The sequence below is a fragment of the Odocoileus virginianus genome, unplaced genomic scaffold (genome assembly GCF_023699985.2).
Source record: "Odocoileus virginianus isolate 20LAN1187 ecotype Illinois unplaced genomic scaffold, Ovbor_1.2 Unplaced_Scaffold_20, whole genome shotgun sequence".
Classification (NCBI taxonomy): domain Eukaryota; kingdom Metazoa; phylum Chordata; class Mammalia; order Artiodactyla; family Cervidae; genus Odocoileus; species Odocoileus virginianus.
The window spans coordinates 188,447-332,625 of NW_027224282.1; the positions used below are offsets into that span (position 1 = coordinate 188,447).

The following is a 144,179-nucleotide window of genomic DNA, read 5'->3' on the forward strand; positions in this document are numbered from 1 at the left end:
AGTTGGTATGAGACTAGTAGGTAAAAAAAAAAATCCTAAAAAATCTATAAACATTTTAGGTTAGTTCCCTTTGCCACTGTTAAAAGATTAAGGGCCAAAATAAAATGCACACCTCATTTCTCATCCTACCAACATTATGAAAGGCCAGACACTGTAGGACAAAAGTTAGTGGGAAGCAAACATCATATACTGTGTTAATCATTGTGGGTGACTGAAAGCCATAGAGATCCAGGCATAAAAGAAAATCCCCTTCTATTTTTTACATATTGATTTAAGTACAATGGACAGCTTCTTAACGCAAAATATACGTAAGAAGGGAAAGGAAGTTGTTCACTGTGGGCCAATTACATGTCAAGTTTGGTGCTAAATGTTTTAAGACACTGTAAGCAACCTAACTGTCTAAATATGAAGTCACTGGAGGTGTTTATCAATAGTCACTTCTGAATATCAACACTTGATTTACCTGAGATACAAAAAAAAAAAAATTGTGTAAAAGGGAACAGCCTAAGATTTGGCTGCAGCCAGGATGTTGGTCCCCAAGGAAAACATGATGGGTGGTTGACTGGCTGCTCCTGTCTGCTAAGTCATCATGTTCATCCACATGTGTTCTAGTGTTGAAATGTTTTGTGCAGACACCACTTCTCCAAAGACTCAAAGTGTTGCTACCAGGCTGCTTCCCAGAAATGAGCACACCACCATGTTGATCAACTTTGGCTCCTTTTTATTCAGGAAGCATACGCTAATTAATTTTATACATTTTTTTTTTTTTTTTTTTTACATTCCAGAAATAAGCGAAAATAGCAGTTTTAAATATGTTACAAAGTTGGCTTTGGGGGCTAAATAAGCTTTTCGAGAGAGGACCAGCCAACTGACCTTTTCATCAAAGCACCAATGTATCTTCAGTCTTTTACCAAGCTCTACCACAGCTGTGGCCACCTTGGATGTGTTGTACATCCAAGCCACGAGAAAGCTGTAAGGGAGAGTTGCTGCGAGTCTCTCTGCAAGGCACCAAGAACAGACAGTTCCAGCTTCCTTTCTTCAGACCGAATCAAAATTTTGGAAACTTTTCAATTGCCCTCTCAAGTAGTGCTCTCTCAGTGTGAAGACTGCTGCTGCTGCTAAGTCGCTTCAGTCGTGTCTGACTCTGTGCGACCCCTTAGACGGCAGCCCACCAGGCTCCACCGTCCCTGGGATTCTCCAGGCAAGAGTACTGGAGTGGGCTGCCATTTCCTTCTCCAGTGCATGAAAGTGAAAAGTGAAAGTGAAGTCGCTCAGTCGTGTCCGACTCTTAGTGACCCCATGGACTGCAGCCCACCAGGCTCCTCTGCCCATGGGATTTTCCAGGCAAGAGTACTGGAGTGGGTTGCCATTGCCTTCTCCGCAGCGTGAAGACTAGAATTTGTTAAAACTCCTATCACAAGATACAGTAAATCACTTCCAATATTCTGGAAACCACATGGAAGAGTTATAAATAAATGAACACTAAAATTACTTTAAGAAAGTTTTACATCATTTAGTTGGTAAGGACATTTACACATACAGCACAATTTACTGTTAAACATTCTGTATGACTGGCTTCACATAAAGATGAAAATAGATAATACAAAATGATCTGACATTTTCAGTTAAGTTTGGAATTAAGACTAGTTTTATTGTAGTCAACATCAATTTTACATATTGTTGCAGATTGCTGTGGTATGCCCTTTAAACTGGGAATTTCTTTCTTCAGGTGAAATTCCATTTGGATATGTGTTCTTGCTTTGTACAAACCACTAAAATCTGAGGGACACAGCATTATCAAAGACACAAACAGTAACTGCACAATATTATCTGCTGGATAAAGCTAATACAAGTGGACAGTATTCTTCAAGTTGCAATATCTAATAAAGCACTATATGAAATGAACAAGGTGAAACATCTTAAGAATGAATATACTCTGCAACCAATACATGTAGCATCACTTCTTTAATTCACAAATCTGCCTCAGGCATCTGCACAATAAATTAGCAAGATCTCAATTTGCTTGAGGCATCACAGCTCATAATGCCCCACTTGGCCCTCCTGTTTGAGCTGGTCGAGTAAGTCCTTCTGTCTTTTTCTTCCTACCACCAGGTACCTGTAGTGGCCCACCCCATGAGACTTACTCTTAAGACCATACTTCTGGGAGATCTGATGTATTTGCCTCTGCTCATCATTAGTCATCTCTGTAGAGAAAGTTAAATCCGTGTGGCTCTCAGAGCGGGCATAGTTTCTGATGATCTGTTCAATATCTCTCTTGGCAATTTTATTTACCCTCTGTACATCAAGACCAAGCACTTCCTGCTTATGCTGCTCTTTGACGGAGATTGGCTATCGAATGCCCTCACCAGATTTACCTAAACCACCACCCGTCCAACCCATTTTTCTCAGCAGCTGATTTCCAGGGTTATCTTCTTTGATTTGTTGTTTATAAGCCTCCTCTGCTGAGCGGCCCTGAATTTCATTTCTGGAAATCACATCTTCAATAGCTCCTTTCTTCAAGTTGTTAATGACAGTCGGTTGGGTCTTTTTGAGGGTTTTCACAGCTTCCCCTGCAGCTTCATATTTGACAGTTTTCTTCACTCCAACTGCTTCTGCAATTACTTCACTCTCGAGAATCACCTTGCATTTCCGTCGGAGGCCTGTCTTTCTTTCATAGACGTATTCAACTGTCATTCGGTTAAACTGAGCTGTGTCATTCAGCGTGCACACAGGATTGGAAGAATTCTCATAAACTACAAGATCCTTTATGTCTTTCTTCTTTCCAGATCCCCTGGGTGAAGAGCCTGTTTGGCATTGTGAACTTTTGACGATGGATAAGTGGGCTGTGTTTTTTGAAGGATTTTCAAAGCCTCATCAGCAGCTACGTGTTTACTTGTTTTTTTGGTTCCATAACCTTCCGCTAAGCAGTGATCTTGCAAAAACACTCGACAACGCCATGTACGATTTGGCATCATCTCATATTTGTATTCTACAGACATTTTGTTGTATGAGGCAGAATTGTTAAGGATACCAATTGCATCATTTGCATTTTCTGTAAGGATAAAATTGGTCCAGTGTTTGGCGGAAGCATTAAAAATCGGCTGCCCAGAAGCATCTTTAGCCAGCACCACCAGCTCTTCTGGTGGTTTCAGAGCTGGAGGAAAGTCATATGAAGGCATGCCAATCTGACACACCACAAGGTCCTCTCCAATTGTGTGCTTGAATTTCCGTCGGATAACCCTAACTTCAATACGTTTCTGCAAGAGTTTTACAGCTAGCTCAGTAGCTCGATCCCTGGACCCATTCTTGCTGCCAGCATAGCCTGTAGTTAAGTAGATGTTCTGGCATCTGACTTCACAGGCATAACCATCTGTTAGAAGTTTTTTATTTTTGGGGATGTCAGCAGGAGGGATTTCTTTTAAAGGAGCGTATATATATTCAGGATTTGTCTTACATGCCTGAATACAACGAGTTAACATATAGGTGTAATTAATTTTATCAGATCCAGAAGTCATCTCTGGATTAGAAAGGTTCTTCCAGATAGTTGCTGTTAATTTTTCAATAAAATACTGCTTCTCAGCTACCACTGACTCAGGAAATGTCTGTGATGGTGAAGGCTCAGGAGGTGACTGAGAGTCTACCTGCTGTGATGTGCTGCTGGGGGCAGGGTTCCCACTGTCAAAATACATGTTGGCTGTGACAGGCTTGTCTTTTGTGAAAATAAATCCTGATGAATCACAATACTGAGAATTCCCATCTTGTATACTGAAAGAGTCTTGAGTATAATCTTGGTAGATGTCTCTTGGCATGTTGGCAAAATGTGTTTGTTCATTTCTCTCTTTTGCTTGAGGGCCATAAGGATCTTCCTCTCTTTCATCTTTTGAACTACTAGCTACAAAATGCACAGGCTCAAAACGAGGTCTCACATGGAGTTTGGAACCAGCTTGCTTTTTAGGAGGATTTTGACCTATAGAATGAGTGAAATTGACGATTCATTAAAAACGGATATTTCAAAAGAACCAAGCAGGAAAACAGTACCAACCACTATTTTTTTGGCAAGCTGAACTGCTGGTAAAAGTTATGTCCCATCACAAAAACTTCAGGTCATTTAGGTGAAGGGACTCAAATATCAATGTAAGATTCCAGCATAAGGAGAGATGCTCCTGTCCTTCCATGTGTAAGGGAGGAGACTTGACAGAAAATATGCCATTGACTCAAGTATGCAGGTCACCACCATGCACAACGGGTAGATGCTTCTGCATCTAATGAGTTAAAGCACAGGTGAAGTGTGCTGAGTAAGAGGATGTTCCACTATGATCTCATACCACCTGTGCTGAAAAGCTCCCTTCTTAAGGACTGCAAATGGAACAGATGGCTCTAATGCAACAGAGATGATGACCAGAGGCATTTACAAAGCCTCTCTTTTGTACCAGAAGTGACCAACTCTGTGATGGTGCTTTACATAGTTGCGACTAAAAAAAAAAATCAAATAAAAATATTTGTCAAAAGATCCCAGAGATTTTCAACTTCAAAATCTTAGTTCTGATCTATTCTGCACAAAAAGGTATTTGCTATATTTTATTTCTAGAACAAACTTCAGCTGGAAACTAATGATTTATAGAGGATATCAAATTTAAAGCTATGGAAGAACTCTGCTGCTGCAGACACTAGAGTCTTCTCCCTATAACACTGTTTAGTAGAAAACTGGTCTACCACAGACCCATCCAGGAGGATTTAGATGCTTAAGGGAGGTTCCATGGCATGGAAGCATTATCCTTCAAGGATAGCATTATAGCATGAATTCAGTATTCTTAGCTTTCAGTTCTATTTAGCATCCTCAAAAAAATGTACGAACTGAAAGTTAAAACTTTTACAGTATGTAAGGTCTGATGTTACCAATGTTATTTAAAATCATATACCACATTCATATCATTAAAAAAAGAAGCCACATTGTTTCTTCAAATCCCACCTTCCGGAAACAGTATACTCACCATCACAAGTTGAGAGGTGACGTTTTTGACCTTTGGAGGGCTTGGACAGCATCAGATCATATGAAGGCATCTCCCCAATATCAATACCTTCAGCCATTTGGAGAATTTTTTCCATCAAGCGTGGGCTGTACCTATTTAAATGAATATAATCTACAGTTAAAACAGACAAGAATGCAGTTTTTGAAAAAGTTTCTAGATGACCCATCTTCTAATTGCTCCCACAGGACTTTGCTAACAGAGTGCTTCTTGGCTATAAAACTGAAGGATCTGCCCTAAAATAGTTATGTATCAAATGAGCAATTATGTTACTGTTATTAGAAGACATACAAACACAAATATTAAGAAATTTAGGTGAAGACCTTATCTTTAATTTGAATTAAAAGTATCCATATAAACTCGTAATTTATTTTTCTCTACATATACACATATATGATGTAGATCATGTATACATATATGCATACATGGTATACCTATGATGTAGATCATGTATACATATATGATAATGATAATGTAAAAGTACTAAGAATGTTAATAGATGGATTGTTAACACCCAGATTGTGGTTTCTATCATTTCCCATCAAATGGAATCAGAGTCCTGAAAGAAGTGGCTGGATCCAAGTCTGGGCCAAGAAATGTAGAATCTGGGAGATATTTTCATTTCTGGAAACAAGGACACTGTCAAAGACCTCAGGGGTTGTTGTCAAATGGACTCAGAAGTGAGCCAACTTGAGTATCAAGAATAACCACAGTGGACTGAAACACATCAAACACGTTAAAAATCCACTAGTTCACAGTAATACTTACCAACTCATTACTGGTCACCTTTGGAGGATGGTGGGGGATCAAGACATTATTCCCAAAACAAGTAACATTAAAAGAAGAAAGCAAGCATTTAACCAGTATTTCCCTGTGCAAATTGTACCTCAGAGAAAACTAAAGAGTTGATGAAGAAAATCTCCTTTACAGAAGCATTCCAGCTAATAAATGAAGGAATGATGGATTTCAACCATTTTGCAACCATAATGCAACAGTAAATGATCATCAATGGCTGCTAAGTTTAGCAAGGAGAGATAAGAAAGCCTTCTTAAATGAACAATGCAAAGAAATAGAGGAAAACAATAGAATGGGAAAGACTAGAAATCTCTTCAAGAAAATTAGAGATACCAAGGGAACATTTCATGCAAAGATGGGCACAATAAAGGACAGAAATGGTATGGACCTAACAGAAGCAGAATATTAAGAAGAGGTGGCAAGAATACATAGAAGAACTATACAAAAAAAGATCTTAATGACCCAGATAACCACAATGGTGTGATCACTCACCTAGAGCCAGACATCCTGGAGTGCAAAGTCAAGTGGGCCTTAGGAAGCATCACTATGAACAAAGCTAGTGGAGATGATGGAATTTCAGTTGAGCTATTTCAAATCCTAAAAGATGATGCTGTGAAAGTGCTGCAAATCAATATGCCAGCAAATTTGGAAAACTCAGCAGTGGCCACAGGACTGGAAAAGGTCAGTTTTCATTCCAATCCCAAAAGAAAGGCAATACCAAAAAATGTTCAAACTATCACACAACTGCACTCATCTCACACGCTAGCAAAGTAATGCTCAAAATTCTCCAAGCTAGGATTCAACAGTATGTGAGAACTTCCAGATGTTCAAGCTGGATTTAGAAAAGGCAGAGGAACCAGAGATCAAATTGCCAACATCCGTTGGATCACAGAAAAAGCAAGAGAATTCCAGAAAAACACCTACTTCTGCTTCATTGACTACACTAAAGCCTTTGACTGTGTGGATCACAACAAACTGTGGAAAATTCTTAAAGAGATGGGAATACCAGACCATCTTACCTGCCTCCTGCAAAACCTGTACACAGGTCAAAAAGCAACAATGGATTGGTTCAAAATTGGGAAAGGAGTATGTCAAAGCTGTATACTGTCACCCTGCTTATTTAACTTATATGCAGAGTACATCATGTGAATACCAGGCTGGATGAAGCATGAGCTGGAATCAAGATTACTGGGAGAAATATCAATAACCTCAGATATGCAGATGACACCACCCTTATGGCAGAAAGTGAAGAACTAAAGAGCCTCTTGATGAAAGTGAAAGAGGAGAGTGAAAAAGCTGGCTTAAAACTCAACATTCAAAAAATGAAGATCATGGCATCCAATCCCATCACTTCATGGCAAATAGATGGGGAAACAGTGACAGATTTTATTTTCTTGGGCTCCAAAATCACTGCAGATGGTGACTGCAGCCATGAAATTAAAAGATGCTTGCTCCTTGGAAGAAAGCTATGACAAACCTAGACAGTGTATTAAAAAGCAGAGACATTACTTTGCTGACAAAGGTCTGTCTAGTCAAAGCTATGGTTTTTCCAGTAGTCATGTATGGATGTGAGAGTTGGACCATAAAGAAGGCTGAGCACCAAAGAATTGATGCTTTTGAATTGTGGTGTTGGAGAAGACTCTTGAGAATCCCTTGGACTAAAAAGAGATCCAACCAGTCAATCCTAAAGGAAATCAGTCCTGAATATTCATTGGAAGGACTGATGCTGAAGCTGAAACTCCAATACTTTGGCCACCTGATGTGAAGAACTGACTCATTGGAAAAGACCCTGATGCTGGGAAAGACTGAAGGCAGGAGGAGAAGGGGACGACAGAGGATGAGATGGTTGGATGGCATCACTGACTCAATGGACATGAGTTTGAGCAAGCTCCAGGAGATGGTGAAGGACAGAGGAGTCTGGCATGCTGCAGTTAATGGGGTCACAAAGAGTCAGACCCAATTGAGCAACTGAACAACAATAAAAGCTTATCAGGTGAAAAGTTGACGGGGAAGAACCTAGAAATAGACCCACAGAGACATGCTCAACTGTTGATAAAACTAAAAGCAATCCAATGGTGGCAGGACATTCTCTTTATCAAATGGTGCTGGACAAAGTAGGCATCCAACCTAAACAGACAACCTCAACCTAAACTTCACATCATATACAAAAGTTAACTCAAAATGCATCATAAACTTAAATGTGAAACTAAAAAGTTTTTACAAAAAATACAGAAGAATAAAAAAATACAGAAGAAAATCTTCAAGAACTCCAGCTAGGCAAAGAATTCTTACACTTAACACCAAAAGTATGATCCATAAAAGAAAAAGTTAATAAAATGGACTTCATTAAAATTAAAAAATTTTGCTCTCAAAAGATCCTGTGAAGAGGATGAAAAGACAAGCTACAGAGAGCAAGAAAATATTTACAAACCATAGACTTGACAAAAGACTAGTATCTAGTATAAAGACCTCAAGACCTCTCAAATTCAACAGTAAAATATATACACATATGTAATGTGTATATATGTGTATATAGTATATATGTGTGTGTATCACACACATATAAATGAGCAAAAGATATAAACAGAACATTTCACCAGAGAGGATATACAGATTGCAAATAAGCAGATAAAAAGAAATGTTCAACATCATTAGCCACCAAGGAAATGCAACTTAAACCACAATGAGATATTATTCCATATCTATCAGAGTGGCTAAAGTGAAAAATGGTGACAACACTAGTGCTGACAAGGATGCAGAAAAACTGGATCACTTGTACACTACTTATGGGAATATAAAATGATATGACCACTCTGGAACACAACTTGGAAGTTTCTTATAAAATTAAACATGTAATCGCCTCATGACATTGCAACTGCACTTTGGGGCATTTATCTCAGAGAAATAAAAGCATATGTTCACACAAAAAACTGTACACAAACAGTTTTATTTGTAACAGCCCCAAACTACAATCAGCCCAGATATCTTTACCACACAGCATGGAACATTGCTGAGCAAAAAAATGAATAAACTATTGATACATGCAGCATTGGGTATGAATGGGAGAGAAATGGATGTGGTTATAAAAGGGCAATGTGAGGGATCATTGTGGTACTGGAACTGTTCAGTATCTTGATTATGGTAGTGGACATGCAAACCTACATCTGTGATAAACTGTAGAGAATCACGCACACAAGTATTAGTAAAACTGGAGGAATCTGTGTAGACTGCAGATTGTAACAATATCATTATCCTGATTATGATATATTAACTTTGCAAAATGTCATTGCGGGAATTGGGTAAGGGGCACAGGGCATCATATTATTTCCTACAATTACAGGTGAATCAATAATTATGTCAATAAAAGTTTCAATTGAAAAAAGTTGGTGGAGAACTTTATAATCTTAATCTCACTAAAAATGGGACAACCAGACATGTGTCCCTGATGTGATATGACAGGGCAAAGATCTAAAAAGTGTTCTTGACCACCAACTAATTGCACCCAAATGTAATCAAGCCCCTAACTCCTAGAAACATGTTAAGCACCACCACAAGAATATGGCCAGCTGAATCCATAATGAAGGAAACACTATGTGACAGTCCATTTCTTCGTCAAATAAACAGCATGAAAATAAAAGGAGAGGGAATGGTTATAGGTTAAAGGTGACAGATCAATCAGATATGTGTGGACCTTGTTTGAACTGTGGGTCAAACAAACCATTCTGAGACAAATAGAGAAAATGTTATTGGATGATTTTGAGAAATTATCGTTAATTTTTCTAAGTATGAACAACAGTATTATGACTCTATTTTAAAAAATTATCTGGTACAGATATATACTAAAATATTTGCAGGAGAAATGATGTCAAGGTTTTCTTTAATATATTCTGGACTACCTCACACAAAATACTGGGGCAAGACGAAATGAGAAGGGTAGCATGACAGACTGTTGATAATTGCTGAAGTTGAATGATGCATGCATGAGTGTCCACTAAACTTTTCTACTTTTTTGTGTTTGATTTTCCTTAATAAAAAGCTTTAAAACACACAATTTTAAAACGGACTCCTTAGGAAGTACATTTGCACTTGACAGAATATCAATTTCCTGCAGAGAAACAAAAATATGGGCTCAAGTGAAGTTTTGGTTATCATGGGATCTACTCACTCTTCTCACCTTCAGAGCCTTTCTAAGTCTAAGACCAAAAACGACTTCTGGTGGTGTGTGAGAAGCAAGTTCTTCTTTGGGCAGGGGCAGGGGGCATGCTGTGCAGTTTGCAGGATCTTAGTTCCCCAACCAAGGACCACTGGACCACCAGGGAATTCCCCAAGAAAGTGCTGAAAATGAGAAACTAGCACACCTCTACATGAATAGGCTCTGAACTTGAAGGAAAATAACATTTTTCATTTTCAACACAATAGGTCCCGCACCCATTAGATGTCTTTCCTTGCAAAGGAGAGAAGTGACATGGTGGCCCATCTCTGACAGATGACCTGGAAGCTAGCCCATTTGTAACCCACACTTCCCACTGATAACTGCTGCTGCTAACACCAGCATTTAAATGCCATGAGTAATTTTATTTTTATTTACTCTTATCTAAACATCAAAAAGCATAGCCTAAAATGTCATACATTATATATATCACTTTCATTAAGACTTGGGAGTGGGGACTTCTCTGGTAGTATAGTAGATAAGATCCTCCTGCCAATACAGGGAACACAGGTTCGATCCCTAACCCGGGAAGTTCCTACATGCCATGGAACAACTAAACTGGTGAGCCACAACTACTGAGCTCACATGCTGCAACTACTGAAGCCATCTGCCCTAGAGCCTGTGCTCTGCAACAAGAGAAGCCATCACAATGAGAAGCCCACACACCACAATAAGAGAGTCGCCCCTGCTGGGAGCAACTGGAATAAGCCTGCACACAACAACAAAGACCCAGTGCAGCCAAAAATAAAATAATTTAAAAAAAGATTTGTGAGTACAATTTCTAAGATATGAGATGAAAACAAAAGATTATGAAAATGAGATGACGTCTACAAATCTCAAACTGGTATTGCCAATTTTGCTACCAAAACTGGTACTACAACCAAACCACTCACCTTGAATTCCAGTCAAAATTCTCCAGACCTTATAGACTGATTCCAAACATGGTATCCAAGTGTAATGGCATGTAAGCCACTCAGTGTGCATGAATGATGCATTTGGGGCCCACTCCATTCACATTCACTTTTTCTCTCTGGTTTCTTCCAGCATTAGTAATGATTATACCTACTTACTGTTCCCTATTCATTACATCTGCCACAAAATTTAATATCACACATAGACTATAAAAATAAAACTTTGTGTTGGTTGCCAATACAGTCATCTTCTCAGCCCTTTATTAGGAAGTCATAATACTAAAGAATCCCAACCAGCTGGAACAATAATGGAACAGACTGTGTAGTGCCTAACACTTGACTATTCAAAGAACAAATACTAATCTTTACATTAATCGTTAATTAATCTTTACTTACTATGAAGACCACTAGGATTTCAGTCCTCCTCCTAAAAATTCTCCAAAGAGTACCTGCTGCTAAGTCACTTCAGTTGTGTCCGACTCTGTGTGATCCCATAGACGGCAGCCCACCAGGCTCCCCCGTCCCTGGGATTCTCCAGGCAAGAACACTGGAGTGGGTTGCCATTTCCTTCTCCAATGTGTGAATAGTGAAGTCGCTCAGTCGTGTCCGACTCTTAGCGACCCCATGGACCGCAGCCTACCAGGCTCCTCCATCCATGGGATTTTCCAGGCAAGAGTACTGGAGTGGGGTGCCATTGCCTTCTCCAAAGAGTACCTACCCAGGGATAAAGAAGTGGTTCCACAAATCTGAAATAAGCCATGGCAGTAAATAAAGCTTTTATCACTCAGTTTTCCATAGTGCATTTTTTTAGTGGATTTAAAAAGTAACACCTTTACTCCAGAAATTTTGGAGAATCCATCAAGAAAACACCTACAAACCCAACCACTGATAATTTCATTAACATTTTGGGGTTTACTTTTTATTCCTTTTTCTATGCTTCCCATACCACCTTCTCCCCACCCCTGCAAAAAAAAAATTACTATCAGATCATCTATGTTGATTTCTAAACTGCTGGGATCCTTTTTTGATGTTTTTCTTAATTTATTATGTCATAAGGTTTTTCTCCATGTCATTAGCACATGACTTTTAATGGCTATACAGTATTTTATCTCATGGAGGGATCATGATGTAAAGTACCATTAAGGCAAGTCCAACAAAGTACTTTTAAGATGTATGAGTACTATGCATTTACAATTTGGTTGTAAATGCTTAAAAAAGAAAACCAAAAAGCCCCAGCTGGTCTTTAAGGTTTTCCAAGGTAGTTTATCTTATCATGTATCAAGCTTTTTGGAAATCACAACTGCCACAATACCTAGCATACAAAAAGATGATTTCTAATGGACAAAGACATCTGATTTCATGAAACTTACATTCTTGAAAAAAGACACATGCTTATAGGTGTATGTTTATGATATACAATGGCACCTGAAATTTAATAAATATTCAGTAATAGATGCTTTCTTTCAAATTAAAAAGAAACTATTAAACTGCTCTACTAGGTCCAAATTTAAAAGGTGAGGTTTGAAAACTAAGCAAAGGTTAGCATTTCCAAGTACAAAATTATTTATGTAAACCTATTCATAAGACTCCTAACATAGTGAATAACATATAACTAAGATTACTGATACAGCTTTTAAAAGCTCCCACTCATATTTCATCAGCTGGTGACTGATGCACTCTACCTACTATGTGCAAAGTTAGTTTCACAACATGAGCCCAGTCAGCATCTTCCTTCCAAACATCAGTCTCACATCAACAGGAAGAGATAAATAATCAAGGTGGCAAACTGGATTCATTTTAGGATATATTTTCTCTATTGATTAATATCTCACCAAAAGTCAATAGATCAGGATTCTGTTTCTTTCTTTTTTTTGGATTCTGTTTCCAATACTTCTGATGAAGAATGATTGGAAAGCTGAATGCTCCAGTTAACCAAATATTCTGCTTTATTAAATATATGCACACTATCAACAATTTTAAGTAAAAATTGCACAGGTCCCTTGGCATTCATATGAACAATTATGTCTGTGCACTAAATTTCATTAGCCACAAGATATATGTTAGAAATGGCCTACAGAAAAAAAAATCTTGACACATTGTTTATTTTTATGAAACAGACAAGAAAAGGTGAAGAGAAATAATTTCAGCTATTTGGGCTTCCTGATTGCCTAGACTGAGGGAAAAAAATGATCAAAAAGTAGATTAGAAAACATTGTTTTATTTATCCTATAAGGCAACGGGTTCTCATAGTGTAGTCCCTGGATGAGCATCATCCATTACCTGGGAACTTGTTAGAAATACAAATTCTGGGGTCCCACCTCACATCCACTGAATCAGAAACCCTGGGAGTAGAGCCCAGCAATCTGTGTTTTAAGAAGCCTAAGATTCTGATGCTGCTTAAGTCTGAGAAACATGTTACAGATGGTCAGAAGATATTAAAACTTGTTCCCTGAGAATAGCCACTATCACCAAAAGGGATTGAAACATGATTTGCTCCCCTGCTCATGTGAGCTCCTCCTGTCTTGGTCTTATGATCAAGGATTTTTCAAAGCTATCCCTGACCTAGGAGTTCTTTCAGTCCCAGCTAAATTAGAACACAGAAAGTCCTGCGAGTGGGAAACAAAATGCAAAGAGTTCTCTTCTGGCTACTGTTTATAACCTGTTCTAAAAATCAGGGGATGGGCCTTCAATGACAAATGAACGATTTCAGTTTAGAATGGGCTGTGTCACCATGCATTCTGCAGTCCCCCTGGGAGAAAAGAGTCTTCTGTCACAGAAAAATAGACCAGAAAACAAGAGCTCTGCCAACGCCAACATTAACAAGTACTGGAATACAGATTTTACTCACCTGAAGATGACAGCTAACATAAAGCCTGCCTCAAGTGGGAGATTACACTTGGTCCCTAGTTTCCAAGATTCTTTATTGCCCTTTCCCCTTCTCCTATATCTAAGTTAACAGATAGAATGTAAACATTACTCTTCAGTTAAGCTATTGGTTAATATTATAGCAATTCCTGTAAGTTTTTTTCTTAAAGGATTCAGATTTCCCATGGCTTCTGTGATGTTAAGGACATCTATGATTATAGGATAAAGGTACCATTCCAATTGCCAGAAGAATATTGTTAAGTGCAGGCCAGTTAGATTTATCTGACTTGATTAATTACTGAGGCTTCCCCAGTCATAACCAGTTCCTCCAGTGAAATAGTCATTATATCTGGAGGCAGAAATTACACTAGAGAAGACAGAAAAAATATTTTTGTGTTATGGAAGCAAAACAAGCATCACACTGGATGTTATCTATGTTCAATAATTAAGCATTAACCACAGACAAACTTGTTTATCTGTATCTGTTACAATCATTCCTGGAACTGAACTGGTTGAATTTGACCTGATCATTTTCCATAATTTCTCATCCTTCCTAAAAATTTTGCCCTGAAGCAAGTGTCAAAAAAAAAAAAAAAAAAACACCTCTCAGTCTATCAAAGGAATGATTAGTCTAGTATAGGGCCGATTTGAAGGTTCTGAAGGACAGTGGTCCAAGCAGTCTGTTTTAAAAAAAAAAAATGCGTTGGAACCATACTGCAGTCTCCATTGAATGCAAAGAGCTTTCAAAGAGGCCTGTTCAGAACAGGCACTAGGTTCTAAGAAAGGGGAGCGGGGCGGGGAGGGGGGGGAACAAACATACCTAAAACCTCACGCAGAAGCCAAATGTTAATCCTACTGATCACATTTAAGGTGAAATGAGGGCAATCCGCTTTTACAGTACATATAACCATTTCTTTGTTTGCGTCCAGAGACATTATGCGCAAATCTACAAGCAAGGCGGACCCTGCGGCTGAGAGACCTCATACAAACCGCCTCCCCATGAGAAGACAGTAAAACCCAGCTAGTGGGCTGCTATTTAATCTAACGGGAATGGAAAGAGAGAACGCTCAAGAGACTAGGATTAGAACCGCAGAGCCCCTCTTCTCTCCCCCCATAGACCCCGGAGCCCCGACTGTCGAATATTCTCTGCGGATACCGCATCCCTGGAAGGTCCTACGCAGGTCCGAGGTTCTGCTAGTCGTCATTTCCCACGCCCTCCAAAACACCATCACAATGACCACCTCTCGGCAATCCTCTCCCAGGCGCTGCTTCATCTCCATCCCTGGTCCTGGAGAGGCCTCTCCCGCGATCCCCGCACCTTTCTAGCTGTTATGTCATCCCCAGCCACCTCGCTCCGCCAACCGCCTCCCCGCCCGCCCCGGGCCAACAGTGGAGTCCTCCAGCACCTCCAAATCTCCAGTCTCTAAGCACTCATCCATACTCGACCCCCCCTTCCCTATCCCGACCCTCTTCACTGATCCCCACCCCACCCGGGTCCCCAGCCCGACCCTCACACCTTACTCACCTGCAGCCCAAGAAAACGTGGTTGGTCCAGGCAGCGGAGAGCGCGAGGAGCTGGTCTAGGGCAGCTCCGGGATAACTGTGCAGGTGCCGACAGATGAAGCTGCGCCGCAGAGCCCACTGCCAGTCACTTTCGTGGCTATAGCGCCACTGCTCCAGCACTGGCTCGGGCGGGGGCGGCGGGAGGGGCGGCGGCGGCGGCGGCGGGAGAGGGGGTAGCGGCGGCGGCGACAGGAAGTCGCCCCCCAACAGCAGACGTCCACCAGCCATCTTCTCCGCCCCCAAGCAGGGACCCCAGGGATGATGCCTACTCCCGATCAGGAGCAAGCGGGAACGGGGGGTTGGTGGGAGGGACCGGGTGAGGAGGGGCGCGCCGGGGGCGCGAAGACCAACTCTCGGGGGACTGGAGTGTGTACGTGGGGGGGGGGGGGGGCGACCGTTAAAAAGGGAAAGGCGACCACAAGCTCCCGTCCCGGCAACCCGGGTACACGCCCGCTGCACTCCTGCAACTCGTGGAGGAGCACGAGAGCACCCGGCACAGTCACACGCGCGCCGGGGAGATCGAGCCAGGCCCAGCGCTCCGCACCTCCGGCGATCCTCAGATTCACGCACTGCGCGGGGGAAAAAAAAAAAAAAAAGACACCTGCACGCTCTGCTCCCCCTTTTCTGAGTTCTAGTCTACCTACCCGCGTGCCGCCCTGAGGTTGTGAGGCCAGTGCGCGTGCGCCGCGACTGTTCCCTAACTTCAAAATCCCGTTGCTGAGTCTCGCGCGACGTACATTTTTTTTCCTCTATTATGACGAATAGGAGTCTTTGACGTACTGTGGTCACAAGCGTGGGGCGGGGCTCCGGGAAGGGGATTTTTGAAAGATTTTTCTGAGGTTTGGAAACATGGTTTCGTTAACTCCCTAGAAGGCTCTCTCAGGTGTCTGTTGGCAGCAATAGGTCGCCTGACGCTTTTCCCTGGGTTTGACAGTGGGAGGGACTTGGGTTTGAAATGGATATCACACTTTTTTTTTCTTAATGTAAGCTCTCTGAGGCGCCCTTTCTTCAGAGGATAGCTTGAAAAGCTATTTGTGTGTCGTGCACCATTAGCTCTGTTTTATTGTGAAGTAGTAGTAAAAACAAAATACTTAAGAAAAAATCATCCAAACCCACTTATCATCCATACTCCATCCCAATTGCTGACAAATACAGGCATCCTGTTCACACAGTTCTGATGACGGTTTCAAATAATCCTGTATTAACTGTATCAATTTAGAACGTGCAGAATATTATAAAATACAAAAGGGGCCCCCAAACTCAAAGCTGCACAGCATCAAATGGCTCACTCTGTAGGCAAATGTTTTCACTAGACCCGCGGTCTGCTCCAGCCCCTCAATCACTGCCGTCTGTGCTATGGAAGTAGTTAATGAGTGTCAGCGGGAGTTTATTTATCTATTTTATATAAGGCTGAGATTTATATCTTTTATGTAAACAATTTTATGTATTTATTAATTTGGCTGCACTGGGTCTTCCTTGGGGCATCCAGGCTATGTCTAGTTGTGGTATCTTAGTTGAGGACCAGGAATCGAACCGGGCTTCGCTGCATTGGAATGCAGATTCTTAACCGCTGGACCATGAGGAAAGCCCCCGGTGGGTAGGAATTTACACAGCACTTACTGTGTGCTCAGTATAGTCAATACAAAGGAAAAAGAAGCTTGCTGCTGCTGCTGCTGCTGCTGCTAAGTCGCTTCAGTCGTGTCCGACTCTGTGTGACCCCATAGATGGCAGCCCACCAGGCTCCTCTGTCCATGGGATTTTCCAGGCAAGAGTACTGGAGTGGGGTGCCATTGCCTTCTCCAGTATTTATCATTATGTGACACATTTATATGTAGGGCTGTTTTGGACTGAGAAGAGCAGAAGATCACAGCATTTTTCGCTTTAATAATAATTTATTTTCATGCCTGTCTCCCCCATTACACAGGGAGTGCTGTCTTTGACTCTGTGGTAGGTACTCATGTTTATTGAAGTAATGACAGTCTTTGAACCATCAAATCAAAGAACATGATACTAGAAAGGAAGCTTTGAGATCATAAATTCAAATCATTATTGTATGAGTGAGAAAAATAAGACCAGAGAGGTAGAGTGATAACTGAAGTCTGTAGAGGCAGGTTCTGGCAAAGCTGAGATCAGAATCTAGGTCACCTGACTTCTCATCCAGTGCTCCCCACTCATTTGCCATTATATTGCCCTGGTTTTTTTTTTATTCTTCACAGTATGTACCATCTTTTGAACTTCAAAAATTCTTTTAACTCCTCCTCACCTCCTGTGACAGTGCTATGAGAGCAAGGAACTCATCTATCTTGCTTTTAGCACCCACATTTGGCTACTGTAAGAACTCCATAGATACTTGTTGAATTAAATGAATGATTGAATGAATGAAGGCTCTTCCTGTTGTCCCAAATTTGTGAAACTCATTTTCTTAGGGCCTACATTTTAAGCTGATTTTAAGTTAGATTAATTTCCGCCTAAGCTGCCAACTTTCTTCAGAATCAGCATTGCAATCAATACACATCTTTCTTAGAAAAGGAGTTGAGAAAAGAAAAATGCCTTCCTCTAAGATTGGATGAAAATTCTTCCATCATTTAGGAACAAATAATTCCAACCTGATGTTTGAATTTGAATTACAGAGTGAAAGGAGATGAAATTGATGTTAGAGGCCATTTGCTCTGGAACAGCCATAGCTGGAGTGCATTTGTAAATCCTGCTATGGAATAAGCAGTTTCATCTCTAGGAAGCAAAACAAAAATTCCCATGATTCTCCAGGACCTTCTTTCCTTGGTAATCCTTCTGATCAAAAAATCCTTCAGCCAACCTAGCTCAGTCACACACCACAGATGTTTTCTCACTGACCAGGAATTGAAACCCCTAAGCAGAAGTAAATTATCTGAATAATGGTTGAAGAGAAGTGGAGGAGGGAAGTCTGATAATGGCAACCACTGCCATCCTAAAACAATCCAGAAACCTCATGTAATCACCTCCATCATCTTTGCTCTAACACAGGCTCCCACCACTGTTTTTACATGAAACACAGACACACACTCATACACACATAGTCTGTCAGCTCTGAGCTTCCTTCCCTTCCCTTTCCTGTGGGGGAGCCAGTGAGTGAAGAAAAGAGAGAAACCTGGAACCTGGCTCAGCACCACCCTCATAAACTATCCCAGAAATCAGATCACCAAAAGTTCTTGACCAGAGTATTCTGCACTGCAATATCCTCTTGAGGAATGGCTACTAATGGACTATAAGCAATAGCTAGGAGCTGGCCAAAGCCTGGTAATTTGCACACCCAAATTATTAAGGACAGTAACGAGCCATTGAAAAAATAGGAAGCCATAAGTCCACAGTGAGACCAAGTAGATAAATAATGAGGGAAAGGGGAGGGCCTTTGCTTATGATAGAATACCATGTGCTGACTGGTAAATATGAAGGGAATGCTGGAGTCAGAAAATCATCATTGGTTCAGGCAAGAATTACCAGTAGATGCTAAATCTAGGGGGAATTTTTTGATGAGGAGGATTTTGCATGGACTTACAGTTTTCTCTTCACAGATTGTTTATTAGTAGCAAAGAAGAGGGAAAACAATAATTATATAGTGGAGAAATTGGGCAACACCTTGACCCAAAATGACAACAATCTTTTTTTTTTTTTAATGGTACTTCAAAAATATCAGTATCATGAAAAACAAAGAAAGTCTGTTTCAGATTAAAGGATGCTAAAGTAACAGGACACAGTGCATGATTCTAGAGCCAATCTTATATGGCAGGAAAGATTGGTATAAAGTATACTATTCAATGGGCTTCCCAGGTGGCTCAGTGGGTAAAGAATCCATCTGCAATGCAGGAGACACAGGAGACTCAGGTTCGATCCCTGGGTGGGAAGATCCCCTGAAGGAGGGCATGGCAACCCACTCCAGTATTCTTGCCTGGAGAATCTCATGAACAGAGGAGCCTGGCAAGTTACAGTCAACGAGGTCACAGAGTTGGACACAACTGAAGTGACTGAGCACGCACACATACTATTCAATAGGTTAAAATAGTGTAACAAGGTTAAATTTACTGAAGTTGGTAACTGTGGCTATGTAAGAGAATATCCTTATTGCTAGGAAATACCCATTGAAATATTTAGGAGTAAAGGCCATGATACCTGTAAATTATCTTCAAATGGTTCAGAAAAAATGTTATGTATCTCTCTCTATCTATTTGGTTCCAGGGGAGGAGGGAAGGGGGCACCTCAGTGTAAATGATAAAGCAAATGGGGCAAAATATTATCAGTTGGTTCGTCTGGGTCAAGAGCATATGAGTGTACTATTATTGTTATTTAATTTCAAAATTAAATTGTCTCAAAAGTGCAATTGCTCCCTAAATTGGTCAAGAATTGCCATCTAGCTACCTCTTAATCGCTTTTTATTGTGTGTCCAGCACTTTCCTGGGCCCACTGGGAAGCTGTAAATGATGTTCCTACCTTAAGGAAGCTTAACATCTCTTGAGAATGAAGTCTCTCAAATGAGAAGCAGATAAGATAAACAATTTCAGCAGGAGGTTTTTGAAAAGGAAGAAGAGATCAAAACAGGTGGATGGGGTCAAGAAAGGCTTCAAGGAGAAGATAGGCCTGAACCTCAATGGCAGGATTTTTTTAACTTTTAATTTTGTATTGGGATATAGTCGATTAACAATGTTGTGATAGTTTCAGATGAACATCGAGGGGACTCAGCTGAGTTGGGGCTTTTCAAACACAAAAGGACACTGCTTAACTTCAGTTGCTTACAACTGGAGCCCAGGTTGCTTAGCCATTTTGAAGGTATTAGAAGCCTGGTTCTGTACCTAGAGGCAGTTGGCCTTCTCACTGCTCAGCAAGTCCCTAGGAACTGGCTCTCAGCACCCCAGCAGACCCTTGCCCCCATCTATGCTCTAGCAAAATGATATACAAATTTTAGTTAACCAAGCCATTTTCCCACTAACTTGCATTAAAATATCAGCCATTTGTCTTCATTTCTGACTTCTTTTGACCAGCCAGTCACTTCTAAGACCTTTAGGCTTTGTGGTGCATTCATCTATGCATGCTCAGTCATGTCTGACTCTGTGACCCTATGGACTGTAGCCCACCAGTCTTCTCTGTTCATGGGATTTTCAAGGCAAGAATACTAGAGTGGCTTGCCATTTCCTACTCCAGGGGATCTTCCCAATCCAGGGATCGAACCTATGTCTCCTGCATTGGCAGGCAGATTCTTTACCACTAGTGCCACCTGTGATGTAACAAGCACCAAAATGCATTAGAAGTGGGGTCGACAAACGGTGGCTCACAGGCCAAATCCAGTCACGCTCCCTGTGTTTATATGACCCTCATGCTAAGAGTGGTCTTTACATTTTAAATGGTTGGAAGAAATACAAATAATAAAAAATTAGGACATGTGAAAATGAAACCCACACATGAATTTCAAATTTCAGTGTCCATAAATGCAATAAGGTGCACAGTCACATTCATCCTATTATGTATTATCAATGGCTGGTTTTGGTCTATACTGAACAATAAAATAGTTTCTGACACCATGTGGTCTGCGAAACCTAAAATATTTGCCTGCTGGCCCTTTACAGGAAAAGTTTGCTGACCCATGGCCCAGAGCAATGGTTCCCACTTTGGGGCAATTTTGCCCTACAGGGGACGTTTGGCATCATCTGGAGACGGTTTTGTTTGTCAGAACTGGGGATGGGGTAGTATAGTGTGCTACTGACATCTAGTAGTGCTACAATGTACTACATTTGTGCTACAATGTAGTTGGGCTACAATGTAGTAGTGCTACAATGTAGTAGTGCTACAATGTACTGCCATCTAGGAATGCTGCAATGCACAGGGCGGCCTCCACAACAAAGAATTATCTGGTCTCAAAAGACAATAGTGCTGAAGTTGAGAAACCGTGGATTGGAAGAACCTAAGATACTTCTAGTAAAGGAGAAACTCCATCCTTAATAGGGATTTCCTTTAGTGATCACCCACCTCCTTAGTTTACAGTAGCTCATGAAACCGTTGCAATCACCCCTGCAAGGGAGTTGCTGATATTCTTTTACAGGGAGGTTTTGACCACAACTTGCCCCCAAACACACACAGCTAGCAAGTCTGTCTGGCTCCAGAACCGATATTTTTCCACACCTCCAGGATGCCGGGGGGCTCAGTGACGTCACGGGCGATTGTTGTCCCGTTCGGCTGCTCTCTAGTGTGCGAGTTGCAGATGCAGGCCAGCGTCGTTTTCCCTGGTACCCCTTCCCTTCAGAGGTCTCCAAGGGCTTGGTGCCGAGAGGGTACCGACCACCTTCCAGTCTCCAGCATCTGGCTATTTGGGAAATGAAGGCGAGGAAAAGAAATTCCACCACGATTGTGGCCAGAATTATGAAAACTAACCACTGTCCCTCTTGCTCACTTGAATGCTGGGAGAGACAAGGAAACTTTCCTCTCTAGTAGACCCTATTTATAGAAGGCTTTTGGAGTCATGCCCATGAATTTTCAGGATGTTCACACCACAGTAATAATAAGAGAAGCCATGCAGTGCAGTCCTTTTCCTTCTGGAATTAAAACTCAACCAACTCTTATTCTATAGGATATGGCACTCCACTTTCTCCATTTATTATCCTAGATGAGCTCAACGGATCAGTGAAATCCATGCTAATGAAGGAAAAGTAAAGGACTCCCCCCCACCCCCTCCACAAGCCTGTGGAAATTTCAAACCCAGATGGGGGGTGTGAGCACAGCAGCCCACCCAGGAAGGTTGCAAACAGGCTGATGGTGCCTCCCTGAGCCCCGCCAATCACCCCCTTGAAAGGAAGCCACCACCCCTTCTAAGGCAAACCATGATGTGTGCATCACCTAATAATCACACAGCCATTGAGCATTTCTTTGAATTTTATTGAAAATTGACATGGGCATTAGAAAGATATTAAGCTAAACTGTGCTGGTTTGGGGTTGTTTCTCCTAGCGAAAGAAAGCCCCAGAGGAGCAACGACTGGTCACATTTCTGAGCAAAAAGAACAAAGGAGAAGAAAGGAAGAATGAACAGATTCTGGAAACATGCAAATAGGCTGTCTCAAGAGACACGGGACAGTGGAATGGCAATGGTCATAGGGCTATATGGGGATGAGCACACTCACATGGTATCTCGATCCAAGTTAAACCAATGAATTCAGGGTAGATTTATCAACATCAAAGCTCTCTCTTCAGGTCCCACATTGAGCAGAAACCTCTCTCAAAACCCCAACTGGCCCTGGAAGGCTGAATGGAATAATTTTGCTCTCACTAAGCTTAAACTCCCCCATCTCTCCTTTCCTTTCTCCAACTGAATGTTAGTAGATCCACTCACCCTGCTTGCTGAGGGGGTCTGCAGAAGGTCTGTGAATGCTTAAGAAGATATGAATGTTGCTTGACTTTCTCATCCATACTCAGAAATGTTTAATAGTGGCTGTAGACAATTGACCCATTGAACTGGAGAACTGGTGTTTAAAAAGAAAAACAGAAAACTCAGATGAAAAACTTGCAAACAGTACTTCCACACCCTCAGCTGGGCTCTCCTGCCTCAGTCACTTACACTTGGGTGAGTCATCCTGCAGTTGTCTCTCTGAGGTTACACTGAGTCCATTCTCCAGCTCGGATGGATCTTTTCCTGCCTTGTTAGGTTAAGATAAGACACTTCCATTTAGAATACCATGTAAGTTGGGAGAGAGCTTCTTGCCTGGACACATGAACACTTGTTGAGAGAGAGAGAGTGTGTGTATGTGTGTGTGTGTGTATGCACGCATGCACACACGTGTGTACGCACACAATTTGGAAGGAGAGGGAATTGGTTGGTTTCTGATTTGAGACAATATGGAAACCCTAACTCTTCTATAATGGTAGTCTTTTCATTTAGACTTAGTGCAGCTGCTGAAGACAAGATTAAAAAAAGCTGGAGAGGGAAAGAGAAAGAAAACATGAAATTAGCCAAAGAAAAAGGACATTCAAAGTAAGACAGGGTCAGGGAGGTGGGCACAGTGTGAGGTAGCACAGATTATACATGGAGAAGACAGGTGAGAAATGGGGTTACTGATGGGCCATCACCACTGGAAAATCTGCTGAGAAGGTTTTAAGAACACCACACACCAATTTCAAGCTTCTTGTTTTAATTAAAAAAAAAAAAAGCACATATTGACAGCCACACGTGAATGCCAAATGATTAAAACAAAAAAAACATAAATGAAACCAAAAATGATCTATTCTGCATCTTGGAAAAGCAAACTTCTTGGCTTAAAAGAAATGAGGTGTGTGTGTGTGTGTACACATGGGGATTTTTCAGGAAAACCATTCCAGTCCAGGGTGGGGTGGGGCGGGACACAGACCATTTCTAATGACTGGTTTTGTTTCACCAGAAGTAAACAGAGTGTTAGGGTAATTTTTTTTAATAGTAACAATTATACTCAGTAAAAAAAATCTTTTCACTGAGGAAGGAAAAAATTTTTTCTGTTTACAGTGAGACAAGCTACCCGATACAATAAGCATTTTATTTTACATAGCCTTGGTTGACTTTCTAAAGGCCTCAAGTTCACATACAAGTTAGATTTTTGTTTACCAAACTTCCTTGATGACAAGGGTCATCTCTGGCACCTGTTAAACTTCCGCACTCACATGCCTCATTCCAGACTCCCAGGAAAGCTGAGCAGCTAACAGGTGTCCATGACTCTTATCGTCAGCAGAAGCACTCAGTTCAGGGGTGGGACTAGAGTTCTCTGCTTTGCCCATCCCTGCCCACCCCATCCTTGAATATTTTTCTATGGGATAAAAACCTCAAAGGCACTCTAATACTATTCATTTTCTCCTGAACATCAAAAGACTTGTCTCCAGGAATGAACATGAATAGATTGAATCCATTTGTGAAACGGGTCGGGTCTCAGAAGACACTGAATTTAGCCTGAATTTTGCCACGAAACAGCCCTGGGACCTCTGGCAAAGTCCCTTCATTTCTCTGCACCTCGATTTCCTCTTACAAAAAGTGGGTCCTACCTGTCTTCTGGACCCAAATGTCTCCCTTCATACAAAATTCCTGCCTAGTCTCTGAAGGTCTCTCAAAGTCTGGGTGGCTCTAATATCTTTTGAAGTTTTCAGAACCACTCAAACCTCAAGTAGTTAATCTGTAAATAAATGTAAATGAGGGGACCTCCTATTTGTGATGCAAATAATTACTGGGGGGGGGGGATGGAGACCGTTAGTTGTTTAAGTTTGGGATTCTTGGGAAGCAGCTGTGAAACTGGTCAAAGCTGCAAACAAGAAGCCTTTCCCAAGGAGACTTGACAGCCTTAACTTAGCATCTCCCTGAGCCAAGCTGAGGATCCAAGCTTTTTTTTTGGCTTTTAAATCTCTGAGCATAGGGTCTCCTAAAATGCTCCACTGTGTGACTTGGATTTTCTCAAGAAACTAGCTTCTGCTTTGGCAGCATCACCTTCATAGTTGCTTCTGCCCACCCACCAGTCCGTGACTCACCAAACAATACATCTCAAAACTGCCCTCTTGCTTTGCCAACAAGAAAAGATAAAGTGTGTGCATTCGTTTGCTTTCCATTGTTTCTACTTTTTGCTTCCTGTTATTATCTATTATTGAAAAGAGAACACCCCCTCCCCATTCTCAATACTTCAAAAAGGCCTGAAAATTTGGCATAGCCTTGTTCGATTGTGTGTTTTCAAAGCAAGTGACCAAAAAATAAAAATCTCAAAAATAAAAAAGGTCATGGTCAATGCCAATGGGACTGTGAGGCAGAAATAGAAAGAAGAGGTGGGGCTTGAAGTGGAAGAACATGGCAGGGGCCGGGGACCCGGCTGCCTGGCACCCCAAAGGAAAGCTGTCAGTTACAATAGGAACCTTGGCTTAAAAGGCTAAGTGGAGTCCAGTCCAGCTGTAGCAGGGAATACTATTCAGTACACAGCCATGGATTACTGCAAAGGAAGGGCAGAGAAACGGCGTGTTAGCCATGGATCATTGCCAGTCACCGCCAGCTCTCACTTTCTCACTGGTCAAACACCAAAGTCCAGGGTGCCTCATGGCCCTGACAAGGGAGGGCTCTCAACTTCAAAGGGGTTCCCAAAGCCACTATCAGAGAGGCCCCATTATACAAATCCGGGCTAGAAGTTTTCAAATATCAAATCCTTAGAGGCAAAGTTAGGGACCTTCCAAGGCACAGCATCTCTTTTCTCTTCTCCGACTGACAGTCTCACCTCTTCTTCTTATTGGGGGACACATGCAAAATACAGATTGAAACGCATCATCATCAAATTCACCAAATAAATAGACTGGAAGATTCCTCAAAGCCAAACTAAAAACACTAATTCTTGAACCACTCAGTCTGGCAGTTTACGACACGGGATGCTTACACCTGCTACTGGCCCTGCCTTGTTGGGATGGTGTGGCATCCTCACGGAAATTACAAAGGAGATGTGAGACACCTCATAACAATTCCATAAGACACTATGCTGGTACTAATATTCAGGTTTATTCTCCCTCCTGCATCTGTGGGGTACTCAGAATTACAGAGAGGGGACATTTATGCTATTTTCTTCAGCAGTCGTGTTGTCTGGGAAGGGCTGGGTGCAAATAAACTCATTCCAGGTTCTTAACAGAGTTTGAGTGCAGTCACTTTTGAGTGAATCAAAACTGGAAAGGGCTGGGCTGACCGGAGGATCTCCTTCTGGAACTCTCTGAGGAGAGGCTGTGGTTCCTGTCAGGGGCTTAGTGGTGGGTGGGGAAGCCAAGTGACTGCAGACTAAGGGGGAAAGCCCTGCTGACTGGTGCTCACCCAGCCAGGCTGGATGCAAATACCTCGGGGGAACAAACAGCATTCGGAGTTGGAACAGGGAAGCTGGTGGTGCCGTGGAGCAGGCAGAACCCCTGCACATGTTACAGTCAAAGATGGGGCGGGGAGTGGCCGGCTGGGGGCGCTGGGAGGGGCACTGGGATGCAGGATGCAGCTTTAAACCACGTGACTGCTGGCTTCTTGCCCAGAGGCCAGACAAGGTCCTCAGACTCTCAGGCTTCTATAAACCTTGGCAGGAAGAAAGGGGAGGGCACGGGTGTGTGCCCCGCAGACGTGTTAAGGGGGAATTAGAGAAAGGGAGGCCCAGCTCTGTTGCGCAGGAAAAGGGCGTCTACAGGAAGCCCAAACTGAAAATGAAAAGAGAAGTTGGGTTAATGAATGGATAGATTAATGTAAAAAACAAAACAAAGGTTAGAAGAAAATTGTCATGATGACTGATGGATAAATTAGAATATAGCTATGTTAGATGGTCTTAAGGTCTTATTGCATTGGCTTCTGGGGACGTGCTTTCTCTCTCATTCACCCTCACACACCTCTGAGTGTCGATTGTCATGGTATCAGCAAGCACAATAATCAAGAGCACAAGAATCCCTTTTCTCTCTTCTTAATGACTAGGTCCTGACTAGCGCTCCTGACCCAGACACCTTGTACAGGAACACCTTCAGCAAATCTTCAAGTGGCCTCAGGCCACAGCACAGAGTGCCAGGCTCTCAACCAGTGATGGCCTCACCCCACAGTGAATGCCAATGGGGTAGAGGTTTCACCTTTGAAGAGCCCCGGTCCACTAACTGGTCCCCCAGGGCAAGATCTGTTTCAGAAATAGCTGGAGGTGGTGACTGGCCTCTGCACTAGGGTCTAACCACAGTCACCTGGAAACCCAAACAATGGAAATCCATTATTGGTTTGTGTTCACTCTGCACTTAGAACTTTCTCCCATTCAAACTTCATCCTTGTGACATAAATGGGGGCAAGTTGTATTGGTCCCCATTTGACTTATGGGGAGGCTGAGAAACACTGCGTGGCCAAATGACTTGCCCAAGGTCACAAAGAGTCACAACCCACAGGAGCAGAGCCTGAATCCCTGGGTTGCTTGATTGTGACTCTCCTCACCACAGTGTCCCTGAGAACTCCTTCCCTGTGGACCCAAGCCCCTGGTTTTATTTTATTCTTTTACCTGAACACATTTCTCTCATTAAAGATATTGGGGAGGGATAGTTAAAAGCATAAGCTGAATCTATCTGTACAGTCACTTCCTCAGAGTGAATACACACACACACACACACGCATGAGAATGGCAGTTTATACCAGAACTAGTTTTGCATTCTCATTCCAGTTCTGCCAATAACTCCCTGTGTCAGCCTCGGTAAATCCCTTAACCCCACGCCTCCATTTGTTCATCTTGTGAACTGAAGATCAGCACCTTCCTCCTCTGCCTCACAGGACTGTCGTAATGTGAAAATAAGATAGCGTGCAGAAAAACACTTTGAATAGTATTAAAACGTCCTATGAAAGCTCAGCTCTCCTGTTCTTCCTTGTCTACTTCCCAAGGGAAAAGAAACCTATAGAACACTGCAAGGGCTTATGTCCTGGGCGGCCTGGGAAGACTGAAATACTTTGCTAGGCGTACTGTCCATGTACCATACTCTGCCCCCGCCCCCCAAGCCAGAGTACCTACAACTGTGTGTGGGCCACAGAGGAAGCGATTTGTTGCAACTGCAGACGGCTACAGGCGGCAATCTCTCTCTGTTTGGTTTGGAACTGCTCTTGTGGTCTGCTGGGGAGAAGCATGCCAGAAAAAGCCAACCTGCTTAGGGTCGGGGTTGGCTGTTCCCACTGTTTGCCAATTGACTCTTGATCATTAAGTGTGGCTTTAATTATAGTTTTGATTTTAGTTATAATTAATTTTAGTTATAGTTTTAGTAATGGCCACTACCAATGATTTACTCGGGGAAAGCTGAACAAAACTGTGTCAAACCATGTTAATTTGGGTTTCATGAACTGAAAGCTAACTGAGCAGGATGCATCTTTCCTATTTTCCTTCTTGAAAATAGGGGAACCGAGGAAATACACGTGAACCGAGCATCAGCCACTCTGCTGGGCACTAGGACTGCAGCCATGGACATACACTCCAGGAACTGTGTCTTCCTAGCTTTCATTCAAGTCAGTGCACAGGGCTCCAAGTCTTGCCTTTAAGCCAGACAAGAAATCATTTCATTGTTCTTTTAGGGTTGTTTTCTTTGGCCCAATTTCATGGGCCTTATGTTTCAGAAGCCTCTATGGACTTCCTCTTCGGGATTTGCTTGAAAGTAGGATGTTTTGCCAGCTGCCCAAAGTCTCCGGTGCAGTAGCTGCAGCAATTATTTTGGTGACTAACAACAGGTTCTCCATTTAAATCATAAACTCCACGGTGAGTGCGGAGAAGTCTTCTCAATATTTTATATTCCCCAATCCAAACAAACCAAATGTAAAAGGCATTTATGAGACAACCAGGGTATTCTGAACATGGGCTAGAAAATTTTATGTGAATGAATTGTTAAATTTGGAGGTGTGATAATGGTGGCATTGTGGTTATTTTTTTTAAGAGTCATTAGCTCTTAGAGATCCATGTTGAAGTAGTGACAGATGAAATGAGATGCGTTTTGCTTTATAGTAATCCAGCCAATTTGGGGGCAATAAATGAGACAGGACTGGCTTATGTTGACAGTTTGGGGGCTGAGGGGTGGGTACATGGACTTGATTGTATTATCCTCTCTCTTCTTTTGATCCTGTGTGAAAGTTTCTATGGTAAAATTTTAAATGGTAATATGCCTAATTAAGTTAGATTGAAAATATTTGTGTTCCTCCCCACTCACTACCTAAGTCTAGTAAAATAGATGGAAGCTTAATCACTGCTGTAATCAACCTATAAACTATGTGATGCCAGGGGCTGCTTTATTTACTCCTGTTGACATAACACCTAGCCCTCAGGAATGCATCTTACTAACAGTTACCTGTTTATCTCCTTATCAGAGGTGTTCATGAAGTTGGTACTTGTAGACAGAGTATAAGGAATTCTCTATAATATCTAACTCTTCACTTTCTTGCCCTTTTATTATGGTTTTGGGAGACTACATAGCCAAATGAAATTAGAAAATTTGAACCCCTCAGATAAGAAACAGCCACCAGAGGGAAACAGAGAAGCAAGTTTCCATTGACTTGAAACCTTCCCAAACTTGGGGCTCAAAGCTGACTGTGACATTGCAGGACAGGGCTTGTGAACCCAACAGTTCCCCTCATCACTACAGGTTAGTTAATTTTGAAAGTAATGATGAAGTCTCCTTAAGAAAAAAAAAATGGCTAAAATGGAAACTTCAAATACCTATCACAGGTTCCACCCAGGCTAGGTAGAAAAGTCTGAAAACACCCCACTTTTAATCAGGAAGGCAAATATTGCACATGTACACTTGGAATCACACCAGATTATTTCCTAATATTATAAGTCACAAGAGAAAACCGACTAGAACAATGAGGCAGCTTCTTTGATATTAGGTATGTGTGTTGGGCAGGGGGTGAGACTTGGGGATATGTGTTCTAGAAGCCACTGCCAGTTCTATTTAGAGTTAATAAAGCTTACCAGGGCCCTGGGTATCATGCAGCATGCAGCAAACAGCAGAGTTAACTGTAAAACAGTAAAAGCTGATGAAGATGGAATGAACTTGGGGAGAAATCAAATATTATGAATTGATGCAAACAATGAAGAGTTAGAGGTCAAAGGAGATTAGGAGGAGTGGGGAGGGGAAGATGGGAGGGCGGGCTGGTAGGAATCCCCTGAAACACCAATACTCTTTCTTAACTTCTTTAAGGGCAGCCAAAGGAAATTCTCAATAGATGACTCTATTAAATCCAACCACCATCTCTCCAGAAGAAATGCTTCTACCCCCACTTCCGCCCTTCACCTGCTCCCCACCCCCCAACCTCATCACTATGGGACCAGAGTGACACTAGGCTAAAGATGGGTCTTCCAGAGGTTAGGCAACTGTTCGGGGAATTACGTAAGAAGCCCAGACCAGCGGACACATATATCTGAAAGTACAGAAGAGAGCAGGCTGTTTTGTCAGGCTCTCTTGTTAATAGGATGTGCCTGGTGGGAGTGAGGTTTTCACTCATCTCATAATTGGAAAAGGGTGCCATCACCAGCTCCAAATATTCCTGGAAGACTGGAGAGACATGTCTCCTTATGTGGGGTCTTTGGCCTAGGGGTGGGGGGTGGTCAGTTAATTGGAGGCAACCAGGAGAAAGCCTGGTCTGGGAAGAATTTCCACTGAACAGCTCAATGGGGACTATTTATATAGTTGAGTGTCAGTGGGGTCCCAACAAATGAATCTCCTAATTCCGGCCAGCAGGCTATGAAACTGCCCCCAGGGATCCTGTTAACAAACACCACGGGACTGTGAAAGCAGCAGGTTAGAGCTAGAAGACTAATTTAGACTTTTATGATCTTAAAAATAGGAATCCATTCCTGCTGCTACAACTAACACACCATTACAGGTCAGTTAATATAGAGTGTGTCCAAAGAGGCTTTGTTCAGGGTAGTTGAATTTTATCAGGTAATACAAAAAAAAAAAAAAATGAGATGGTCAATGACTTTGACATACAGTGTTGTGACTACGTGACAAAAATCTCTGAACTAATTGGTGAAAATACCCAAATGACACTTTTGAAAAAACAATAATCAGATGGCAAAACTCAGTGCCTTCAAAGTTAAGATATTTTACTGTTGCATTTTATTCTTGGTGAAATGTGGTACTGCTTTATTCCTAAGTGATGAGCCAGGAGAGAGAAGAAAGGAAGATGTTTCCTCCTTCTGGCCAGTAACTAGCAGTGGAGTCCAGCAAAAAGTGGCTAAGAACAGAAGGCAGTGACAATGGCCATGTTGTAGATCCTCAGGCCACTTTAGTTTGGCTCCTCCAGTCACACTGCCCAAACAACTAGAGCGCAAGGGACCACTAGATGTTTTCCTGCTGTTGTACAGGTCCCGTCGGAAATGCTTTTCTCTTCTCTGGTTCTGGGATGAGGAATGGGTAACCCCAGCAAGCGAGGCTGGGACTCGGGTCAGCATTCTTGACCCACATGGTAACCAGGAACCCATACATCCTGTGTCGCCAAACCCCAGGGGAGACAGACGGATGGTACAGTCATTCCCCAGTGGAGGGTGGGGCCTGCAGAGAATATTAGCATCTGAGGATTCCCTGCCAAGTTCCCAGCACCCCAGGCTGGGGACAACTAAGCACCCAAGAGGGAGGGACAGGAAGGGGTGAGAAACCAGGACTGGGCTGCAGCCTTCAGCGGCAGTGCCACAGCCCTTAGAACTGAGGGGGGTGAGGGAGGCTCCAGGGCTGAACCACCTCAGGCACAGGATGAGCGAGCTGGCCTGGGAGCCCTTCCAGCTCCCACCTCCTGGGGGAGGAGGGGGCCCAGAGGCTTCTGCTACCCTCTCTCTGCCCTTCTTTTCGTTCATCTCCTTCTTGTAACTTCGCAGATTCTCATTGTTTCCGCCTTTCTTCTTTCTACTCTCTCACCTGCCTTTTGCTTTTCCTCCCCTTTCCCTCCCTCTCCTTCTGCCTTGAGTTGGCAGGACTTTCCCAAGTGGGCGGAGCAGAGGGGCTGGTCCTCTGAGGCCACACACAGCCCTCGCCTCCTCTCAGCTCCTCAGATGTAGGGTATCTGTGGGGCCTGTGGGGACACCAAGACCAGGTCCAGGGGCCCAAAGGAGCCTATCAGTCCACAGCTGGCCTCTGTCACCGGCCTGAGGGGATGAGCAGGAGTAGAAAGAGGCCCTCACCCCAGAGCAGCCTGCCACTTACTTTTTCTTCTCTTTGTCTCTTTTCAGAGTCTGTGAGCCTCCAGCCTGGGAGCCCTGGGACTGGAGCAGCTCGGCCGCCGTCTTCCTCTGTTTGAAAGTGTCCACTTCGTCATCCAGGGATTTCTTCTTATTCTCTAGATTCTTCTCATGCTGGTGTAGTTTCTTCAGACGGTCAAACTTATCATGTAGCTGGCAGGGAAGCACAGAGGTTTTGGGGGGAGCAGAGCTCAGTTGAGCAGAGCATGGGTCGGGGGATGGAGGGATGGAGTGGGGGAGGGGTGGGGACGGGTGGGCTCGTGACCATGAAGGACCCTGGGATCCAAGGAGACATTTCTGCCAGGGACAGCTATGATGTCACCAAAGGGCGTCATGTTCTGAATGGTTCTCTTCTGCCATTTTATCTCCACATTTCTGCTCCTGAATATGGTCAGGGAACCATGCATTCTGTCTAAATCAAGCATTTTATTTAAAAGAGTCCCCACAGTTACTACATATGAAAAATAATAACATCAGTTATAATGTAGAACATGTATTGAGTGCTTATTATAGGCCAGGTACTGACTCTTCTAAGCATTTTATATGTATTAACTCATTTAATCATCACAACAACCCTATGAGGCAGGTTCTGTTACTATCTGCACTTTATGAGGAAACAGAAGGTACGAGAAGTTAAGGAATTTGCCCAAGGTCAACGCAATCTTGAGGTGATCATATAATGAGATCTCTCAATAGGAAAGGGGTCCCTGCCTTTTCTTAGCCTCTCCAACCAGGGAGGCTCACTGGAGATTGCAGAGAAAACTTTGACAGTGCTGAAGCTGGTCAAAGAAAACACTTGTCGGTGGATGTGGAAGGAAAGACAAGAACTTTAGAAAATGAAATGAATGTGGAAACCTCAGCTTTGATCAAGGGGAGGCTCAGCTAGCCCTGAATAGAGTCAGAAACCCAAAGGAGAAGAGCAACAATGTTCTAGAATGTTACTGTGATAAGTGGATCAGGGAATTAGGGGTGTGTGTGCATGCATGCTCAGTCGTGTCTGACTCTACACCCCCATGGACTGTGGCCTGTCTTCTGTCCTTGGGATTTTTTCAGGCAAGAATAATGGAGTGGAGTGCAGGTTGGATCCCTGGGTCAGGAAGATCCCCTGGAGTAGGAAATGACAATCACTCCAATATTCTTGCCTGGAGAATCCGGTGGACAGAGGAGCCTGGTGGGCTACAGTCCATGGGGTCACAAAAGAGTTGGACACAACTGAGTGGCTGAGCACACACACACTGGGGGTGTAGGTGATTAACAAACTGGAATGTGATAAAGTATCCTGAGTAGCAAGAGCAGCTCAAGCATCATTTCAGTCTCTTTTGAGGATTCAGGAAGGAATAGAGGGTTCTGCAGCCCTCACAGCACACCGTGGAGGAGGCTGGGTGTCCTATAGGTATCTGGGCCTGTCACGAAGTAAGGGGTGGTGGATGACAGACTTGTTGGGTCAACCAGCTTCCGCTAGTCACTCAGGGTAGGCTGCTGGTAGAAGCTCTGCTGATCAGTGGTGTCCACCTGGCTTTTGCTTACTGGCCTTTCATTCATTCAAGAGATCACCTTACCTCTCTTCCTAAAAGTTCCAGGTGACATTTTTCTTTTAAAAGTGAAACTGAAATGAAGTCAATTCTCTTGCCATGGGTTTTGGCAATAACACTTGGAGAGTCTTGGCAGAGGAAGAGACTTGGGAAGTAATTAAGTGCTGCCTTTCTTTATGGGTTTCAAGGCCTAGAGAGCTGAAGCAGTTGCTGACATGACCAAAACTATGGCTGAGGCCAATTAATCTGGCAGCAGTAGGAAATCAGTAGTGGGACCTTGGAGGCAAGGCCATGGTGCGAGGGCTAACTGCAGTCTATTAGTCACGGCTTAAGTAAAGTCCAGATAGACCATCAAGCCTTAGTTAAAAACTCACTAGAGCTGCACAGATGTTCTTTAGCACTAGCATGAAATGGAACGGAATACTCAAGTGCGTGGGGAAACACACCAGCTGTTACTGGCTTAGGATTCAACACGGTACCCAGGACTCCCTGGAACCATCTTTCCCCAAGGCCATCAGAGCAGGCAGGATGGGGCAGGACTGCCAAGAAAGTGATCAACTGTCCCTTCTGAGCTATGAACTCCCAGAAAGGGGGGCAAAAAATCAGCCTGCCCCTGACCTCGAGGGGCAATGTCAGGTCCCAAGTGTTGAGCGGGGCTGCCCAATAGAACTTTCTGCGGTGATGGAAATGTTTAATATCTCATAGCCCTGAGCTGCATGAAGATTGAGCATTTAAAATATGGTGAATGCAAATGATAAATAGAGTTTTAAACTTTATTTAATTTCAGCTCATTTAAATAGCCACAAGGGCTAGCAGCTACTATATGGGACAGTGGGGGTCTAGAGAATTAAATAACAAAGAGTGAGAAAATATCCCGGCCTTGGGGACTGAGGGATGGAAAAGACACAGATCTCACAGCCTCTCTGTGCCGGCCAAGGCAGGGCTACAGATGCTGTGTCCCATTCCCGTCTGAGGCCCCAAGGTTCCCCCAGCTGCTCTCTTGGGGCAGAAACCTTTGTCTTGCCTAAGTTCAGCCTCCTTTTCCTTCCCACCTAGCACACCAACCCACATTTTACCTCTTTCTCTGCCTCTTTAAGTTCAGCTTCTTTCTCTTTGACTCTCTGCACAAACATCTGTCTCATCTCCTCTTCTTTTTTCTGGAGCTCCCCTAGGAACTCATTCCTTTTGGCCTCATATGTCTCCTGTAAACTGCGAACATGGTCAGGTTAATTTCCCTGCCTTTGGAATGGCTCTTGTTCAATGAAAAACAGCCCCAATGATCCTCCCTGGATTCCCCCACCCTCCCTTCCTCAATTCTTGGAGACATGCAAAAGCAGAAGCACAGAGCTGTGGGCACCTGGCTTTGAACTGGGAGTGACTTGGAACACCTGCTTCTATATTCTGATTCTACAGATAAGGCCCAGAGAAATGAGGCGGACACACAGCAAGATCACACAGCAAGTTAGAGGCAGAGCTGGGACCTGATGCTGGGTTTCCTCTCATAATCTAGGTCCTTCCATCTGCACTATGCCACCAGGTCCTGGCTCTGAAACTGACCACATTAATGAGTGAGTTCAACAAACACTTGATGAGACTCTACCAGGTGCTGGACACAGAATTAAGTGATACTATGCTAGTCACTCAATACCTGGAGCCAATAGCCACTGTGCCTGCCATCAAGGAACTCCCAGTCAGTAGGAGATGCCTAGGTTATGTCTCCCTGCCTCCCCCCGCCACCCCGGCCTGGATTTAGTTTTATAGAAATAGGAGTTAGCCTGAGGGACATGGGTTCAATCCCTGGTTGGGGAACTAAGATCCCACATGCCTTGGGACAACTAAGCTCGTAGGCAGCAACAACTAAGGCTGCGTTTTCTAGAGCCTGTGCATCACAACCAGACAGCAGGCCTCAAGCCACAATGAAGATCCTGCATGCTACAATGAAGACCCGGTGCAGTGAAAGAAAGAAAGAAGGGATCTTAATGTGAAGGCTGGGAGGGTAAGGGAGACCAGTGAGGGAAGCAGAACTCCAAGGACTCGGGAGGAGTCAAAGATGATTCAGGTGAATGGAGAATGAGTACGTTTAAGAGGGAAAGTGATGAATTAAATTTGAGACAGCTTGAGTTTCAGATGCATCCTCTATGGACGGCCAAGTGAAAATATCCAGTAAGCAGTGGGATCACTGGGTTTGAGCTCAAAAGTAACATTTTAACTTAGGAGTGATCTATTTCTAAATGGTCTTTAGGACTGTGAGAGCAGAAAGAACCAGCCACAAAGAGTAAGAGTAGCAGAGGCCCTCGGAAAGAACACGGAAAAGAAGAAGTTGAATGAAACAAATCTGCCAAAGAGGCTGAGAAGGAGTAAAACAGTGTGAGAGAGGACTCTAACCAGAGAGACGAGTGCTAGAAAAGCCAACCACAGACAGAATTCAGGAAGGAGGGAGCGGGAAGGAGTATCAAGCACTGTGTTGAGATTTTTAACAAAAAGATGGGGAACTTCCCTGGTGGTCCAGTGGTTAAGACTTCAATGCAGGGGGTGTGGGTTTGATCCCTGATCAGGGAGCTAAGATCCCACATGCCTCACAGCCAAAAAACCAAAACATAAAACAGAAACAATATTGTAACAAATTCAATAAAGACTTTTAAAATGGTCCACATTAAAAAAATTCTTTAAAAAAAAGAAGATGGGGCTCAGAGATCATACTGGAATATGTGACTGCTGACCTAGAGGCCTCTCTACTCAGTGGCATGGTAGGAGCAGAAGCTAGTAAATACGGAACCATTCTCTCTCCTTCCCATCGCAGCCAAACTCCTTGACAGGGCAGAGGCTGGTGACAAGGAGCAGAGTGAGGGAGAGTTTTTTAGGATAAGAATGTCTGCCCACAAGATGGAAAGGAGCCAGCAGAGAAAGCGTGCAGAAGGCAAAGATGTGAGAAACAGAGGTAGTCAGGATGGAGCCGAGGAGGAGAGGAGGGGACTAGAGGACATCTCTTCCCCCACAGATGCAGATTAAAGCAGTCTGAAGGGTAGGAGGGAGAAAGCTAATGAAACACCCATCAGAGAGACCAACAAGTTTTCCTTCAACTCCAGGGGCTCCAGCAGTCCCTGTCCATGAAGGGCAGTGAACTTACCCCTCTGGAACCAGACATCCCCAAAGGAATGGCTAATCTATGCCTCCAGGCTGGCTTTCTGCTGTGAACAGGTTTTGTAGGATCTGAGAGGCCATTTGAAGGCCTTCTTATCCCACAAGCAAGCCCTTTGCTTGTTTATCAAGGCCTGACATTTCCTGAAATGTTCCAACACAGGGCACTACATGTGACATGGTAATTTACAATTTGAGGCTTACATCACATATTATGCATATCGATCAGATACTTATTCACATAGCTCCCATCAGCATAGTTATTTGAAAGCATTTGAAGCAATGCTTTCAAAAACTTTTCTCTTCTCTGAAAGCATCTTAGATTCTGATTTGAGGTGTCAACGATTATTCACATCTGGTGGTCAAAACAAACCTTGCACTTGAACACAAATGCTAAAGGGCCGTAATGAAGAGCTGGAAGTTCATCAATACGTGTGTGGTGACTGCTGCCAGGTCCCACCTGGTTTGGATCATGGGGAGAGGGGTAAAGAACAGACTGGAAACCTGACAGAGCAGCAGGAGCCTGATGAAGAATGTGGGTCCACGGGCAGGCACAAACTGCCATGTTAAAGCACAAGGCCCAGGCTCAGGGCTCACAGCTACCATGCGAATGCCTGTGGCAGCAAGACCATTGGCCTTGCCCATCCCCTGGCCTCCTCCCCGCCCCCATTCTTATAAGCACGGCAGCAGGGCTTACCAAGCCCACCATGCCACAGCATCCCCTGGCAGGTGTCCCAGGGCAGAGAAGGGCCAGGCAAATGGAGCTGGTGAGTGACTTAGCCTTCCAGCGCTAGGTCTGGACTCCTGTGTCTCACCTCCCTTGTGAATTCTCCAGGGCAAGGCCTCCCCCTGCCTCCGGGTGGGCTGAGTTGAGCTGGGTAGTGCTGGTGGGAGAGGTACCTGAAGGGCTTGCTGTCAGGGTCGGTGTCCTTGAAGCCCATCTCCTCCAGCTTACAGCGGCGGTACAGCTCATAGTGCGGGCCGTGGGTCTGCTCTCGGAGATCCTCCATGTTGACTCAGATCAGCATCTCCCGCAGCTTCACAAAGTCACAGTGGGCTTCATTTTCAACTGCACAGCAGGGGTTGAGGTATTGAAAGTCCATTGAAAGGAAGGCCAGAAGAAGCAGAAATGGACAAAACGAGAGGTGAAATGTCTAATGGTGACATCACCTTTTCACCTGTGTATATAGAGCTCGAGATGTTGCCTTCTAATTGGCTTTTCTACTAAAAAGGCAGATGAAAAATTATAAGAATGACATCCCTCAGTAATGGAAAACAGCAATACCATCAAAGCATCTAGGAAGACATCTGATAGACATTTAGACTCAAGTCAAATTTACCCATCAGACACTCACAGGAATGTTTGTTTCGCACCACTTTTAGGACAATGGCAAATGGACATTCAGCCATCTCTCTGATAAATACTTGCAGAATCTTTGTCTCCAGGATAGTAGGAGGCACTGGGAATTCATACACATGGGGTCTTGCCCATAGGAGCTTCCAGTTTAATGGAAGAACAGATGCAAACACACAAATGCAATACAATGCAAAAATTACCGACAAGAGATATATAGCCAGGGAACCACAGAAGCCCAGAAAAGGGAGTCCTGAGAACTTCAGGGAGCATGAAGACTTTACCAAAGAGGGGACAGACCCCTAGGATGACTCGTGAAGGAAGACTAGGAATTCAGCAGGAGGATAAGGGACTGACTCATCCTTGCAGGGTCTCATTGGGGTTAGGCAATGTTACAGCTAGAAGTCACAGGGTTAGGATTCCAATCCAGGTCATCTAAAGGATAGGCAAAGCCTATGACCAGGTATCAAAGTCCACAGAATAAAAGTGTAGAACTAGGACATGGCTAGATGGTTGTGACAAGGAGGGATGTGAGCCACAAGTGTGGCCCATTTGAATGGTAGATGCTTCAAAACAGGTATTTTTAAAGGGTGAATAATGGCCTGATGGCAGCAATGGTGACTAGGACAGAGTGTCTCCAGGCACAGTTCCACCTTGCTGGAATAGGGGTGTCTGGCCTGATCACACTGGGACAGTGGCTTCTGAGATGAACAGGCACAGTTACCCCAGATTCTGTTTCACAGGTCTGGGAGAAAGTCATGGGGGCCGTGTGGAGGGGGTGTCTGGAATGACAGTATGGGGCAGGGTGACAGCAGACTGCATTGCGGTAATCAGAACAATCTTTCCAAAGCCCAGTTGGGCTCATGTAACCCCTCTGGCTTAAGACCCACTGCCTTCAGGAAAAAGTCCCTCACTTCATAAAATGTATCAGCATATCAGCCAGGCAACTTCCCAGCACCACCTCATCCTCCATCCCCGGAGAGTAGGCCCCGGTGGCGTCAGAAGGAGTGGCTCCAAGGTTGCTGCGAGACTCAGACAATGCATAGTTTCTCTTCCTCAGAACTCCATGTAAGTACATGAAACAGTTTGAAAATTCCCTTTGTTGGTTAGGTGCGGGGTGGTCTGAGTCAGGGGACGTCATTGGGACCATGTCTGTTAGCTTCTCCTCATGTTGCCTCAGGTTCCTGTCTCTCAGACTCCAAAATTCACTCCCAGGGTGGGACTGTCCGTCCAGAAAGCATTTGCAAATGTTCTTGGAGGAACAGCCCCAGCACAAATGGTAAAGAAGACTGGAAGCTAGCATGGCTGTCATGACCGGAGTGGTCCCATCCGTGGAAAAGCCAGCTATCACCAGAGGGTCTCTGGCGTGGATGTTGGCCTTTGACGTGACGTGGACACGGGATGAGTTTATGGTAAACCAACCACCCTCTCACATATGGTAACCCTGACTAGTACCAAGGGTACCTTACTTAACACGAGTCAGGCAGACTGCAAAAGGAATTTTCTCAAGCCTATAGGCAATAGTCTGTTTTTAAACGGCAAAGTAATCATACAAACAAAAGAGTGATTGAAATGTACAGTTTAAAGGATAAAAAAAAGGACACCAATGTATCTATGGCCCAGGTGAAACATTACCAACTCCCTAGACATCCCTTCCTTTTTGTTTTTTGGTAAACTTTGGCTGCGCTGCAGGATCTTGGTTTGATCTTACATCGAACCTGCATCATCTCCTGCATTGGAAGGCGAAGTCTTAACCACTGGACCACCAGGGAAGTCCCCCTTTGTGTCCCTTCCTGATCTCATTCATGCCTCTCCTTCCCTGCAACAAGACTTAACCACTGTCCTGACTTCGGGGATTATCCTTCCTTCGTTTTTCTTTATAGTTTTACCATTTATGCATGAATTCCTAAAGTTCAGTTTTGTCTTACTTTTGGATTCCATATAAATGGAATCATACAGCTTGTATCTGTCTATGATTTACTCAGCTCAACATGCTGTTTGTGAGATGCACTGCTGTGGATGTATAGTCATCCATCTTCACTGTTGTATAATATTGCATTATTTGAACATTCTGCAATTCACCCAATCTATTTTTAATGGCTCTGGGTTGTTTCTAACTATTTGCTATCACGAACAACACTGTTGTGGACATTCTTGTATGTCTCATACACTCAAGTGGGTACACCTGCTTTCTCATACTCTCTGTCCTACCTTACTGCAAGTACATTTATTTTTGTTTTAGGAATGTTTTCTCCATTGGAGACAAAGAGCTTGCTCAGTGCCAAGAATCCAGGTATAGAGCCAAAGTTTGCCTGCTGGTGACCCCTAGAGATGCCTGAGGCCCAAGATGAATGAGTAGAAACTGGGGACAAGTGAGGAATTGGTCACATAGTGGCAGGGGACAAGCAAAGGGACAGACAGAAGGGGATTGCTGAGCGTAGCCCCTCTCCCGGAGATTCACTCACCTTGCACGGTGCCCCAGGGGTATTGCCGAGCTTTCATCATCTTGTTACCTATCTTTAGTTCTTCTGTGCTGCCAATGACAGCAAATGGCAGGTGGGCCTGAAACAGGAGGCAGACAAAAGCTGAGAACTCCAGGTAAAGGCACTGAGTGACCCCCAGTACAGCTGTGGCTCATCGTGGGGGCCTCGGCGCCCCTGCCGCAGTGTCCCTCACTGCCACCACCATCAGGAGGCATTTCATAAACTCCCAGGCTGTGTAGGGAGAAGAGGCCTACTCCAAGCTTTGCCTGTTCAGAAATTCACAATAGAAGGTAATCAGGATATGGCCGAGTGCGTAGGGAACAAAGACAGAAAATAAACAGAATAATAAGCAGATACACAGATTAGCCAGCTATTCAGTCTTCATGGTTGCTGACGCGAAGTGCCTTCAGAAGGCAGGTGAGTGGGACACAAGGGGCTATGTGTGGAGAGAGACTAAAGGAGAATGGAGGGGGCTGGAACCACTGCTTGCTTTTCCCAGAGTATGAGAGCCCCAAGAGGAGACATGTACAGAAACCACACTGTTGACTGAGGTGGACGCTCCTGGTCACATACTATCCTGGAGCAAGAGCTTGCCCTGAACTCTTGAGCCTAGAAGTCAAGTCCCAAAGTATTTACCCACGTGCCCATCACTGAGCTGAGTTCTGTTTCAGGGGCTTTAAAGGGAAACAAAGGGAGTAGAAGATTCACTCCCTTGCCCTCTGCGAGTTTACGATCTGTTTAGGGAAAACCAAATTCCATACCTGAAATCACAGAAGACAGAATATGCCCAAGGGCTCAAGTGTACAGTCTGGCACCCCGCACACAATAGGTGCATAATAAATACTCCTTGAATAGCCATGGGCATAGCAGAGGAAAGAAAAGTACAAACAGGGGGGTATGGCTTGGTGCTTGAGGTGGAGAGGGATAGTGAGGCACAAGGCCCAGTTAATGAGACTGCTTTCATGCATCACCTTCATAGTCAACAAAAGAGTCTGAAATGCAGTACTTGGATGCAATCTCAAAAACAACAGAATGATCTCTGTTCGTTTCCAAGGCAAACCATTCAATATCACAGTAATCCAAGTCTATGCCCCGACCAGTAACACTGAAGAAGCTGAAGTTGAATGGTTCTATGAAGACCTACAAGACCTTCTAGAACTAACACTCAAAAAAGATGTCCTTTTCATTACAGGGGACTGGAATGCAAAAGTAGGAAGTCAAGAAACACCTGGAGTAAAAGGCAAATTTGGCTTTGTGGAGTACAGAATGAAGCAGGACAAAGGCTAATAGAGTTCTGCCAAGAGAACGCACTGGTCATAGCAAACACCCTCTTCCAACAACACAAGAGAAGACTCTACACATGGACATCACCAGATGGTCAATGCTGAAATCAGATTGATTATATTCTTTGCAATCAAAGATGGAGAAGCTCTATACAGTCAGCAAAAACAAGACCAGGAGCTGACTGTGGCTCAGATCATGAACTCCTTACTGCCAAATTCAGACTTAAATTGAAGAAAGTGGGGAAAACCACTAGACCATTCAGGTATGACCTAAATCAAATCCCTTGTGACTATACAGTGGAAGTGAGAAATAGATTTAAGGGACTAGATCTGATAGACAGAGTGCCTGATGAATTATGGACGGAGGTTCGTGACATTGTACAGGAGACAGGGAGCAAGACCATCCCCAAGAAAAAGAAATGAAAAAAGCAAAATGGCTGTCTGAGGAGGCCTTACAAATAGCTGTGAAAAGAAGAGAAGTGAAAAGCAAAGGAGAAAAGGAAAGATATACCCATTTGAATGCAGAGTTCCAAAGAAGAGCAAGGAGAGATAAGAAAGCCTTCCTCAGCGATCAATGCAAAGAAATAGAGGAAAACAATAGAATGGGAAAGACTAGAGATCTCTTCAAGAAAATTAGATACACCAAGGGAACATTTCATGCAAAGATGGGCTCAATAAAGGACAGAAATGGTATGGACCTAACAGAAGCAGAAGAGATTAAGAAGAGATGGCAAGAATACACAGAAGAACTGTACAAAAAAGATCTTCACAACCCAGATAATCATGATGGTATGATCACTCACACTCACCTAGAGTCAGACATCCTGGAATGTGAAGTCAAGTGGGCCTTAGGAAGCATCACTATGAACAAAGTTAGTGGAGGTGATGGAATTCCAGTTGAACTATTTCAAATCCTGAAAGATGATGCTGTGAAAGTGCTGCACTCAATGTGTCAGCAAATTTGGAAAACTCAGCAGTGGCCACAGGACTGGAAAAGGTCAGTTTTCATTCCAATCCCAACGAAAGGCAATCCCAAAGAATGCTCAAACTACCGCACAATTGCACTCATCTTACACGCTCGTAAAGTAATGCTCAAAATTCTCCAAGCCATGCTTCAACAATACGTAAACCATGAACTTCCAGATGTTCAAGCTGGTTTTAGAAAAGGCAGAACCAGAGATGAAATTGCCAACATCTGCTGGATCATCAAAAAAGCAAGAGAGTTCCAGAAAAACATCTATTTCTGCTTTATTGACTATGCCAAAGCCTTTGACTGTGTGGATCACAATAAACTGTGGAAAATTCTGAAACAGATGGGAATACCAGACCACCTGACCTGCCTCTTGCAACAGTTAGAACTGGACATGGAACAACAGATTGGTTCCAAATAGGAAAAGGAGTACATCAAGGCTGTATATTGTCACCCTGCTTATTTAACTTATATGCAGAATACATCATGAGAAATGCTGGGCCAGATGAAGCATAAGCTGGAATCAAGATTGCTGGGAGAAATACCAATAACCTCAGATATGCAGATGACACCACCCTTATGGCAGAAGAACTAAAGAGCCTCTTGATGAAAGTGAAAGAGAAGAGTGAAAAAGTTGGCTTAAAGCTCAACATTCAGAAAACTAAGATCATGGCATCTGGTCCCATCACTTCATGGGAAATAGATGGGGAAACAGTGGCTGACTTTATTTTTGGGGGCTCCAAAATCACTGTAGATGGTGATTGCAGCCATGAAATTAAAAGATGCTTACTCCTTGGAAGGAAAGTTATGACCAACCTAGACAGCATATTAAAAAGCAGAGACATTACTTTGTCCACAAAGGTCCATCTAGTCAAGGCTATGGTTTTTCCAGTGGTCATGTATGGATGTGAGAGTTGGACTATAAAGAAAGCTGAGTGCTGAAGAATTGATGCTTTTGAACTATGGTGTTGGAGAAGACTGCTTGAGAGTCCCTTGGACTGCAAGGAGATCCAACCAGTCCATCCTAAAGGAGATCAGTCCTGGGTGTTCATTGGAAGGACTGATGTTGAAGTTGAAACTCCAATACTTTGGCCACCTGATGCAAAGAGGTGACTTATTTGAAAAGACCCTGTTGCTGGAAAAGATTGAGGGCAGGAGGAGAAGGGGACGACGACAGAGGATGAGATGGTTAGGTGGCATCATCGACTCAACGGACATGGGTTTGGGTGGACTCCAGGAGCTGGTGACAGACAGGGAGGCCTGGCATGCTGTGGTTCATGGGGTAGAAAAAGAGTCAAACATGACTGAGTGACTGAACTGAACTTACGTCCTACTATGTACCAGGCATTACGAAGAATACAACACTGAAAAAGCTCAGAGCCTAGACCTGGCGATTGTACAGTCTGGGAGGGGAGAGACACACACTGTGATGATAACACAGTAAGGTCCAGACTATGAACAGAGGCTTGAGGGCTGGAGGAACACAGAGGAAGGAGAGCTTTCATGGGAAGTCAAAGCAGGCTTCAGAGAGAAGGTAGTAGCAATCATACTTAGAGATCAGGAGCTATAGACCTGATATTAGCAGCAGTTCTCTGTCCCATGTGCCAGGTGCTCTATGTGGCATTATCTCATTGAATCTTACAACACTAGGAAGTAGGTATACTTATTATCCCCATTTTATAGAAGACAAAACTGAGGTCCAGAAGGGCCAAGAGACTTACCAGCAGTGCCACCATAGTAAGGGGCAGAGCTAGGAGTGGAATCCAAGTCTCTCTGACTTCAAAGCCCACCCCAGCTGGTCTGCCACTCCCTTTTGGGGTTCGAGCAGCAGATTAGGGGAGCACTCTAAACCCAGGGGGGTGAACTGGCCAGGCAAGGCCAAATTGTAAGAGGCAGTTTAAATCTGACCTCACAGTCAGTACTTCCTTTCTGTTCTCCTCTAGCCCTGCACCCCAAGAATGTTCTTCAGAGTGGAAGAACACAGGTGTCAATTGGGAGCTCAGCTCCAGCACAACTGCTAAACCACTCCCCCTGCCCCGAAGAGGTGCTGGGCCTTCACCCACTCTCAGTTGCTCTCCGATGATTATCTTAGGTGTTGCCACATCCCACTGCTATGACTGTCCCCAAAAAGGGGACAGAGGAAAGAGGGAAAGACAAGGCTATGGATATGGAAAGTGGGCGAGGGGTGGAGGTGGGAAATGTTTTGTCAGTCCTAATAGGGCCATGGGCGGGGAGGAGGGTGTGAAATTCTGGAAACCCTGCCTAAAGGCCGAAGCATCCCTGACCTTGGCCAGCAGGCTTTCAAGGTCAGACGGGGGTGGGGTTCATTTGGGCACAGTTCATTCCCCCTCAGAGAACCAAGACATGCCGGGAGCCTCCAATTCACCCCCAAACACTTTCCAGGAAAAGGCTGCCCCACCTGCAGAGACCTCAAAGCTTCAGTCACTCGAAGGGGCAGCCATGACAGAGGGCTAGACCAGGGGACTGCTGGTGGAGCATTCCCACACATCCTGGGCTCTCAGCTGAAAGTGATGCAGGAGGAGGGTATGTGAAGTGGGAAGTACTTCTCTGGACTTAAGAGTGAAAAAAGAAAAAAGAAATCCAGAAGAAAATAAAGGCATTAAAAAAATGTCAGTATTCCCTTGGGTGTGTTATTTTTATCTCCAAAAGACATTGTCAGTTAGCGTGACAGGGTCACTTGCTTCCCCTTCCTCTTTAAACTGCCGTCACTTTATCCCTCCCCACTCTGAAACACACAGTCCCCGCCATGGCAGCTTCAGAGGGCTCCGAGACCTCCCCCGGCACACTCGTTTCCAACTGGCATCAAAGTCTGTTCTGATAAGTTTATGCAAGGATCTCATTTCCGAGTGCTCCCAGGCAGATTTCATTTGATTCTACAACAGCCTTCCAGGGCGGTTATTGTAAGCCCCACTCGTGATTTGGAAAACTGGCATACAGACAAGTGAAAGGAGTTGCCCAGGTTCCTACCTCCCATGCCCAAATCTTCCCAAGGAGCAGTGAGGACACTGCGCTGTAGCTGCCAGCCTCTGCCACCACCCAGGGCGGCAGGTCAGCTCAGCTTTAACCGTGAAGGGCAGGAAATCGTGGGGTCAGCTCTGGCCGCCTTGTTGCTGCTTTTGAGAGCCTGGTGGCTCTGACAACTAGAATAGAGTCGAGCAGAGCAAGGAGAAGGTAAACCCTCCAGCCCCCACTCCCTACCCCTCTGGGGCTGGCACTTTATAGGTGTGGGCCCTGGGAGGAGACTTGCAAAACAGCACTGCTGCTGAAACATGGATGGGTTCCTATGGGGGTTCCATGTAGTTCTCACTCACCCGAGACCTCAGATGCCCCTGTCTCAGAAAACTCCAACAAGGGATAGTCCCAAGCCTCCTCTTGGGAGTCTGTTCCCAGACTCACTATCTTTTTTTTTTTTTTTTTTTTTAGAGTGAAAGAAGGCTTATCCAGGGAGGAAATACACTCCATAGACAGAGTGGGGGCTATCTTGGAAGGCAAAAGGGGCCCAGGATATGGGGTTGTAGACAAAGCAATAAGTAAGAAGTGGATTTATTCAGAGAGAAACACACCCACAAACAGAGTGTGGGCCATCGAAGAGGACGAGTGCCCAGACTCACTATCTTTATGGCCTCATACGTCCCTTAAATTCTTCTTGGTCCATTTAAAAGTGTTTGATGAGCCAACCAGCCTGAACTATTCTATTCTGTTTCTACGACATCCGTTCTATTAGGGAGGTTAGATGACCATCCCCCTTAGCCCAGTGAAACACATTGTTAGGACCAGATTCCTCATCTGATAAGATCTGGAGTGGGCATAGCTTCCTCCCAGGAGGACAGTATTTCCCAGTCGTGGGGCTAGTTACACTGGCCTTCATTCTAGGCTCCTATTGACCACTGAGCAAGAGAATTAATTGTCTTTTACCATCTGAGCCATCAGGGAAGCCCGAGAGCACTGACTGATCCTCCCAAGTTCACCCTTGGTGGGTGAACACAAATATTGCCAACTATGGAAACGGCACTGCTGCCTCGGGGTGTGGGGGAGACAGGCTTGTACCTATGAGTTTCCCTGTGACCCTCTTGGCTACCCATATGCTCTCACTGAGCCCAAATGCCTTTGTGGGGGCCAAACCCAAGAGCTCACAGGCAGCCAGCTGACTGACCTGAGTCGAGTAACTGGGCCTATTCCCTGCTCCCTGGCCGTGGTTTGAACCATTCAAAGAACATTCAATTTGAACAACATAGCAAATTTTGGGCTTCCTGGGTGGTGCTAGTGATAAAGAACCTGCCTGTCAATGCAGGAGACATAAGAGATGTGGGTTCACAAAGCAATCTATAGATTCAATGCAATCCCTATCAAGCTACCAACAGTATTTTTCACAGAACTAGAACAAATAATTTCACAATTTGTATGGAAATGCAAAAAACCTCAAATAGCCAAAGTAATCTTGAGAAAGAAGAATGGAACTGGAGGAATCAACCTGCCTGACGTCAGACTCTACTACAAAGCCACAGTCATCAAGACAGTATGGTACTGGCACAAAGACAGAAATATAGATCAATGGAACAGAATAGAAAGCCCAGAGATAAATCCACGAACCTATGGACACCTTATCTTCGACAAAGGAGGCAAGGATATACAATGGAAAAAAGACAACCTCTTTAACAAGTGGTGCTGGGAAAACTGGTCAACCACTTGTAAAAGAATGAAACTAGAACACTTTCTAACACCATACACAAAAATAAGCTCAAAATGGATTAAAGATCTAAATGTAAGACCAGAAACTATAAAACTCCTAGAGGAGAACATAGGAAAAACACTCTCCGACATAAATCACAGCAGGATCCTCTATGACCCACCTCCCAGAATATTGGAAATAAAAGCAAAAATAAACAAATGGGACCTAATGAAACTTAAAAGCTTTTGCACAACAAAGGAAACTATTAGCAAGGTGAAAAGACAGCCCTCAGGATTGGGAGAAAATAATAGCAAATGAAGCAACAGACAAAGGATTAATCTCAAAAATATACAAGCAACTCCTGCAACTCAATTCCAGAAAAATAAATGACCCAATCAAAAAATGGGCCAGAGAACTAGACAGACATTTCTCCAAAGAAGACACACAGATGGCTAACAAACACATGAAAAGATGCTTAACATCACTCATCATCAGAGAAATGCAAATCAAAACCACAATGAGGTACCATTACATGCCAGTCAGGATGGCTGCTATCCAAAAGTCTACAAGCAATAAATGCTGGAGAGGGTGTGGAGAAAAGGGAACCCTCTTACACTGTTGGTGGGAATGCAAACTAGTATAGCCGCTATGGAGAACAGTGTGGAGATTTCTTTAAAAACTGGAAATAGAACTGCCATATGACCCAGCAATCCCACTTCTGGGCATACACACCGAGGAAACCAGATCTGAAAGAGACATGTGCACCCCAATGTTCATTGCAGCACTGTTTATAATAGCCAGGACATGGAAGCAACCTAGATGCCCATCAGTAGACGAATGGATAAGGAAGCTGTGGTACATATACACCATGGAATATTACTCAGCCATTAAAAAGAATTCATTTGAATCAGTTCTAATGAGATGGATGAAACTGGAGCCCATTATACAGAGTGAAGTAAGCCAGAAAGATAAAGAACAATACAGTATACTAACACATATATATGGAATTTAGAAAGATGGTAATGATAACCCTATATGCAAAACAGAAAAAGAGACACAGATGTACAGAACAGACTTTTGGACTCTGTGGGAGAAGGCGAGGGTGGGATGTTTCGAGAGAACAGCATCGAAACATGTATATTATCTATAGTGAAACAGATCACCAGCCCAGGTTGGATGCATGAGACAAGTGCTCGGGCCTGGTGCACTGGGAAGACCCAGAGGAATCAGGTGGAGAGGGAGGTGGGAGGGGGGGATCGGGATGGGGAATACATGTAACTCCATGGCTGATTCATGTCAATGTATGACAAAACCCACTACAATACTGTAAAGTAATTAGCCTCCAACTAATAAAAATAAATGAAAAAAAAAGAAGAGATGTGGGTTCAATTCCTGGGTTGGAAAGGTTCCCTGGTAGAGGGTATGGCAACCCACTCCAGTATTCTTGCCTGGAGAATCCCATGGACAGAGGAGCCTGGCAGGCTATAGTCCATAGGGTTGCAGAGTCGGACACAACTGAAGTGACTTAGCACAGCGCAGCACAGCAAATTTTAGCACTGAAGTCTGCCACCTTGAGAGCTATCAGAGTATAGGTGGAAAGCAGCATGCAGCAAGACCTCTCCCCCACTCTCCTGAGCACTCTGAGCCAAAATAAGTGTTTTCAGAGCCACCCAGGAGCCAAGAGGGTGGCTAGACCTCTTGACTCTCATTTCCTGCCGTGAAAATCCTGAGTTGGGAGCTAAGGGATGACTGAGCAGTCTTCTCCACTCGAGCAAAAGGCTTCTTCCACTCTTCCAACCCAGTTCCCATGACAATTGGCTAGGGTGGCTGAGACTGTGGGGCTGGGGTCAAACCCAGAATTGAGAGGCCAGCACCCGTTTCTCCTACCACCCAACCCCGGCTCTCTGAAGACGCTGCTTCACAGGCCACAACTCATCCGGAAGGCCCAGTGTAGACACCCTTGCTCCAGGGGCAGTCAGGCTAAGCAATTCTCTGTATGTATTTCATAGCAGCTACTACCCCCGCCTTCCCCCATCACAACACATGTAATACACAGTTTTCACATGCACGCCCCCTCCCCTGCGCATGCCCAGTTTAGGCATGCTAGCTGTAAGCCACCCCTGTCTTGAGCTGTCTGTCACAAACAAAAAAGTCTGGGGGAATGCAAGAGAATGAGTGCTGAGTGATGTAGGAATAACCCTGGATCCACTCAAATTAGGTTTTTCAAAGTGAAGCATTGGCATACTGGGACTATTTATTGTTTAAAAAAAAAAAAAAGGACCCCAAATCCCAAATCCTTTCACAGGTGAAACAGCGTAGTTGAGGACTACTGCTTCATAGCACAGGAAGTTTCCCACCTTGAGGCCAAGGCTGCCCGGGTTCAGGCAAGGGCCCAGAGGTAAGCTGACAGCAGAGCCCGAAATGATGGTCACTCCTGACCCGCCACGTAGTCAGAGGTTGTTCTGTGTGACACCCTGAGATTGCTGAGGACTCTTCGACTGTATCCGTATCCATCCTCAGCCAAGCAAACCACCAGCCTGAAGCTGCCTAGTGACTCAGGGAATCCACGTTCGGAAGGTATCCATGGGGCCCGATGTTCTGAGTTGAGTAAGAGTTTCCAGACCTCAGTGTTGGTGAAACCAGATGATGCTTCTCTCCAGGCTCCAGTTTTCTGCAGATTAGGAGTCCCTTCGGGTTTTCTTATCCTAGCAGAACCTAATTTTCATCAAAATGCCCTGGCGGCTGGAGAGGATATGCAGGAACCTTATTTTTTTAATTAGTTTTTCAATATTTAGGCCCAGTCAGAGAGGCCACAAGTCCACCTCCCATGATCCACACAGCTCTATCCTCCAGCCAGGTTTGTCAAAGATAACCAAGGGCCTCTCATCACAAACGTATCTCTGGTGCACTGATGGGCAAGAAGGCAGGCAAGACAGTGACTTGCTGCCCCACTAGGCTAATTTGTTGGCTGATTCATAGGAGGTGGTAGCTGATGCTTAATGATAACTTAGGGGGTGGTGGCAGCAGGAAAGTTTTCTAAAAATGGCTTTTATTACAAAGCTTTCCTGCATTTGGCTATACTCAGGCATTATGTCATTAGGAAAAAACTGATGACTCTCAATAGAGAAAAAAGAAATCTGTTCCCAAAGCAGAGGCTTTCTGCAAGCTATTAGCTGTCTCCTTGAAATCACAACATTGAGGATTTCGCAGCAACAGCATCAACACATTGTAAAGAAGCATGAGGAGCCATTTGACTCCCTGCCTCCTTCATTACTCATTCCTCTAGGAGGGGAAGTGGGGGAGTGAGAGGAAACATGGCAAGTGGTTGGTTGTTTTTTTCATTTTTTCCCTTCGACTCATTCACACTTAATAAAGCAAAACATAATCCTGAAGTTTAAAAATAACATTTCCCTAGTCACCAGAAAAATTGGAGACTACATGTCATTTTTCTTCCCGGGGCAGAGGGCTTGATTATCTGAGTACAGATTATCCTCGAGTCTCCAAAGCCAGCCAACTCTCTCACACTTGCCTTCTTTCGCTACATCAACTGTCGAGACATTTTTCTGGTCTGAGACAAAGACCGTTTGCCTTTCTGGCAGTCCCACAGGGGGTGCCTGGCCTAGATGAGAGAGGCATCAAAGAGGAGGGTAGGAGAGGTCGGAATCCCCTGGTCGAACCAATTCCTGGGGTCAGCCATTCCCTCCTTCAATCTCTGGCTATTTATCTCTGCAAGTCTGAGGAGGGAGGAGCTGTCTGCCTCTAAATTCTTTCTCACAAATACCTGAGACTCAGATAATTGAGTTGATTACACTAAGATGGATGGTGAGGTCTGACTGCTATTTGGCAAAATAATAATCCTGAAGAGCAAATGGCCAGAAAATTGAAGCCCTGTGTGAAGCCCACTCACGTTCATGGTTCCATTGATCTCTGCCACCGACTCATCATCTGTAGGGAACTGGTAGATCTGGACTCCATTGCTGACAAGCTCGCTGGTGATTTTGATTTTGAACTTGGTTAGCTCACTCTTAGAAATGGCATCTGATTTGGCAATGATGGGGATGATGTTCACCTAGGGAAGGGAAGAGCAAAGGGGCATCATTACTGGATATCTGAAGCTCAAAGTAGGTGACCTAAGACTTCTACCAGCTGCCAGAGGGAGCAGTTCAACCCAATAGTCCAGGCCTGGCCCCCTCCATAGCCAAACAGTAGTATAATAAATGACGATGAGTACTTACTGTTGCTGGGCACTGAACAATAAGTGCTTTACATGGATTAACACAATTAACCCTGGCAGAAAACCCTCCCAGAAGGTATTAGTACCACTATTTTACCAATGACAAATTGAGGCAGACGGAGGCTAAGTAGCTTGTCCAAGGTCACAGAGCACACACATAATGGAAGTGGGATTCAGATCCAAGTTGAACCTCATTTTTCAGTCTGTAGTCTTAACCAATTAGCTCAGATCCAAATTGATGAGCTGTGTGATATCTTAATATCAAGGTCATTGCTTCGGTGATTTCGAAGCAGGATGACAATTGGGAATCTGCGGTGGACAAGGGGAGAAGAGGCCACTCCTTGCCAACAGTCAACTGTCTCAACCCATCTTGTGGGGGCTAGCCCTAAGCCAGGTGAAAGAGACCCATGTGGGAAGTGAGGCAGGGCAGGGCTCCATGAAGATGCATATACGGCCCTCTTTCTGGACACTAAGGAACCAACCTACTGACGTGAAGACAACCCTTTGTTACTGATTTGATCTGTACTGTGCTTAGTCGATCAGTTGTGTCTGACTCTTGTGTGACCCTATGAGACTGTAGCCTGCCAGGCTCCTCTGTCCATGGGGATTCTCCAGGCAAGAATACTAGAGTGGGTTGCCATGCCCTCCTCCAGGGGATCTTCCCAACCTAGGGATTGAACCCAGGTCTCCCGCATTGCAGGTGGATTCTTTACCATCTGAGCTACCAGGGAAGCCCAAGAATACTGGAGTGGGTAGCCTATCCCTTCTCCAGGGATCTTCCTGACCTAGGAATCGAACTGGGGTCTCCTGCATTGCAGGAGGATTCTCTACCAGCTGAGCTACCAGGGGAGCCCAATTTGATCTGAGATTTAGCCAAAAAGAGCTTCACTGTCAGAGTCTCCTGACTAATTTCTGTGTAAAGAAAGCAGAAGTAGATGCCCAATTTTGCACAGATGCAGGAGAAAGGCCTGATGCTGCCCTGAAGTCCGATCCACCTGAACCTTAATCCTTGAAATTCCTCCGAGAAGGGACAAGGCTTTTACTGATGTGAGGTCAAGCAACTGGAAAGGCACACGCCTGAGTGAGACAGAGCAGAGCGAAGTTCAAGTTCACACAACAAGCACAGCTGATCCTGCCAGCACACTCCGATGGGCTGTGTGGAGGGTGCTTGGGCCCTGAAAAGAGCTCAAGACTTGAAATTTCCCTTTTCTTTGCTCTTTGCCTTTGGAGCGCCTCTCCAGGCTGACGCCACAGCTTCAGGTGTTGGTCAAAGAAAGACTGGACCTTGGAGGCACCTCCCTTCAGGTTTTTGAGGCATGGAGGCTGAAGCCCTTGGTGAGGTAATGCAGCAGGCAGTCAATTCTTGTCTCTTTTCACCACGTCCCCCATCGGCACGCTGTAAACACAGGCTGAAGTTTGCCTACCTAACTCAGCCCACCTAGCAGGCTGCCCACCACATGGCTCCGTGCTGCCTCATTCAAGACATGCAGGGCGTGGCGACGTTTCCCGAGAAGCACGTTACTCGCGGGCGGTGAACTCATTGCTGTGAAAAATGACAAATTGCTCCTCTTTTGATGACAGCTGAAACTCAGTGATTATAGTGAAGGTGCTACTAAACAACCACATTTAAAGATTTCTTTTTTTTTTTTTTGTAAAATAAATTCCCTGGAGTTAGAGAGAGCTCGGTCTGCATCCCAGATCCATTACAAGTTGTCTTGAGCAAGCTGTAACAGTGCTTACCACACAGCATTACTGGGAAGAATGAAATAAAAACAATACATATAAAGGACTCATCACAGTGCCAGGCACATATGAGATGTTAAGGGAGGAAATGTACTAGGTAATGAGGCTTTTTAAAGAATCCCGTGGTCAATTATCTTGCACAACCAATAATCCTTTAACATGAAGAATCATTGTCTAATTTATATCTGACGTGGGACTTGGATTTTTCAGTTTATCTTAAAGCAGGATGTGTCTGAATCCCACAGCCATCTTCCTTGGGTGTGGAGGTAATGTAAACTGGCACCACAGAGCCAAGTTCAAATCTAGGCTCTGCCAGGAGCTGGCACTGTGACAATGGGTATGTCTCCTAACCTCTTAGAGCCTTAGTTTTCTCTTCTATAAAATAAGAGTAATGATGGTGTTTGCTTTACGGAGTTGTTGTGAGGACTCAATGAGACACTCCACAAGGCACTTTTACAGTGGTGACTTATAATAAAGGTTTAACAAATGTTAGCTGCTATGATAAAATTATTATTGAAATTAAGAATAATAACTTTTGAAGTCAAGCTTGCATGTTTGATTCCAGTATAGGTCAGTTAACATTGTGACAAAGGGAAAAAAAACACCTTTCCACCACCCAAAGTCTCAGGCCCTAGACCCAGACAGCCATCTGTCCTGCATCCACCTTTATTCTCAAGAGGGACCGGGGCAGAAGACAGTTCAATGCACACTCATGCCCGGCGCTGGGAAAACATCACAAAGCATACGACTCAGGTGCTGGAGCAGTTAACACCATCTTTATGGAGGGACAGGGAATGAAGAGGAGGATGCCAATGCCACAGAACCTCTGCTGGACTCTGGCATCAGTGTGGCACAGGAGACCACCAGGAGGGGTCCAGCAGGCCCAACCTCCCACCCACCCTTGCCCCTACCTCCCTACCTTACTGTCCAGCTTCTTCATCGTCACTAGGTCCAGAGACTTCAAGGAATGACCCGTGTGGGTGATGAAGTACAAGCAGGCATGGATGCGAGAGTCATGGTAGGTGTGCAGTACCCTGCGGATCTTCAGCTCCTCCTGCAGGTAGGCCTCAAACTGGGCATCGATGAATTCCACAATGGGTTTGTAGCTACAGGGGAGAGTGGGGAAATGGCCAGACCCCTTCAGACACCTGGATTTTGTTAGGTTTCAAAGCTCTTTTTGAAGTTCAAAATGCTCTCGGTAATCTGACTCCTCCCACCTGACTGGATTTCAGTGGGCCTCTACTCCCATCAGACTAGCCACCTCTTTCGTCCCCACATGAGCCAACCGTGTGTTCATCACTGTGCTTTCTCTCTGGAATGAGCGCTTCTCTCTTCTCATCCCAATCTTGCCCCCCACCCCAGGCCTCAGGACTCAGATGAATGCCCATCTCCAAAATTCCCCAGTGATGCCAGAAAGCCCTTCTGGGCCTCGGGAGTGTGTGTGACGAAGAACTATGCTATTGGATGGCTTACCGATGCTTCACAAGGATTAGTGTCCCCTCAAACAGACTGTGTCCTTGTGAAGGGCAGGGACAGTGAAGGGCCCTTCTCTGCCCCATGGGGCCCAGAGGCAGTGTGGAGCCCCCTGGCAGCATCCGTGGATGGGCGGATGGTGCCCCAGGCTGGGCTCATGTCTTTGCTTCCCGTGTCTCCCCTGCAGCAGCTAATACTCGAGCTGGGTACCCAGGGGTGGTCAGGATGTCTCCTTGACCCACTGCTGGGGAATCTTCCAGAATGCACTGGGTTCATCTCAATCTTTCTGGGTTTGAGGCTCCCCTAAAATATTTTTCTGTTCTCATTCCTCTAAGGTCATGATTTTTTTTCCCCCCGTGGCCACATGGCATGTGGGATCTTAGTTCCCTCACCAGGGATTGAACCCATGCCCCCTGCATTGGAAGTGCAGAGTCTTAACCACTGGACCGCCAGGAAAGTCCCTAAGGTTATAACTTTGAAATCTACTTTGAAACTTTGGTAGAGTCTTACCCACACAACCTCAACACGTGTGCACACCTCCCCACCCCCAAGCTCACTGAGTCCCCAGGCACAGAGCTCCTGTGTGGCTCCAAGTCTTGCTAAAGAGTCAGCCAAGAGTCAGCCCTCTGTTCCTCTCTGTCCTGGGAAGCTTCTTCCTTCTCTATGTCCCCTACAGCCTCTTTCTGCTCTAACTAGGTCAGCTTAGCCTCCGCCCTGCCTCAGTTCTCATCTCCCTGTCTGTCCGCTGCCTCTCCATCCGGAGCTTCCTCCCTTCAAGTAAGAAGAGGTTTGCTATCTGGTCCAGGGCAGCGGTCCCTAGCCATTTTGGCATCAGGGACCGGTTTCATGGAAGACAGTTTTTCCAAGAACGGGGGTGGGCGGGGATGGTTTCAGGATGATTCAAGCACATTACATTTGTTGTACATTTTATTTCTATTAAGATTATTATTACGTCAACTCCACCCCAGATCATCTGGCATTAGAATCTGGGAGGTTGGGGACCCCTGCCAGATGGGGAGTCTGCAGAGGCCACCACAGGAAGAGAATGTGATGGAAGGAGGAGCCGGGCTCAGCCAGTGCGTCTCAGCTGCAGCAGCCCCCTACCTGAGCCTTTTTGAAAGATTCCCCTAGTAGAGAAGAGAAAAGAGCTTTTTAAAAAAGAAATCACAGAATTCTAGATTCTGAGAGCTACATACAGAGAGGGCCAGGTGCACGGTACTTCTGCAGCCCCAGAGAAAAATCTAAAAATATAGTCCTTTCTTTCTTCCTTTGATCCCTGTGAGCCAAACACTGTTCTGAAGGGTAATAGCATCAAAGGATCACTTGGTTGCAGGGATCCTTAGAAGGTTCCTGAAGAATTAGTGGGGTGGGGAGGAAATACATCCCTTAGGTTTGTTTAATTAATTTTTGGGTGACTGGCTCATTTGAATGATCTAAATATGGTACGCCTATATTTTTTCCTCCATTATATAACTTTTTAACTTTATTTTTTGCTATACAGAAGGGATCCAAGGAGGACACAAAGCAATGCATTTTTAGCTTTTTACCCCCTGCATCTCTAGTGACACTAGAGATGGGTCTATCTTTCTGCTAACGCCTCTGGTTCTTAGGGTCTCTGAAGAGAGGCATCATCAGAGCAGCCAATCCACCCACAGGATTTGGTTCAGTCTAATCCTAAATGGATGACTCATCTTTGTCTTATTCATTTTTACCCTGTTTCCGACATTTTGTTTTTTAATTTCAGTTTTATTGAGATATAATTGACATATAGCACTGTATAAGTTTAAGGTATACAGCATGATGATTTGATTTACATACATCATGAAGTGGTTATCAGAATAACTCTAGTAAACATCTATCGTCTCACATATGTACAAAATTATAGAAATACAAACAAAATTTCCCTTTTGATGAGAACTTAGGATTTACTCTCTTAACTTTCATATATAACATACAGCCATGTTAATTACATTGATCATGCTGTAAATTACATCCTTCTTATTTATTTACCTTAGAACTAGAGTCTTATTCATCTTTCTATCCTCAGTGTCCCACGTGGTATCTGGAATATAGTAAGGGTCCCACTCCCGCTCCCATTGGCTTATCTTTCCTCAATTGCCATCTCTCTCATCCCACTCTGTCATGCTCACTGGACTCCAGCCCATGGTAAACAAAATCCCTTACTTCCGTAAGCAACCATGTCACAAAAATGCTTCCTTCTAAAAAAAGACTGCTTCCTTCTGAGGGACACCCGACTCCCCTTCAAAGATGTTGCTTCTTTCATATCCTTATCAAATGGACATGTCTACATCCCTCACACCCCAAGGCAGCTTTTTTCCAGCATATTTCCCCTGGCTTACTATGATCTGCTAGAAAACCCAGCTCCAATATATTCTACCCCTCTTTCTCATGACTGTTGATCTTTTACTTTTCAGGGTAGGAATTCCTTTTTATCTTTTGGCCATGCCACACGGCATGTGGGATCTTATTCCCTGACCAGGGATCAAACCCATGCCCCCTGCAATGGAAGCATGGGAGTCTTAACCACTGGACCACCAGGGAAGTCCCTTCAGGGTAAGAATTCCCTAGCCTGGGGTCCACAGACCTTGAAGAGGTCTATGGGTAGAATTCATGATATGAACTTCGATAGGAAAAAACACATCTTTTTCACTAAGCTGTAACTGAAGTTTAGAGTTTCTTCAGGTACAAAAGTAGGTAATGCAAAGGAAACCATAAACAAGATGAAAAGACAACCTCAGAATGGGAGAAATAATTGCAAATGAAGCAACTGACAAAGGATTAATCTCCAAAATATACAAGCAGCTCATGCAGCTCAATATCAGAAAAAACAAACAACCCAATCAAAAAACAGGCAGAAGACCTAAACAGACATTTCTCCAAAGAAGACATACAGATGGCCAATAAACACATGAAAAGATGCTCAACATTGCTCATTATTAGAGAAATGCAAATCAAAACTACAATGAGGTATCACCTCACACCAGTCAGAATCATCAAAAAATCTACAAACAATAAATGCTGGAGAGGATGCGGAGAAAAGGGAACCTTCTTGCACAGTTGGTAGGAATGTAAGTTGATACAGCCATTATGGAGAACAGTATGGAGATTTCTTAAAAAAGAAATGGAACTGTCATAAGGCCCAGCAATCCCACTACTGGACATATACCCTGAGAAAACCATAATTCAAAAGACACATGTACCCCAGTGTTCATTGCAGCACTATTTATGGTAGCTAGGATATGGATGCAAGCTAGATGTCCAGAGACAGATGAATGAATAAAGAAGTTGTGGTACATATATACACAATGGAATATTACTCAGCCATAAAAAGGAACAAATGAGTCAGTTCTACTGAGGTGGATGAACCTAGAGCCTGTTATACAGAGTGAAGTAAGTCAGAAAGAGAAAAACAAATATCATATATTAATGCATATATATGGAATCTAGAAAAATGGTACTGATGAACCTATTTGCAGGGCAGGAATAGAGATGCAGACATAGAGAATGGACTTGTGGACACAGTGGGGGAAGGAGAGGGTGGGACGAATTGAGAGAGTAGCACTGAAACATATACATTACCATGTGTAAATAGATAGCTAGTGGGAAGTGGCTGTATGATGCAGGGAGTTCATCCCAGAGCTCTGCGACAAACTAGAGGGGTGGGATGGGGTTGAGGGTGGGAGGGAGGTTCAAGAGGGAGGGGACATATGTATACTTATGGCTGATTCATGCTGTTGTATGGCAGAAACCAACACAACACTGTAAATCAATTATCTTCCAATTAAAAATTTTTAAAAAACCACACTGAGATATCACCTCACACCTATTAGTATGGCTACTATCAAGAATACAAGATACAAAAGAAAAGAAGACAATTTTTATCCATTGATCCGTTGTTCAATACTTGGATTGTTTCCATGTCTTGGATGTTGTGAACAATGCCACAATGGACACAGGAGTGCAGATATCCCTTGAATATCCTGTTTTCATTTCTTTTGCAATATGTACTCAGAGGCAGGACTGCTGGATCATATAGTAGTTCTATTTTTTATTTTTAAAATTGTTTTCCATGATGACTGAGCCACCAGCAGTGCACAGGTATTCCTTTTTCTTTACCTTTGCTAACACTTGATTTCTCTTTTTGGAAACAATATAAGGTGTCTATCAGATGAATGGATACAAAAAGATGTGTCCAGTAAAGTAATTATACTCCAATAAAAAAATAAAAGTAATTCCAGCAAAAAACAAAGTAGGTAACAGTCTACAGTAACTTCAGCAGTGCCTGTTATTTCATAACCAATAGAAATTACCAATATTTTTTGTTTCCTATTACAATTGTTGCAAATATCTCAAAATAGCATTTATAATCAAGATCTCTAAATTATAATAGTTATTAGACTTGCATATAGCTATTGTTATTTCAGAGATTAGTAGAGAAGGACACAGATTACTATATCACAATTTTAAAATATTTTGGTAACTGTATTTTTTTGGTGGGCTTCCCTAGTAGCTCAGCTGGTAAAGAATCCACCTAAAAAAAAAAGAAAAAGAATCCACCTGCAATGCAGGAGACCCTGGTTCGATTCCTGGGTCAGGAAGATCCCCTGGAGAAGGGATAGGCAACCCACTCCAGTATTCTTCAGCTTCCCTTGTGGCTCAGCTGGTAAAAAATATGCCTGCAATATGGGAGACCTGGGTTTGACCCCTGGGTTGGGAAGATCCCCTGGAGAAGAGATAGGCTACCCACTCCAGTATTCTGGCCTGGAGAATTCCATGGACTGTAGAGTTGATATATTTTAGGCAAGTTATTCTGAGCCCAGAGACCTCATTGGTTTAAGGGGCCAATAGCACAAACGAGCCCAGTCTAGACGCTATTTCTTATTCATTTCAGATGGTGATACGTATTATGAAGACAATAAAATAGGATAATGGGATAAAAGGTGGCTGAGGGCTCAGCTACTTTAAATACAGTGATCAAGGAAGGCTTCTCTGAGGATGTGGCGCTTGAATTGCAAGGATGAGAATTGCAAGGATGAGAATGACAGTCATAAGAGAATCTGGGAGAAGAGCATTCCAGGCAGAAGGAAAAACAAATGCAATGGTCCTGAGGCAGAAACAAGCTTGACAAATTTGAGCAAGAGAATCAGGGAATGAGGAAGAGCAATATACTGTTCACAATTGCTCAAAGGTGGAAACAACTCAAAAGTCCATCAACTGATAAAATGTGGAATATCATACAAAGGAATATTACTCAGCCATGAGTAATATTACTTTTCAGCCTTGAAAAGGAAGAAAATTCAGATACATGCTGCCACATGGATGAACCTTGAAAACATTATGCCAAGTGAAAGAAGCTAATCACAAAAGGACAAATACTATATGACTTCACTTCTATGAAGTACTGCTGCTGCTGTTAGTCGCTCAGTCGAGTCCAACTCCTTGCGACCCCATGGACCGCAGCCTGTCAGGTTCCTTTGACTATTCTATGAGGTACTAGAATAGTCAAATTCACAGAGACAGGAAATAGAATAATAACTGGGAGCTGAGAGGAAAGGGTAATGGGAAGTTATTGTTTAATGTGTTTCCTTTGGGGATGATGAGAATGTTTGGGAACTAAACAGAGGTAGTGGTTGCACAACACTGTGAATTTATTAGATGCCACTAAATTTGTTCACTTTAAAATAGTTAATTTTATGTTATGTGACTTTCACTTCAAGAAATACAAAAATAATAAGAGATGAAGCAAGTGAGGTAATGGAGACAGCTCACATAAGGTCTTGTGGGTAAGTTTATAGGAAGAGTTTTTTGTTTTTTGTTTTTTCTTTTTTTTTTTTTTGCTGTGAATAGGGTCTTCTGTTCCATACTGCTTTCTAATTGGTTGTTGTCAGATAAGAAGTCTATGACTTTCTGCATATTTATTTTGAAATTAGCTACCTTGCCTTTCAGTTGATTATACTGGATTTTGTAAATAGAGATACTACAGAAAAGTAAGAGTTTTATCTTTCAATTGTTTTCTTTCTTGATAATGTTAACCAGTCCCTTCTTGAAATACTGTCCTTTGGCTTCACTGCTACCATTAGCTCCTACCTCTATAAGAACTCTCCTTTCTCACTCACCTTAGCTTCAATTCTTGGCCTGTCTCTAAGGTTCCATCCTGGACCATCTTTTGTGGTCATTCTGCACATCACAGGCATGTTAAACCCTGCATGGTTCCATTCACTGTCATGGCCTCAGTTACCACTGGCTCCTATCACACTTCATAGACACCCAGAAGTCACCCCAGTCTCCCTCTTCCACATGCCAGCCCTCTGTGCAAACACAGCTATCAGTAGCTCCCCTGCTGGAAACCCAGAAGACCTGGTCACAGACATCATACTCAAACAGTACCATGTCAGGCATCAAAGCCAAGATACCACAAGGTCAGGTCTACTGGAACAGCGCTCAGAGTGACAACACCTCATTTACTCCATCTTTCCAATTACCTCTTTCCTCTATGCTCATCGCTACTCTGCTCTCTCCTCGTGGACTCCAAACTATGTCCACTGTGCCCTCTGAAACTCCTGAACCACGCTGAAAAAAACTGCCACTCAGAGTGTGGTTCCCTAACTGGCAGCGCTAGCATCATCTGCAGGCTTGTTAGAAATGGAGACTCTCCAGTCTCCAACCCAGACCCACAGGATCAGAATCTATATTGTATTAAGAGCCACAGTGGCTCATATGCTACTTTAAAGTCTGAGAAGTAGCATATGCCATCTTCCTCTTCATAGAACCTGCCTATCTCTTCATGCTACTGGAAACCTAATTCTCTCCTGAGGACCCCACTGCCTAGCAGCCCTCTCCTGTGTAGGCTCCTCATTCTCCCACAACCTGTGTACGCTGGGCTCAGTGCGGTGGACATCCAGGCAGACTCTGAGCACTTTTAGACCATTACTCCTCTGAAAGTGATGGTGAAGTCGCTCAGTCGTGTCTGACTCTTTGCGACCCCATGGACTGTAGCCCACCAGGTTCCTCTGTCCATGGGATTCTCCAGGCAAGAATACTGGAGTGGGTTGCCATTTCCTTCTCCAGGGAATCTTCCCGACCCAGGGATCAAACCCAGGTCTCCCGCATTGCAGACAGGCGCTTTAACCTCTGAGCCACCAGGGAAGCCCAAGAGGACAGTATTACTCCTCTACCTCTGTGTAAAACAACACTCTCCATTTGAGATCTGTTTCATCCTCTTCTGGAGGTGCCTGACCCAGTCTTTCTTCCTGTTCCGGGAGACTGCAATGTGCTTGTGGACAAGCCATCAGCCTTCAGCTTCTTTATTCCTTGATGGCCTCAACTTCCCCAACCTCCAGACCCTTCCACTTCAGCCACCTCCACACTGGACCATTTGCCAGGCCAGCCCCACCCAAGACAGCCTCTAACTCTCTGACCACTGCCGCACATCTTTTCAGCTCTCTTATGTCTCTGATGGGCTTAAACTTGATCTTTCACCTCATAGAATCCTCTGGTACCTTGGTCTCTCCATTATCTCACAGCCTATCAGGCCCTCATGGCCTCATCTTCTTCTTGGCCTGGCCTTGGCTGGCTTGGGCCTAATCAATGGCCCCAAACACTCTTTTATCAACTCCTCTCCCATTGCACCCTCCTTGCCTGGCCGAACTGCTGGACTGGATACATTTCAGTATCTTCCCTCTGCTCCTAGACCACTGCTGAAGTTGACTAGAAGCAATCACCAAACGTGGGGTCTTGGCGCCCAAATTCCTGGCCTCCCACCTCATATACACCTTTAGAACAATATGACATCCCTTTGCTTGGGCTCGATTGGCTCCTTCCCACTGCTTCCACTGACCAGGCCAAACTGTCCCCACTTTCCTCAAGCTCCGAAACTCATCTGTGATCCTTTCCTCTCACAGGACAGTGTCGCCCTCTACTTTATCAACACAATCAAGGTCACCAGGCTCATACTACCCCAGCCTGCCTCACTCCCTCCCCTTCTCTGTGCCCTTTAGTCTCTGAGGACAAAGCATCTCATCCTGTTCAAGGTCCATCAGCCCCGGTGCACTTCATCTCATTCCTTTCAGGCTCTTTTGAGAACCTGCTATCTATCAGCTCCTCACCTCCTACTGATCACTCCCCCTCCCTGAAACCTATGAACAGGCTTATGTCTTCCCTTGGCTCAAAAAAAAAAAAGATCTCTCCTCAGCCAGTCCTCCTCAACCACACATTTCTCTCCAACTACGGCCCTGTGTCTTCTCTTTCCTTACCGTAAGTCAAGTCTCTCTTTTGCACCTACTACAGGGCCTGACATATAACAGGCACCCCATAAATATTTAGTGCATGGATGGAGATGTTTTTTGAAAGAACAATCTACTCATTTATTGATTTATTTTTACTTCCTCTTCTTTCCTCAGCACATTGTAGACTGGTTTCCACCCTCACCATCATCCTAGTTAACACACTCAGTGGATACTTTGGGGATTTTTGTTGCTGTTTGAAGTATAGTTGATTTATGTTGTGTTAGTTTCAGGTGTACAGCAAAATGAATCAGTTATGTATATATATGCCCGCATTCGTGCTAAGTCACTTCAATTGTGTCCGACTCTTTGCAGCCCTATGGGCTGTAGCCCGTCAGGCTCCTCTGTCCATGGGATTCTCCAGGTAAGAATACTGGAGTGGGCTGCCATTTCCTTCTCCAGAGGATCTTCCCTACCCAGGGATTGAACCCGAGTCTCCTGCACCTCCTGCATTGGCAGGCAGGTTCTTTACCATTTGGCACCACCTGGGAAGCCATATATAGATATATCTATAGATACAGATATATCTTATTTTTAAGATCGTTTCCATTATAGGTTATTACAAGATATTGAATATAGTTTCCTGTGCTATACAGTAGGTCCTTGTTTATTTTTTATATAGTAGTGTGTATCTGTTAATCCCAAACTCCTAATTTATCCTTCTTTGATGACCATAAATTTGTTTTATATGTCTGTGAGTTAGATATTTTTAGCTTTTTAAATTTTATTTTATTTATTTATTTTGGCTGTGCAGGGTCTTCATTGCTATGTGGGCTCTTTTCTAGCTGTGGAGAACAGGGGGCTTACTTTCCCCAAGGCATGTGAGATCTTCCCTGATCAGGGATGAATGGTATCTCCTGCAATGGCAGGCAGATTCTTTACCACTGAGTCACCAGGGAAGCCCCTACTTTAAGTATTAAATGATGAAAAGTTAGGTGTTTATTTTTCCCATCAATGTATATATTGATTCATCATTCATTGAACAAATGTGTACTGAATACCTACTATAAGACAGCTGGCTACCTTGTACTCATCTTGCAAAACTTGAAAACTTAGCCCAGTCATCCCTGATCACCTCCTCTCCCCTTTCCGCAGCCTCCAAACTACATACTCCCACCACCAGACTTGATTGCCTGTTCCCACAGTCCTTCTCCACACACCTCTGTTACTGTACTTACCATATTATGTAGAATTTGTGCACATATTTTTGCCCCTTCTACTAAACTGTGAGTTCCTTAGAGACTGTGCTTTATTTCTTAGTATTCCTGGCCCTTCACATTGTACCTGGCACACAGTGGTGCTTTAGTCGCTAAGTCATGTCCAACTCTTGTAATCCCATGGACTGTAGCCCACCAGGCTCCTCTCTCCATGGGATTCTCCAGGCAAGAACACTGGAATGGGTTGCCATTTCCTTCTCCAGGCATACAGTAGGCATTCAGAATTTTATAACCTGAACTAGATCCCCCATGTCAACTGGTTACTATGTCTTATGGATTCTTTCTCTTACATCGGGCCTCCTCCTGTCTATCCTTGAAGTTTCTGCTCCTGTTCAAGCCCTTTTCATCTTTTCCATCCTCATAAAACTCACCCATGACCTCCCTGCCTCCCTCTGCATGCTGCTTTATCTTTTTCCCAGCTCAGAAAAGCTTTTTAAAGGAGCAGTCTACACCCACTGTATCTGCTTCCTTTGAAATTTTTTCAATTTTTAAAAAAATTTATCCATAATCACGCAAGCAATATGTGTACTTAATCTACCATTCTCAGAGGTAACTACTATTTTTAGTTTGATTATTCATACAGACTTTTTTCTATGTCTCTCTAAACAGAGAGAGGGGTGGGGAGGGAAGGAGAGGGGGAGAAAGGGAGAAATGTTTGTTTTATTGGGAAGGGGTAGATTTACACAAATGGCATCATGATCTGTGTATCATTCTTCAACTTCTTTTTTTCACTTAGCAACCTGTTTATGTGAGTATGTATAGATCTAACTTGTTCTTTTACATGGCCAAGTACAGGTCCATGGTATGGCGGTACTATAGCTCATTTAGTTGCCCTCTTGGTGGAAATTTAGACTGCTTAAAATTTTTTTTCATCCCATAACCAATGATACAGTGAACATCCTTTCTGTGGGCCTTTTACAAACATGTGCAATCATTTCTCTAGGCTGTATACCTAAAGGTGGACCTGCTGGATCATACGATACTCACTTTTCTTTTTTTTTTTATTTGTTTGGAAACAAGAGTTCTTTTAGAGTGAAATGTTTTGATGGTTAAAGAATAACTCATTTTGAGACTTAAAAACTTGATATATACTGAATTTAAATTTTTTTTTCTGTTCTGGGTCTTCATTGCTGCGTGGGCTTTTCTCTAGTTGTGGAGAGCGGGGGTTACTCTCTAGTTGTTGGTTGGGCTTCTCATTGCGGTGGCTTCTCTTGTTGCAGAGCACAGGCTCTAGGGCGTGTGGGCTTCAGTAGTTGCAGCTCCCAGGCTCTAGAGCACAGGCTCAATAGCTGTGGCACACAGGCTTAGTTGCTCTGCAGCATGTGGGATCTTCCCAACCCAGGGATCAAACCTGTGTCTCCTGCATTGGCAGGCAGATTCTTTACCACTGAGCCACCAGGGAAGCCTTGATATCTATTGATATTGATGGTTGTATTAGTCAGGGCTCTCCAGAGAAACAAAATCGATAGGATGTATATTTATCTAGAGAGAGAGATTTATTTTAAGGAATTAGCTTATCACATTTAAAATTTTAATAGATACTGTCAAATTTGCCCTTTAAAAAATCTGTATCAATTTATACTCCCAGCAAGATGAATGAAATTAGCTGGTATTTAATGGATATTGTATTTTTATGTTTTATTTCTGCAAATCTGACAGATGAAAAAAATACTTCATTGTTTCATTTCACATTTCCCTGACCACTGATGAAGTTGAATGACCACCATTTTATATATTGATGGTCCATTTACATTTCCCCTTCTGTCAACTACTTGTTTCTCACTGAATTATAGAAGCTCTTTTTACATTTTAGAAAAACATTTTGTCTGCTATATGAAAAAGTGAAAGTGAAGTCACTCAGTCATGTCCGACTCTTTGTGACCCCATGGACTATAGCCTGCCAGGCTCCTCTGTCCATGGAATTCTCCAGGCCAGAATACTGGAGTGGGTAGCTGTTCCCTTCTCCAGGGGATCTTCCCAACCCAGGGATCGATGTCTGCTATATAGGTTCCAAATATTTTCTCCCCATCTGTAGTTTGGTTTTGATTTTGCTTATAATATCTTTCAATAGACTACTGACTGAAAAAATGCACAACCTAAAAGCTGAGAATTATGTTTTATTTGGTGGACAAAACTGAGGACTTAAGCCTAGAAGACACCTTCTCAGCTCTAAGGGACTGCTCCGAAGAGCTAATGGAGGAGACAAGATATCCAGGGGGTTTTGCAACAAAATCCAAGTAGTCAGACCATCAAAAGACTACTGCTACTACTACAGACATCTCAAGTTAATGAGTGCAGTGCTTTTCTATGTATGGGAAGAGGCAAGACTCTGGCAGGGCTCATTGAAATCATGCATTTGATAGGCATCTTAACTGTCCAGGGCCAGTATTCTGCTTTTCTCCATCCATCCTGAGTCCCCTCGGAATGCACTGTTGTGGGTGGTCTCAGTGGCCGCTGCCTTGATGCAACATCCTTTGTTTACTGATAAGGCAGGTGACATTTTTCATCCACAAGACAAAGGTTTTGTTTTGCTTAATTTTTAATGAATTTAAATCTGTCAGTCTTCTCTGACTTCTGGATTTTGCATCACAACTAGAAAAGCCTTCTCTACCCTCCAAAGTTACAAAAATATTCTCCTATGTTTTCTCCTCGTATTTTTAGAAATTGTTTTTAATCCAACTGGAATCTATTTTGGGGACTGGTACTTGTGTGGGAGGGTCTCCTCTTATTTTTTCCTGATGGATGACCTATTTTCCCAGCACATTTTCTTGAATAGTCCATTCTTTTCCTTGCTAATAACAAATGCTAAATTCTCACAGAAACAGGAATTTGATCTTGGACTCATTTTTCTGTTCAATTGCTCCTTTTGCTAGTCTGATGCCTGTACTTCCTTATCTCCCATTCATTCATGGCAAACTAGTTTCCACCCACAATACCCCTGGAATTATTATTCTTAAGTCTATTTATTAATGACCTCCATTCATGTTGCCAAACCTAATGAATATTTCTCCTTTTTTTGCCACACCAAAGGTTATGTGGGAACTTTAATTCCCTGACCAAGGATGGAACTTGTTGCCTCTGCAGTGGAAGCTCAGAGTCTTAACCATTGGACCACCAGGGAAGTCCCAATATTTTTCAGCTTTTACCTTCCTGGACACTATTTATCATATCCTCCCATATGCTACATGATACAACTCTCCCTTGATTCTTCTGCCAACAAAAGTCATGATCATAACAATATCTTCTGTTCATTAGTTACCCTGTGCCAGGCACTGTTTAAGTATTTCCTACATGTGGAGTATGCCTCACCCATCACCCTCTGGGTAGATATTAATATTATCATCATCTCCCCTTTACAGAAAACTGAGGCATAAAGAATTTAAGTGCCAGACTTCCTTGGTGGTCCAGTGGTTAAGAACCCACCTGCCAATGCAGGAGACACAGGTTTGATCCCTGGTCCAGGAAGATTCCACATGCCTGTAAGCTGCCAACTACTGAGCCCACAACTGCTGAGCCCGTGCTCTGCAACAAGAGAAGCCACCACAACTAGAGAGAAGCCCCCACTCACCGCAACTAGAGAAAGCCTGCGCTCAGCAGAGCCAGCACTGCCAAAAGTAATTACAAAAAGAATTTAAGTGTCGAGTTGTTGTGTGAGCCCTGACAGTTGTAACTTGCATTTTTTGTAACTCAAGTGCCTGATTTAAGCTTTGATTTCAAAGGTATCCACTTCAATAAGACATTACTTCAAGGACGGCTATCTCGAATAAACACATTGCCAGCCACAGAAAGATAAGGAACCAGCCTTCCCCGCCCCCTCAGCCCTCCACCCCAGGCTTCTTTGTTTTAAAGATCTTGGTGAATTTCTATAGTTGACTATTTAAGCCACTTGTTTTCTCTCTCAGGTTTTGAATTCATCAATAAAGAGCAAGCCTGCAAAACTACAGGCCACCCACCCTCACCCACCCTTGATCCCAGGGAAAGCAGAACCCCTGGCCCAGGTCCTCTCTCTCTCTTTCTTTACCCTTGACCCTCGACCTTGCTGTGTGGCCCCAGGTATGCCTTCTCCTTTCCAGGACCTGTGAGTAATAAACCCCTTTTCCCCTTCAAGTTGCCTGATGGTTATTACCGAGGGTATCTTGCAATCATAAGAACCATAACACTGGTTATGGATAGGCTGAGACCCGAACAAAACACCCGTGCAACATCCTCGAATTAATAGGTAGCAGGATGGGACCAAACCCAGCTCTGTCAGAGCCCAAAGCCTAGGTCCCTAAGCACACCCCTTTTTCCAGCTTGTGCTCTGTCTCCCCCTCCAGCTCCTTTTGCTCCAGCATCTTTCAAATGGTGGCCTTCCCATTTCCATTTCCCGTGGGTATATATTTAGGCATGCTATTGCTGGCTTTTATGACAAGCTTGTGTTTAACTTCTGAAGAGACTCCCACACTCTTTTCCGAAGTGTCTGTACCATTTACCTTCCTGCCAGCAGTGTCATGAGGGTTCTGATTTCTCCACATCCTCACCAATACTTGCTGTTTTCTGTTTTTTGGTTATAGCCATTCTAGTGGGTGTGAAGTGATAACTCGTGGCTTTCATTTGCATTTCTTGAATGGCTAATGATGTTGAGCATCTTTTGATGTTTTTATGAATCATGCATGTATATTCTTTGGTGAAATGTGTATTCAGATCTTTTGCTCACTTATTTAATTGGGTTGTTGTCTTATTTGGGAAAAGCAAGCTTTCTTAAAATACTCTGGTTACAAGTCCTTTATAAGACATACGATTTGCAAATGTTTTCTCCCTGTCTGTGACATGTCTTTTCAATTCCTTAATAGTGTGAATCTTTTTAATTTTAATGAAGTCCAGTTTATGGTTCTTTTTCTTAAAAAATAGTGGCTTTCCCCAGGCTCTAGCCTTCGTCCCGGCTCTTCTCAGTTTACCTCTGCATCCTGGGTAAAGCAGGGCTTTCTGATGCTCTGTTTTAGTGCAGCTGCACTGACCTATCTATGCCCTCCTGGCCTTGTCAGAATGGAGAAAACATGGCTTTTTGGTACAAATCCCTGGAACTCACTCTTCTACTGTTCCCCAGCCCATTTCCCGGAGGCTTCTCATTTCTACTTATCCGAGTTTGTGTTATTTGATATAAGCATGTATCATACTTATAATTAGGAAAAACAGTAAGCATACTAAAAATATAAAAGAAGCAGATTAGCCTCTAAGGGGTTCTATCAGTTCAGCCCTCCCAAACCATCATCATCCAGACATTTTCCAATGTTAGGCGTATCGAACGTATGTTACTGAGAACTGTAAGATATTTAATTGAGGAGATGCTGAGCAATCTGCAGCTGAGATTAATCACTCATATTGTGACCCAAATATCCCCTTTCCCCCAGGGTTTAATTTATTCTCCCCCAAACAAGATTAGCACAATAAGCAAGCCTATAAAAAGCAGAGGTGTCCTTCATCTAGAATTTCAAATGGAAAACAGAATTCAGTTCACATCTTAAGGAGCTAAATATATCTATTCATTATAAGGAAATGAGTGTGGCTGTTGTTATTTTAAAGGAGAAACAGAAAAATTGGGGATACAAATTTGCTAAGAAGCAAGGGGATTCTCAAAGGATGAGCAGACACTTTGCTCAAAATGATGAATGACCTTTTCTGCGAAGAGCATGTGGGATTACATGTGATTTTTAGTTAAATACAGATGGTGTCTGACCCCTCCCCACCTCAGCCCAGCCCTCATCCTGTCCTCATCTGAGCCTCGCTCCAGCCCTCCCTGGCACACCATTTTCAACCGCCCACGGTCTCTCCTCCCACCTCTTTGCTTATTCCAACTCAGTCTCTTTCCAGGATGTCTTTTCCTCCATCTGCTGACTTAACATCCCCAGGCTTTTGTTTTTAGCACAGTGTTCACCTCACTCAACTCCACTCCCTGGATGATCTCACACATGACTGTGGCTGGAACACAGTCCCTCTACCTTGATAACCTAAGTCTTTTGCCAGCACAGACCCTTTCCTCACCTCGAAAGCCTGCACATTCAGCTGCCAACCAATGAAGGGCGCCTCCTCTCTCAACAGGCCGCAGGCATCTCAAGCTCACCGTATCCAAAACAGAGCTAGTTCTTTTTAAACCTGGTTCTATTTGAGTCCCTCTTACTGAATGCCCCCACCATCTGTCCACTCTCCAAAGCCAGAAATCTCAGTCTTATTCTAGGTTCTTCTTTTGCCTTCCCAACCTCAACACCAAGCCTCTACCAAGTCCTCTTGAGTTTACCTACTCAACAGTTACCCCATCTGTCTCCTCTTCCCTGTTTTACCACCAGCCTCCATCAAATTGGTCCAACAGTCTCCTAGTTGGTCTTCTTGCTCTCCAGCCCATGTCCATACTATCCCAAAGCCCCTTCTTCAAAGGCCAATCCAACCACATCATTCTACTTTGTAGAGCTTTTTAGTGGCCCCATATCCACATATTCTATTAACCCTTCCATCATCCGGCCCCTTCTTACCTCTTCAGGCTCATCTCCCCTCACTTTTCCCCCAGCTCATGCCAAGCACCAGCCCAGGGACAGAGTGGCTATCACAGGGACCTAAGCTTATATGATTTGAAGGGCCCTCCAAGAAAGAGCAAACAACACAATGACTAGAAATTAGTTCGAGGGCTTTGGAGGGACGTGGGCAAGTGAGGGTCCTGAAACAACCTTCACTAGCTCCACCCCTAGTCTAGCAGAACAGAACAAGTGCAGTCCCCTAGAGCATGCCATGGTCTTCCACAGCTCTTCTTTTCATACAAGCTGTTGTCCCTCCCTGGAATGCCCTTTCCAAACTTCCCTTGTCTGTCCAGCAAAATCGTTCACCCTTCAAAGGCCAGGTCAGGCACACCTCTTCTGTGCAGGCCTCCCTGAACACCCCTCCCCCCACCCCCTTCCCCACCCCACACCCCGCCCTGAGAGCCGACTGTTCTCTCCTTCCCGTTCTCATTGTAACACCGTACCCTGTCCTTTACAGAGGAGGTCACCTCAAAGGAACTTGCTGATTTAAGACCAGGCTTCCCCGTGACTGCCTCGAGGTCAGAGACAAAGTCATTCCTCTTTAGATTGTTAGAGCATGGCAGTACCTGGCACAAGGTAGGAACTCAGTAAATGTTTGCTGAATGAAGGAGAAAGACATCCTCCTTTCAACAGAGCATGTGGAGTAGAGCACTGAAATAGACAGGAACCCCGGCGGTAGGCGGCGCTAGTGAGCTCTCTGCCGACAGCCTGCATCAGCTGACAAGAGGTCTGGCAAGAACCCGGTGGTGAGCTCCTCCCCGTGGGCTTCCCACCAGCCTCCCCACCCCACTGCCTCCCTTACCTGTCCTCCTTGTTGATCTGGTCCCCGAAGCCCACCATGTTAACAATTGTCAGCTTTAGCCCCATGTTGCTCTCTTGAAGCTCATAGGTATTGGACCGGAGCTGGATTCCTGGTTGTGTGTGGGTGGCTGGCTCCCCCTTGACCTTGGTGTTGAACAGGGTGTCCATGAGGGTCGACTTGCCCAAACCTGTCTCTCCTGAAAAATGAAAGAATGAATTGTGATGCATTCACGCATATTTTGGATGTATATTCACTGACATGGGAGAATATACACAGTAAGACACTAAGTGAAGAGCGCCTAGAACTAGATGGACTAGGTGATCTCAGTTAAGTGAAAAGGAGTCTAAGGAACTGCAGCAACATATTAGCAGTAGTCATCTCAGGATAGTGGAATGGGGGTAATTTTCCTTTTAGTCTTCATATTTTTGTACTATTTGAAAATTGAGTGTGCATCGTTTTTACACTCAGAAAAAGAAACCGTGTTAAAAGGAGGTGATGGAGAGGCAAAGTCATGCCTAAGGAAAAGACTGGAAGGGCATACAGTGTACTCTTACCAAACAGTCATGTCTGGGTGGTGGGGTTGTGTGTGGTTTTCACTTCCTTCTTTATGCTTTTCTCTATTGTCCCAGTTTTCTACAAGGAACTTGTATAGCTTTCATAAGAAAAATTTAAGGGCTATCTTCAAGTTTAAAAGAAGGGACAAAAGTCCCTCCTCAAATAAATATCCTCTCCTCTCAACATGCTCCCCCCCATTCCCTGCCAGCCCCAGACAGCAGGGGATGCACATCCCAGTGGGGAGACCATTTTTAGCTAATGGGGAGGGAATTCAGCAGGCCACAAATTATCCTTCCCTTTAGATTTCAAACAAGCCAGTCATTTGTTTGTTTAACTAACAGGCTGCAGGATACTAATAAATTCAACCACTGGAATTTCAAAGTCTTGGCTTTCACACTAAGGAGTGGGGGCAGGGCTGTGGGGACTGGAGAAGGTTCTTGGAGGTTATTCCTGAGAGCTGAGAGCCGCAACGTATATTCAGCCACTGCCAGGAGCCAAGGACTGCACTTTGGAGACCTGGGCTGCCCTGCTCTCATCACCCCTCTGCTCCCCTTCCCAGCTCCCATCCCTTGAGATAGAAGAATTGAAACAAGTATACTATCAAGGGTGAAACAGACCACCAGCCCAGGTTGGATGCATGAGACAAGTGCTCAGGGCTGGTGCACTGGGAAGACCCAGAGGGATGGGATGGGGAGGGAGGCGGGAGGGGGGATCGGGATGGGGAACACATGTAAATCCATGGCTGATTCATGTCAATGTATAGCAAAAACCACTACAATATTGTAAAGTAATTAGCCTCCAACTAATAAAAATCAATGAAAAAAAATATTTCATTGTGAAAAAAAAAAAAGAATTGACAGGTTTTCCTGGTGGGGAGCAGGGGGGAGTGGGTTTGCCCTGGACAAATCATGGCCTGGCAAGTCCCTCTTTGTGACCGACAGCACTATCTCCAGGGCAGTCCAGGGCTGGGGTTATAGCTGCTCGACCCATAACCCATAAATGGTCCATCCCTCCTCCACCCTCTGGGTGTGTCTAGCTTTACATCTTGCAAACCTCTTTCATCCTGAATAATGAGCTATGAATGCAGGAGGTGCTCTTAAAAATATCTGTCTCTTGCAGACAGGGAACAGACTTATGGACACGGTGGGGGGTGGGGGTGGGTAGTGGCAGGAAGGGGAGGGTAGGATGAATGGAGAGAGTAGCATGGAAACATATACACTAACATATGTAAAATAGATAGCCAGTGGGAATTTGCTATATGACTCAGGGAACTCAAACCAGGGCTCTGTGACAACCTAGAGGGGTGGGATGGGGTGGGAGGTGGGAGGGAGGTTCAAGAGGGAGGGGACATATGTATACCTATGGCTGATTCATGTTGATGTATGGCAGAAACTAACACAGCATTGTAATCATCCTTCAATTAAAAACTAATAAATTAAGAAAAAAAATCTGTCTCTGCTGAGCGCTCTCTGTGTGGAGAGATTGGTGAGACAGAGAGGGAAAACAAGGAGAACATTCAACTCAGTCTGGCTACCCGGCCCCCCAGCCCGATTTCATAGCCAGGTCTGACTAATGCGGTTGAGTGCCGGGGTGCAGGGAAATGTTCCTTACACAGATCACATTTCCAGCCAGGATCTGCTATACCTATTAGCAGCAAACACTCTCTCAAAAGAGGCCCTTTCTTTCCCTCTCTAAGAGCACCAGAAGTATTTGGGTCCCCAGAAAAATCTGGCGAGGTGGGGGGCCTCTGCTATGGGAGGTGGCAGACTTGGCCGAGCAATGGCACACAACATCTGCCTCCCCGCCCGAAGTGGGGCGCAGCTCCACTGTAAAGGGGCCAGCACCGCTGAGCTGGGAAACCAGGGTGGCTCCTCCCCCTAACTCGCCTTCCCTAGGGCGCTGAGGCTCAAGCTACATTTTAGCCCGTCTTTGTTCATGCCTAATAAATCATCCCTGTACACCCCACTTTCAGACCCTTTCTCCTGTTCCATGAGCTCTTTGCTGAATGGCCTGAGACGTGGTAGGCCCTGACTCCCTGATCCTAAGACTTCTCTGAGAGCAGGGCACGGGCAGCTTCTAGGACTCCCTGGAGTGCCCAGCAGAGGCTCACACAGAGCCCTCAGGAGCAGTAAGCAGAGGGAGGGGCCCACCCTGTTTGTGCAGCTGGAGAAAGGGAGGCTGGGCGGGCTGGGCAGGGCAGGGCAACAGGGAAAATGACCATCCGGATGCCTGCCAGCGCAAAAGGGCTGTGGAAATTAGACGCTCAATGATGAGTGTCTGGAAGAAAAGACCCAGCGGGTGTCTAGGGAATTGTGATGAATTGCAACACGAGAAGAGGGCAGAAAATCAAGAACTGGTCCCATTGCTCTCAGTGCTCCCACCCAGGTTGCCATCAATGCGGAGGCTGGTGGGGGTGAGGAACTAACTCTCTCCTTCTCCACGGCTGGCACAGACCCAGCCTAAGCTGGGATGCTGTCCTGGGCTGAGCATTGAGGGTGGGAGGGGAGCCTAACTCAGATCAGGTCAGCAGATTCCATGCCCCTGCAGGAAGGTGGGGACTTGGCTGTTACATTCCAGCAGGAAACCTGAGGAGTCCCCAGGGATCAATTTGTCTCTCCTCCTCCCTCCTCAAGAGTGGACAGCAGGCTTTCTTAACCCTTTTTAAGTCATCTCCACCAGTAGAGAGGATTTCCTCTCACTTGGCTTAATGTAGATAGGAACCTGGAAACACTAGATTTTTTTTCCCAAGATTTCATTTTAAAACATGGAATATGAAATCTGCTTTTTCAAACTATGTTCCCTGGGATAATCTGGTGTTGACCTCTCTACCCTGAGTTCAACACCACTGTGACAAAGAAAAGCTTAACCCTTTTCCTCATTTGCAGTTAATGTTTGCATCCTCTGGTACCTTGTACAATTCAGTTGTTGCAAGTGGTTAAATGCAGAGTCCCAGGCGGGTTATCACTAAATGACTGTGTCACCTAAGCCAAGCCCTTCCCCCTTTTCTGGATTCCAGTCTCTTTTTCCATAAAATAAGCAGGTTTGAGTAGTAATAAGAAAAGTTATTGCTTCTGGAGCACCTACTTATGTGGGCACCACTGTAAATAAATATCTTACATATATTTTCTTCTGTATTCCCCCAAATAAACCTGTTTCAGTCCAGTAGCTCAGTCGTGGCAGACTCTTTGTGACCCCATGGACTGCAGCACGCCAGGCTTCCCTGTCCATCACCAACTCCCAGAGCTTGCTCAAACTCATGTCCATCAAGTCAGTGATGCCATCCAACCATCTCATCCTCTGTCATCCCCTTCTCCTGCCTTCAATCTTTCCCAGCATCAGGGTCTTTTCCAATGAGTTGGTTCTTCACATCAGGTGGCCAAAGTACTGGAGCTTCAGCTTCAGCATCAGTCTTTCCAATGAGAATATTCAGGACTGATTTCCTTTAGGATGGACTGGTTGGATCTCCTTGCAGTCCAAGGGACTCTCAAGAGTCTTCTCCAACACCACAGTTCAAAAGCATCAATTCTTCAGTGCTCAGCTTTCTTTATGGCCCAACTCTCACATCCATACATGACTACTGAAAAAACCATAGCTTTGACTACACAGACCTTTATCAGCAGAGTAATGTCTCTCTGCTTTTTAATATTTGTCTAGGTTGGTCATAGCTTTTCTTCCAAGGAGCAAGCATCTTTTAATTTCATGGCTGCAATCACCATCTGTAGTGATTTTGGAGCCCCCAAAATAAAGTCTCTCACTGTTTTCATTGTTTCCCCATCTATTTGCCATGAAGTGATGGGACCGGATGCCATGATCTTAGTTTTCTGAATGTTGAGTTTAAAGCCAGTTTTTTCACTCTCTCTTCCTTCACTTTCATCAAGAGGCTCTTTAGTTCTTCTTTGCTTTCTGCCATAAGGGTGGTAATCATCTGCATATCTGAGGTTGTTGATATTTCTCCTGACAATCTTGATTCCAGCTTGTGCTTCATCCAGCCTGGCATTTCACATGATGTACTCTGCATATAAGTTAAATAAGCAGGGTGACAATATACAGCCTTGATGTACTCCTTTTCCTATTTGGAACCAGCCGTTGTTCCATATATGGGTCTAACTGCTGCTTCTTGACCTGCATACAGATTTCTCAGGAAGCAGGTAAGGTGGTCTGGTATTCCCATCTCTTGAAGAATTTTCACAGTTTGTTGTGATCCACACAGTCAAAGGCTTTGGCATAATCAATAAAGCAGAAGTAGATGTTTTTCTGGAACTCTCTTGCTTTTTCTATGATCCAACGGATGTTGGCAATTTGATCTCTGGTTCCTCTGCCTTTTCTAAATCCAGCTTGAACATCTGGAAGTTCACGGTTCATGTACTGTTGAAGCCTGGCTTGGAGAATTTTGAGCATTACTTTGCTAATGTGTGAGATGAGTGCAATTGTGCGGTAGTTTGAGCATTCTTTGGCATTGCCTTTCTTTGGGATTGAAAACTGATCTTTTCCAGTCCTGTGGCCGCTTCCGAGTTTCCCAAATTTGCTGGCATATTGAGTGCAGCACTTTCACAGCATCATCTTTTAGGATTTGAAATAGCTCAACTGGAATTCCATCACCTCCACTAGCTTTATTCATAGTGATGCTTCCTAAGGCCCATACTTAATTTACCGATAAGTTAACCAAATCACTTCCTAGCTGTGTGCATCTGCCCCTTCTCTTCAGTCTCTCTGCACCTCACCTTCCTCATCTATAAAATGTAGAGGAAGAAATTTTTCCACAAAAGAAAAGTGAAAGAGGAAGACCCAGGGTCACAAAAGTAGGATGTGACAATGCCAGCATTTGACTGCAGGCAGTCTGACACTGGAGCCCATATATGCCCCAGTGTCCAATAGGTGTGATATGCTGGTTCACTCAGTCAGTCAACAAATCTTTAGAGCCTCTAACAGGAGCCAGGCACAGATTTAGGATCTGGGAATACAGCAATGAACAGGACAGCCACAACCTCTGTTGGCATGTAACTCACAGTCTCATGGAGCTTGTATCTTCTGGCTCCGAATGTTGGAATAAACCAAGAGAGATGTCTTTGAGTTCAACCGGGAGGTGTCCAAAAGGAAACTCTCCAGGAACTCCTGTTGGCCAAGGGAGACTATGGATGGGGACAGGGTCCTGCCTGGCTCTGTGACCTTGCCCTCTATGCCTTCCTCATCTTGCAGAGACCTGGCGAACAGTGGTGTGCTGGAGCCAGCTTGCCAGGCTTCCTGCAGCTCTTCCCAAGCCCGTGTGCAGTGACGTCAAGTTGGCAGTTTAAAACCAGCTATGGTGAGAATAATGCCAGCTGGGAAACCAGCAGATGCTATAAACCATGGCACTGTTTCTCTGAGAGTGGGTTGCTCAACACTGACCAGCACACTATCACTGGAAGCCTTTCGTAGACAGGTGGATGGCTGCCTCTCCCAGAAATGGTGGGCTGAAACCATCGCCACCTGACCTTGAGAGAATGCTAGTTGCCCTTCCCCTCCTTCTGCAGAGCCTCAATCCTGCTTCTCTTGTATGTTTTCTATCCCCCAAGTTCAACTGAGCCCAGTTGAGCCTGGAATCCTGAGCAGCTTCAAAGTAAATATTATCATTATGACCCTTTGTTCTCTTCACAGGCATTCTCTGTTGCTGGCACATTCAGAGGGTTGAATCTCTTTGGGGTTCCTTCCCAGTCGAATGTTTGCACTGCTGACTCAAGTGGTTCCTCCAAGGTTTCCTGTACTATATCTAGAATCCTGGGATCCTAGTGATTTCTAAAGCTAAGGGACTAGTAGATTTTTTAGAGGGGGAGGGGAATCTCATTCCATTCAGTAATTATCGTATTTATTGTCAACTGTTGGAAAAGAGACATAATATGCTCATACCCATGTGTCTGGCCCTCTAAAAATAATCGTAGATGTCATTATCGGGGCCCTTGTGTAAAAACTATGCTCTTGATTCATTAAAAATTCTCCCTCTCAATTCCATACTGGAGTGGGTAGCTATTCCCTTCTCCAAGGGAGCTTTCTGACACAGGGATTGAATCCAGGTCTCCTGCAGGCAGCTTCTTTACCGTCTGAGCCACCCACCAGGGAAGCCTGTTTCCCTCACGCACATGTGCACATAGGCGTGTAGGGTATTCACTCTGCTCCTGGGGCCTCTGATCAGAGCCCAGCACCAGATAAACACTGCTGTGATAAAAATATCCTAGGTCTCTGTTAATAACCGAGGCTGGGGTTAGCATAATTTTACATTTACTTAAAATTTACTTAAAATGCCTGATCAGAAAAGAAAAGAAAGTCCTTTGGGGAAACATACCCTATGCAAACAGAATGGTTTTCTAGCCATCATTAAGGGAGTAAAACTGACCGTTTTGCACAGCCAGTAGGCATGAAAATATGGTCACTGAAGTTTCTGTGAGAGAAACGATCACCTTCAGCAGCCAAGCCAGGGACCCTTCGCCAAGTCAGCGACAGCACCCCGCCCCATGGCCAGGCTGAGATGGCAGCCAAAGAGCCACTGTAAGCCACTCGTGACTTAGGGCCAACATGTGGGTTCTCAGAGCAAGGACAGGCTTGGGAGCCCAGCCAGAGACGGGGATGTATGAGTTGCAGGCTTTTGTGGATCAGGGATGGGGAATGAAATTAACCCAATCTGGGCAGGTGCATGCAAGGGGTGCACCCTCAGGGCTAAAAGGGGAGTTACTAGGGCAGCCATTTCCTGAAACTTCATCAGCAGGGAGAGGGAGAAAAGGGGTGACTCCTTGGGTGTAAGGGTCTCCTTTCTCCCCTTTTCCTCTTGGAGGGTCTGTCCCCAGCAGTTGAGCAATTCTATCCCCGCAGGCACAGTGAAGCAGTTACAGTTGTAACTGCGTGGGTGAGTGGGGGTTTACTATTTCTCCCACCCACTTTGCCTGGAGCTTGGTTGCCTGTTCCTCTGGGCCCTAGGAGAGCCTGTGGTCCGAATGGCCAACTACCCCACACTTAGGCTCTCCCAAAGCTGTACCAGCCACTCAACTGCACTTGGTTTGAGAGGTTGACATGGGTGGGCCTTCACTTCTCATCCCCTTGACTTCAGCGCAGGTCATCCGGAGCTCTGGGAGGAATGCCAAGAGACTCCATCATGTTTGTGCATAAGTTTTTCAATAATCAAATGTTATGTGAAATAAGTTGGCCATCAGCCAAAGATGGGGAAGATCTGGCAGGGCTAATATTGGATGTGATGGCATTTCATCTTGATGTCGATCACCACAGCTGCTGTCTGTTTTGTATCCCTCTCCTAATAGAACTTCATCATAACCATGGGTCGACTTTTGGCATTTGAAGAATTAACAGCCTAGATGTGGACTTTCAGGCCCCTGATAAGTAATCTGTGAAGCATGTATTTTCATCTCATAGGCTTCAGAGCTGGACAGTGGGAGTGAGTCTTGTCACTACTGAGTGAGTCTAGCTGACCACCTGTCCCCCAGATGTAGAAGTGGCTTTGTTTTTCTACTTGTCCTTGAGGGTGCAGTTATTCTCTCCTCCACGAAATGATCTGAGGAGTGCCAGGGATGGAGACAAAAAAATAAGAGTCCCACAAAAAGGAATGGCCTTAGTTAGAAAACATAACTTTAGACCATTAGAGTAAAATATGCAATTCAGTCGTGGTTCAGACCCTCAACATAAATGAACTACACATAAGGGCTATACAAAAATAAGAAAAGGCAATTAGCAAGTGTTTGAGTGTTCCAATTGGCATGAAAACTGCCATTATTATGGTATTTATACAGTCATTAAGGTTTGGAGGTACGTCACTGAAAATATGCAGGTATGCCTTACTGCACCGTATAGTGAAAATTATATGCTGTGACCATGTTTGTAAATCTGGGATTATTTAAGGTCTCAGCCAAGAGTTGCACAGGGCTGAGCACAGCATGGCAGCAAGGTCTAAAGAGAGATTCTTAAAGAATGTCAGGGAACTGCTATTCCTCAGATGTGTTTGGTTGGAGTGTGACAGTTTCCAAAACACTTCTGGGTTCTCAAGAGGTGTTGCAGGCAGCAGTTACAGAAGCAGTGGGAGGAACAAAGGGTCAGGCAGACCTGGGTCCTTGTCATGGCTCTGCCACTTATCCTGTGTGGACTCAGGTAAGTCCCTTATCCTCTGGAGTTTCTTAGTCTCCCTCTGTTCCTTGAGGCTATGAATACCACTTGCTCTGTTCACTTCCCAGAGTCCTGATGCTGCTAAGTCACTTCAGTCATGTCTGGCTCTGTGCGACCCCATAGACATCAGCCCACCAGGCTCCCCCATCCCTGGGATTCTCCAGGCAAGAACACTGGAGTGGGTTGCCATTTCCTTCTCCAATGCATGAAAGTGAAAAGTGAAAGTGAAGTCGCCCAGTCGTGTCCATCCCAGAGTCCTAGTAAGGACCCAAATTGCTAACATATGAAAGTGTTTGAGAAGTATAGTGAGTGGTTCCTGCGGGGATAATTCATTCATTCATTTCATGTACATCATTGAACTCTCTTTGTGCTGTAATTAGCACAGTAGAGATGACTAAGACATGGTTCCCACACTTGAGACTAAAGATCCAGGCACAGATACACTTCAAGGGAATAAAAGAACTTGCCACATAGCTGTGTGGTCCCTGCGCTTAGGCTCAAACTGTACCAAGCACAGCAGGGCTGCAGAGGAAATAGACAGACCCAACCCACTGCCCACAGCTGGGAAGCAGGCATTTTCCAGGGCTGTTACCTCCCTCCCAATTCTGCCCTGGCTCTTATTCTCTACGTCAGAACAAACCTGACAAGAGCTGGTCAGCTCCTTCACAGAATTTCCACTGGGTGTCACACAGCTCAGTTCCCCCCACCCCCAAGGGATGGCCCCACATTCTGGTCTGGGCAGAGGAAAAAAAAGTGTAATTACAGCCAGCTGCTGATAAACAAGCAGAGGGATAAAAGAAGAAGAGGGGGAGAAATACTCTTGCAGACAGATCAGAACGACACACTATCGAACCTAATTACCTGCCAAGCCACATCCAGCCTTTAAGGATCCATGCCAGGAGCCGTTATGGTCATGAAGAAAATACCGGGCAGGCAAGGCCGTCCGGGACCCCATCCATGACGAGGTCACGAGGAAAATACCTGACAGGCAAGGCCGTCTAGGATAAGGGACCCTCCAGGTTGGCCTCGGCCTCTACCCCACCCTATATCCTCCCCCCTTTTTCTGCTGTTGTTCTTATTTGCCCTGCTGCAGATTCTTGTGTTGCCTGCCGAGAGCTCTCCTGCTCCTCTTTCACTGAATAAAGACCAACTTAAAACCCTAATTAATAAATCTCCTGGACGCTGGTACCCTATGAAGGGGCCAGGGATGAAGGAAATGCTTCAATTCAAACCCTTTTGCTGGCATTCTGGCTTGTTTGATAAATGTGTGCTCTCATTGCACAATAATGCTCATGATTGTTCTAAACATCCTAAGCACAGTACGCTAACAAAAGAAACTATTAAGCATAGGCCCCTTCGCGGGGTGAGAAAAGCTCCACAAATATTATAGCCACAAATGTGCCTAATAGAAAATAGTTTAGATAGAGATTAGCTGGTGACTTCTTGCAGGTAATTAACTTTTAGACTAAGAGCCTGTTCTGTGCCATATCTGCTGTTTTTGCAATCCTTTGCATTTCTGTTCTGTGAAAATGTAATCCTATCTAGTTCCCTTGGAGATGACACCTAATAGAAAGAAAATAGATTAACCACAAAAAAGACAGGGTCGGCTACTGAAGTTGCTTAAAGTTGCACCAGGTGCAAACCATAAATTGTCAACAGGCCTGAAAGCCAAAAGATATTATACATAGAGATTAACCATTAAAAAGGCCCTAATAGGCACAGAGCCCTTTGGGGGGTGAGGAAGCCCTATTAGAAAATACAAAAAATATTGTTTTAAAAGTGGTTATTAGATCAATGTTTGATTGATGTTAATGTGCTGAGGTTGTGCAGTGGAAACTATTGTTAATATAGTTAAAGATATAGTAAAATAAGAGTTTAGCCCTAGTGTAAAAACAATAAGATAATTGTTAATTTTAACCAAGAGTGCTAAACAGGGGCTGCCTCACCAGAGCCACAGAGTCTTTGTGTGTTAAACTTTTTAGATAAATTTAGCTGAGAATTTCTGCAAAAAGACTGACTTTTATGTTAACAGGATTGTATTTCTATTATGTTACAACCTGCTGTATCATGAGACTGCCACTTTTCTGTTTTCTGCTAAGCTCAAGGCCAGAAGATAATGTACAAAAAATCTATGGGAAAAGACTCTCATAAACAAAAATATACAGAGCACACCTGGTTTCGTGAAGGACAAGCTGATGTAATGTTAAACTAAGTCTGTGTGCTTATCTGCCCCTTAGAAATGTACCAACTTAGGGTATAAAGGCTATGGTGAAAAATAAAGCAATCTGCCAGACTCTGCTGCATATTCCTGGTCTGGTCTCTTTCTTTCTCTCTCTCTCTCTCCCTAGCAGACTTGGCCCTATCAAGGCCGGTCCTACGTGTCTCTCTCTCGCCGACGCCGTTCATCCTGAGGGTTCCCCTGGATCCTGCTGGGGCTGGACCCCGGCAGATCCATATTCTGTAATAGAGTTTCCTGCTATGGAAATACTCACCCACGCACAGGATGTTGAAGCAGAAGCCCTGGCTGACTGACTTATTCATCAGCTGGTTGGGCAAGCTGTCGAACCCCACATGTCCAGCCAGGGGGACCGTGCGGCAACCTTCACCCTAATTTGGAAAGGGAAGGAGGGGAGAAAATGAGGACGTGCTTACAGGCAACCTGGGTCTCACTTTCCCATCCCAGTGCCCTCTGTGCTAGGAAGGAACACACACTCAGGGAGTCAGGCTCATCTCCCCTTAGCTAGTTCCTGATCCAAAGCAAAATGACCCATTAGCTTACAAATCATGGATGCTTGGGTTCCGGCATCCTTGAGGCTCCATAATGAATGTCAATACAGTTCACACACAGCCAACTACAGAGGGGGCTTGTACGGGGTTGGGGGGTGGGGTCAGAGGATGAGAACACTGGGGCCGGAGGTTCCCATTCTTGGGTTAACTCTCCTGTTGGAGACGATATTATGTTACAGGTGATTGGGAGGCTCAATATGCTAACACACATGTAATGAGCTTAGGACAAAGCCTGGAATACATATAAGTGTTCAGCAAACATGACAAATAAACTTCACAAAAGCAATTACTGGGATTTCCCTGGTGGTCCCCCATTAAAGAACCCACCTTCCAATGTAGTCATTGTAGGTTTGCTCCTTGGACAGGGAACTAAGATTCCACATGCCAAGGGGTGACTAAGCACAAGTACCTCAATTAGAGAAAGCCCACACTCAGCAACCAAGACCCAGGGCAGTCAAAAAAAAAATTAATTAAATTTTAAAAAGCAACTGCTCCTCTCTCTAGGGCACTTTTGGGGACCTAACCAAGATGGCACAACCTACAGGTTAAAAATCAGGCAGGTCTGAGTGGGAGTCCCACATTCTCCACTTCCTGACCTCAGACAAATTTACTGAACTTCTCAAAATCTCTGCATCTGCAAAACCAGGCAGTAGTAGTTACTACCTCATAGAACTGGTGTGAGGACTGGATAGGATAAAGCTCTTCAAGCCCTGAGCACGGGGCCTAGCGTGTGATAAACACTCCAGCAACTGTAGCTGCAGCTCTCACTGCACTGTGACGTCCTCCTTCCCCTCAGATCCTCAAACAATAGGCAATGCCATGGAACACTTTGGGACAGTCCAGCTACACAGCTGCCCTCAGCCCGCCCCAGGTTCCCCAATCTCCATCGGGGTCAGGTAAGCCATTCACAGCCCTGGAAAGCAGAGGGCCTTTGCTCTGCCTGCAGGTCCCAAGGGTTCTCATTGTTAGCAGTTCTACAAAACAGAGAGAACTTCACACTGAGGAAGGCTTCCAAGGATCCAGGGGGCAGGACCGAAGGGGCTTGCTTGTAATCAAGAAGCTGGCTAAGTGCCGGCGGCCCCAAAAGAGGAGTGCAGAGAGGAAAGGGGAAGCAGGAGACAGCTGAGCTAGACAGGAGGGGTGGGCTACACAGGGAGTCAGACTTTCTGTTGGGTGTTCTGTTCCGTACCCAGAAAGGTGCCAAGAGCAATCCAAAATGGACACAGGAGGTGTCAGGAGTCCTGTCCCAGCATCACCAGCTGCGCCAGCAGGCACCTCTCAGGCTGGACGGGCCCTACTTTTTGACTCAGAACATCAGGGTAAACTTTTGCACTGAGACAGACAGACTGCTTTGGCGGGGGAGCCCCTCAGCAGCTGGCATTGCACAACTGGTTCCCAGACAGCCCTCCCCCGAGCGTGGGATCCAACTCCCATCAGTGTCACCAGGTCATTGAAGAGACAGGACGAGTGCCCGTGACTGCCATCTGGCAAGATGGTTACCCTCAAACATCCCATCCCACACACTCCCAGCAGAGTATTCTCAACAGACAACCATATGCCATCACTCGGTCCTGGCTGGTAGATTCTGGACCCCAGAGGGGTATCTGAAGACAGCTGAGTTTCATGAGTGGCCCGCATCACTTAGGGCTTGTTCTACATCTGCCCCTCTTTGCCTTCCCTCACCCCTTTCTCACTTCTTTTTATCAAAACAATCAAAGAGAGATATAAGTTTCCCACCGTTCACTCTTGGTCCTCAAGGCTGCAGGGGAGACAGAAACCTAAGAGACCATCTGCTTTCTTGATGGAGCCTCCTACTTAGCAGATCAGAAGTTGGAATGGACTCAAGAGTCGAGGTTTCCTGAGCCCTATTTTATCGCCCCTGGCTGCCTCTTCCTGTCTCCAAATTCGGCACCATGAAACTTCCAACTGCTCCAAGGCCTCTGGTCCAAGTGCCAAAAGGTGAGGAAAGGGAATTTTCAAACTGAAGATAGTGAATGGCAGTGGGGAGGACTCCATATCTTATTCTTAAAGATTTAGTTCATTGCCAAAACCTCACCAAACACCCCTCAAATGGCCACAGTTATCTCCCACCTAGCCTAGTGCTGTGAGTGCCTGAAATAGCTGAAGAAAGCATATGGCCTTTCTTCCCCCAGGCAATGGGGTTTGAAAGGGGCATTTTGAGTGTTTTGAGCAGGAAGGACCATGACACAAGTGGTGTTTTCAAAACATCATTCCAGCTGCTGGGCACTTGATCAGTGGGAGGAGAGAGAGGGCAGGGGCAGGAGGACATATTAGGGGGTGACTCCAATAACGCTGAACTGGCAGAATGACAAGCAGGCACTGTGACAATAAATGCTGGCTGAAATGAACTGATCTGACTTGGGACTCAGGAGGGAGGAACAAATTTGAGAGCCATCCTAGAGGAAGAATGAGACTCAGTGAGTGTTGGGGCAGAGACAGTAAAGGAACAATCAAAGCTGTCAGGCTTCAAGGTCCTAGGCTTGGGAGCTTGGATTGATGACACCAAGGGCAGAAAGTGGGAAGCCAGGAAAGGGTGCTTTAGTGGAAAAGTCTATGATTCTCATTTCAGCTATTATTTTTAAATTACATTGATCAGATTTTTATAAGAGTAATCAATGTTCACTGTAGAAATTTTAAAACATATGGAAAATTATAAAGAAGAAAATAAAAATCACTCATAATATCACTCTCCAGAGATAATCGCCACTAATATTTATGTGTTGCCCTACAGTCTATACACTTCTTTCTCTATCTCTTTTTTATTTATTTTTTTTTACAAAATGGGATAATTCTGTATATATATTCCTTTTCATCACCTGGCTTGATAGATAATCTGACACTTAACATAGCATGGATGCTCTCTTGATTAAGCATATTCTAAAACAATACATTTTTGGTCATGTAGCATTCCATTATAAGAATTTACCACATTTTTTCAACCCATCTTCCACTGCTAGACCTTTAGCCTGTTTCCAAGTTTGCAACCATTTTAAGTAATAATTCATGTTCTTACATGTTTGCATAGTCTCTGATTATTTCCTTAAGCTAAATTCCTAGAATTAAACCCTGCTGGGTCCAAGGGCACACACACTGGAAAGACTTCGGTACACATTGAGAAATCATTCAACAGAGAATATTACAAATGTCTATTTTCAACACCAGTGTGTGAGCGTGTCTGTTTACACATATTTAGACTAGCACTGAGCTTCTGAGGTTTTTTAACCATCATGAATTTTGTCCCTGGAAAATGGCATCATGTCACTTAATTTGCATTTTATTAGTGAGAGTGATTTTTTTTATTGTTCGGCTGTGTATGTGATTGTGTCTACGTATATGTGAGTTGCCTATCCATGTCTCTGCCGATTTTGTTAAAATAGGTGCTTGTCTTTCTCTTTTGGATTTGTAAGAGCATTTTCTATATTAAAGAAAATGAGATAGTTTTGATTTTATGGTGACATATCTATCCAGAAGAAGTCCAGTATGTATTTAGCAATATGGAATTGCATGCTCAAGGAGAATTCAGGACTGAGACAAATTTAGGAGTGAGAAGTATGAAACTGGATGTGCTCTTCAAGAGACAGAACAGGGAGAAAAGAACTAAACATTGAATATAAGAAATGCCAACAAAAAAAGAAAAAAAAAGAAATGCCCACAAGTAAGGAATGGGAAGAAGAGAATTCTTCCAAGAGGGAGGGAAATGATCAGGAAAATAAGAGATGACCCAATAGTTTTCTATCACCAGAGGCCAAGGTTGAAGTCAGGAAGAATTACATTGGTAATTACATTGGTCTGGATTTAGTGAAGGCCACTGGTAACTTTTAGAATCCTTTTTTACCTGGTGTCCGGTACTAGGAACTAGGGAACATGGGATCTGAACAATGTGTCTTTCTTGCTAACCAAGATTTAAGCAGTAAATTATATGTCTCAGTCCTTGTAGCTGAGAAAGCTTCAAAAATGAATTTGTAAATGCAGTTCCTGCTTTAGGAAATCCTGTCTGGCGAGCACCATTCACTCCTGCTTTGATGAATCTTAGAAGATGTCAAGGTCACGGTTATGAACATCAGCCCCCATTGTTCAGAGGTAAATATATAGAGGTGAAAAGGGCAGGATTTGGGCTGAGTGGACATTGAGCCTATGACAGCCCCCAGAAGTTCCCCCCGCCCCCCCCGCCCCACCCCATTCCTCTCTAAACCTCTGGTAGTTTATCTCTCTCCTATTTCTCCTTAAGGTGGCCTGATTAATTGAGGGCCTGATTGCTTTGATTGCAGTTCATTGAATGTCCCTGGATTACAAAGTGCACACGAGGAGATGGAACTGGCAACCTGGCCCAGCACATCTGTCACTAAACTCTTACCATCTTGAGTATCAGGTAGTGCCACGTCTGAGGCTTTAAACTGAGATGCTAGAAAGGACAGAGCCACCAAAATGCTAAATGGCTCATCTCCCATGACCCTGCAACCTTCCCTGAGAATTTACTCTACAGAAACTCACATGCCTATACAAAGATCCATGTACAGTACAAGGAACTTCATTACAGCATTGTTTATAATACTGAAAACCTAGGGGGAAAAAACCTAAATGACCGACAATGGGAAAATAGTTAACTAAATTATGGTAAGTGCACATTCTGGAATATTCTGCAGCCATTAAGAAGCATGCAGTAGGTCTAGAAATAGAATTACAGATCTAGAAAATAAACTTTTGGTTACCAAGGAATAAGGAGGGGCAGAAATAAATTGGGAGACTGGGACTGACATACACACTACTATATATATTAATAAAATAGGTAACTAACGAGGACCTACTGTATACCACAGGGAACGCCACTCAATACTCTGCCATAACCTATATGAGAAATAAATCTAAAAGAGTAGATATATGTATAACAGTCACTTTGCTGTACACCTGAAATTAATACAACATTGTAAATCAACTATGGTGGTGGTGGTTTAGTCATTAAGTCTTTTCCGACTCTTGAGACCCCCTGGACGGGAGCCCGCCAGACTCTCCTGTCTGTGGAATTCTCCAGGCAAGAATACTGCAGCGGGTTGCCATTTCCTTCTCCAGGCAATCCTCCCTATCCAGGGATTGAACCCACGTCTCCTGCGTTAGCAGGCATCGCCGGTAGATTCTTTCCTGCCGAGCCACGAGGGGAGCCCAAAGATCAAGAAATCAACTGTACTCCAATACATAAAAAAGAATGTACTATAGGTACTGACGGGAATATCTGAGACACAGTAGAAAAATACAAGCTGTAGAACAATAAGCACAGTATGAGTCGATACATGCAAAAATCCCTACATGTGTGTATTGACACATACATATATGTGAGTGCAGAGAAAGGCAACCAAAAAGACACCTCTTAAAAACCCAGAACTCAAGCTACCTCAGGAGAGGGGACCGGAACTAGAGGCTTACTTAGTCAGTGCGCTTCTGCATTATTTGATTCTTTTACAGCATGAATGTATTCACACATTACCTGTGTAATTTAAAAACATCTTTAATACACGAAAAGAGAGTTCTCACTCAGCTTTGCAGCAGGGGTAATTAGGATGCAGAGTCTGAGAGGAGCTGAAAGGAAGGCAAAAATGAAAGCATGCTCCTGAGAATTGGGGGAGCCCCCACTCCCCTCCCCAATTGCGTTTCCTGTTTTCGCCTCATCTGCAGGCACCTGCGGTTTTGAAATACGTTATACCACATTTCATATCACAGGCAGAAACACCGCTCTCTTTCTCTTCCACCTCCTCCCCTGAGGACACACCAATTTCGTGTTTTAATTGAATATTCGAAGGTTCATGTTATGAAGAATGAGCAAAGGCAGTTCCAGCTGTGCATCAGTTTCCCCTTGCTGTGATTCTGAAAATAAAGAGTCCCGTAAGCACCCAAATGGGCCACTGCTGTCCCTCTCCCCACTCCAACATTTGTGGCATAGGAAAAGGAGGGTCTATCTGTCTCCATTTCAAACTGGGGTGGGAAAAAAACCTGGAGTGGCCAAGTTAGTAGCTGTCATTCTGAAGGATGAGGACAAAACAAAAAGTTTGGAACTCATGGCTGATCACCGGGCTTACCCTTGACTTTCTTCCTCTGGCCTTGGCACGGAGATGCTAGGAAAGGACAGAAACATGGAAATCAGAGTCTCTGTGGCAGCCTCATGTGTCACTTCGTGGTAGGCCTGATTTCTCATACCCCTTTCGCTACACCCATCCCCAGCTCTGAATATTGACCTCTGAGAGACCCTGAAAATCTTCAGGATGTTCAAACTCAATGAATAGTTCAGTGATGCATGATGGACTATTAAGTGGATGGTAAAAATCATATTCTAAGAATATTTAATAGCATAGGAACATGATCATCAAATACTGTTAGATGAAAAAAACAAAACCTTGTGTATACAGGATCATCCCAATCATGGGGGAAATAAGTATATATGCATTTTTAAAAGCTTGGAAGAATATATACCAAAATGGTGACAATGGTCATTTTGGGGCTGGAGGGGCTGTAAGAGTTGGTGCTTTCCTCTGTTTTCCAAACTTTCTACAGTAGGCATATTTTAATTTTATAATCAGAATTAAAATGTTATTTTTTAAAAAGCATCTATGATGATATTTCCCTAGGCAGGAAAGTAGCCTCAGATAGTTCAGCAAAATCTTTAGTTACAATGAAAAAGTTGCTTTATGTACAGATAATCAGATATTTCAGTTAAGTATTCAGCTTTCAGGCAGTTTTATTGTATATAAAATATTTATTTTACCAATAATACAATAAAACCTTATTATTTTCCTTATTATAACATAGGTGCATGCATACTAAGTCATTTCAATCGTGTCCAACTCTGCGACTTTATGGATTGTAGCCCCCCAGGTTCCTCTCTTCATGGGGATTCTCCAGGCAAGAATATAGGAGTGGGTCACCGTGGCCTCCTCCAAGGGATTTTCCCGATGGGTTCTTTACCACTAGCGCCATGTGGGAAGCCCCATAGTGTATGTGTGTGTATATATATATATATATATATATATATATATATATATATATATAAAACATTATTATGTAGCATATTGTTGCTATTTAGTCGCTAAGTTGTGTGTGACTCTTTGCAACCCTATGGACTGTAGCCGGCCAAGCTCCTCTGTCCATGGGATCTTCCAGGCAAGAATACTGGTGTGGTTGCCTCTTCCTTCTCCAGGGAATCTTCCCAACCCAAGGATCAAACCCAAGTTTCCTGCATTGGCAGGTGGATTCTTCAGTGCTGAGCTATCAGGAAAGCCCCATTATGTCTTATTATTATAAAGTATAATGGGGACTTCCCTGGTGGTCCAGTGGTTCAGTATCTGCCTCCCAATGAATGCAGGGGACATGAGTTCAATCCCTGGTCTGGGAAGATCCCACATGCTGCGGAGCAACTAAGCCAGTGTGCCACAACTACTGAGCCCATGCATGCCCTAGAGCCCGTGCTCTGCAACAAGAGAAGCCACCGCAATGAGAAATCACCACAACTAGAGAGTAGCCCCTGCTCGCCGCAACTAGAGAAAACCCACAAAGCACAAAGTTGGTGAGGCCAAAAACAACAGCAACATCAAAAAGATTCATGTGAAGCAGGAGTCAAAGTCAAATGGCATAACCTGATGAAGCAATCAGGTGGATGCTAGCCCTATTTGGTGCCTCCAGTGTTGTCAAGTACATGCATGCTAAGTCGCTTCAGTCGTGTCTGACTCTGTGTGACCCTATGGACTGTGGCCTGCCAGGCTCCTCTGTCCATGGGATTCTCCAGGCAAGAATACTGGAGTGGGTTGCCGTGCCCTCCTCCAGGGAATCTTCCCAACCCAGGGATCGAACCTGTGTCTCTTGTCTCCTGCATTGGCAGGTGGGTTCTTTACCACTAGCAAGTGCATTAAGAGACGCAGGTTCGATCCCTGGGTCAGGAAGATTCCCTGGAGGAGGGCACGGCAACCCACTCCAGTATTCTTGCCTGGAGAATCCCATGGACAGAGAAGCCTGGAGGGCTACAGTCCATAGGGTCGCAAAGAGTTGGATACAACTGATAGAGATAATCATGTTAATGACCCGTATTATTAGCCATAAGAAGCACAAAAGTACTGATAAGTTCCCAGAGGTTAAAAACAAAAATGAAAGCAAAAAACTCCAATATGCCTAACACATGAAATGTCAGGATTTCCCTGGCTCTGATTAAACTGGGATGAGGAAACTGACAGTAATAATGATGCTCTAACTGGAAGCGAGAAATGTGGGGGCCTTTTGGATGAGACATAAAGCCTGCAAAAGTCAGCAGCACACCTTGGGGGCCCCAATGCCTTTCAGTAGGGGAGTAACTTAGGGGATCCTGGGGAGGCACACAGGAAACCATGCCCCCCATGGAGACAGAAGGCCCAGTTGTGGCAAATCTAACTCTGGGTTTTAATACACCAGATCAATTCCAGAGTGGCTTTTCCTCCTGTAAAAGGATTCACAGCAGGATTCTATTAAATAGCTAGCTCTTCTAGTGCATTTAAAAGGGGATTCAATAGTCAAAAATTCAGCTGTCATGTACTTTTTATAGGAAGACAACAGCTATATAGACCTACATGGATAGACAGACAATATCTAAAGGGTCGCTGCTTTCCATTCCAGTTCCAGAGACCCTGCTGAGCTAAAAACCACTGGCTTGCTTTCTCTACAACAGTCTTTCCACCCAGCTCAAGGAGCCAAAGCAAGGAAAAGGTGGACTTAAATTCTGCCATCTCATTTGGAAGCAGAAGAAGTCAAGGACCTGAAAGAAATTAGGCCAGAGGACTAAGAAACACAAGAACCGTACGCTGTTAGAGCTGGAAACGCCCTTAAAGATCACTTCATCCAACCGGCTCCTTTTACAAAAGGGGAAACAGAGACTCGGAGGAGGAAGTGACGTGTCCCCAGTCACACAGTGATTTAGAGGCAGAGACCGGTGAGGGGACCCTGACAAGCAGCCAGCCACTCTCAAATGGAAAGGCTGACTCAAGTGGTACAGAGATTTCTTTCTGCTGCTAGAATTCCAAGACATGGGGCTTGGTGCTGATGCTAGTCAGGAGGAGAAGGGTGGCGGAACAGGCTCACCAAGGCTGGTGCCCTTCTTCTGCCTCCTCTCTCCCACCTCCAGCTCCCAGTTCCCTCTCTTCTGACTCAGGCCTGAGCCTCAGTTTGGCCTCTAAGAGCCCCAGGGCTACCGAAGTCAACCAGCCAGATTCTAGGTAAAAGATCTCCTCCACCTCAGGCCAGGGGTGACCCCTGCCCAGGGTGGGTCAACTTTCCCACAAAAGCCAGACAGCTTCACTTCCAATCAGGTCATTTAAAGAGTCTCCTAGGTGTTCTGGCCATTGTTATCTCCAATCTGTTAAAAAGAGAAGAAGGAAAAAAAAAACAGGTTTACTCACAGGCCTCTGGATGAATGCCCAACTGTCCTCTGGGGAGCCTGAATTTGCCTCTGCCTCCATCTGGTCTCATTTAAAGGGGATCTGAAAAAACCCAGTTCCTGCCTCAGCGCCAGTGCTCAGAGCTGGGGCCTCTGCTACAAAAGGAAACCGAACACGACCTCACACCTCATCAGGGCCGTGAAAGCAAGGCTCGGCCCCTGCTACCCCGGCGCTTTCCTCAGGGATCAGAGAAGGCCCTGGCCGGAGAAACCTGAGCCCTGGGTCCTGTCCCTGAGAAGGCCCGCGAATCCTTCCCGCAGTCCCCTTCATGTGAGTGGAAGGAATGACCCGACTCCGAGGCCAGTGGAGAGCATGCTGCGTAATTCAGCAGATGGCTGCCTCTAATGAGAAGACACTGCAGAAGCGGGAACGTTATTTCTCCCCCTCCCAAGCATGTGGCCTCCTTCCTCTGTGCAGGCAGCAGAGAAAACCCACGGTTTCAAATCCCAGCAGCAGAAGCCTCCTCCTGCCAAACCGAGGAGGAAGGGTCTTTGTTTCTAATTCATCCTGCGCCCCCCTCCCCCTCCAGTTGTTACTTAAAATAATCCATCATTACATGGCTGGTGGCTCCAAGATTTTTATTTAAAGCAATATGGGAAAGAAGAAGAAAGCAAGCCCACACATTGCCATGACTGCGCTATCTGGGGTTTAAGCTGAGAATCTCTTTTTAACATCAGAGCATCTCCCAAGCACCCAAGTATAGTCTTTCTTGACCTCTATGATTAAGTGTGCTGGGGGGAGGGGAAGATGCAGTGAACAGAGGGGGAAGAAGGGACATGTCAGGATTTTTATTTCTTGGAATCATGATGACAAGGCCAGGGTTTTTTAAAAACTGAATTTGTGTCATCTGGTAGGTGTTTCATTGCTTCATCCACTGACCAGCAATAACACTTTGGACTAAGTCGTTTGGTCTCCCTGAACCCATAAAATGAAAAGAACAATAATACTCGTCCAGGAAGCTGTTGGGGAAAATGAAATCATACAGATGGAAGCATTTTGAGATCGTTGAAAGACACATGTTACACTCATCCACGGTATTCTTTTTCTTTCTTTTCTCGCTGGTTCTTTCTCGAATGTGGTTTTAATGTACACGTGACTGAAAAGCACTCCTCAGTTGTTCATACTAATATGAAACCATGGCTCTGATAATCCAGAAACCCAGGGAAGTCCAGAAATCAGTCCCATTTAGTTCTGGAATACCTTTTTCCAGGGGACGTAGATTCCTAATTAGTTTTGCTCAGGCTAATGCTACGGGTTCTCTCCCTTACAGCACACAAAGGGAGGGGCCGTGCTGGGTAACAAAGCCAGCAAATTAATAGAAAATTTACAGCAGAGACTCTACAAAGTAAATGTTGTGCACATGACTGCAGATCAAAATCTCATTATACTATACAGACAAATTGCTCGGTTGTGATGCAGTTTTGTAATAAGAACGCCGCTGACACTCACATTTCCGGGTTTTAGGATATGAAGAGGGCTTATTCTGGCCTCTCATCTGGAAGCTCTGAGAGGGCTGTCGTGTGGGCCTTGCCCACCACTATATTCCCAGCACCTGGCACAGAGCCTGGCAGAGTCGGTGCCCAATAAACACATGCAGAAGGAATGAATGAAAATAAAAGTGTGTGAATTAACAAAGGAAATGTTCCCAGCCTGGGAGCAGACGTGAGATCTCCCCCATCTTCACACCTATCCTTCTGCTGGTTAAAGCCCTCAGCAAGCCTTTCATGTCACCCACCACCACCACCCCCCCCAACCCTGGCCAGGGCTGGATCAGGTCCCCTTGTAATGAATTATCCTAGCAGGCAGTAGCTCTCCTCTGCAGCATATCACAGGGATGATCATAGTTAATTGTGTCTGCCTCCACTACTAGATTGTAAACTCCCCAAGGGTAGGGGCCATGTGGCATTTGCGAGGAGGAGGACGGACATTGCCATTGCCCTACAACTTTTAACTTTGCAAAGTCTCAAACACACAGAAAAGTTGGAAAATAGTACCATGATCATCCACAGACCCTTGACTTAGATTCATGAAATTTTACTATTTGGGGCCATGCAAGTCTTCTTCAGTGCTGTATTTGCATATGTTGTATTTGCAGAGATATGGCTGAATGTTACAGTTTTCATCTCCCTGCTTGGGGTAGAATATGACTCTTAGTGGGAGGTGGTGGAGATGGCTGAGGCAAGGCACTGCAATGGGAATCAAGGTTAAGTGTCATTGATAGCAAGACCAGAGTGCAGCCACCTGTAGGTGGTACCCTGGCAGCATTAGGCCCAGCAAGCTCTTTCTTTAGGGAGAAAGACCATTATCTGGCTGCCACTGAAGGAAAGTATCATTGTCCATATCGTGGGATTGGTTCAAATCAGAATCAGTAAGCCCTACTTTCTATGGGCCAGCACTTATAGGCTGGACCCTAAAAAGCAACATTGAAAGAAACAACTCAGTGCAAAAGCCAGCAGCTGTGACCTCTGGGGCCCACGCCATGCCTTCCTAGTTACCTTGGACAAGACATGGAACCTCGCAGAGTGTGTGTGTGTGTGTGTACATACACATATCAGTTCAGTTCAGTCGCTCAGCAGTTGTGTCTGTCTCTTGTGACGTACTGTGTGTGTGTGTATACATACCAGTTTGGTTCAGTCGCTCAGTCATGTCCGACTCTTTGGGACCCCGTGGACTGCAGCACACCAGGCTTCCCTGTCCATCACCAACTCCCGGAGCTTGCTCAGACTCATGTCCATCAAGTTGGTGATGCCATCCAACCATCTCATCCTGTCATCCCCTTCTCCTGCCTTCAGTCTTTCCCAGCATCAGGGTCTTTTCCAGTGAGTCAGTTCTTCACATCAGGTGGCCAAAGTATTGGAGTTTCAGCTTCAGCATCAGTCCTTCCAATGAATATACAGGACTGATTTCCTTTACAATTGACTGGTTGGATCTCCTTGCAGTCCAAGGGACTCTCAAGAGTCTTCTCCAACACCACAGTTCAAAATCATCAATTCTTCAGCATTCAGCTTTCCTTATGGTCCAACTCTCACATCCATACATGACTACTGGAAAACCCATAGCTTTGACTAGATGGACTAAAGTCAACAAAGACTTTAAGAAAATGGTCTACATAAAAATAAAAATAAGCCCTTAAAATATATTTGTGTGTGTGTGTGTGTGTACATATATATATATATATAATCTAGTGGTTTTCCTGACTTTATTCAGACTTAAATTGAAGAAGGTACGGAAAACCACTAGACCATATATAAACATATTTTTTAAGGGTTTTTTATGTAAACCATTTTTTAAAGTCTTTACTGACTTTGTTACAATATTGCTTCTGTTTTTCTTTTTTATGTTTTGGTTTTTTGGCCAAGAGGCATGTGGGATCTTAGCTCCCCAACCAGGGATCAAACCCACATCCCCTGCATTGGAAGGTGAAGTCTTACCCACTGGACCACCAGGGAAGTCCCATTAGAGTATATATTAATAGAAGCCCAGGCCACATCACAGGCAGGGTCTGGAGATGGGAACATCCCAAGAATCTTCTGTAGTTCTCTAATTATTTCCCCATGTACACAATTAGTCTTTCCAACTAGACTAGAATAAGTGTAAAAGCCAGGAAGTACGTCTATAACTTTTTTTAGTATCCTTGATCAGGGCTAGTCATTGTGCTGGACACTTATTAGTCAATCAAATAAATCCTGTGGACATGATAAAGAAACAGTTTTGTCACAAAGAATCTTTATGGTGTTCATTCTTTATGGTGGGGTTGTGTTAAGGAGGCAAAGGCTGAGCTTTCAAGCTGCATGTGTGCACAAATAACGGTCCTACCCAGGAACTCTAAGGTCTGTTTTTGTCACTAGTTGATGTTATCTTACAGGCCAGAGTGACCCTCAACTGACTCTGGAGAGGACAGCCCATCCCTCACACACACCAGAGCACCACTTGCATGACACCGTATCTCAGAGCTCATTAAAAAGAACTCCTAGGCTAGGCACACTTAGGTTAAGACTCTAGTCTTCTTTTCCCAAACCCCGAATATGCCTTTGCTGAAAGAAGCTGAAAGAAACAATCAGCAACCAGACGTCCAAGGTCTCCCGAGTTAATTGCATCTTCCCCTGGTGAATTACAACTTCTTACAGACACAAAGGCAAGCAGAGAGACAAATGACACAGAGACAAGAGCTTCACTGACTGGGGGAAGAGGGGGGCCTGGAGAGTGACGTCAGTTTTCCCAGCAACCCATTTATCACGATAACAAGGTCTCATGGGCTCTGGCTGCTCTTTCAGCTTCAGGATCTGGCATACAATTTTGTTCTTCATTGTAAAGTAGGGCAAGGCCACCCAGAACAAACTGGAACCAAGCAGAGCTATCCAAGTGGCCCTAAACCAATCCCCTCCATTTTTAGAACAAAGGGGATCTCTGGGTAGCCCCAGGTGAAACACAACCTTCTGGAAGGTTCCTCTTTGCCACATCTGCCCTGCAACCCTGATTCAGGCTAGGGGGACTGGTGAGAGAGTATGGGCAGGTCAGTGCAAATTCATTAGCAGACAGGAAAAATCATTAGCGTCCTTATTGGTCATTAAGGATGGAGCAAGTGTAATCTAGGGGACTAATTCTTCTCCTTAAGGCATGCCATCGCTAAAACAGAGGAGCAGAAAGGCACTGAGGGAGCTCTTAAAACACTAATGCAATACATATTAGAGTGACAATCTTGGGGAGAAAAGAATTCTCTCAAACGCCATTATCGCAGAGCATGGTCTCCCAAGTACTCCTGGTCCTTCCACACCCTGAATGCCTAAAGAACTCCAGGCTAGGGTCTTGCAGGGCAGTAGAGGAGGATCTAAAGAAGTGGAATAAATTTAGCTGTATCCTGTAGAAAAAATACTACCAGATTCTGAATTCAGATTTTGAAAACAAATCAATTTCAATTACACCAAATACCTAGAGGCTATATATATATATATTTTTTTGCACTAGAATTGCATTGCATGGACTATTTCCCTAAATAAGTATGACACAAGGTTTAAAAACCCTGTGAGTGTGTGTTTCAGAGATTTTCATCAAGCAGTATGGATATTTACTGTCATGGGATCTGACCTAGCTCTACTTCAGTCTCCTTCCTCACTTCAGGGTGCTGGTAACTGTGGGCTTCTTAGAAATCCCAGACACTCAGGGAGGAATAGAAAGGCCAGGTTGTTCCCTCAAGTGGAAACATTCCCCTCCCTTTGTAACGAAACTTCTGGTCTAAAAAAACAAACATGGAGCCTCAGGTCACTTCAGTATAATTTCTCTGCACATCCCAGGCTGGAAAACTTCAGTTCGTTAAACGAAGATTTTTTTTTTTTTCCAGAGTTGGCTGCCAACAAAAAGAGAGAGACGGCACCGCTTTTGTAAGCGTCACACTTATTTTCCTGAGTTCCATGACAAGAAGGCAGTGCCACAGGTTTTGGCACACAAGCCCAGTGACACCGAACTCGCACCGGAGACAGATCCCCCCACCTCCAGGGTCCCGCAAAATACGGGTCAGGTGTCAGAAACACGCCAAATACGCAGCCAGCCAGCCACCTACAGGCAAGCGGACTGCAGCCCACACAGACGCACAAATGAGACCCAGAGGCACACAGCACAAGCAGACGGGGAGAGAAGCGCCCAGAAACACGCACCAGGGACTGAGTACACTCCCAGAAACAGGCGGACGCATCAAGGGTCACAGACAAGCCGGGCACCGCCGTGGTCCACCCGGGGAGGCACGAGTGCGCGCGCGCACTCAAACGCACAGTGATACACACACACACACAGACGCAGTCACATATGTAATGCATATGGAAAAACCCTACCCCAGCCAGTCACCTCCCCGCCCCCCTCACCACTCGCCGCCTCCTGCCCCAGGCTCACCCCAGTCCCACGCCCCTCTGGCTGAGGAAGCCCGGGTCCCGGCGCATGGCGGGGCGCTGGGGCGCGGCCCGGCGGCCCGAGGGAGCGAGGCCAGGGTGCCGGGCACCCGAAGGGCTCGGCGGCCCGTGCGGCCATTCATTCGGCAACGCCCCAGCGGCGGGGCCGCAGCTGCAGAGAGGGCGGCGGCGGCGCCGGCTGCAGCTCTTGGGCAATGCAAGTTCAGCCGCCAGCCTGCAGCCTGGACCAGTCCCCTCGCCTCCCCTACCCGCCCGCCACCACGGTTCTCGGGGACGGAAGGCTGGGGGACTGAGTCGCTGACCCCAGGAGCAGAAGTCCCGCCGCGCCCGGTCTCCTGGATGGTGCCCACTGCCCCTCCTTGCGGCGGCGGTGACGGCGGCCAGGTCTCCTCGGCTCTTCCGAGGCCCCCGGCCCCGACGCTGGCACCCAAGCCCCGCACTCACCACCTGGCGAGCTATATCGGTCGCTGCCATCGCTCCTGCGTCCGCCAGGGCTGCCACGGGCGCCGCCGCAACGGGAGCTAGAGCACAGGAAACAGCGGCGCTCCTCCGACAAAGAGAAAGTGTTACACTTCGGGCGCAACCAAGTCCGGCGGGGGGAGGTGCAAGGGAGGGGCCCCTTCGCTGCTGCTCCAACGCCGACCTCTCCTCTGTCGCCCACCCCCTCGGAAGTGGGGTGCGGCGTGGGGGCGGATTTAACGCGCCGCTTCCCTCTCCTGCTTGCAGGGTTCCAGCTCTCCCTGCAACCTCAGTAGTAGGCCTGTGCGAAGGGAGGCGGGGGCTCCCCTCGGTGACCCAGTCCTTTGCCCGCCCCCCCCGCCACTGGGCTCCGTGGTACGTCCCGACCTCTGCTGAATTGTCACACCCCCCTGCTCCCGCCTTACATCCCTGAGTCCCCAGACCCCGGAGGCTGGAAGGGAGCCTCCGCCCCTCCCCCCCGCCGCGCACCGCTCGGCGGCTGACCCCTGCGGTCCTCCTCTTCCTCCTCCCTGCATCCCCGACCCCTATTTCTCCCCACCGAAATCTCAGGGTGCCTGGAGGGGAGCGGCCACTGCTGGAGTCTCGCTGCTCCACCACACCTCCCCCACTCCGGCCCGGGCGGGCTGCTGAGGCCGGTGGGGGACCAGGAGGAGGAGAGCTGTTGCAGGTGCCGCTTCCCAGCGGAGCTTAGAAAGGGGGCGGTTGGGGGAAGCCGCACTGCCGGCCCCGCAACTGAGCTGTGACATGCGGTGTCCGAGGCCAGGGGTCCTGACTCGAAACGCCCCTTCTGCCCTGGGGTTTCCCCGCCTCGGGTGCTGCGGGCTGTCCTTTTCGAGCTCACCACCGTTGCGTCCCGCGCCTCCTCTCCCCACCGAGCCCTAGGCGATCGGCGTGTGAATGGAGGCTCCGACAACTTACCCCCCTGTAGAGCCTCGGCCGCCGGCGACTCTCAGAGGAGGGGCCCGTTACTGAAATCCTAGCTCCGTGGAGCGGGATTTCGCAGAGGGACGCGGAGCAGCCTCCAGGGGCTCTTGTCCCGCCCCCTGATTTCCCCTTAACCTTGGGTCAGCCCGAGGCTAGGCGGCCACAGTGAGCAGAGGGCGACCCTCCGAAGGCAGAGGCTCTGCCCGCCTGCTTTCCTTTTCCTCTCGGCCCTCCGTCGCCGCGGGTCCCCTCCCTTGCCCTCAGCACCTCTCCCTCTCTTCGGCCTGATGCCCCGCAACCCTTCTCCTGGCCATGGACCCTGCTAGCTCCCTGGCGTGCCCGAGGCCGGAGCCGGCGGGATCATCCACTACATTCCTTAAAAGGACAGGTGCCCTGGTCTCTGAGACGGACTCGGATCCTCGAGTGGAACCCGGGACCGCGGGGGGGAGACAGATCCCTGGGAGGGAAGCCCGGCCGGCGACAGGGCCGGGATGCTGCGTGGGAGCTGGCCCAAGGCGGAGCGCCTGAGGTGGAGAGGCAGGAGGGAGGAAAAAAGAAAAACGGGAACCACTGAGAGGGAGAAGGGACCCCGACCCGGAGGCCCGCGCGCGGGGAAAAGGGCAGGCAGATAAACTGGGGTGGCCGTAGGAGGCGCTCCCATGGCCCTTGATTCCACCTGCCGCCGGGACAGTGCGTGTCATACGGTCTCCGGAAGCTCTTCACGTGCGTGTGAACCTTGAGAACAACGACTCCGCAAAATGCATCCTCAGAGCCTACTTTGGGGCCTGGCAACCACCAAGAGCCCAATTAAGCATTTCCTGAACCGGCGGACAGAGGGTTTGGACTGGGGGCAGGAGGGTTGGGGTACAGGAGAAGGAAGAGACACAATCCGGAGGTGGCTCTGTAGGGACAGAAGAGCCAAGCTCTGGAGGTGCCCATTGTGCGGGAGACCCTGGAGGGGCTGAAAGAGAAGAGCCTGGCACCAGAGCCTGGCACCATCAGGGAACAGAACTAGGAAGCTCTGTGGATGGACAGCACTGGCCGGAAGGGCAGATGGTGGTGGCAGAGAAGCGGGGCGACTAGCGTCTCCGAGGCCCGCCAGGGCGCTGGGGCAGGGCCTGGGCGAGGCGCCAGGCCCTGGATTCGGGTGGCCGACACGTGCGGGACCTGGCTGGTATTTGAGGAACCGCCGTAAGGCTGGGCCGGGACCGGATGGGGGCGGGGAGCAGTGGGGGCGGGCGGCTCGCAGACCGGGTGTCTAGCCCGCAGACAGGTCTGCGCTGCAAAGGCTGAGGCATGGAGAGCGGGGAAGGGCTGGAGGTCATTAACTCTGACCTGGATCTGCGGTTTGGTGGGTGGCGGGAGCCGAGCTGTACATTTGGAAAGCAGAGCTGAGAGCTGATACCCGCAGCGTCGGCGAGCAGGCGGAGTGCCCGACGGAGCTGGACTGGCCGACTGCGGGGCTCCCTGGGAACCCTGCCTGCCCCCTTCCAAATCACCCCGCCCCCGCCTAAGCGCTCCTCGCCCACCAAAGCTCGAGGCATTTCCACCAGGCACAGGGGCTACCGAAGCGCCGAACCCTGGTGCCCCGGCCATATGCCCCCCTCTGCCCTCCTGTCCATAGGAACCCTCACAACCTCGCGGAGGCCTCCGCCTCCAAAACAATGGCCCTCGCAGACTGGAACCAAATGTGTAACTCAAGTCTCCCGCAACCTTTTGGTCTCTCAAGAACCTGCCACCTGCGGCTGCAAGCGCCTCAGGCTTCCGGGTTTCCGCGGGGTGCAGTGGGTGTTGATGTGTGCGTAGGTGTGCACTTGTCTGTCAGTGTGCATCCACTGTGTCTGTGTGTCAAGGCGTGTGTGTGTACAGGCATGTATTTACTGTTTTTTTTTTAATCTGCCACCGTGTGTGTGTGTGTGTTTCAGTGAGTGGGTCTGTGTCGATGTGTGTGTCAGTGTGTATTTTTGCTGTGTATTGGTGTGTATGAAAAGGTGTGCATGCCAGTGCTGTGTGTGTGTGTCTGTCTGTGCAGGTCAATGTGAGGGGCAGTGTGGGTGTGTGTATGTGTAGAGACACTCTAGCTCACTACATTCTGGGCTTTACATTCCTTGCGTGACTACATGAAAGGGGCCCATAACTGAATGCTATGGATTACCATCCTTATTTCAACGAAGAAGTGGGGCGGAGGGAAGGAAAACAGAGAAATTTGAAAATTCGCTGGATTCTATCTCCCAGTCTTTGGTCCTGGGTCACTAGCCCAGACACAGGGTGGACACAAAGGGCTGAGGCAGGAGGGCTCACTAGTGGTCAATCACTTCCTTGCATGTCTGTCCCTGTTGAGGTCTTGTGGACCCTGGGGACCCATGAACCTGTCTTCATGTCCAGTGTATCCTCGCAGGGTCCCTTGGGCCCTGCACAGTTATCTGGCAGGTGCTCAATCAATGTTTGTTGAGTGAATGGATAAACGGAAGCATGTAAATGTGGTGTTTTCAGTGTTTCCACTGTCCTTAAGGAAGCTGGAGCAAGCAGCAACTTCCGCAGGCCAGCAGGTGACTGTCATTAACTTGCTAATGTTGTTTGTGGAACCGGACTCCCCAGGGAGGGGAAATGGCCATCCCTGCTAGATAGGAGGGGGCCCTAATTAAAGCCAAGCTTTAGAAAAGTCACCCTGATGGCTGGGGAAGGGGGTGCTCAGACTGGATGGGGGAAGGGGTCAGGGATGGGGGAAGGGAGGGAGAAGAGGGCAGTGAAATGGAACTAACAGCTCAGGAAAGGGCTTTGTCCTGAAACTGGCTTTACAGAAGAAGAAAGGATAGTCACATTGCTGTAAAGTGGAGACACCGAGAATCATCTGAAAAATAAGATCAGAAAGTTGGAGGAAGAGGACAAGGTGAAGCAGAGGGGAAATGACCTGAGATTAACCAAATCGGACAGTGCTGATAAAATCAGAAACTCAGTGAAGGGGCAAGTCGAGGAAATAAGGATTCCTTTGTGCATCATTACCTCCTGCCTCTGGTTTGACATCAGTTTATTCCAGTAGTTCCCAAACGGTGATCTTTGTCTAATAGTCTCGGTGTCACCTGGGAAGTTAGAAATGCAAACTCTCAGGCCCCAGCCTGGACAGACCTACAAATCACCTCAAGCACTGAGACCCAGTAACCTGTGTTTGAACAAGTCCTCCAAGGGATTCTCATTTATGCTAAAGTTTGAGAACCAATGGTTTATCTGAAATCTAGCCATGGATGGGATACAGGGCTGAGTAAAGTTTGGCAGGATATTGAGGGAAAATTCTGAAGTCTGGGCTGTCATACTAATGGCAGATCCTGGTGGATTACTCCAGTGGGCAGCATGAGAAGACAGTGCCTAGGCTGGAAAAGGAGTGCCACCTTTTAAGGTGGAGAGGGAACCCCTGTAGGCAGCTGGAAGTTTCTAAAGATAAACTTTGCTTCCTTTGAAATTTTACTCTTCATTCCACGAATATGACCTGAGCCTCCATTGCATATCAGCCACTGTGCTCAGTGCCAGAGGACTCAAGAAAAATGGATGACAAGAACTCCTGCTGTGACCTGAGGTAGCCCCCTGGCCAGTTGCCAGCTCCACAAACAACCAGTAATGGGATAAGTGATCTAATCAGGCAGGGGCAAGACCTTGGGGAGGTAGACACCCAGGGAGGTGAGGGAAGGCAACTCAAAGACCCATTTGGAGCCTTTCCTGGTGGTCCAGTGGTTAGGGCTCCACACTTCCACTGCAAGAGGTGTGGGTTCACTCCCTGGTATGCTGGGAGAACTAAGATCACACAAGCCACGCAGCATGGCCAAAAAGAAAAAAAAAAAAGACCCATTTGGATTGAATCCTGAAGAAATAGTAGCTTATCTGGCCATCAAGGGGTGGGGTGAACAGTAGCAGAACACCATGTATAAAATCACAGAAAAAAAAAAAGCAAGAACATTTAGGGAATTCCAACTCTTGGCCAGAGGGAATGGTAGAGGAGAGGACAGTGGTTGTAAATGAGGTTGAGAGAAGCTGGCGTCAGAGCTTGAAGGGTCATGCTGGTCATGGCAAAGAGCTCAGCCTCTATGCTCCAGAGTCCAGAGTTTCAAGCTGTGCTCTCTAGGGCCAACACCTGCTCCATTCTGGAGCCAAGTGAGATGGATGCTCACAGTGAAAAAAATCAATTAATGGGTAGAAACTTTTCTATTTTAACTTTTTTTTAAACCATAAAGTTTTCTTCAGTCTTTGACAGATGCTCCTTCTTATCTGTGAGCAGGCAACAGAACGAATGAACATGTAGCAAAAGAATATTAAACAGACAGTCCCAGGACTGATCATGCTTAATTCAACAGTTTATTTCTTTTTCTCATGGACATCTGTGCTTGTGGCTATGATTTTGTATCACACTCACATTATGTAGATGTATTTTCTGCTAGCAGAAGTGTTCTTTTGAAAAGTGTTTGATTTCATATGGTGCCATGGAATATATTAATTATTTTCTGGCATTCTAGAAAGAATACCACGACTTTCAGCTGCCATGCCACCTGAACCAGCTGGAGAAACTGTCCCTTAGATGGTGAGGAGCCACCGAAGGGTTTGGAGCAGGGGAGCAGAATGAATGCATTTGCAGTTTTGAAATGTCACTCTTTTCCCGGCTTGGGGAGGAGACTGGAGCAGAGAGTGATGAAAGCAGTTAGGACTCAGGAATTAACACACGGTTGTAGCAGTTCAGGCAAGAAATGATGGTGACAGTGACATGGGATTGGAGTTGAAAGGAGGGAACAGGGCACCACGCTTTAAAAAGGGCATCCATTACAAGGGCCATGTGCACCATTTAAAGATGCTAAGGTTTCACCCTCTAGAGAATAAGAGTCTTTGAAGCAGTATTTCTTGATGAATGGCTGCAGCAGAATCACCTGTCCTTCTTCTTATAGAAACAGAGGCCAAGAGGCCACCTCGGACCTGCCAAATCCGAATCCTTGTTTGGGAGGGATATGGGTGTGTAAGAAGCTCTCCAAGCGGTTGTGAGGTGAATTACCACTGGAGAACCACTGCATGATGGTTAGTGAGTGGTGGTATAGCAGTGAGATCTACGTTTACACAGTGCACTCAAGACACCACGAGAAGAACTGATTGAATGAAGGCAAGAACAGAGACAGGGAGAGCAGTCAGGAGGCTACTGCCGTGGTCCTAGGCTGACTTTCTGCATTGGGCAAGAGCCAGAACTCAAGAGAAGGTTCGGCTTACCACCCCCATCAGGGATACTAGTTATCCATAGAACCTTATCTGTACATACCATTTTGGACAAATGATACAATTTTGTATTTTCCTGAACAATTCTTGTTCGCCACAATTAGTCCTCAGTGGTCTTCCCAGAGTCGCAGAGTTTGCCTAAGATGTATAATCATGTAAAAGGTATGATGTACCTACCAGGGCACTGCACTAGGCACTGGGAGAGGTAGAAAGAAATATGAGATATGGCTTCTGTTCTGTGGAAGTTCCTGTCTAACTGAGGAAACCAGATATATACGAACTAACAGTCAAATGTGCTGTGCTGTACTTGTGTTTAGTCGCTCAGTCATGCCTGACTCTTTGCAACCCCATCGACTATAGCCTGCCAGGCTGTAGTGGGCAGCCTGGGATTCTGTCTATGGGATTCTCCAGGTAAGAATACTGGAGTGGGTTGCCATGCCCTCCTCCAGGGGATCTTCCCCACCTGGGGATTGAACCCAGGTCTCCTGCATTGCAGGCAGATTCTTTACTATCTCGGTCACCAGGGAATAGTGAATACCAAATATGTCATAAAGGCAGTAACCAAGATGCAGCATAGACAATGAATACCAATGTTCTGTTTCTTTTTTTTTTTGTTTTTGTTTTTACCATGCCTCACAGCTTGTGAGATCTCAGTTCCCCGACCAGGGATTGAACCAGCCCTGGAAGTGAAGGCAGCGAGTCATAACCACTGGACAGCCAAGGAATTCCCCCAGTGCTCGATTTCTTAACCTAGCAATGGTCACATGGGTGTTTGCTTTATAAGTATTGATTTTTGCTTTGTCTGTCTGCTTTAGGAACACTTCAGGATATGTGTTACATTTCACAAGATTAAAAAAAGGTTTACTGCGCACCCTAGAGCCCAGGCTCATCAACAAGAGAAGTCACTGCAATGAGAAGCTGACGCACTGCAACTAGAGAGTAGGCCCTACTCACCACAACTAAAGAAGGCCAGAGCACAGCAATGAAGACCAAGCACAGTCAAAAGTAAATAAGTAAATTAATCAGTTGATTAATTTTTTAAGGAAGTTTAAGAAGACAATAAGTTCTGTGAGTTGAATGACATTTACCAACAGCCCCTAGACGTGGTACAGAATCTAGAGAGACAAGGTGTCTACCCAGTGACCTTACAGTCTTCCAGAGATGAGCCATCAGTCCTGCGAAAGGATTGAAATAAGCCACAGATGGTAATGACACCTCAGTGAGATACGGGCTTCACCATCACCACCAATAGTCATTCATTGGTTAAGGTGAAGTTTTATTTTTTTTTAATCATTCTGTCAATGCTTTGAAAACACATTGATTTAGTTTTGTATCTATATACATGTGCATACACACACAGAGTATCTTATTCCAAAGCATATTTTATGGGTCAATAAACTGGGAATAGAACATCATTATCAAAAGAGAGGATTCAGATATGCTAAATCTAGTGGGTTGATATAATTGCTGTAATTAAGTTTTAAATAGGATTCTCAGCTTCCTGGAAGCCATAACAAAGGGAGAAATACTGGTTGGCTTCATTTTGTGTGGGGTTTTTGTTTTTCTGGCCATGCCAAGCAGCTTGTGCCAAGCTTTCCTGATCAGAGATTGAACCTGCACTCTCCGTAGTGAAAGCATGGAGTCCTAACCACTGGACCACCAGGAAATTGCTGTTTTATGTATTTTCTATACATAAAAATCATTAGCCTCACAAATATTAATAGAGTACCTGAAAAATGAAAGTGAAAGTGTTAGTCGCTCAGTTGTGTCTAACTCTTTGTGACCCCATGGACTGTAGCCCACCAGGCTCCTCTGTCCATGGAATTTTCCAGGCAAGAATACTGGAGTGGGTTGCCATTTCCTTCTCCAGGGGATCTTCCCAGCCCAGGGGTCGAACCTGGGTCTCCTGCGCTGCAGGCAGATTCTTTACCATCTGAGCCACCAGAGTACCTACTGTATGCCAAGTCTTAGACTAGGAGCCAGAGATCAGTGATGAGTAAAAACGAACTTGGTCTTTGCCTTCATGGAGCTAATGGTCTAGTAGGGAGCACAGATAATAATCGAATACTCATATGCACAAATGAAGAACTAAAACTGCAATAAGAGCAATTAAGGAGATATTTATTGTTCCCTGAGAAGCCATAATGGCAGGGGTGGGGGGAATGTAGATTTGACTCAGTCTAGCCTGTGAAGGCAATAGCACCCCACTCCAGTACTCTTGCCTGGAGAATCCCATGGATGGAGGAGCCTGGTAGGCTACAGTCCATGGGGTCACAAAGAGTCGGACACGACTGAGTGACTTCACTTTCACTTTTCACTTTCATGCATTGGAGAAGGAAATGGCAACCCACTCCATTGTTCTTGCCTGGAGAATCCCAGGGACCGGAGAGCCTGGTAGGCTGCTGTCTATGGGGTTGCACAGAATCGGACATGACTGAAGTGACTTAGCAGCAGCAGCCTGTGAGTGTAAGGGGCTTCTTGGAGGAAGTGGTGTTTGAGTTGAGATCTATAGATTAAATAGGAGTCAGCTAGGTGAAGGGAGAACTGAAGCTGAGAGAGGATTCCAGGCAAAGGGAAGAGCATGTGTCGAGGCTCCATTCAAGGGACAGAAAGGAAACTGGTGTGCCTGGAGTACAGACAGACTGGAGTGGAATGCAATGAGGCTGGAGACATGGGCATAGAGCCAAATCATTCAGGGCCCTTGGCCATTGTACGGAGCTGTTTGGAATTTTTTATGCTAAGCAATGGGAAGCCACTGAGGGATTTGATACAGGAGTATGACATGATCAGACTAGTGTTTTGAAAAGTTCCCTGGCTTCGGTGTGGAGAGCATATTGAAGAGAAGAAAATGGAGGCAGAAAACCAGTTAAGGTAATTTCCTCATGGTCCACTGCAGAGGTCATGGGTCCAATCCCTGGTCAAGGAACTAAGATCCTATGCCTCACAGCATGGCCCAAAATAAGGGAAGGAAGGAAGACAACCAGTTAGGGAGCTTTCCTGGTGACTCAGTGGTAAAGAACCCACCTGCCAATGCAGGAAACATGGGTTCAAACTATGGTCCAGGAAGATCCCACAAGCCACACAAAAATTAAGTCTGTGCACCACTACAATTGAACCTGTACTCTAGAGCCTGGGAGCCAGAACTACTAAACCCATGCACCCTAGAGCCCATACTCCACAGTGGTAGAGGCCACCGCAATGAGAAACCCGAGCACCGTGGCTAGAGAGTAATCCCTGCTCACTGCAACTGGAGAGGGGACCACACAGTGGGGAGGACCCAGCACAGCCAAATAAATTAATTAAATTAAAAAAGAAAGCCAGTTAGGAGGCTCTTTTAGTTGTCCAGCTGAAAGATCATGGAGGCTTGTACTAGGGTGGCAGAAGTAAAGATGGAGAGAAGAAAGTTTATTGGCTAGCTATTTAGAAGATAAAGACAACTTAGACTTGGTGATGTGGGAGGTGAAGAAGACAGGGATGCCAAAGTTGACTCTTATGTTTTTGGCTTATATGGTGGTGCTTTTTATGGAGATAGGGAACACTGGAGAACCTCTAGTTTGAGGAAGAGAGAGACCATCTTTGGCTCCAGTTTGGAACTAGCTTGAGTTTGAGATGCTTTTGAGACACTGAAGGGGAAGATGTCAAGTAGGCAACTGGAGCTCCCATAAAAGGTCAGGCCTAGAGATAAAAATCAAGAAGTCATTGGTGTATAGATAATGTGTAAAGCCATGAGAATAAATGAAATTGCCTAGGGAGAGAGTAAAGACGAGGACCCAAGACTAATCCCTGGAAAACACCAGCATTTCTAGATGGGAAATGAGAAGAACTTGAGAGGGGAACTGAAAAGGAGAAGTTAGAGAGGTTAGAGGAAAACCAGTATCCTGTGCCATCAAAGCCCAAAGACAAGAGAATTTCAAGAAGGCAAATATCAACAGAATTGAATACTGCCACGAGATCAAAGAAAGTAAGGGAAAACTGTTCATAGAATTTAGGGTTCATGGAGATCATTGAGCTCAACAAGAGCTGTTTCAGGGGAGTGGTGGTGGCAAAAACTGGCTTGATTATGTTGAAGGATGATCGGAAAATGACTAAATGGAGTCAGGAAATATAGTCAATTCTTTGGAGAAGTTTGACTGTGAAGAAAAACAGAGACAGAATGGTAGCTGGAGGAAGATGTGGGGGCTGAGGTTTCCTTAAAGATGGCAGAAAAGACTTGAGAATGTTTGAATGTTGTTGGAAAGGATCCAGGTGAGAGAGAGTCACTGAATATACACAGTGATGAGCTGGTAAATGTTTAACAACTGGTTCTTTGAGGGGGAAAAAAACAACCCAGTTATGTAGCATTTGCTGATTTCCATGGTATAAATATTCTTACAACAACTGATGTCAAACTGTCAATATGAAGTCTCAAGCCATACCTGATGTGAAGAACTGACTTACTGGAAAAGACCCTGATGCTGGGAAAGATTGAAGGCAGGAGGAGAAGGGGGGGACAACAGAGGATGAGATGGTTGGATGGCATCACTGACTCAATGGACATGAGTTTGAGCAAGCTCCAGGAGTTGGTGATGGACAGGGAAGCCTGGCATGCTGCAGTCCATGGGGTCACAAAACCTGCCAGTAGGCTTCAGCACACCACTAACAGCAGAAAGATTTATGTTCAGTTATCAGTTATATTTTCCTTTTATGAATTTCTCATACATGTGAGAGGGTAACAGGCAGGAAGGCCAGGGGTCTCCAAATGGAGGAAATAGGCTGCAAGTGTCAGACATTTTTATCTCTCTTAAGGGCAGGAGGAAACAAACTAGCGATATTTTTTTCCTTCTCTATACAAATTTAAAAGGAGGTTTCTCTTAAAATACTGTGTTGCCATAATGACACCTGGTTTCACCTGAAGCTAACTATTCTCAAACCTTGAGTTAACCAATACATTTTTCTTATGGAAATGTTTGTCTTAAGCTATGTTAATGTGCTATGCATTTACCCCAGACTCTGTCTTCAAGTCGGTTTGCCAAATGGCTCAGAACCTACTTGACAAACCAGTATGTTATACTCAGATATTGTTCCCCTAATCTATGTAAATGAAACTATTTGTATGGTAATCTGCCCTTCTACAAGATTCAAGTCAACTGTTTTATGGCCTGGGATGAATCATCTGGTGCCAAGATTATCCCAAAATACATTTATGGATGAGGGGCCTGGTGCCATTCTGAGTTTTAAGACATTCCTTTCTTTTCATTAACAGACTGCTAGTGACTATATAACATCCAGCTGAAGACTAGCAGGGGGGTACTCTTTCTGCCCCCTTCTGATGCCTATGTCAGAAGCTTTCTCTATCTCCTTTATACTTTAATAAAACTTTATTACACAAAAGCTCTGAGCGATCCAGCCTCATCTCTGGCCCCGGATTGAATTCATCTCCTCCGGAGGCCAAGAATCCTGGCGTCTTATCGTTCAGCAACAACCTTTCACATGTCCCTTGCCTACTTTTATATTGAAACACTTTTTTCTCCTTCTTTAGTCCTATGAGATCTTTACATACTGAGGATATTAACCCTTTGTCATTAAGTTTATTTATAGTGGATTTTTGGGTAAAGAAGTTAAATTATTTGTATAGTCAAAATCTATCAAAAAAAATAAAAATAAAATCTATCAATATTTCCCTTCATGGTTTTTCCCTTGGAGTACTGCATTTTTTCTCTATTAGTAAATTGGCACTCTGCTTTACTTTTTGTGAAATTGGCTATCATGAATTAGCTTTCCTGAAGGTGAGATGTTTTGTTATATTTCAGGTATCTTTTATGTGGACCATTTTCAAAGTCTCCATCGAATTTGTTACAATGTTGCTTCTGTGTTACATTTTGGTTTTCAGCCACAAGATATTTGGGATTTTAGTTTCCCAACCAGGGATCAAATGTGCACCCGCTGCATTGGAAGGCAAAGTCTTAACCACTGGACCACTGGGGAAGTCCCCAGCTGAGGTGTTTTAAACTGCAAAGGTGATGAACAGACTGTGGCCCTCAGTGACTTCACCAAGGCACTACCATCTCGTGAGTTCTACTTGTGGTCAGGTAACACTCTAACCTCACCTTTTCAATTTATTATTATTTTAAATACCATTATAAGACATAGACTTGCCAAGAGCCCTCCCCCTCTTTTAAAATTCCTGCTCCAATAATAATTTGAATCTGCCTTTCAATCACCTGCACAGATGGTCCCCCCTGCCACGGCAAATGAGACATTCAGGGGCCTTACAAAAGTAAGCTAGTGACAACATTCTATCATCACCTGCCAAGAAGAACCTCAGAAGATAATCAGACCTCGTATTTTGCTCCTATTAGAAGTAATTAAGATGAAATTGTAACCATTGACTGTAACATGCATTTTCCATACTCAATTGGTCAAGTATTAAATAACTTTATAAAGTAGGTTCATTCACCTGGGGGCATATTGACTTGCAGCTAATTTGGCCAGGCCCACTCATGGGGAACTCATGTTATTTAAAATCAGACGTCCCATAGTGTCAATCTGCAGCTGAGGGGTTAAGTCAAGGATACAGCCAGAGTTTCAAGGGGTGGGTAAGCCAGTGGAATGGATTCATTTATTCATTTATTCAGTAAAGGTTTACAGAGCACTGCTGAGCAGAGTACATAATGCTGGGGACATAGCAGTGTACAAGTGCTATTATGGAACTTATAGTCTAGGTGGAAGTGGAGGCAGAAAAAGACATACAGGCCATTATAACACAACGTGATAAAGAAAACTACAGATGCTCTGAGACCCTCAGGGGATGGGTACCCAATTCAGGTAATGAAGTAAGGCTTTCCAGAGATGGTGATAACTAAGTTGAGGCCTGAATGGCAGTAGGAGATAGTTGGGTGAAAAAGAGAAAGGCAATGGTCATCTCATCAGGCTGAGGTCTAAGAAGAAAACACTTAATGGGTGGAGAAATGCCAGATGGTAAACAAAGGTTCAGAGGTGGGTTCCAGTGGTGTGAGTCTATTATCTTTTGCTAGAGTCAAAAACTGAGGGTGAGCATGGATGTGTATATAGCAGGTGGGGAAGTAGGTTCCAGAATTAAAAACCTTTTGTTTTCCCTGCAGAGATGTGGGTTATGGGGACTTTGAAGAGCAAGTACTTTTTTTATTCTTTTAACTTTTTATTTTGTATTGGGGTATAGCCAATTAACAATGTTGTGATAGTTTCAGGTGAACAATGAAGGGACTCAGCCATTCATATATGTGGATCCATTCTCCCTCAAAGAGCAAGTAGTTTTTAAAGTAAGCATACACTGAGGTCCTTCGTATAGCATAGGGAACTGTATTCAATATCTTGTGACAAACCATTGTAAAAATACATACACACACATATGTATAACTGAATCACTTTGCTGTACAGAAGAAATTCACACAACACTGTAAATCAACTATACTTCAATAAAAAAATTTTAAAGTAAACAAGGGGGACTTCCCTGGTGGTCCAGTGGTTAAGACTCCGTGCTTCCACTGCAGGCAGTGTGGATTTGATCCCTAGTCAGGGAAAGAAGATCCCGCATGCCTCACTGTGAGGCCAAAAAATTATAAAAAGATAAACATTTTAAAAAATAAAGAAGTAAACAAGTTAAAAATAAGCATGCCTTGAGCACAGGTGGGATCTCAGCAGAAAGGACAAAAACGCTTTCTGGAAGCTTGCTTTTATATGGCGTGCCTGATACCCACTCCTTGGAGGGAGCCTACATGACTTTTGCAGAGCAGGAATAGTGCGGAGGTTCTACCAGGATTATGGCAGGTTATTGGTTAATGTCATGCACCCACTTCAGTATACTCTTGGGCTTCCCTGGTGGCTCAGCTGGTAAAGAATCTGCCTGCAATGCGGGAGACCTGGATTCAATCCCTGGGTTGGGAAGATCCCCTGGAGAAAGAAAGGCTACCCACTCCAGTATTTTAGCCTGGAGAATTCCATGGACTGTATAGTCCATGGGGTTGCAAAGAATCGCTCATGACTGAGCAACTTTCACTTTCCATATTATGAGGCTTAGGGACTGAACGGAGTGTTTTTTGACCTGTTAGCAAATAGTTCAAGCTGCTTCCTGCTTCCTGGAAGATTTGACTTCACCATAAATAGCTTCATGGCTCACCTCCAGAAGGCCTATGACCTTCCATTTAGTTGACCAGAGATCAACCTTCAAATCATAATACATACCAACCACCTCCCCTATTGGTTTCCAAAATAAATGCATCACTCCTCCATAAACAACAGGGAGAAAAAAGCTCTCTAAGCCCTTATCAGAGATGACAAGTTTAAATGATCTGCCATGTCGTTCTGATCACAAATCTAGACAAGAAAACTGAAATTTTAGGATAGCTTGCTTGGGGTATGGCATCCACATTTTTTCCATTGTAAGTCACATAATAAAAGATACAGATATGTACAGGTTGCATGCACTAATGGTAATAGTGAAATATGGCTTGTTGACTGGTCAACAAAACGGGACTGTAGAAACAGTAATACAAAAGCATCCCCCCGAGTTTAGTCAACTGTATTCACTCAAAAGTGTACATTTGTAGATCTGTTGTTTATCAGTGATCAATTTTGATTGATTCAATAATAAGAATAGAACACTGGCACTCATTTTGTTAAGTGTTAACAAATGACCTGAAACAGTGGGTACTAGTTTAGTCTGGGGCTGTCTCATGCTGACTCCAGAGACACTCCCAATGGGGGTTTCCATTTCGGCAGTCTTAAGAACGAGAACACACTCTCAGCTGCATCAGAAAGACCTCAACCTTTAGAGCGTCCATTCAAACTGAGAGGTTGGGATAATGTTCACCTGCAAAATTCTTGATGAATCCAGTTCACGATGCTGAACGTTGACACACACTAATAGTAGGTTTTCTGATTTAGTTGTAAGCAATGTGTAAATGAATAAATGACAACCTAATGTTGTTTGTGCTCCCAAGGCAGTCATAAAAATGTCTTTTAAAATATATTTTGCTTGTGAAAATAAAGGACTATCTGTGCTCACCAAAACCTGTGAAACAGATGGATTGTGTGGTGTGTGAATTAAAACTATTATGGGCTTCCCAGGCGGCACTAGTGGTAAAGAACCCTCTTGCCAATGCAGGAAACATAAGAGACCTGGGTTCGATCCCTGGGTGGGAAGATCCCCTGGAGGAGGGCACAGCAACCCCCTCCAGTATTCTTGCCTGAAGAATCCCATGGACAGAGGAGCCTGGCAGGCTACAGTCCACGGAGTCTCAAAGAGTCAGACATGACTGAAGCGACTTAGCATGCATGCACGCAAAACTATCATGCTGGGGACTTCCCTGGTGGTCCAGTGGTTAAGAATCCACCTTGCAATGCAGGGGACATGGGTTTGATTCCTGGTCGGGGAACTAAGATCCCACATGCTGTGAGGCAGTTAAGTCCACAGGCTGCAACAAAAGATCTCACATGATGCAATGAAGACCCCATGTGCCGCAACTAAGACTTGATGCAGCCAAATAAATAGACAAATAAATATTTTTTAAAGCTATTATATGGTCTTCTCTGATAGCTCAGTGGTAAAGAATCCACCTGCAATGCAAGAGATGTAAGAGACATGGGTTCAATCCCTGGGTTGGGAAGATCCCCTGGAGAAGGGAATGGCAACCCACTCTAGTATTCTTGCCTGGAGAATCCCATGGACAAAGGAGCCTGATGGGCTACAGTCCATAGGGTCGCAAAGAGTCAGGCATGACTGAAGCGACTTAGCAAGGACAAAGCTATTATACTAGAAAAAAATCCTATCAACCTCTTCTGGCCATCCCATTACTGTGCCTTAAACTCTCCTGGGCAGTCTGCACCCTACCAGGGATGCATGAAATACAGGACAATCAACCATTCCTGGCACCTGCCAAGCATGGCCCAGTCCTGGAGGCTGGCTCTGCCCCTGCCGTTATTGCTCTGGTCATTCTGGCTTACAGGTTCCTGACTCTGCATATCTGGCCTGAGGTAAGAGACTCCCTCTTCCAGTCCCGGGCTCACGGGATCCTGTGGTGTGGACTCTCCTCTGTATCCCTCCTCCTACATCCAGGGAAGGGAACCATCACAAAATTGTGACTTCTTTTCCACCAAATCTATTACAGACTTCTTTACAATCTAGGAGTGCATTGAACCCAGGACAGTTCAGCAGTGGAAAAAGAGGGATTTCCAGTCCCCATCTGACCATCCAGGTGTCCAGGTAGCGTCTGCATTTCCTTGAACAAATCAACAGTGCTTTTGTTTGTCCCCTGCAGTTTCAAGTTCAATATGATCCGATGTCTTGTCATATCCATAAGGAAATATAATCTTGTGAATCACTGGAGGTCTAGCAAATTGGATTTGGGGCCTCTGATTCCAAAAAGTCCTTGATTGGAGATGGCAGCTCAGTAAATCTCCATACCTGGGATCAATCTCTTCTAAATAGCTCCTAAAGCACTCATGATTAAAGATGTGAGCACAGAGGAAATTCATAGTCTTTATTGCTTTCTCCATCACATCATGTGGTGAACCAGACTTGCAAAATTCATGGCATGAGGCATGCGGCAATGACAGCTGGGCCCACCAAATTTCTCTTGGATTGAATACATTGTTGAAATCTTATTTGCCTTTCAAAGCAGATGTTCTATGTATAACAAGTGAACTTTTCCATGTTTAGAACTTTTTACAGTCCTTTAAAAAAAACTGGTTGGGCAAGGATCTACTGTATAGCAGAGGAAGCTGCTCAAGGTTATGTGGCAGCCTGGGTGGAAGGGGAGTTTGGGAAAGGATGGCTATTGGCCACATGCTTTGTGCTAGTTGCTCAGCTATGTCTGACTGTTTGCGACCCCATGGACTGTAGCCCTCCAGACTTCTCTGTCCATGGAATTTTCCAGGCAAGAATGCTGGAATGGGTTGCCATTTCCTTCTCCAGTAATAAAGTATACTCCAATATAAAATTTAAAAATTTTTTTTTAATAAAAAGCTGGTTGAGACCTAATTCATGTGGGTTGGCATTAAAAAAAAGGACTCTGGAGTCAAACCCTTTGAGTTTAAGTATCAATACCCCTTGCCAGCCATGCGTCTTAGGCAAAATTTTTAACTTCTTTGTGCCTTAGTTTCTTTCCCTGTAAAATTCAGATAATGATAATAAGATGACCTGTGTCAGGAGGTTGTTATGAGGATTAAGTATGTTGAAATTTGTAAAATGCTTAGAATAGTACCGGCACATAATAAGTGCTGTATTAGTTCTTAAGTAAATTAGATTAGTTAATTTTGCTAAACTTCTCAAGCAGACACAAACAAACACCCCCCCTTTCCCAAGCCATGTCACATACCTTGGATGAGGACATACAATTCATTCATTCTCCTGGGTACTCTGAGTTCTCTTTTTCAGTCAAACTAGACCACTTGAAACCCATATGTTTGGTCACCTTTGCAGGATCATCTTCCCTGAGTTTTACTTCGAATGCTATGCCTTCCACTTTTGATCACTGTAATAAAGAGACATGTAAAATTCTTTAATGCTGGCTATTAAAAACTATTGTTGAGACTTTCTGGTGGTCCAGTGGTTAAGGCTCCATGCTTCCAATGCAGGGGGCATGGGTTTGATCCCTGGTTGGGGAACAAGATCCTACATGCTGTGTGGTGCCATCAAAAAATAAAAAATAGTGTTGATGACAATATCCAATATGGTACATATTTGCATCTCCAACCCAAACTATCTCACTCCAGCCTCATGTATCCATCTGACATCAGCATTAGATATTTCAAAAGAAATAAACTCAACAAATTCAAGAACAAATACATCATCCCCTTCCTGCTCTTGACCTGATTTTCGTCAGTGAACCACCTCTTAGAGAACAGAACCACCATCTATCCTGTCACACAGATCAGAATCATAGGAGTCATCTTTCTTCTTCAACCCTCATATCAATCTTACAAAAACCAATCTATCTCACCTCCTAAATATCTCTTAATATTCAAAGCCCATATGTCTGTTTTTATACAGCTATTACCAGTGTATACAAACTCTTCTCTTGCATTTTCATTTAATAGTGTCATAAACACACTGGCTTGAGCATCAGTGGAGCCTGGGCCCTTGTTTGTTTATTCAATAAAATTTAACACTCCCCTCTTTGCTCAGGCCAATCTATGATGGCTGCTGGAAAAATAGAGATGACCTAGATCTGTTGGTGCCCTCAGGGAGCTTCCAGTCTAGTGAGGGACACAGACACATTTCTAATTTTTTTCTAGAGGAGATGTGCCATGCAGTAAGCAGAGGTCCATAGGCACAGGGTACTGAGAGACCATGGAAAAGTAACAAGTTAATCAGATGTGGGTTTGGAAAACTTTCCTAGGCCTTGAACCCTGAGTAACAGTTCCCTGGGAAAGGAACAGTTGAGTTTAGAGATAGTCTAGGCAACAACTGCAGCCATGAAATTAAAAGACACTTGCTCCTTGGAAGAAAAGCTATGACAAACCTAGACAGCATATTAAAAAGCAGAGACATTACTTTGCCAACAAAGGTCCGTCTAGTCAAAGCTATGGTTTTTCCAGTAGTCATGTATGGATGTGAGAGTTGGACTATAAAGAAAGCTGAGCACCAAAGAATTGATGCTTTTGAACTGTGGTGTTGGAGAAGACTTTTGAGAGTCCCTTGGACTGCAAGGAGATCCAACCAGTCCATCCTAAAGGAAATCAGTCCTGAATATTCATTGGAAGGACTGATGCTGAAGCTGAAACTCCAATACTTTGGCCACCTGATGCGAAGAACTGACTCATTTGAAAAGACCCTGATGCTGGGAAAGATTGAAGGCAGGAGGAGAAGGGGACGACAGAGAATGAGATGGTTGAATTACATCACTGACTCTAGGGACATGAGTTTGAGTAAGCTCAGGAGTTGGTGATGGACAGGGAAGCCTGGCATGCTGTAGTCCATGGGGTTGCAAAGAGTCAGACACAACCGAACGACTAAACCCACACTCCTTGACAAAGTGGAATTTATCCCAGGGATGCAAGGTTGGTTTAACATCTGAAAATTAAGAATGTAACACATCATATCAATAGAACAAAAAACAGAAAAGATCATTTCAATAGATGTAGGAAAAGCATTTGAAAAATTCAATGCTTCTTTATGATAAACTAGGAATAGAAGGGAACTTCCTCATTCTGATAAAGGACATCTATGAAAAATGCATAGCTAACATAGCTAACATCATGGTTAATAGTGAAAGACTGCATGCTTTCCCCCATAAGATCAAGAACACAACAAACTGTCTACTCTCATCACTTCTATTCAACATTGTATTGGAAGTTTTAGCCAGGGCAATTAAACAAGAAAAGAAAATGAAAGATGCATAGATTAGAAAGTAGAAGGTAAAACTATCTCCATTTGCAGATGACATGATCTCATATATAGAAAATCCTAAGCAATTCACTGTAAACAATTAGAACTAATAAATGAATTAAACAAAGTTGCAGAATACAAGATGAACACACAAGAGTCAGCTGTATTTCTATCTACTTGCAGTGAACATTCAAAAATGAAATTAAGAAAACAATTGCATTTCATGATATATTTAGTCAAACCATTATGCTGTACGCCTTAAATTTATATGGCAGCATATGGCAATTAAATCTCGATTAAGCTGGGAAAATAAATAAACAAATGATGCTGAGACAATAGAATATCACATGCTAAAGAATGAAGTTGGACCGTTACCACATACCATATAAAAAACTTAACTGAAAATTAATCAAAACCTAAATGCAAGAGCTAAAACTATAAAACTCTTAGAAGAAAACATGAGAGTAAATCTTTGTGACCATGTATTAGACAATAGGTTCTTTTTGGTATGACGCCAAAACCACAAGCAAAAAAGAAAAAATAGATAAACTGGACTTCAACAAAACTAAAAAGAAAATAATTGTACCTTAAAAGACACCATTAAGAAAGTAAAAATATATCCCACAGAATGAGAGAAAATATTTGCAAATCATGTATCCAAATAAGAGCCTTATAATTAAAATATGTAAAGAACTCTTACAACTCAAAAAAAAATAGCTCAGTTTAAAAAAGAAAAATAAGTCAGTTCAAAAAGGGCAAAACATGTGTAAATATGCACGGTGATAAAGTTCCAGAAAAACATCTACTTCTGCTTTATTGACTATGCCAAAACCTTTGACTGTGTGGATCACAACAAACTGTGGAAAATTCTTAAAGAGATGGGAGTACCAGACCACCTGACCTGCCTCCTGAGAAATCTGTATGCAGGTTAGGAAGCAACAGTTAGAACTGGACATGGAACAACAGACTGGTTCCAAATTGGAAAAGGAGTATGTCAAGGCTGTATATTGTCACCCTGCTTATTTAACTTATATGCAGAGTACATCATGAGAAATGCCAGGCTGGATGAAGCACAAGCTGGAATCAAGATTTCCGGGAGAAATATCAATAACCTCAGATATGCAGATGATGCCACCCTTATGGCAGAAAGCAAAGAAAAACTAAAGAGCCTCTTGATGAAAGTGAAAGAGGAGAGTGAAAAAGTTGGCTTAAAAACTCAACATTCAGAAAAAGATCATGGCATCTGGTCCCACCATTTCATAGCAAATAGATGGGGAAACAATGGAAACAGTGAAAGACTTTATTTTGGGAAGCTCCAAAATCACCACAGATGGTGACTGCAGCCATGAAATTAAAAGACGCTTGCTCCTTGGAAGAAAAGCTATGACCAACCTAGACAGCATATTAAAAAGCAGAGACATTACTTTGCCAACAAAGGTCTGTCTAGTCAAAGCTATGGTTTTTCTAGTAGTCATGTATGGATGTGAGAGTTGGACTATAAAGAAAGCTGAGCACCGAAGAATTGATGCTTTTGAACTGTGGTGTTGGAGAAGACTCTTGAGAGTCCCTTGGACTGCAAGGAGATCCAACCAGTCAATTCTAAAGAAATCAGTCCTGTATATTCATTGGAAGGATTGATGCTCCAATATTTTGGCCACCTGATGTGAAGAACTGACTTATTTGAAAAGACCCTGATGTTGGGAAAGATTGAGGGCAGGAGGAGAAGGGGACGACAGAGGATGAGATGGTTGGATGGCATCACCAATGAGATGGACATGAGTTTGAGTAGGCTCTGGGAGTTGGTGACGGATAGGGAAGCCTGGTGTGCTACAGTCCATAGGATTGCAAAGAGTCAGACACTACTGAGCAACTGAACTGAACTGACTAATGCACAGTGATAGACTCATTATGGTGATCATTTCACAATATAAACAAACATCAAATTATTATGTTGTATTCCTGAACTACAGAGAAGGCAATGTCACCCCACTCCAGTACTCTTGCCTGGAAAATCCCATGGACGGAGGAACCTGGTAGGCTGCAGTCCATGGGGTCGCTAGGAGTCGGACACGACTGAGCGACTTCACTTTCACTTTTCACTTTCATGCATTGGAGAAGGAAATGGCAAGCCACTCCAGTGTTCTTGCCTGGAGAATCCCATGGACAGGGGAGCCTGATGGGCTGCTGTCTATAGGGTCGCAAAGAGTTGGACACGACTGAAGCAACTTAGCAGCAGCAGCAGCATACCTGAACTAATACAATGTTATATGTCAGTTATACCTCAAAAAAAAAAAAAAAAAGCAAAGGAGGGACTTCCCTGGTGATCCAGTGTCTAAGACTCAGCAATCCCAGTGCAGGAGGCTGGGATTCAATCCCTGGTCAGGGAACTAGATCCCACATGACGCCACTGAGTTTGCATGCTGCAACTAAAGGTCCTATGTGCTGCAACATAGATCTGGTGTAGCCAAATAAGTAAGTAAAAGTTAAAAAAACAAGAAGAAGAAGAAGCAAAGGATCTGAATAGACATTTCTCCAAAGAAAATAGACAAGTTGTGGATAATTTTATGAAAAGATGCTCAACTTCACTAGCCTTCAGTGAACTGTACTTTGAATCCTGAGATAGACCTACTTCACACCTGCTAGGATGGCTATAATCAAAACGATGTATAATAACAAGTTTTGGCAAATAAGTAGAGACATCGAAACCCTCATTCATAGCTGGCAGTGATGTATAAGGGTGCAGCCACTTTGGAAAGCAGTCTGGCAGTTCCTCAAATGTTAAGCACAGAGCTACCATATGACCCAGCAATTCCATTCCTCGATATAGACCCAAGAGAAATGAATACATACATTGACTCAAAAACCAGTACATGAATGTTCATAGCAGCATGAATCATAATAGCCCAAAAGTCAGAACAACCCAAATGTCCATCAATTAGTGAATATTGATGACTTAAATGTAGTGTTTCTAGACGATGGGATATTATCCCGCAATCGAAAGGAATAAAGTACTGATACATGCTACAACTTGGATTAACTTTGAAAACATGATGCTAAGTGAGAGAAACCAGTCACCAAAGATCATATATTGTATGATTTTAATTTTATGCAGTGTTCAGAAGAGGGAAATCTACAGAGACAGAGTATATTAGTATTGCCAAGAGCTGGGAAGGTTGGAAGGGGATGGGAATTGAGTTCTAATGGCTGTGGGATTTCTTTTTGAGGTGGTGAAAATGTTCTAAAATTAGATAAGTGATGATGGTTATCTGTCAGGAAGCATTTAACAAGAGGCTTCCTGTGTGCTGTTTTGGATCTGTCAGGAACCCTCTGGCCCTTATTGATTCCTGAATATTCAGGAATTAAGAGGAGAGGCACGCCTTTCCCGGGGCTGAGGAATCCAGGCATTTCTCATTATGGTGATAAGTACCCTCTTCCTTTTTATGAGCCATACGGTAAAAGGTGATTGTTTGCAACTCTCTCTTTGATAGGGATCATCTTATGTTTTGTAAGTCTGGAATTTTAATCTTTATCTTTGCTGAGAATAACTACAGTATATATGCCCACGCCATGTTGATTAAAACACCTTTGCTCCATCAGAGCTTTGGTCCCCGTGTCTTTCTTTCTTTTCTCTCTCTCTCTCTCTCGCTCGCTAATTCCTTGGAGCGCGGAGGCCCGCTGAGCTCACTTTCTTGCCTGGGCTTCTAAGACCCTCTCGAGAAGGCGCACTGTGCCTTCACCCACTCTAGAGGGCGCCTGGTGCCTACACGCAAGAGAGTCAGCCCTAAGAACGGGACTCTATTGGCTTTCCGCGTAAACCAGGGGATGTCAGCCTCTTTCTCTCTCTTACTCTCCGGACCACCAGGTTCCGGTCCATTAAAGGACCAACAAGCGCTATCAGCCTCTTTCTCTCTCTTACTTTCTTATCGTCGACTCCGGACCACCAGGTTCCGGTCCATTAAAGGACCAACAAGTGGCGCCCAGAAACAGGGACTCTGGTACACGTGGCAAGATTCGGACGGAGTGACCCCCAGGGCCTATTGAGGCCGGTAAGTACTAAGACATGGGTCAATCGGCTGGAAAGCCCCCTCACTTTTCTACTTTACTTCAGCACTTATTTAAAGTTCAGGGATTTTCGGTTTCACGCCAGAGAATAGAGGCTTGCCTTCAGACAGTGGTTGAATGTAACCCTTGGTTCCCTAATGAAGGTAGTTCCGATAGATTTCTGGCCCCTATGGGCTCTCATTGAAGCTGTGATTCTGCCATTTCAAGGTAATTCTAGCCCTCCTGATATTCGGCAACAGGCAGAACACTTATTACATGAATATGAATTAGATGATGATACCTTACAAAAGGCCCAATTAGAACAACAAAAGATATTTCAAGATTTTCCTACCAACCCTGCCCCGGTTGCTCCAAGCGCTCCTCCCCTGCCAGAGGGCACATATCCCAAAGTCTCTCCCTTGATAGAACCTAATGATTCTGACAACGACTCCCTTAAGACACCTTTTAACATTAAAACCGACAACACCTTTCTGAATAACAATAATCTACCCCCTTCGCGACAGAGGCTCTCTGAATTGCTGGCTTTGCAATCACAAGTCTCTGAAGCTGATGGTTTTTCTGCCTTTCCAGTTTTAAGAAATGCTGATGCTCAAGGGCAGATAATACCTCAATATGAAGGTATTAACTTTTTTCACATGCAACAAATGAAAAAGGCTGTAACTATGTATGGCCCACATTCGCCTTTTACTAGAGAGATTCTAAATGCTATGGCATCTTCTATTGGAACCTTTATTCCCTATGATTGGCGAATTTTAATAAAAGCTCTCCTTAAACCAGGAGAGTATCTTCAATGGACAATGTGGTTTCAAGATATAGCCAGAGATCATGCTAACAGAAATGCTCGAGCTGGCGCTCCCCAAAACCAAATTACTTTTGAAATGTTAACTGGCACCGGACAATTTGATGCTATAGAAGCTCAAATACGATGCCCTCCTTTGTTGCATGATCAATTAAAAACAGTGGCCCTTGAAGCTTGGGATCGAATTACTCCTCAAGGGGAGCCTACAGGTAGCTACACTAAAATATTGCAGGGACCTAATGAAATGTATGCTGATTTCTTAGCTAGATTAGAAACTGCTATTTCCCATACAGTAATTGGAGAAGAAGCTAAAAGGCAACTAGAGAAATTACTTGCTTATGAAAATGCAAATCAGGAATGTCAAAGGGCTATAGCCCCAATTCGTGAGACAGGGACTATTTTTGATTATTTGAAGGCTTGTCGCAATATAGGATCAGAAACTCAAAAGATGCAAATGCTAGCTGAAACAATGGTTGCTGCCTTAAGAAAAGGAAAATAAAGGATGCTTTACATGTGGAGATAAGTACCATTTAAAAAGGGACTGCCCTAAGAAAACTTAAAAAAACCTCCAAAAATCTGCCCTTGCTGCCATAGAGAAATGCATTGGGCCAAAGAGTGTAAATCTAAATTTGATACTGAAAAAAAAAAACCTATTCCAGGGACTACCCAGGTCCCCTTCAACAAAAACCAGGGGCAAATTCCATCTTTTCCCTCAAACCCTCAACATCCGGCAGTGCTGCCCTCGATATACCAGCCCTAAACTCCTTTACCCTCAAGCAGTCCCCTCTAGAATACCTACTGGACTTTTTGGGCCCCTGCCCCCACAAACCTTCAGTCTTTTACTTGGCCGATCTAGTTTGACTTAACAGGCAGGAAGGCCAGGGGTCTCCAAATGGAGAAAATAGGCTGCAAGTGTCAGACATTTTTATCTCTCTTAAGCAGCAGGAAAAAACAAACTAGCGATATATATATATATATTTTTTTTTTTCTTCTCTATACAAATTTAAAAAGAGGTTTCTCTTAAAATACTGTGTTGCCATAATGACACCTGGTTTCACTTGAAGTTAACTATTCTCAAACCCTGAGTTAACCAATGCATTTTTCTTATGGAAATGTTTGTCTTAAGCTATGTTAATGTGCTATACATTTACCCCAGACTCTGTCTTCAAGTTGGTTCTGCCTAAGACTCAGAACAGACTTGACAAACCGGTATGTTTTACTCATGCAAATGTTCTCTTAAGCTATGTTAATGAAACTGTATTTGCTTGGAAACCTGCCTTTCTTCAAGATTCATGTCAATCATTTTGTGGCCCTGGGACAACTCACCTGGTGCCAAGGTTATCTCAAAATGCATGTTGTGGGTGAGGGGCCTGGTGCTATTCTCTTCAGTTTTGAGACATTTCCTTTCTCTAATTAAGCAGACTGCTGGTAGTTATATGACATCTGGCTAAAGACTAGCAGGGGGCACTCTTTCTGCCCCCTTCTGATGCCTATGTCAGAAGCTTTCTCTATCTCCTTTATACTTTAATAAAACTTTATTACAAATAAATCTCAATTTGAGAACACATTACAAACTTCTACTGATTTCCAAATAGCTTTTCTGGAATATTTTGGAGAAATTTCATTTCATTATCCTTCTGGTAAGCTGTGGAATTTCTTCAAAAATACTGAATTTATTATTTCTCGCAGTTACCCATATCTGTGAAACACTAAAAAGCCATTGAACTATACCCTCTAAACAGGTAAATTGTATGGCATGTGAATTATATCTCAATAAAGCTATTATTAAGAAAAATCTCTATAATGACAGGTACAAGAAAGAAATTGGAGGTGAGACTGAGACCACACAAGTGATTGGTGCATGGTCTGGGCAGGAGAGGATGAGTGAGTTGGAACAGGGTTTGTGTTTTAGATGTAAGAGAGATTCCATGTGGAGACCGGCAGGACTGGGTGATGATTCATTTTCAGCTTGATTCTTAGTTCCATACATAATTTGTCCTGATACTACCAGTTTGTATCTGTGAGTTGCTCTCCATCCATAAAACTGCCTGCTACTCCAAACCTCTCTCATCATCACTCATCTCAACTACCTTCCTCTTGGATGGTCTATGTGCATCCACTCAGGTTCCCTGCCAATCTGTTCCCTATACTGGCGCCACAGTGATCTTTTCATCCTGCAAATCTATCATGTCATTCTCCTGCTTTAAACTCTTCAGTGGTTTCCCTTTGCACTTAGGATAAAGACCAAAATACTTAACCCCTTCAACCATCCCAAATGTTCTAGTCCCTGCTTATCTTTCAGATCTGTCCTTTTGTGATTCAAGTCCACTGGACTGCTTTCAAGTGCCTCACCATGCTCCCTCCTACCACAGGATCTTTGCACCTGCTGTTCCCTCTATGGCTGCTTCATTCCCTGCTTCACCTGGTGACTCAAACTCTCCCTTCAGCTACCAGTTATCACTTCCTCAGAGAAGCCTTCCCTGATTGCCTAGTTCAGTTCAGTTAGTCACTCAGTTGTGTCTGACTGTTTGTGACCCCATAGACTGCAGCACACCAGGCTTCCCTGTCCATCACCAACTCCTGGAGTTTGCTCAAACTCATGAGTTGGTGATGCCATCCAGCCATCTCTTCTGTCATCCCCTTCTCCTCCTGCCTTCAATCTTTCCCAGCATCAGGGTCTTTTCCAATGAGTCGGTTCTTTGCATCAGGTGGCCAAAATATTGGAGCTTCAGCTTCAGTCCTTCCAGTGAATATTCAGGACTGATTTCCTTTAGGATGGACTGGTTGGATCTCCTTGCAGTCCAAGGGACTCTCAAGAGTCTTCTCCAACACCACAGTTCAAAAGCCTGATGGCCCAAGTGCCCTATTTTATGCTCTCAGAGCTCTTTTTACTTCTCCTCCATAACCCTTATCATAGTTGCAGTTTTTTCTATTTATGGGATCATTTGATTAATGTCTATATCTTTCATTAGCTTATAAGCTCCATAAGATCAACATCTGTGGCTATTTATGTTCACCATTGTATCTCTGGTGCCAAATACAGTGTTTGGCACATAGTAGGCCCTGAATTATATTTGTTAAATAAATGAATAAATCTCAGAAACATTTAAAATGCTAATCAAAGCAAGAATGAACTGCCTTACTGTGCCCATAGATTGGCAGTGGTAAAAAATGCCCAGTGTGTGGAGAAGGAAATGGCAACCCACTCCAGTATTCTTGCCTGGAAAAGTCCATGGACAGAGGAGCCTGGCGGGCTGCAGTCCATGGGGTTACATGGCTGAGCATGTGTGCACGAGGGGTGGAGGGAGATGGGTTGGTAGCAATAAAGTGGTAGAACTAAAAAAAAAAAAAAATACCCAGTGTGGAAATGGATAACCAACAAGGACCTACTGTTTAGCACATGGAACTCTGCTCAATGTTATGTGGCAGCCTGGATGGGAGGGGAGTTTGAGGGAGAATGGATACATGTATATGTATGGCTGAGTCCCTTTGCTGTTCACCTGAAACTATCACAACATTGTTTGTTAATTGGTTATACCCCAATACAAAATAAAAAGTTTTTTAAAAAATAAAGCTTAATTCTCCCTGGAAAAAGAATACCCAGTGTGGGTAAGGATTGAGGAAAATGAGCACTGTCATATTCTGGTGCTGGGTGTGTAGAATGCTATGTCCTTGGTGGATGGCAATTGGATCTGCAAATGTTCACACTGTTGGACTCCACAAATTTTATTCCAAGAAAATGACCATAATGGTATAAACAGGAGGATAGCTATTGAAGCATTGTTTATAATAGTAGAAGGATGAAAAACAACCTAAATATTCAACCACAGAATATTAAATAAATCACAGTGCATTCATACTGTGGAATACTATGTGGTTATTAAAAATGATCAGGCAAATTGTGTTTATCAACATGATGAGAAATTCATGGTAGAATCTTTAGTAAAAATAAACAGTTACTAAAAAGCATGATGGAAGTGAGGGTGTTAATAGCCTCAGTAGGGAGGCCAGAGGTCCCCAAGCAGCAGGAGGAAATAAACTGCAAGTGGCAGACTTTTTTTTTTTTTCTCTTCTAATCCTGTGTTGTCATGGTGACACCTGGTTCCACCTGAACTTAACTTTATCTCAAACCTTGAGCTAACCAATGTGTTTTTCTTATGGAAATGTTTTTCTTAAGCTATGTTAATGAACTATGTATTTGCTTGGAAATCTGCCTTTCTTCAAGATTCATGTCAATTGTTTTATGGCCTGGGATGACTCACCTTGTGCCAATGCTATCTCAAAATGCATGTTGTGGGTGAGGGGCCTGGTGCAACTCTCAGTTTTTGAGGCATTTCCTTTCTCTAATTAGCAGTGCTAATAGGTATATGAAAGTGAAGTGAAAGAAAGTGAAGTCACTCAGTCGTGTCTGACTCTTTGCGACCCCATGGACTGTAGCCCACCAGGCTCCTCTGTCCATGGGATTCTCCAGGCAAGAATATTGGAGTGGGTTGCCATTTCCTTCTCCAGGGGATCTTCCTGACTCAGGGATTGAACCCAAGTCTCCTGCATTGCAGGCGGATTCTTTACCTCTGAGCCACCAGGGAAATCCTATAGGTTTATAACACCGTGCTAAAAGCCAGCAAGGGGGCACTCTTTCTGCCCCCTTCTGATGTCTATGTCAGAAGCTTTCTCTATCTCTTTTATACTTTAATAAAACTTTGCTACACAAAAGCTCTGAGTGATCAAGCCTCATCTCTGGCCCTGGATTGAAATCCTCTCCTCTGGAGGCCACGAATCCCGGTGTCATTCATGGCTCATAGCAGCAACCTTTCACAAGGATCCTAGATTTTTAAAAATTTTATTAATATAGAATATAAACATATAAATTCATAGAGAACTGCAATGATAAACACGGAAGCTATTTATTCTAAGTTGCTTTCTGGGGTCTTTCCCATTTACCCTATGTAGTTCTAGATTATGTTAAAATCTTTTATAAAAATGTATTCATGTTGAATGAACCTATGGTTACCAGAGAGAAGGATGGGGGGAAAGGAGTAGTTAGGGAGTTTGGATTGACATGTACACACTGCTGTATTTAAAATGGATAACCAACAAGGACCTACTGTATAGCACATGGAACTCTGCTCAATGTTATGTGGCAGCCTGGATGGGAGGGGGGTTTGGGGGAGAATGGATACATGTATATGTATGGCTGAGTCCCTTTGCTGTTCACCTGAAACTATCACAACACTGTTTGTTAATCAGCTATACCCCAATACAAAATAAAAGTTTTCTAAAAATATACTCCTGTTATCACTTGCACCGTTGAAGAACTTTCAAATCAAAAAAAGAAAACTAAAGAAGACCAAAAGTAAATATTTAGCACCTATGACTATATGTATATGTACTAGATATATGTACTGTACATATGTACATATGTACTGTAGATAAATATACATATAAAGGGGATCCAAACTAATAATTGTGAAAGTATTAACTGTAGATGTTACCAGGTTGTGGGACTATGGGTGACGTTTTTGCTCTTTTTTTGCTTGTGTACATCTTCTACAATTAGTATCTATTACTGCTGTAATAAGAGAACATCATAAAATATATGTCCATTAGGAAAAAGCATTACAATGAGAAACAGAGGCTTCGAGCGAAAGCCTATTCATGCTGGCTAGCCAGCCAACTATCTCCCAGTAGGTAGATCTATGTGGGGGCAACGTTTAATCAGAAAGTTGCTTAGTGACCAAGAACCAGAGCAAAGGGCTTAGGTGGGTGGCTGTAATGTGTAAGGCCAGTAAGCACTGGAAGCCAGATGCATTCATCTGCACTACAGTGATATACTGCCTGCCCTGATTATGCTGCCTCTGAAACAGCCTGACACACCTAGTGCCTCAGGGATCCACCTCAAGATGGTTGATCCCTTTGTGCTGGATCCACTCTGACTGTGTACAACTCAGCCTCACTTGAGCGTGACCCGGCTGACAGCAAACTGTCAGCTCACAACCCAGCCTTGCATCCACTGGTGTCTGATCCCCTGTTTCAGCATTTGCTCATGGGGGCTTAGTTTGCAGCCTCTGCCTGATGGACTGTAGTTTGGACTTGTTCCTTGACTCTTCCTGCTAAGCTTCTCTAGCTGCAGAACCCCAGGAGTCCCTGCCTCTCCCTGTCGCACTCCTGGGCTGGGGGCACCGTTTGGGAATTCAGACCTACACAAGACAAGAGGCTCAGACATCTCAAGAAGCTGAGTGAGGACTTCAGACTTGATAGCACAGGGTGGGCCCTGTCAACCCCTGTTCTCTCCAATTCCTGTTTCTCTTTGTCTAATGTTGACTGTTTTCCTTCAGGTGGACACATCCTTTCTTTAGCTTAGAATTCTCTGTTAAGTTACAATCAATTTCTTACTCTTCCTGCTTTGGACCTCGGAAATATTTTGCCCTTAAATTATTTTTTAATGTCTGATCTTATCTGTCATATACTAGTATTATTACTTTGGGGGAGGGATTGCCCTGAAATTCTCCTATACAGATTTAAAGCTGCTAATCAACAGAAACCAAATAATATTTTAAATTTCTTATATACCTTCAGTGTCTAACACATTGCCATGCATGCAGTAGGTGCTCAATGATTACTGAGTAAAAGAATGACTTGAATGGAAGCAGGTGCAAAAGATACATGGACAAAAGAGTGGAAAAATTGAAGAAATCAGGCTTTTCGAGTTCAGGTATTAAAATGTAAATTTATTATTAATGGCATAAGTAATACATGAATGAATCCATTCTTTTTTCTTTTTGAAAATTAACTTTTATTGGAGTATAGCTGATTTACAATGTTGTGTTAGTTTCTGCTGTACAGAAAAGTGATTCAGTTATGTGTATGTCCTCTCTTTTTTAGATTCTTTTCCATATAGGTCATTACAGAGTATTGGGGAGGAGAATTCCCTGTACTCTACAGTAGGTTGTTATTAATTATCTATTTTATATATAGTAGTGTATATATGTCAACTTCTATCTCCCAATTTATCCCTCCCCCAATCTTATTAGTAATCATAAAATGGTTTTCCATATCAGTGACTCTATTTCTGTTTTGTAAATAAGTTTATTTGTACTCTTTTTTTGGCTTCAGGTGCCACTGGTGGTAAAGAACCCACATGCCAATGCAGGAGATATAAGTAAGAGACAGGGGTTCAATCCCTGGATAGATAAGATCCCCTGGAGGAGGGTGTGGCAACCCCTCCAGTATCCTTGCCTGGAGAATACCCATGGACAGAGGAGCCTGGTGGGCCACAGTCCATAGCGTCACAAAGAGTCGGACATAACTGAAGCAACTTAGCATGTACATGTATCTTTTTTTAGATCCCACAAATAAGTGATATCATATGATATTTGTCTTTCTGTATCTGAATCACTTCACTCAATGACAATGACAATTGTATGACAATCTCTTGGTCCATCCTACATGAATCCATCAGTATCTAAAAAAGAAAACAAAAACAAAAGAATAAAGTAAAAGTTCCCTTTCATCAGGCATCTCCAAATCTAATCTCATCCCTAAAGGTAACCAGTGTTTGACATGCATCCTTCTGAAGCACTGACTCAGTAGGTGTATCCATATGTCCACTGAAAGGGAGTGGGCTCAGGGATATAGTGTCATGAAAAAATATTTTGATGTTGATGTTCAGTCACTAAGTTGTGTCTCACTCAGCATCAGCTTCAGCATTGGTCCTTTCAATGAATATTCTTCACACTACAGCATGTCAGGCAATCTGTACACCAGATCTAATCCCTTGAATCTATTCATCACCTCCACTGTATAATCATAAAGGATTTGATTTAGGTCATACCTGAATGGCCTAGTGGTTTTCCTACTTTCTTCAGTTAAAGTATGGGCTAAGAGTTAGCAAGTCAGGGCAAAGTAAAGGCTAGGAGTCAGCCAGTCAAGGCAAAGGACAGGCTAGGGGACAGCCAATCAGGGCAAACTACAGGATAGCATGCAGCATATCAGAGCAAAGTACAGCTTAAGAGTCAGTCAATCAGGGCAAAGGACAAGCTTGTAGTCAGCCAATCAGGGCAAATTACAGGCTAGAAATCAACCAGCATCAGGGCATTATCCAGAGTCTGTTTTTAGCATCAGGTAGACAAAGTACTGGAGCTTCAGCCTCAGCATCACTCCTTCCAATGAATATTCAGTACTGATTTCCTTAAGATTGACTGTTTTGATCTCCTTGCAATCCAAAGGACTCTAAAAAGTCTTCTCCAGCACACAATTCAAAAGCATCAATTCTTAGGTGCTCAGCCTTCTTTATGGTCCAACTCTCACATCTGGACATGGCTCCAGGAAACACTGTAGCTTTGACTAGACGGACCTTTGTTTGCAAATGATGTCTCAGCTTTTGAATAGGCTGTCTAGGTTTGTCATAGCTTTTCTTCCAAGGAGCAGGCATCTTTTAATTTCATGGTTGCAGTCACCATGCCCACTGATTTTGGAGCCCAACATAATAAAATCAGTCACTGCTTCCGCTTTTTCCCCCTTTATTTACCATGAAGTGATGGCAGTTGATGCCCTGATCTTAATTTTTTGAATGTTGAGATTTAGCCAACTTTTTCACTCTCCTCCTTCAGCCGCAAGAAGAGGCTCTTTAGTTCCTCTTCACTTTCTGCCATTAGAGTGGTATCATCTGCATATCTGAGGTTGTTATTTCTCCCAGCAATCTTGATTCCAGCTTGTGATTTATCCAGCCTGGCATTTCACATGATGTACTCTGCATAAAAGTTAAATAAACAGGCTGGTGGTATATAGCTTTTTTGTACTCCTTTTCAAATGTTAAACCACTCTATTCCATGTAAGGTTCTAACAGCTGCTTATTGAACCACATGCAGGTTTCTCAGGAGACCGGTAAGGTGATTTGGTATTCCCATTTCTTTAAGAATTTTCCACAGTTTGTTGTGATCTACATAGTCAAAGGCTTTAGTGTAGTCAATGAAACAAAAGTAAATGGTTTTCTGTAATTCCCTGGCTTTCTTTATGGTCCAATGAATATCAGCAATTGAATCTTTGATTCCTCTGCGTTTTCTAAATCCAGCTTGTATATGTGGAAATTCTCAGTTCACGTACTGCTAAAGATTAGCTTGAAGGACTTTGAGCATAACTTTACTAGCATACAAAATAAGAGTAACTGTCCAGTAGCTTCAACATTCTTTGGCATTGCCCTTCTTTGAGATTGGAATGAAAACTGACCTTTTCCTGTCTTGTGGCCACTGCTACATTTATCAAAATTGCTAATACATTGAGTGCAGCACATTCACTGCATTATCTTTTAGGATTTGAAATACCTCAGCTGGAATTCCATCAACTCCACTAGCTTTGCTCGTAGTGATGCTTCCAAAGGCCCACTTGACTTTGCATTCCAGGATGTCTGGCTCTAGGTCAGTGATCACACTATTGCAGTTATTTGGGTCATTAAGATCTTTTTTGTATAGATTTTCTGTGTATTCTTGCCACCTCTTCTTAATGTTTTCTGCTTCTTTTAGGTCCATACCGTTTCTGTCCTCCACTCTGCCCATCTTCGAATGAAATGTTCCTTTGGTATCTCTAATTTTCTTGAAGAGATCTCTAGTCTTTCCCATTCTATTCTTTTCCTCTATTTCTTTGCATTGATCACTTAGGAAGGCTTTCTTATCTCTCCTTGCTATTCTTTGGAACTCTGCATTCAGATGGATGTATCTTTCCTTTTCTCCTTTGCCTTTAGCTTCTCTTCTTTTCTCAGATATTTGTAAGGCCTCCTCAGACAACCATTTTGCCTTTTTTGCATTTCTTTTTCTTGGGGATGGTTTTGATCACTGCCTCCTATACAATGTTATGAACCTCATCCATAGTTCTTCAGGCACTCTATCAGATCTAATCCCTTGAATCTATTTGTCACTTCCACTGTATAATCATAAGGGATTTGATTTAGGTCATACCTGAATGGCCTAGTGGTTTTCCCTACTTTCTTCAACTTAAGTCTGAATTTTGCAATAAGGAGTTCATGATCTGAGCCACAGTCAGCTCTGGTCTTGTTTTTGCTGACTGTATAGAGCTTCTCTATCTTTGGCCCCAAAGAATATAATCAATGTGATTTCAGTACTGACCATCTGGTATGGGCTAGGTGTCAGCCATTCTGGACAAAGTACAGGCATGGAGTCAGCCAGTCAGGGAAAAGTACTGGCTAGGTTCAGTCAATCAGGGCAAAGTATAGGGCTGGAGGCAGCCAATCAAGACATAATATAAGTTAGGATTCAGGTATCCAGGCAAAATGCCAGCTAACATTCAGCCATTCAGAGCAAAGTAGAGGCAAGTAGTCAGCCAATCAGAACAAAGTAGAAGGTTGGAGTCAGCCAAAGATACCAAACTACTGGCTAAGATACAGCCAATTAGGACAATGAACAGTCTAGAAGTAAGCAAATCTGGGCCTAATACAGAGCAATGTACAAGCTAGGAGTTAGCCAACAGAGCAGTGTACAGGCTAGGAGTCAATCAATCAGAGCAAACTTCTGGTTAAGAGCCAGCCAATTGGGGCAAGCTACAGACTAGGCTTCCTCTGTGGCTCAGCTAGTAAAGAATCTGTCTGCAATGCGGGAGACCTGGGTTCCATCCCTGGGTTGGGAAGATAACCTGGGAAAGGGAAAGGCTACCCACTCCAGTATTCTGGCCTGTAGAATTACATGGACTATATAGTCCATGGGGTCACCAAGAGTCGAACACACCTGAGTGGCTTTGGCTTTCACCTTCATTTTAGGGCTTCCCTTGTGGCTCAGCTGGTAAAGGAATCTTCCTGCAATGCGGGAGACCTGGGTTCGAACCCTGGGTTGGGAAGATCCCCTGGAGAAGGGAAAGGCTACCCACTCCAGTATTCTGGCCTGGAGAATTTCATGGACTATACAGTCCATGGGGTCGCAAAGAGTCGAACACGACTGAGCAACTTTCACTTTCACAGACTAGGAGCCAGCCAATCAGGGCAAAACACTGGCCTGGAGTCAGCCAATGAAGTCAGGATATACTAGGAGTCAACCAATCAGTGTAAACTACTGGCTAAGAGTCAGAAAATCAAGGCAAGGTACAGGATCTGAGTCAGCCAACCAGGCAAAGTAGAAGTTTAGAGTCAGTCAGTCAGGAAAAAGTATAGGCTAGGACTCAGTCAATCAAGGCAAAATGCAGGTTAGCACTCAACCAATCAGAGCAAAGTATAATCTTGGTGTCAGCCATTCAGGGCAAAGGATTAACTAGAAGTCAACCAATCAGAGCAAACTACTGGCTAAGAGCCAATAAGACAGGGGAAGGAACAGTCTAAAAATCTGCCAATCAGGGTCAAGTACAAGCTTGGAATCTGCCAATCAGACCAATGTACTAGCTAAGAGTTAGACGTTAGCTCAATATAGACAAAACACATGCTAGTGTGCAGCCAATCAGAGCAAAGTACCAGCTTGGAGTGAGCGAATCAGGCCAAACAATAGGCTAGGAGTCAGCCAATCAAGGTAAAAATAGGCTAGCTCTCAGCCAATCAATGCAAGGTACAGCCTAGGAGTCATCCAATCGGTGCAAAGTAGAAGCTTGAAGTAACTAAATCAGGGCAAAGTATAAAATTGGAGTCAGACAATAAGGACAAAGTACAGGCAAGGATTCAGTCAATCAGAGCAAAGTACAAGCTTAGAGTCAGCCAATCAGTGTAAACAGTAGGCAAGGAGTCTGCCAAACAGAGCAAAGTACCAGCTTGGACAATCAGGACAAAGAATAGGTTAGGTTTCAGTTAATCACGGTAAATACGCGCCAAGAGTCAATCAATCAGAACAAAGTATTTCTTAGGCCTCAACCAATCAGCTCAAACTACTGGCTAAGAGATATCCAATCAGGGCAATGTAGAAGCTAGTTGTCAAACAATCAGGACAAAATGTGGACTTACAGCAAGTCAATCTGGGCAAAGTAAATGCTAAGAGTCAACGAATCAGGCCAAACTACTGGCTAAGAGACAGCCAATCAGTTCAAGGTACCATCTAGAAGTCATCAAATTAGGGCCAAGAATCAAGCTTGAAGACTGCCAATCAGAGAAAAGTACAGGATAAGGGTCAGTAGAGCAATGTACAGGCAAGGAGTCAAGCAATAAGAGCAAATTAATGGCTAAGAGACATCCAATCAGGGCAAGATACAGGCTAGGAGTTAGCCATTCAGGGCAGAGTACTGACTTGGAGTCAAACAAACAAGACAAGGTACAGGCTAGGAGTCAATCAGTCAGAGCACTGGAATTAAGAGTCAGTCAATCCGTGCAGGGTACCATCTTGAAGTCATCAAATTAGGGCCTAGTATCAACCTAGAACCCTGCCAATGAGAGAAAATAACTGGCTAAGAGCCAGCCAGTAGGGAAATGTACAGGATAGGAGTCAAGCAATCAGAGCAAACTACTGGATAAGAGACAGCAAATCAGGGGAAGGTACAGGCTGGGGGTTAACCATTCAGGGCAAAGTTCAGGCTTGGAGTCAATCAGTCAAGATAAAGTATAAGTAAGGAGTCAGTCAACCAAAAAAACTATCGGCTAAGGTCAATCAATCATAGCAAACGACAATGAGAGTCAGCCAATTACATCAAGCTAACAGACTAGGAGCCAGCAAATCAGGGCACAAGATAGGCCGAGAGTCACCCAATCTGGACAGTGTATATTCTAGGAGTCAAGTAATCAGACTAAACTACTAGGAAAGAATAATTATGTCAAGCCAAAACACATGTTAGCCTTAAGCCAATCAATGCAAACTGCAAAATAGGCGACACCCAATCAAAGAAAAGTAAACGCTTGAATTCACCCCAGCAGGGCAAAGTACAAACTTGGAGTCAGACAATCAGGGCAGAGTATAGGCTAGGATTCAGCCACTCAGCACAACTACAAGCTTGGAGTCAGCCAATCAAGGCAAGGTACAGACTCGGAGTCAGCCAAACAGGCAACGTAGAGGCTTGCAGTCAGACAACCGGGACAAAGTACAGGCTAGGACTCAGCCAAGTCCAGGCAACCTGCAGGGTAGCACTCAGTCAGTCAGACCAAAGTACAACCTTGGCGTCAGCCATTCGGGTTAAAGGCTAAGCTAAGCCTCAACCAATGAGAGCAAACTGCTGGCTAAGACCCAACCAAGTAAGGCAAGGTACAGTCTCAAAGTCAGCCAATCAGGGTGAGGCACAAGCTTGGATTCTGCCAATCAGGAAAAAGCACTAGCTAGGAGTCAGCCAATAACACAATATACAGGCTAGGATCAACCACTCAGAGCAAAGAACTGGCTAAAGACAGCCAATCAGGACAAGGCACGATCGAGGAGTCAGCCATTCGGGGCAACACACTGGCTTGGAGCCAGCCAATCAAGGGAAAGGATAGGATAGGAGTCGATCAATCAGAGCAAACTACGGCCTAGAAGACATCCAGTCAGGGCAAGGAACAGGCCTAGGCCTCATGGAATCAAGGCAAAACACATGCTAGCACTCAGCCAATCAGAGCAAAGGACCAGCAGTGAGTCGGCGAATCAGGCCCGAGGATAGGCTAGGAATCAGCCAGTCAGTGCAAAGTACAGCATAGGAGTCACCCAATCAGAGCAAAGCAGAAGCTTGAAGTCACCCCCATCAGTGCAAAGCACAAATTTGGAGTCAGACAATCAAGGTAGAGTGGAGACTAGGAGTCAGCCAATCCGCGCAAGTACAGGCTAGCACTCAGCCAATCAGAGAAAATCACAGGCTAGGGGACTGCTAATCAGGACAAAATAGGGCTTCTTGTTGTTGCTCAGTGCCTAGGCCTGTCGGATACTTGCAACCCCGGGTGGACCGTGCAGCGGGCCAGGCTTCCTTGTCCTTCACTGTCTCCCGGAATTTGCTCTAATTCCTGTCCATTGAGTAAGTGTTGCCATCTAATCAGCTCATCCACGTCCACTTCCATCTCCCTTTGCTTTCAGTGTTTCCCAGCATCAGGGCCTTTGCCACAAAGTTGGCTCCTTGCATCAGGTGGCCTAACATTGGAGTTTCGGCCTCAACATCAGTCCTTCCAATGCAGATTCAGGGTTGATTTCCTCTAGGACTGACCGGTCTGATCCCCTTGCAGTCCAAGGGACTCTCAAGAGTCTCCACCAACACCGCAGCTCGAGAGCATCAATTCTTCGGCGCTATGGTCCAACTCTCTCATCAGTACATGGCTACTGGAAAGACCATAGCTTTGACTAGACGGACCTTAGTTTGCAAATGATGTCTCTGCTTTGGAATACGCTGCTTAGGTTTGTCACAGCTTTCCTTCCAAGGGGCAGGCTTCTTTTAATGGCATGGCTGCAGTCACCATCCTCGGTGATTCAGGAACCCGAGATAATAAAATCAGTCACTGCTTCCACTTGTTCCCCCTTTATTTACCATGAAGTGATGGGACTGGATGCCCTAATCTTAGTATTTGGAATGCTGAATTTTAAGCCAGCTTTCTCTCTCTCCCCTTTCACTCTCAACAAGACGCTCTATAGTCCCTCTCACTTTCTGCCAGTAGAGTGGCATCCTGTGCATATATGAAGTTGCTGATATTTCTCCCAGCAATCTTGATTCCAGCTTGTGATTCTTCCAGCCCAGCGTGTTTGTTGCATGATGTTCTCTGCCTAAACGCTGAATAAACCGGTTGGCGATATACAGCCTTTGCATACTCCTTTCCCAATTTTAAACCAGTCAGTCGTTCCATGTAAGGTTCTAACAGTTGCTTTATTTTTTAAATGCTATTTCTTTTCAACTGACAGATAATTGCTTTACAGCATTTTGTTGGCTTCTACAAAACATCAGCATGAATCAGTCTCAGGTTTACCTATGTCCCCTCCCACTTTACATCCCTCCCACCTCCCTCATCCCACCTTTCTCGGTCGTTAGGGAGCCTGGGTTTGACTTCCCTGAGTCACACAGCAAATTGCCATAACAGTTGCATCTTGAACCACACACAGGTTTCTCAGGAGGCAGGTAAGGTGGTCTGGTATTCCCATCACTTTACGAATTTCCCACATCTTGGTGTGATCCACACAGATGCTTTAGTGTAGTCCAATGAAGCTTTGTGGTCCAACGAATATCGGCAATTGGATTTGGAGCTCTCATTTCTCTGACTTTTCTAAATCCAGCTTGTACATGTGGGAGTTCTCGGTTCACATACTCCTGAAGACTGGCTTGAAGGATTTTTGAGTGTAACCTTTCTTTTTTATTTCCCCAGTATGTGAAATGGGTGCTACTGTCCAATATGTCAACATTCTTTGGCAGTGCCGTTCTTGGGGACTGGAATGAAAACTGACCTTTCCCAGTCCTGTGACCACTGCAGAGTTTTCCAAATATGCTGACTTACTGAGTGCAGCACTCCAACAGCATCATCTTTCAGGATTTTCGATGGGTCAGCTGAATTCCATCACCTCCACGAGCTCTGTAGTAATGCTTCCTAGGGCCCACTTGACTTCATGCTCCAGGATGTCTGTGATCACACCACTGTGGTTATACCAGGTCGTGAAGACTCTTTTTGTATAGTTTCTCTGTGTATCCTTGCCACCTCTTCTTAATCTCTTCTGTTTCTGTTCTGTTCTTACTGTTTCTGTGTTTTATCATGCCACTCCTTGCATGAAACCGTCCCTTGATATCTCCAGTACTCTTGAGATCTTTCCATTGTATTGCTTTCCTCTACTTCTTTCCATTGTTCACGCAAGAAGATCTATTTCTCCTTGCTATTCTCTTGAACTCTGCATTCCACGTGCGAATCTTTCCTTCTTTCCCTTGCTTGTCGCTTCTCTTCATCCCCATCTATAGGTAAAGTCTTCCCAGACAATGACTTTGCATCACTGCCTTTCTTTTTCTAGGAACCGTTTCGGTCACTGTCTCCTGTGTAATGTTATGAACCCCTGTCCTAGTTCTTCAGGCGCTCTGTCTACCAGATGTAAACCCCTGAATCTACCTATTAGTATCCTGCAATGTGTACTGATGGGGCTTCGCAGTTGGCTCAGCAGTAATGGATCTGCGTGCAATGCAGGAGGCACATGTTCCATCCAAGGTTGGGAAGATCCCCTGGATGATGGCATGGCAACCCCTTCCAGTATTCTTGACTGCAGAGTCCCATGGACAGAGGACCCTGGCATACCACAGGGTTTCCGAGTTGGCCATCACTGAAGGGACTGGGCACACCCCCACCCAATGTATAAACATAAAAGATATATTTTAGGTGAGCACGGACTCCCCTAGTGGTTTACGGTACTTTCTTCAAAATACATTACAGGCTAGCAGTCAGCCAATCACAGGAAGCTAGAAGCTTAGAGTGGGCAATCAGGGCAGTGTGCAGTCTAGGACTCAGCCAGTCAGGAAAATGTATATGCTCGGATTCAGCCTATCTGGTAAGAGGCAGCCAGTAACAACAAAGTAGAGGTTAGTTTTCAGTCAATCAGAGCAAAGTATGTGCTAGATGTCAGCCAGTCAGATCAAAGAGGATGCTAAGAGTCAGCCAATTAGGGTAAAGTAGAGGCTAGGAGTCAGCACATCAGGGGCAAAGTACTGGCTAGAAGTCAGCCAACAGAGCAAAGAACTGGCTAGAAGTAAACCAATCAGAGGAACTTACTAGCTAGGAGTCAGCCAATCAGGGCACAGTAGTGGCTAGGAGTCAGCCAGTCATGGTGAGGTGCTGGCATGGAATCAGCCCATCAGGAAAAAGTACCGGTTAGGGGCAGGCAGCAATGACATACTATAGGCTACCATTCTGCCAATCAGAGCAAAGTACAGGCTAGGAGTCAGCCAACCAGAGCAAAGCACAAGGTCGGAGTCAGCCTATCAGGGCAAGGAACAGGCTAGAGTCAGCCAATAGAGCAGAGGACAGGCTAGGAGTCAACCAACCAGAGCAAACTACTGGCTAAGAGGCAGCCAATCAGGGCAAAGTACATGCTAGGGTTCAGCCAATCGGGGCTCGAAGTATAGGCTCGAAGTGGACCAATCAGAACAAAGTAGAGGCTTGGAGTCAGAGAAGCAGGGCAGGTGCACGCTAGGAGTCAGTCAAGGTAAAAATGCAGGCTTGGAATCATTGAATCATAACTGGCAGAGTAAAAGGTTGAAGTCAGCCAGTCAGGACAAAGTATAGGCTAGGAGTCAGCCAATCAGCCCAAACTACTGGCTAAGAGGGCCGGTACATGCTCGGAGTCAGTCAGGCAAGGTAAAGTACGGGCTTGGAGTCAGCCTATCAGAGGAAAGTACAGGCTTGGAGTCAGCCTATCAGGACAGATACAGGCTAGTCAATCAAGCAAATATTTGGAGTCAGACAATTAGGACCGAGTATAGGTTAGGATTCTACCAGTGAGATCACGCTACTGGCTAAGAGGTGGTCAATCAGGGCAAGGTACAAATTCGTGTCAGCAAATCAGGGAAAAATACGGACTTAGAGTAAGCCAATCAGGTCAAAACACATGCTAGGAGTCAACCAATCAGAGCAAACTACTGGCTAAGAGACAGCCAGTCAGGGCAAGTTACAGGGTAGAAATCAACCAATCAGGGCAAGGGCAGGCTTGGAGTCGGCCAATCCGGACAAAGTATAGTCTAGGAGTCAGCCAATCAAGGCAGCTGCAGGCTGGCACTCAGCCATTCAGAGCAAAGCACAGGCTACAAGTCTGCCAATCAGAGCAGAGCACAACCTTGACAACAGCCATTCCAGTCAAAGAATAGGCTTAGCAGTCAACCAATCAGAGCAGACTACTACCTAAGAGCCAGCCAATCAGGGCACGGTACCATATAGAAGTAATTCACTAGGGCCAAGTATCAAGCTTGAAACCTGCCAATCAGAGAAAAGTACAGGCTCGGAGTCAGCCAGTAGAGCAATGTACAAGCTAGGAGTCAGCAATCAGAGCAAACCACAGGCTAAGATACAGCCAATCAGGGCAAGGTGCTGGCTAGGAGTTAGCCATTCAGGGCAAGAATCTCCAAGTACTTTGGCTTGGAGTCATTCAACTAAAACAAAGTATGGGCTAGGAGTCAGTCAGAGCAAGCATGTAAATTTCCGGCCAATAAGGGCAAGCTACAGGCTAGGAGCCAGCCAATCAGGGCCAAAGAGTGGCCTGGGGTCAGCCAGTCAGGACAGTGTACGTTCTAGGGGTCAACCAGTCAGAGCAAGCAACTGGCTGAGAGACAGCCAATCAGGACAAGGTACAGTCTAGGAGTCAGCCATTCAAGGCCAAGTACTGGCTTGGAGTCAGTCAGTCAAGACAAAGGCTAGGCTAGGAGTCAATCGGTTAGAGCAAACTACTGGCTAAGAGACATCGAATCAGGGCAAGATACTGGCTAGGAGTCATTCAATCAAGGCGAAGCACATGTTAGCGCTCAGCCAATCAGAGCCAAGCACTAGCTTTGAGTCGGCAAATGAGGCCAAAAGATAGGCTAGGCATCAGCCAATCAAGGCAAAATACAGGCTAACACTCAGCCAATCAGCGCAAAGTACAGCATAGGCGTCACCCAGTCAAAGCAAAGTAAACGCTTGAATTCACCCCAGCAGGGCAAAGTACAAACTTGGAGTCAGACAATCAGGGCAGAGTATAGGCTAGGATTCAGCCACTCAGCACAACTACAAGCTTGGAGTCAGCCAATCAAGGCAAGGTACAGACTCGGAGTCAGCCAAACAGGCAACGTAGAGGCTTGCAGTCAGACAACCGGGACAAAGTACAGGCTAGGACTCAGCCAAGTCCAGGCAACCTGCAGGGTAGCACTCAGTCAGTCAGACCAAAGTACAACCTTGGCGTCAGCCATTCGGGTTAAAGGCTAAGCTAAGCCTCAACCAATGAGAGCAAACTGCTGGCTAAGACCCAACCAAGTAAGGCAAGGTACAGTCTCAAAGTCAGCCAATCAGGGTGAGGCACAAGCTTGGATTCTGCCAATCAGGAAAAAGCACTAGCTAGGAGTCAGCCAATAACACAATATACAGGCTAGGATCAACCACTCAGAGCAAAGAACTGGCTAAAGACAGCCAATCAGGACAAGGCACGATCGAGGAGTCAGCCATTCGGGGCAACACACTGGCTTGGAGCCAGCCAATCAAGGGAAAGGATAGGATAGGAGTCGATCAATCAGAGCAAACTACGGCCTAGAAGACATCCAGTCAGGGCAAGGAACAGGCCTAGGCCTCATGGAATCAAGGCAAAACACATGCTAGCACTCAGCCAATCAGAGCAAAGGACCAGCAGTGAGTCGGCGAATCAGGCCCGAGGATAGGCTAGGAATCAGCCAGTCAGTGCAAAGTACAGCATAGGAGTCACCCAATCAGAGCAAAGCAGAAGCTTGAAGTCACCCCCATCAGTGCAAAGCACAAATTTGGAGTCAGACAATCAAGGTAGAGTGGAGACTAGGAGTCAGCCAATCCGCGCAAGTACAGGCTAGCACTCAGCCAATCAGAGAAAATCACAGGCTAGGGGACTGCTAATCAGGACAAAATAGGGCTTCTTGTTGTTGCTCAGTGCCTAGGCCTGTCGGATACTTGCAACCCCGGGTGGACCGTGCAGCGGGCCAGGCTTCCTTGTCCTTCACTGTCTCCCGGAATTTGCTCTAATTCCTGTCCATTGAGTAAGTGTTGCCATCTAATCAGCTCATCCACGTCCACTTCCATCTCCCTTTGCTTTCAGTGTTTCCCAGCATCAGGGCCTTTGCCACAAAGTTGGCTCCTTGCATCAGGTGGCCTAACATTGGAGTTTCGGCCTCAACATCAGTCCTTCCAATGCAGATTCAGGGTTGATTTCCTCTAGGACTGACCGGTCTGATCCCCTTGCAGTCCAAGGGACTCTCAAGAGTCTCCACCAACACCGCAGCTCGAGAGCATCAATTCTTCGGCGCTATGGTCCAACTCTCTCATCAGTACATGGCTACTGGAAAGACCATAGCTTTGACTAGACGGACCTTAGTTTGCAAATGATGTCTCTGCTTTGGAATACGCTGCTTAGGTTTGTCACAGCTTTCCTTCCAAGGGGCAGGCTTCTTTTAATGGCATGGCTGCAGTCACCATCCTCGGTGATTCAGGAACCCGAGATAATAAAATCAGTCACTGCTTCCACTTGTTCCCCCTTTATTTACCATGAAGTGATGGGACTGGATGCCCTAATCTTAGTATTTGGAATGCTGAATTTTAAGCCAGCTTTCTCTCTCTCCCCTTTCACTCTCAACAAGACGCTCTATAGTCCCTCTCACTTTCTGCCAGTAGAGTGGCATCCTGTGCATATATGAAGTTGCTGATATTTCTCCCAGCAATCTTGATTCCAGCTTGTGATTCTTCCAGCCCAGCGTGTTTGTTGCATGATGTTCTCTGCCTAAACGCTGAATAAACCGGTTGGCGATATACAGCCTTTGCATACTCCTTTCCCAATTTTAAACCAGTCAGTCGTTCCATGTAAGGTTCTAACAGTTGCTTTATTTTTTAAATGCTATTTCTTTTCAACTGACAGATAATTGCTTTACAGCATTTTGTTGGCTTCTACAAAACATCAGCATGAATCAGTCTCAGGTTTACCTATGTCCCCTCCCACTTTACATCCCTCCCACCTCCCTCATCCCACCTTTCTCGGTCGTTAGGGAGCCTGGGTTTGACTTCCCTGAGTCACACAGCAAATTGCCATAACAGTTGCATCTTGAACCACACA

At 44.6% G+C, this 144,179-nt stretch overlaps 2 protein-coding genes across 2 annotated transcripts; both read right to left on the reverse strand.

Moving 5' to 3' along the window:
* Positions 1-1,950: 1,950 nt before the first annotated feature.
* On the reverse strand, positions 1,951-16,983 carry NKRF (NFKB repressing factor). The gene is given in 5 exon segments (XM_020888099.2): positions 1,951-2,037; positions 2,040-2,831; positions 2,834-3,967; positions 4,992-5,122; positions 15,334-16,983. Coding segments are annotated over 5 exon segments (2,346 nt in total). The 5' UTR covers positions 15,600-16,983; the 3' UTR covers positions 1,951-2,014.
* An 8,870-nt stretch (positions 16,984-25,853) lies between these two features.
* On the reverse strand, positions 25,854-99,450 carry SEPTIN6 (septin 6). Its single transcript, XM_020888096.2, is given in 10 exon segments — positions 25,854-26,540; positions 32,037-32,224; positions 34,680-34,812; positions 37,642-37,810; positions 40,561-40,657; positions 51,429-51,590; positions 54,418-54,604; positions 71,842-72,037; positions 83,028-83,142; positions 99,131-99,450. Coding segments are annotated over 10 exon segments (1,293 nt in total). The 5' UTR covers positions 99,161-99,450; the 3' UTR covers positions 25,854-26,524.
* Positions 99,451-144,179: the final 44,729 nt, after the last annotated feature.